Source organism: Camelus ferus, chromosome 10, assembly GCF_009834535.1.
Source record: "Camelus ferus isolate YT-003-E chromosome 10, BCGSAC_Cfer_1.0, whole genome shotgun sequence".
Lineage (NCBI taxonomy): Eukaryota > Metazoa > Chordata > Mammalia > Artiodactyla > Camelidae > Camelus > Camelus ferus.
Genome location: NC_045705.1, coordinates 7,552,331 through 7,696,509, shown reverse-complemented (window position 1 = coordinate 7,696,509; position 144,179 = coordinate 7,552,331). Strand labels below are relative to the sequence as shown.

General features: G+C 37.6%; 3 protein-coding genes across 13 annotated transcripts in view; 1 reads left to right on the top strand and 2 right to left on the bottom strand.

Annotated features, from left to right (window-relative positions):
- Window positions 1–3,901, bottom strand: part of FAM76B (family with sequence similarity 76 member B) — a 19,859-nt gene extending 15,958 nt beyond the window's left edge. For 2 of the 6 annotated variants that reach the window (XM_032488296.1, XM_032488297.1), the window contains exons 1-5: window positions 3,482–3,901; window positions 2,961–3,086; window positions 2,591–2,655; window positions 1,671–1,725; window positions 440–595 (exon numbers count right to left, since the gene is read on the bottom strand). In XM_032488296.1, coding sequence (XP_032344187.1) covers window positions 440–595; window positions 1,671–1,725; window positions 2,591–2,655; window positions 2,961–3,086; window positions 3,482–3,568 — 489 coding nt within the window. In that variant the 5' untranslated portion in view covers window positions 3,569–3,901. The remainder of the gene's footprint in view (window positions 1–439; window positions 596–1,670; window positions 1,726–2,590; window positions 2,656–2,960; window positions 3,087–3,481) is intronic. The other 4 variants (XM_032488294.1, XM_032488295.1, XM_032488293.1 and 1 more) reach the window with 3 other exon arrangements.
- Window positions 3,902–4,552: 651 nt separating this feature from the next.
- On the top strand, window positions 4,553–44,814 carry CEP57 (centrosomal protein 57). The gene is made up of 11 exons (XM_006186506.2): window positions 4,553–4,821; window positions 14,452–14,608; window positions 26,475–26,654; window positions 26,996–27,117; window positions 29,644–29,760; window positions 30,340–30,417; window positions 33,222–33,329; window positions 33,869–33,946; window positions 40,442–40,680; window positions 41,283–41,427; window positions 43,103–44,814. The coding sequence occupies exons 1-11, from the start codon at window positions 4,777–4,779 to the stop codon at window positions 43,334–43,336; spliced, it is 1,503 nt and encodes a 500-aa protein (XP_006186568.1). The 5' UTR covers window positions 4,553–4,776; the 3' UTR covers window positions 43,337–44,814.
- A 12,074-nt stretch (window positions 44,815–56,888) lies between these two features.
- Window positions 56,889–143,775, bottom strand: MTMR2 (myotubularin related protein 2). 6 transcript variants are annotated; one of them, XM_032488289.1, is made up of 17 exons: window positions 143,527–143,661; window positions 134,625–134,695; window positions 108,451–108,556; window positions 104,928–105,113; window positions 90,675–90,750; window positions 85,031–85,125; window positions 84,765–84,875; window positions 82,665–82,766; window positions 81,496–81,579; window positions 76,995–77,144; window positions 76,059–76,247; window positions 71,367–71,552; window positions 68,258–68,464; window positions 64,101–64,193; window positions 60,959–61,072; window positions 58,969–59,145; window positions 56,889–58,275 (listed from the first exon to the last, which is right to left on the bottom strand). In XM_032488289.1, exons 4-17 carry the CDS (start codon window positions 104,982–104,984, stop codon window positions 58,114–58,116), a joined length of 1,803 nt encoding a protein of 600 aa, XP_032344180.1. In that variant the 5' UTR covers window positions 104,985–105,113; window positions 108,451–108,556; window positions 134,625–134,695; window positions 143,527–143,661; the 3' UTR covers window positions 56,889–58,113. The 6 variants fall into 6 exon arrangements, with proteins under 6 accessions (XP_032344180.1, XP_032344181.1, XP_006186572.1 ...); XM_032488290.1 differs by lacking the exon at window positions 143,527–143,661 and adding an exon at window positions 143,401–143,418; XM_006186510.3 differs by lacking the exon at window positions 104,928–105,113.
- Between the last annotated feature and the right edge of the window lie 404 nt (window positions 143,776–144,179).

The following is a 144,179-nucleotide window of genomic DNA, read 5'->3' as shown; positions in this document are numbered from 1 at the left end:
AAACAGAGAAAAACAAACAATGGTTTAAAATGTTAGCCCCAAGTTAAAAAGCCTATGACCAACTTTAAGTTAGACGTGTGCATGTGCCATCAGGTACTTTTTTCACACCAGTAACTTCAAGTAACCAGCAAAAGGGTAAGTAGCTGAAAGGATTTAAAAACAGTAATTCTCCCTCACCAAATGCTAGAGAACCAAACAGCACAGAATAGCCACAGAACAGAATAAATTCTAGAGCATCGTAATCTCAACCGATCAACGTGAATCAACGTGAAACGCCAACAAGGAGAAAAAGCCCTGATCCTGCACTTTCGTTTAACTATCTGCTTTCTGGGACCCAAGAATATATCGAGCCTCAGTGATTTACTGATTATAAGAACTTTCAACTGGTTTGGTGTTTCACTTAATTTCCAGAAGATGTCATAACATAAATAAAATATACCTTTCTTCTTCCTTCCTCCTTCCGATCAAAAGCACATTGTTGTTTGCACTGTTCACAGGTCTGCGGTGGTCCATATTTTTTTTCTGAATTTGTGCAACGCTGACACTTTGTACCAATAAATGCTGCAATTATGTTACAGTACTGGCAAGGCTTAGGCTGAAAACCAGACATATGTTTTCTTTAATTGAGATATTTAAAAATATTGAAATTTTGCTGCATAAAATACACCCAGTATACAGGACATTTCAGGAATTAAGGAAACCAATAGGTAAAAAAATTTTCTGTCGAGTACGTTGCCCTAAGATAGTCAAAGATGTTTATTATGTTACTATTCATTTACTAATGTTTATTTCTAAACTCATGAAACTTTTTGTTACTCTACTGAATAGTTAAATAAGATCATGAGAAGCATATTTACAATTTGCATAGTATGTTATACAATACAAAAGCTACATGTGAAAAAGATTTCAATTAATGAAAATAAAGGTACATATTGATAGAAAAGTTTTATGTATCTAGCATTTGGGGGAATGAACTTCTACTAAGTTAATATCTTGTTAGCTTAATTACTGTATCATTTATTCAAAATACATGTAACAACTTTTAATCATATGCAGGGACAGAAAATGCAAGGAATATATACCACATGTAACTTTTCAACTTAAAAAAAAAAATTGGCACAAGCATATTCAACATAACTATAACATACCTTGGTTTTCTTTGATATTCAAAAGATAATCCAGAATTTTAGAAAGCCTTAAAGTCAACAATACGGCTAATCATAAAAGTAATATATCAATAATGATTGTAATATATATATATATATAAAGAATTCAGAAAGGATAATTTCACAACCTTTGTGATTAAATGCCACATTTGTGCTGCTACACAAAAATTAAGAGATTCTGAAGAAGGGGAAAAGTATAATTATGCAAACTTTATAAATAAGTAGATTCTCTATTACCAAGAGTTTGTTTGCTATGTTTGAATCTTTAAAGAATAAAATCATACATTTAACTCTGAAATTCAATACATATAAAATGCACATAATATGACTTTTTACATGTTATCTTCCCAACAGACTCTACAGAAAATTTATTTCCTGAAATATTTTGGTATTTTGAAATATTTAAGAACATAGCAATATCTGTTTTTCAAAAGGGCCCATTTTTGTGAAAACATTAATTGACCACTAGCAATAAAATGACATGAAAATATAAGACATACTTACGGTGCCAAACTGCTTCACATTTTGAGCACACTTCTTACAAATTGTGTTAGTTTTGCTGAAAAGGAAATTGTATATAGATGATGAAATTTCTGCAGCTTTCTAACTAGCACAATGCTGAACTAAGGCAAACAATCAAAATGTACTATCTGCTTTAGTAGTACTCAAAACTTACTCTAACATGGACCAAAAATTTTTTTAAATGTACAAATATAAGGCTCTTTTTAGGGATGTATATTATCCAAGTTTACTTCTCTTAATTAACTTAAATGTTTTCATACATTTTTATTGTGTATTTTTGGACAAAGGGAACAAAACAAAAACTCCTCATGTTTCCTATCTAGTTCCAGAATCTTCACATTTGCCACTATTTATGCACAGCATTACACATTAGTGCCTACCTGACATTCCACTGGGCCTTCTCCACTACTATGATGCTCACATCTACTTGTGAAGAAATTCTTTTTCCTTCTCTTAAGCTATTCTATGCACACTGATGCTCTGATAGGAATCACCCAGTTAAAAAAATGTGTTCTCCACTGGTAACAAGTTACTAGAGTTCACTCTTGGAAGGTAGTTGGTTAACTACAGATCTTTCCTCAGGTCCATGTCCACACTAACACTCTGCTATTTCATAATAACTTAACAGCAACTATTTCTATTTGCACTTTTCATTAGCAAGGCTGTACATTTTCCATGCAATAATTTTTTGTTTCTTCATGTATAGTCTATCTGTAAAATAACTGTTAATTTTTTGTCAACATTCTCTCTACTACCATGTATAAAAGGTTTATGACTTAAAATTTAAGAAACTAAACAATTTTATTAAAAAAGTGTAAATACAAATATGGGATTACAATCCCCAAGTATTCCTTATGACAGTACTTTGTCTTTAACAATCAAAAACTATTCAGTATACAAACCTCTCTTGTTGAAATTCTGATCTGCAGTAAGTACATTTTACAATAGGATGCGCAATCCGACATTCCTGTAATAAGACAATGTTATTAGTCAGTTACTTATCTCAAAGTCCCAAATTTCACTTCTCTGGTGGAAAAGTATTACCCAACCTAGTCAAATGCCTAACATATCAATAAAATCTGCCCCCCAGTGTAGACAATTGAGTGATTTATCAAATAAGTGGCCAATTACAGCACAATTCCTTAGGGAAGTCGTAGGTGTCTTTGTCTTTATTAGATGTAAGGGATACGCTACCGATAAATTAAGCTGTCAGGGCCGATTTCAAGGATTGGTTAAATGTGAAACTACTTATTATTTTGCACCGTTGCTCACAGACAGCATCCCGGCTTTAATGGGATGGGAGGAGCTCCAAATCATAGAGCATTCTGTTCCCAAACCAGACGCTTCGCTTTCCTGGGCAGGGAAGAAGGATGCCATCAGCTTTGCGGCTTCAGGTTCCTAGCAAGAAAGTGCAAACACCGTCCCCTGCCTCCCGGTGGAAGGAGAGGACAGACCAGGCAGAACACCGAGATGAAAACATCTCCACCCCGGGGTCTCTGCGGCATAGACAGGTGGCTGCCTCACTCAGCCCCACCCCTGAGACCCCCTCAACGCTGTTGGGGCCCGGCCCCCTCCAGGGCCGCCTGCGAGAGGGCAGGACTCTGTCTTCCCCTCAGGGGCTTTCCCAGCTGATGCCCAGGATCTCGGATAAGGGGGTCTCTGGGAGAGGAGGCGAGAGATCCTAACCCTCAGGGCGCCGGCGAAGAGAGCGGGGCTGCAATGCAGCGGGAACCCAGCTCCCTCGGGCTACGGCCGAGGAAACCCCGCCCGCCCGCCGCCCAGCGCCCACGGACCTTGCACAGCTGCTGGCCCTGGGAGAGCTCCTCGAAGGGATAGCGCTGGGTGCACTTGGTGCAGGCGTACAGGGCCGAGGCCGCCATCCTGCTCCTCAGTCTCCTCCTCCACCGCCGCCCGCTCCGAGGCGGGGCCCTACGGGGAACTCGGCTGCCGCCGCCACCCGGGCCGCGGGCTCCTCCTCCTCCCCCTCCCCCTGCCTTGCGCCCACCAGGGCCTCTTCGCGAGAACCCAAGGCCCTGCGGCCGCCGTCGTCTCCCTCCGCCTCCACTTCCGCCCCAGCCCAGCCTGTGACGCCTTCCCAGCCGCTCCCGTTTAGGCCCCGAGAGCGGCGGAGGGAGACGAAGCGGATAGTTCGATGCGATTTAGCTGCGCGGCAGCGGATCCGCTTCCTCCTCGGCCTCCCTTCCCCACCACTGATTGGCTGGGGAGGCTACTGCGTCACTCGGTCGCCCCGCCCAACTGCTAACCCCCGCTACGCAGGGAGCTCCCACAAAGGGAGGTAGTCGCTGGCCAATAAGAGCTCGATGTTCTCAGCGCGCGAAATCCACTTTAAACACACCCCGCCCGAAGGCCGCGGCTAGTTGTAGCAGCCAGTCCCAGGTTTGCGTGGGCGCTTCCCAATCCAATTGGGCAGTTATTTGCGAAGGTTTTTCTCTGCCCCTACTCTTTTTTCCCCTTGACTTACATTGGGCCAAATCCCTAAGCCCCTCCTAATTCTATTCGTCATTGGCTGACAGCTAAGTACTTCACCTGGAGAGGCGTCCCCGAGTCAAACTCACGCTCTCTCCGGCGTTTAGTCCAAGGGACAGATGGAGTGTTTGAGCTTCGCATTCGCTTTTATTTCAGTCATTTGATTCAATTACCAATAGAGACAACAACCCCTCGCCCACGTTCCCCCCTCGAGAAGGCCGGCCCCTGTGCAGAATACCCTACGAACCGCCCGCCGGCTAACCCGCGGCTTTACCCGCCCGCGCCGTCCCAGCGACGCGCTACCTTGTGACGTCACCGAGGGAAGAGGCGGGCTCTCCCACTACCGGAAGACGTTCGCTTTTTTGATTGGTTAGTCAAGACGTCCGTTAGGACGTGTTGCCCTTTCCGTGAGCATTCTGAGCGTGGGAGTCCCTTTGGGGGTGTGTGGCAGGGGTTTCCAGACCCGGCATCGGCGCCGAAGCCCCTTCCATCAGGGGTTCGGCTTACGGTCGCCCCTCGCGGGCGGCTCTCGAATCCTGAAGAACAGCACGCGAACCCGGACCGCCCCGGGGCTGCGGAGGTCCGCTGGGCAGGCAAGAAGATGGCGGCAGCGTCGGTCTCTGCGACTTCGGCTTCTCAGTTCTCGGTAAGAAGCGGCTGACGTTCGAATGGGCCCCGGGTCGGTCCTGGCGCCCCTTTGCTTTTCCTCACCCTTCGGAAGCGCTCTCGGCCCAACGTCTCACCTCATCCTGGAGAACGGCCGAGGACGCCGAGAACGCCCCTTGTAGCTTGGCGCCTACTGCTCCTTTATCGAAGCTGCACCCTTCCATTGGAATAGGCCGTTCCCGTGTCTCCCGCACGCCCCCTTCACCTTTCGGCCTAGCCGCCCAGGTTCCCGAACCTTGCCAGGACTCGCAGGGGTGGCCACCTACAGCCTGGCCTGCGAAAACAGTGCTCCTTGGTCACGTGGGTGTAACGGCCCCTCGTGGAAACCCTCCCCAACCAGGTGGGCGCCCTAGTCGGCTTAATTGGCAGCTGTTGAATAGTCCTCAGTCTCGAGTACTTACGTTGATTTCTTTGTCCGCAGTGCCTCCCTCTCCCATCCTCCCATTAACTTCTTGCTGTACATATCCTACCCCGGGCACACTTCCCACCTCCCACCGTATTATTAGGACCGCAGATTGTAAATATCATTGAAGGAGGCGACAGGGAGAGCTGATCTTAAATATTGTTTTGGTCTCTACGAAAGCCACCAGCCTGTTCAGTCACTAGTATTTTGGGACCTGCCGCATTGGGAATAGATAGGTAGTAAATGTGAATATGAAGAAGCTCAGGTTAGAGCCAATATCTTTTCATTTAGCAAATGCTAAATAGTTTTAGGCTTTAGGATTACACAGATTAATAGGGTAGAATCCCTGCTTTGAAGGAGCAAAGCACTGAAGAGAAACTACACATAATTAGATGATTACACAGTACAATTTGATAAATGCCACCATGCTAGAATAACCTAGGCGGTAGTAATTAGCAGAGCTTGGGTAGGGAAGGTGGAGCTAGCTAGGTGGTGAAGGAATTGTAAATGTTTGTCCCAGGAACAGAAAAGAAAAAAAGGCGCCGCAGTCGTGTTGGATTATGTGCCAAGACAGTAGGTGCTTTCAGAATACTTGAAGTAACTTGCAATGAGCAGAGGTAGTATGGGAGTAGAGTTCAGTTAAAGGAATTGTAAAAATAGGTTAAAATAGGAAAAAAGAGGGATGGTGAGGGACGAAGACAGGAGAATATTAGGGTAGGGTTGTGTCATAGAAGTTAAAGGGAAAAAGTTTAGGGAACCCCAAGAGCAGAGTCACCTCGGGGAAAAGACACTTTTACTTAGTTTCGGGTTTCGGTGACTGTTGAGATTTCAGGGTTGTGAGCATTAACTATTTATATGTATTTAACACTGATATCCCCAGCATAGAGCCAGGTATAATGAACGGAGATGCTTTTAGCAGACAAGGAATTTTAAAAGATAAGACTCACAAATAACATAATCTTTAGGAAGCAGCTACAATGTAAATCTCAAATGTGAACAACATGGAAGTAGGTGATACATTTGAATTGTTCTTGTCAATATTCTTTCACTGCAACAGCAGCAAGAAGAGTAACATTTTAATTTTCCTGGGAACCGTGGTCAACTCTCTTACGTCACTTTGGACTTTAGTAAGGTTATCTCCTAATTGTTCTCCCTGGCTTTTTAGCCAGACCCTTACACCAGTTTATTTCTCTTAAAAATATTATGTGAATATATCATAAATTTTATACCATTAAATGTGTCAAGTATTTATTTTTGAGAATAATAAAATGAATACCTTCACGCCCCTTTGTGCATCTTTCTGCGTCTGTTTTACTCACGCACACCACGTTACATTTTTGAGGTCATGATAGTATATAATATTTATTTAGTCCTATGAGGCAAGCACTTTAAGTACTTTTCATATAATTACTCATTTAATCCTCACGATAATCTTAGGAGGTTGGAATTAGTATTTTCATTTTAGAATGAGCAAAATGAGGCACAGAGAGGTTAAGTCAAGGTTACACAAGTAGGAAACAGCAGAGCCTCTTACTTATTTCTGCATAGTGTAGTATCTGGAATTGGCTTTGAAGTTTTTAGGGTTTGCTCGTTTGTTTGCCAGCTATTACAATAATGCTGTTGTGATCATCTCTATAATGTTCCACATATGCAAAATTTTCTTTAGTGCAGCAGTTCTCAAAGAGTGGTCTGAAGACCTTTGGGGGTCCCTCTCGGGGTTCCTCATCCAACCACTTTGTGGGAGATCAAATTCTTCATACACATCAACCAAAACAGTGTATCGAACAGACTGAATGCAGAGGCAAATAAAAGAATCAAGCAGCCTTCATTTAAGTCAATAATTCGAGATTTGCAAAAAAAAAAAAAAAAAAAAAGTAAAGCAATACGACTCTTTTCACTAAATTTTTTGGATGATAGTAATTTTTTTTACTAGTTTTTTATCAAAAATTATGATACTGCCATGGGTTTATTATTTTTAAATCAGTAAATATCTTTAAATTTTCTTAGTTTTAATTTTTCATATGATAAATATCAATATATTTATGTACACAAAAGCTCTTTGGTGCCTTGAGTAATTTTTAAGAGTGTAAGGGCATCCAGAGACCAAAAAGTTTGAGAGGAGCAGCTACTTACAACTCAGTAATGGGTTGTAGTGTACATTTATTTAGAGACTTAGGACACTTTTTTTTTTTTTTTTTTTTTTTTAGTGGAGAGAGAGAAAATAGTTCAGCGAAATGCTGGGTGGTAGAGTATGGGCATCTTTGATTTTGGTAATGCCGAATTGCTTCCCAGAGTGATCGTGCTGGTGTGTGTTCCAGGTTCTCTTTAACAGGTTCCCTTGCGTCGCTTTTAGATTTTTGCCGAGATGAGTATGAAATGGTATCCTCTTCCTATTCTTATTTGTGCTCCCTGACATTGGTGAGGATACACTTATTTTTCAGTTTTGCTAGTCTTTTGTGGGTTTTTGTTGTTCTATGAAATGACTCTTAGTACCTTTTGTTTTCGATTGGTTTGTCTTTTTTTTTTTTTTTTTTTTACTGATTTATAGTCATTCTTCATGTATTCTAGTTGTTAATATCCACATAGGCGTATTCTAAATGCTCTTTGGCGTGTCTTTTTATGATAGCTTTTGATTAATAGGAGCTCTTTATTTTAATGTAGTAAAATTTATTCATTCTTTTATTATTAGTGCTTTTTGGTTAAATTCTTCCTCACAGTCAAGGCCTTAATGATACTATTCTGTATTTTCCTCTACAAATTTTAAAGTTGGGGCCTATTGAGTCTTTCACTTGCTTGAAATTAATTTGTGTGCTGTGAGGTAGGGATCCAATTTCATGGTTTTACTTAAGATAAACAATTGTTTAAGCATTACTTGTCGAAGCTTATCCTTTCCCCAGTGGTTTACAGCTCCAGCTGTCCGTATATTAATTTTCATATGTGTATGGGTGTGTTACTGGGCTCTTTGTTCCATTGTTGTATTTGTCTCTCCCTATGTCTGTACTTACTGTCTTGATGATTTTCCTGTTTTTGTCTGTCTGAGAGGGCAACTGTCTTCCTTGTTCTCAAGAGAAATGTTAGCTATTCTTTGTCCTTTGCTGTTATTCAGTAGAAATTCAACAATCTGGAATTGGAATTTTGATTGAAATTGCAATGAATTTCTAGTTCATTTTAAGAATAACTTGTCTTTACGATATTGAGCTGTCCATCTGGACATGTTTTGGTACTCCAGTTTCTTTGGAACTTTACTTAACATTTTTTGGTAAAGTTTTATAATTTCGGGTCTTGTACATTTATTAAACTTATTTCTAGTTACTCTATATTTTCATATGTTGCATTTCCTAACTAGTATGTAGAATCGTTACTGATCATTGCGTGTTAATCTTAATTTCCTAAACTCCAGTTCTAGTAATTGAGGGTTCTTTGGTGTTTTCTATTTAGATCACAATCCATGAAGTTTGGATTCTTCATTTTCAATCTTAACATCTGTTATTTCTTTTTATTATCTTAATGTGCAGGCTAGGAGATGGAGCACAACATTGACTAGAAGTTCTGTAGATATCTTGCCTTGTTCCTGAATTTTAAAGAGATGTTTTAAATGTTGCACCGTTAAGTATGTTACCATGTTTTTTGTAAGTTTTCTTATTACCATAAGAAAAGTTCTTTAATAATGGCTATAAATTAAATTTTATTGAATGCTTTTTCTGTTTGTTAAGGATTGTATGGTTTTTCACTCTAATGGGATGGATTGCGTCCAAAGATGTTCTAATGTACACCCAGTTTTACATTCCTGGAAAAACCCAACCTTGGTCATATTGTCTTATCTTTTTCTATCTACTTGGGTATGGTTTGCTAAACAGTATTTAAATTTTTATGTGTCTGATTTCTTCCAGCCATGTTGCACAATGCATTTGAAAAGAAGGCAAATAATACACATTTTTTGGTCATTCTTCATGCTTAACACAGTGTCCGTATACAGAGATATTTGATAAATATTTGAATCGTAAGTGTTTTTAAGTAGGATATTATTCCTAAGCAGGGTGACAACTAAAGGTACCAGGAAAGAAAGTGGTTAGGTTAAACATTTTGCCTTTAACCCTGAAAGTTTCTCCTAGAATCGTATCATTTTAGTTGGAAAAACATGTACTGAATGCTTGGGGTCTTAGGAAGAGAACTGGATTAGGAGTTGGACTTGGGCTCCTTAGTAACTATGAAACTTTAAGCAGCTGGCTTCAGCTTTCCTGGCCTCCGTTTTTTCACCTACAAAATGGGGAGGATAATACTTGCTGTGCTTACTTCGTAGGGTTCTTTTGATAATTAATATGCGTGTGCTTAGAAAAAACAATGTGCTAACGAATCTAAGGTACCATGTTCATTGTTCTGAAAATAAATACAAGTTATTTTCCTGAACTATAAAGTGGAGATACTTTGTTTTGTCAGGATAGTTGTGAGATCAACCCCAATAATGAAAGTGTAGATTGTACAGTACAGTGAGAGTTTGACGTTTGTGTGCTGTTTTTAGTATTCATCTGAGAGGAGAGAGCATAAACATCCTCCTTAAAGGACCCTTAGCCCTACCATAGTTCTCAGGTACCATGATTGGATGGCATATGGTATTGAAGGCAAGAAAAATTCTCTTGAAATCATCCATAATCCCAGATGACTGCTATTTTTAGAAAAGGCTGTTTGCAATGTTAGCTCTTAGTTGGTACCTGTGAACTTGAATGGTAAACAGTTTCCTACACTGATACAGAACTTTAACCTAATGATGAAACAGTGGCTCACTGTGCTTAAACTGCTTGATCAAACAGTGTTGAACACCTGCTTTCCTTGTGGGAGTCAGGAATATGACCAGCCTCCAGTAAAAACCTTGACCAGTGAGTCGGACGATACCCCTTGACACAGCTGTCACCAAGCACATCCTGAATGACTCCACCTGGACAGAGATTTTGAAAACACCTGGTCTCTTACAGTTTTTCCCTTTTCTGACTTTGCTTTGTATCCTTTTGCTATGATAAATCATCACAAATACAACTCTGTGCTGAGTTCTGTCAGTTCTTCCAACAGTCATTGAACCTTGGGGGTGGTCTTGGGGACTCCTGACTTTAATGATGACAGTATTCAGAACCTTCCCAAAGTTCAAGTTGTGAGATACTAGCCAAGAATCAACCTTGCAGGCAGACCTTTCTAAGGATAGCAGTCTTGAGTCTGCTGTGTTAACTCTTTCTACACAGCCTTCCTGTGACATTTGTGCTGTTTGTTGATAGAAAGGAAACCAAAAGCCTTTGATTGTTTTACAAGGGGCTATAGTAACTTTATTGAATAAGGTAATTCAGTTTTATAAACAATGTGCCATTTTCCTGTTTTGTAGAGAAATTATGAAATTCATTCAACAGATTTATTAAAGATATTTATTGGGTGTCTTTATTGGAACTTAAGCTCTAGTGGGGTGACTATGTTTTTCCAGCATCTCTTCTCCTGTGCCAACTGGGTGTCTCACAGTTCTGACACTACCTGGAGATAGTGCAAACACCACAGGTTAAGAAACTAGGTCCCACAAGACTGCCCCCACTATTTAGTAGCCAGCTGCAAATCCCAGGTGTCCCCAAGGTACCCGCACGTCTGCCTAGCCAATTGCAATTAAGGCATTCTCCAGACTCCCATCATGTTCAGTAATTTGCTAGAATGCCTTACGAACTCAGGAAAACGCCACACTCAAAATTATAGCATTTTGTAAAGGATACAACTCTGGCACAGTCAGATGGAAGACACACAGAGAGTAAGATGTAAAAGGGCTTCAGTGACCTATCTGGATGCTCCTGGAACCTCATTGTTCAAGAGTTTTTAATGGAAATTTCTGTTAAGTGGGCATGATTAAGTAAGTCATTGGCCATTGGTGGTTGAAGTCAATCTCTTGCTCCTCTTCCTTCCCTTAATTTGAATATTAAGTTCAAGAGGGAGAGCTCCATATTCCATATTTAAACTTGAAAGTTGTCAGCAAATAGAGGCTTTTCAAGTTCCTGAGAGTTGATGAGATCATCAGAGTTATCTGTGTAAGTGAAAACAGGAGGAAAGACTTAAGCTTTAGGGAACCGCAGCATTTAGAAAGAGGAAGGAGAGAGAGCCCTGGAGGTTGTTGGAAGGAAAACCAGTGTGGTGGTCCATCCACTGCAGAAAGCATTGGGATGAAGTGATCTGCTGTATCACGTGCATCTGGGGGGTCATGAATTCAGCATTGTAAAAGTCATGGGAGCTTGAAGAGCTGTTCCTCTGTATTGGACTCGGAGAACTCAAATTTGGTTGGAGGTGATAAAAGGGAGAGGTGATTAATATGTGGCAGCAATTACAGTTATTTTGAGGAACTTGGTTATAAAAGCTGAGAAACTCTAGGCAGGAGCTGGAGGAGAGTTCTGAAGTTTGGGAAAGTCTTCCTCCCTCCCTCCTCCCTCCTTTCTTCCCTTCCTTCCTTCCCTCCCTCCTTTTCTTTCCTCCCCTCTCTCTTCCCTCCCTTTCCTTCCTTCCTTCCTTCCTTAGTGGCAACGTGAGAGGCTCAGTAGGGAGGGAGTAATAGATGGCATCTGAGGGAAACGATTTTTTATAGGAACCAAGGAAATGAAGTTAGGTCCATTACACAGAGCTCATTCCCTGTTTCAGGGGAGAGAAGGCAGAGTGAGAACAGATGTTGGTATGTCTGGATTCTCTGTTGAAAACTAAGTGTTCAGTAAATCACTTAGCATGTGATCCCGCTGACTCTACCAGGGATCAGCTTGGGGTGGCAGGGAAGCAGGGGGAGGTAGGTGAGTCAGCTTTTCTGAACCTTTCTTCTGTTATTATCCTTAGATGTTTACCTAGTACTTTACCATCTTAACCATTTTAAAATGTACAGTTCAGTAGTGTTAAGTATATTCACATTGTTGTGAAACACATTTTCAGAATTTTTTTGTCTTGCAAAGCTGAAACTCTGTAGCTGTTAACCAGCTCCCCTTTGCAGCCTCCCCCAGCCCCTGGTAACTGCCATTTTACTTTGTTTCTATGAATTTGATTACTTTAAATTCTATGAACTTGACTACTCATGCAAGTAGAATCACAAAATAACTCTTTTTTGTGACTGGCTTATTTCACAAAGTGTAATATCCTTAAGATTCATCCATTATATAGCATGTGATGGTATTTCCCTCCTTTTTAAGGCTGAATGATACTGGTATGTCCCACATTTTATCCTTTACTGTTTTTTAATAGATACTTTGTGTATGTAATTGAGTTATCAGTTTCTTATATCTTGGTTTAATTTTATTTCAAAATAGTTCTTGTAAATAATTTTTGTAAAGCTGTTTTGTTTTCTGTCTTCCTTTTGTTTTGGGTTGATTTATGTATTCTTCCTATTCTTTACTTCAGACTGTTGGCAGCAAATTAGGGTATTGACCCAACACATTCATAGTAACTATGACTTTCATTGCTTAAACCCTGGCCTTCAGAATGAGGTGGCTGACTTAGAAAATGGAAGAATATATTTAGAATTGCTATTCAAAAGAAAAATCTCATTATACTTGCATTTTTACATAAAAAGATTTTTCATGATTTGTCAACTGACCCATCCCAAGCAGTGTTTTGATGATATATATGTGACAAATTTTGTTGCAGGACAAATCTTGAACTGTTAATTTTACAGGAGCTATGAGGCAGTGAATTTAACGAAGATGGTTTGTTCTCATTTTGTTTTGGTTTGGTTTCTGGTAAATTATTTATGCACTGTTATGTTACTATCTGTGTAATGTTCAGTAATACTAATAAAATTTGTTTTGAAAGTCGTAAGTGAATTTGCTCATGGTTTATGTTCATAAATATTTTAATTGCTTCCTGACCATTGTTCTTTGATAGTTGTTAAATGCCAGGATTCTAGTAGGTTGTATGGAGATGTAAGGTTCTCTGTGAAGAATAATATTTAAAGTTATGTGATTATTCATGGAGTTTTGACGTATTATATATCTTAAGAATTGAAAACACCTGTTTTCCAACCACCTCCAGAATTTGACGTCCGCTTGTCTAAAAGTTTGAAGAATGCCAACTGTTAGGCTTTGCTGCATGTGAACATACTTTTCACATAGAGTAGCGCTGGTCTATTTGAGTGCCGCTTTTGAGACTCGCCCCTACTTCCAAGCCCTCTCAGTTTTCATGGCCTTTGTGCGTGTTTTGTGTTTGCTCTCTTCAGTCAGTTGCATGGTTTTTAACACGGGAATACAGTCTGCAAATTTTGATAAGATTCAGACGCAATATGGTTAATTTTGATGGGCTTTGTTTATTCCAAGAGGTAGTTTGCTGTGTTGTAAATATTCCTTGTTCTTTTGTACTTTTCTGAGCACGGATTATTCTGATGCTTTATAGTCATAGGTCCCCAAAGGTAAGAGTTGAGAACCTAGTTTGCTGTGGCTGTTTGAATAAGAAAAATGGATGTCGGAGAGTTTTGAGCAACTTGCAGTCATATCTTTTACCTGAGTTTTTCCCGCTCTAGGTCTTTCTATCAACAGGACGTCACCTACAGCAAAGAAGGTGCACAATTAGCATCCCCTGCACTGAAAATTATCATGTGCAATGTAATCTCAAATTGAACAGAATGACAGATGACAGGATGGTGTATGTATGGAAATAAAGTTTTATATTTAGGTGCTGTTTGATAAGCTTTAATGTTTTCTAATGGCTTCTCTCTTTTTTTCTGCTAACTAAATGTGAAATCTTTGAGACAAGAACTATGCCTTATTTTCTTTCTGTATACCACAGAGTTTTGGACATTTGATAGATATTCAGGAAGTATTTAGTTGATTGGGGATAGATTAATTTAGTCATTTTGTAGCAGTTCCTGATACTGTAAAGATAATATTTACTTTTCTGAATATACATCTTACAGTATGTATTTTTAAAATAAACTTAAATTCATTGGGAGTACCATATTTAAGTATCTCTGTGCAGCATTTGTATTCAAGTTGTATGAACATTATTTCCTTTTTACAGTGTTTGGCATATGGCTATATTTAGACATGAAACATTTTAAAATTTTTATTGTTTTTAAATAATGATTGAATTCTGTTGTATATGGTCATTGAACTCTTTTTCTGTTATCTCTGTTGGTAGAATATATAGACACACAGACACACTCACTCATGCTATTTGTGGTTTAAAATTTTGAAAGGTAATTTCTGTGTTTTTATTTTTCAGAATGTCTTAGGAGAATCATCAAAATCTAATGGAAGTATAGTTCGTCACTCCTCATCTCCGTATGTAGTATATCCACCTGATAAGCCTTTCCTTAACAGCGATCTACGACGCTCTCCAAATAAGCCTACGTTTGCCTACCCGGAGAGCAACAGCAGAGGTAACAGAGCCTAACAGAGTAGTTTTTGTGTTTGCTCACTGCTTAAAAACTCTTGTGTCTTTCATTTATTTTAAAATTAGAGGAGAGTATGCCTCCCCCTTCCTGTTTTTAACCTCCTTAAAATATCATGCCATTCTTTTGTTCCTTTATTATTGAACATCATCATCAGATCACCAAGACTGAATTACTTTAGTCATCTAGGACTGCCCTGTCATTTCCAGCGTCACTCAGGAGCCAAGACTTGTGTTTTGTTTCTGAAATATCCCCCAAATGTATTTATTTTGTCTTTTCATTCTTGTTGGTTTGGTTCAGGCTCTCATCGTCGACTGATAATTGTAATACACTCCTAACCAACTTCATGCGCTTGGTCTCCCCCTCAGCCCCAGCTGACAGCATTGCTGCCCTGTGTTGTTACCCATTATCTCCCCTCTTTAGAGTTTTAGCACTTCTTTCTGGTTTTAAATAACAAAGTCTTAGATCTTTTTTTTTATAGCCTAGTCTCCACCTGCTTTACCAGCTTCATCCCAGCCGCTTTTTTGTTCTTCCTTACCCACATATCCTCTGCTCTGGCTACTTTGAAGTAAGTTTGTTACTGAAACTTGCCATCCGTGTTAGTTTTCTTGCTGCCTTAACCAATTATCAACAAACCTCGCAGCTTTAAATAACCAAAATGTATTCTCTCATAGTTTCTGTAGATCAACAATTTGGGCAGGCTCAGCAGGACTCTCTGTTTCAGGTCCTACAAGGCTGAAATTACAGTGTTGAGTGGACTGTGTTCCTTACTGGAGAGTCTAGGGAAGAATCTCCTGCTAGCTCATTCACGTTCTTGGCCAAATTCAGTTCCTAGTGGTTGTAAAACTGAAGTTCCATTGTCTTGCTGACTTTCAGTCAGAGCCAGTCTTTTCTCCTAGAAGCTGTCCACGTTCTTTCTCATGCTTTTCTTATGGTCCCCTCCAGGAATGGTGAGTCAGGCCTCTCTCATGCTGAAATTTCTCTGACTTTTCTTGCTGCTGCACCTTTCTAATTGCAGCCAGAGAAGATTGTCAGCTTTTAAGGGCTCATATGTTAGTTAGATTGAGGCCACTCAAAAAATCAGAAATAATTCCCCTAACTATAAGGTCCATAGCTTTAATTACACCTCTCAAAGTCCTTTTTTGCCATATAACAGGTATTCAGGGATTCTAAAGGCTGGATTATATGTTATTTCTTCTGAGAAGTCTTCCTCTCTACTAGCTTCCTCAACAGACACTCCTCTCTGCTCTTCCCAGATGTCTCTTCTGAACTCTCTTGGTCCTTTGATTATATTTCAAAGCCTTCACTTTTTTTCAGGGAAAGAGGGGTGGTGGTTTCTGTGTCTATCCCTTGTTGAAAGTAGGTATCACTGGATTGCTACCAGAAACACTGTAAAAGTACAGTGGGTAGTAATGATTATCCTGTGGCAGTGCTTAAGCAGTTCGTAACACCATGTTCTGAAGGAATAAGAGAGATTTATCTACTATCTTCCACATCATTTTTTCTCTTGCTACTTTCTTCTTCCTCCTCTTTTTCCCCTCTTTCTCCCTCATACTCCTTAAAACCACTAATTACTCACAAGCAGAATTGAGCTTAATTGCTAACACTGGGCTGATAAACATTTGCTGATTCTCTGCTCCATGGATAAATCTGCCCCATTTAATTTTTCTTATTCTTAAATTTTTTAGTAATTTCCTTTTCTCTTTTAAAAGCTTCTTTAGATAGATGTCAAGATCAGAACTATGTGTAATATTGCAGTAAGATTAATGTCTAATTCTTAGACCCGGCTGGGACTCTTGCATGTTTTTATGTGCTTTTTTTTTTTTTTTTTTTTTTTTTGCAGTATGAAATTATTAAAACTTAACTAATTTTTGCTCCGTTTTGGGCTTCAGTTACTTTTTTGCTTTTTTAACCTATGTTGTTTGAAAGTTAGGCAACTTTTATTATTTTTCTAAATTGCCAGAGTCTTTAACTGCTGTATTCTGATGCGTAGCACTTTATCAGTTGTTTTATTAACCACTAGATTAATTAGCATTTTCTTTATCATCATCTTTGAGATATGTGTCTTATAAGTAAGGTGTTTCTAGTTAGTAAATTGGGTATCAACTATTAAAATTCTTAAAAGACTAGACCTAAGGTTAAATTTATTTCAGCTAACACTTTCAAGGCCCTATTATGTGCTGGGATTTACATTGGTAAACTATACTTGGGTATTGTTATCTATTGTTATCTATCTAGTATTTTCTTATACAGTCAGTCCACAGATTATAAAACAGTGCTTTCCTGAGATTAATTTTTAAGATATTTACAATGCATTTCCCAGTTGAAACCAAAGTATTACTAAGCTAATTTATAAATACCTGTTTAACACATATGTAGCTAAAATACAATAATACTTTTATCTAGAGAATCATTAGTAAATATAATTGGTACAGTATTAATAATTACACACAACTGAAAAAATGGAAAGAATGTAATGCAGTAGCATTCTAGATAAAGCAAATATAGTTCATTTAATCCTCACAGAAAAATTGTATAAGGTGAGTATATTCAAAATTTACTGATGAAGAAACATCTCAAGATGGTTACTTTAACTTACGCAATATCAAAACCTTTTTCTCTTCCCACTTTTTCCCTGGTTTGTTCAGTGGACCCTCAGATAGTTGAATGAGAGAAGGCTTATTTTGAATAGATACTCCCTGTGATAAGCCTTTTTCCCGTCTAGTAAATGGTTTTTCTCATTAACACTTAGGAGTGGGGGGACTTACTCTTTTTCAGTTTAGTTATGGTTTCATGTATTTTCATTGATAAATTACCATTTCACTATCTGAACATTACTTTGAGAATGTAATTTGACTAATGCTATGGAAAGAGATAATTAAACTGTGCTTTCAATTCTCATGTTCATTTTAAATTTTAGTTAGAAAAGAAATGGGCAGGAAATTTTAAGTTATCATTGTCTTCAAAAAATGTATTAATGTATTTAGAGAGCCCTTTAAAAAAATGGTAACATCATTCCAAAGACTTTCAGTATAACCCATAGCTCATACTATTTATTCAGCACATTTCAAATGATAGTAGGGGAAAGGGTATAGCTCAAGTGGTAGAGCGCATGCTCAGAAAACAAGAGGTCCTGGGTTCAATCCCCAGTACCTCCTCCAAGCAGAAATCAATGAATAAACCCAATTACTTCCCTCTCATAAAAAACAAATGATAGTAATATGAAGAATGGCTTGGACATTTGAAGCAAGATAAAGTAGCTATAAGGCAGTTCATCTAGGCCAGTGCTTCCCAGCCTTTCACATCCCATAGTGCATATGGAAAATGAAATGGTAATATATATACAGCATGCTAAAATAAACAGGTGGGGTTAATGACAACTCATCTGGGATCCTTCACTGTCCCAAGCTGTTCTTGATCGCCTGAAGAGTTGCAAGAGAAAACATGTTGGTGTATCCATTACAAATTTGTGTTTGAAATCTCAGCATTATTGTGACCAGTGAGAGGAAGAGTCAAGTTACAGCTGTTGTGTTAGGTGTTGATAACAGTTTACTGCCCATCTGTTCTTCTGAAGCGTTGTTTCTCAAATTTTTTTTGGTCCAGGAAACCCATTACATGTGTACATAAGTGTTTTGATGAAGAATATTTTCCAAATTTACAAAACAGACTACAAAGAAAAACATTGTTTTATTTTACACTTTGTAAATCACTTATTTCTGGCTTCATAGAAGACACCTTGAGTTTCGTATCTACTTTTGCATTCCATTTGTGGTAAGTTGTTTTGATTGAAGTATGTGGGGAAGAAAATCTGGCCTTACACAGATATGCAGTTGGAAAAGGAGTAAAATTTTAATAGCCTTTCCAACAACTTGTGGCTGTTCTTTGATATTACGTCACAACTTGGCAGATGTAGTTTCTTACAGTTTAGTTGCAATGTGAAATCTGAAAACATTAGGGAGTTTTTCATACTCTGGAACTTCAGGACCACCTATATGATTGCAGATTGTCTAGAAGGACTTAAGATTCAGAAGCAGTTGTAATTAGAACTGTGGTTTATTCCAGTGGAATCTGGAGAAATCCAGATAAAGGCTTCCAAGATTGTTTCTCATGGAGGCCACACAAAACACACTTCTTCCTTCAACAATAAACTGTACAACATGCATGCATTGTTTCTGCCCAAGAAAGCCCACATAAGACTCAGAGATAAGGTTTTATTTGGAGTTGGTCACACACTTTGTGCCTGCTCAGCCAGTCAAGATATTCACCATAAAACGCGTTCTTTACACTAGACAGACTTGTGCAGCAGGATTCAGTGCCCTAGTCATACAAAACAACTTTATCAGTTAGTAACACAGAGAACATTTCAAAAGAAGTGAGTCAAGGTTCAGATCTCTAAACTTTTTTTTTTTTTTTTGAGTGCTAGACCACTGAAATCCCTTTGTTTTGAACCTTGAAAAGTTTTTACTCATGCATGGTTTTTATTTGTATTGACTTATACACTTCTAGAATTTGACATACTTCACTATACAATATCAAAAAAACTCCATCTGTTAATACCACTGTTCTCAATAGAACAAAATCATTATATTGGAATGCTATAAAGCTCATGGAACAGATAACTTTTTTTTTTAAAGAATTTTAATTAATTGTGTCATTGGCAACAATTACTGTCAGATCTTTAAAGTCTTAATGTCATTTGAGAAAGTCAAGACAAGCTCATTATTTTCTAGAAAGTGATTACTAAAAAGTCATAGTCATCAGTGAATAGTCATAGTCTAGCAGAAATTCTCTCAAGTAAGAATGATGTTCCTTTAAAGGGAATGGTTTTGGTTCAGCTCACAGTTCAAACCTTTGTACAAGTGCTTTTCATCAACGCTCTTGTCCTTCGGTATGTTCTTTACAGATGCAGCCTTTCCATTTTGTCGATTATTATTAAGAAGATGTGTACTCAAGTTTTGAAATTTAATGATTTTTACTGTTTCACCAAGGACAACAAGCAAGTGGCTTTGTTTTTTCTTACTGGGAGTGTGTGGCAGTGAAGAGTGTGGGGCCAAAATTATATTTTAGTGCCACTGCCTTGTTTTGTGCTAAAATTAGCAGTTTGACCCAACATTGCTCTTGCATCATCACTGCAAACGTCAACATAGTGAAAAGAGTAACTGAAGTCATAGTAGGATGATGAAAATAGTGTTGCTCTCACAGAGCCTGGTAATGAGCCCCCACGTCCCCATGGGGCCATGCCCCACGCTCCGAGAACCAATAATAAGGGATAAGAATACATCCAGAGTAGCTTCTTGTTTATGTAAATATTTTTCCACGTAGGAAGAGTAGATAGTAGCTTCTGTTTCCAGAATCTAGACAATAGCTCCTTGAAAGCAGGGATTGTCTTAATGACTTTTATGTTCTCTCCTGCATCTTGCAGAGTGCCTTGCACATCATATGTGCTCTATACATGTTTGTTGAACTGAAAGTTAGGTCAGAAGTTAGTCTAAACTGAAGCTATGCTAGTTGGGATAGAGAACAGGAGACTGATTAAGGAGAGATTTACGCATATTTTGATGTGGGCAATGAAGAAGATGGAGAAATCTTTTGAGTTCAGGGTTTCTAATGTGGATGAATGATGGTGTGATTAAGACAGATGACAGGAAAAATGGAACATTTTAAGGAAAGCTAATAAATATAGTTTTGGCCACCTCAAATTTGAGATGCCCATGAGTTAAGTGGAGACAAATAGTAAGCAAATGAAAATAAAAATGAAGTGTAAAAGAAAACTGCAGTAATGAACTCAGGCCTCAACAGGGATCGAGTAGTAGATGAAACCCTACAAGTGTGGAAGGGTTTCCGCAGAGAGAAATGCATTGTTTAGACAGTGAGCTAAAAGGTGGGAATAGTCAGCAGGGTAGAGGACTACCAAAACAGGAAAATACTAGGGAAATCAAACATATGTACTAGTGGTCTGTTTTGTTTCCTCCTTTAATCTACAACAAACTTGTACTGCTACTTTAGTGATAGAAATATTCCAAATAACAAATAGACCCAACTTGGTTGTTAACAAGATGTTAACTGGTTATCTCCTAGGCTTAATGTTCCCCAAGTGCCGTAGTCTCCTGAATGAATGAATGAGTTGAGAAGTAAATAAAGTCTTCCATTCTTTCAGTGCTTCTAGCTGTTACTAGAAAGTTTTCAAACTTTGCACATTAGAATCACCTGAGGATCTTCTTGGATCCCTGCCAGATATTCTTGCGTGTGTGTGTGTGTGTGTGTGTGTGTGTGTGTGTGTGTGTTTTGTATGGGGGTATGTTCTGGGCATTGGGATTTTTTGAAGCTCTCCAAGTAGTACAGAAGATACAGTAAAGTTAGGAACCACTGACTGTTAGGCAAAGAATAAATTATAAATTACTAAGATGAGGTTTAATTTTGCTAGATAAAGAGTTAGGGATTGCCACCATTTGTTTTCTAATTGATATTTTCATAATTATGGAGACTAGATATGTTTATTGAAATATTTGGGTGCCAGTGATGTGCCACACATAGTATGTGGTATGGGAGTTTCAGTTATGAATAATAGGTTGTCTATTCTCCCTACAGAGGTCTCATTTCAGAGATGATGAAGTTTAAGGGAAAACTCAGTATCTGTCTCTTAAGTTTTCCGGAAGCATTTTACACTTTCATATTTAACTAACCAGAACATATTTAATTTTGAAGTGTACATTCAGGGATACTCTGGGTAAGGAGGATAAAAATTTTAAATCTAGTGTTTGCTATGGAAGTTCTGAAATTTAAAAAAAAATGTACAGCATTTTTATATTTCACTGTGTCACTTTTTTCCATCTTTTAGTATTTGAATTTGCTTCTTATTCTATAAATATATTTCCCACTGTTTTATCTTCCCAATATATGAGGTTAAAAATCTCCAAATTTTTTATTGTTCATTTCTACATAAAATATTTTTCACTCAAAGATCTTCCTAGGTAATGTGGTAATTTGAACATAAATGATGCAGTGGTGCATGTCCTCATAGATATTAGGGCAACAGGAGGGAAGAAAAAGCAAGAAAAAGCTCACTCTTAGTTTTTCTAAGGGAAAAAAAGGCTTTAGATCCATCATTTGATCACCTAGAATGTTTTTTAACTCAATAAAGTAGGCCTGTTTGTATGAAAACTAAATATAAAACTGAAAAGCTATGCCAAGTGTAACTCTTAAAATGGTAGTATAAGGGAGATTATTCAATCATTTGTATCAAAAAATCTCCAACTTAAAAAAAACTAAAAAATAAGGTGATGAAGTAGAAGTTTGCCATAGTTTTTACGTAAACTTTCATATAAAATCTCATTTTGACATAGAAAATGCATTGAAGGATGTGTGTTCTTATGTACTTATGTGTTTATATTTAATTGAAGTACAGATTTTTAAACATATATTAGCCATTGTTAGGATAAAATCAATTTGTATCTTTATGGTACTAGTTTGTTTAATAAAAGTTTAGAAAGCAAAGAGCAGTTAATGAAAACTTAGCTACAAGTGATAGAAAGTCCCAATCTGAACTAGCTTCGGCAAGGAGGAATCTTTCTGGTTTACATACTTGCAAGGGAGGATTGAATAACCAAGAACAGAAGGGCAGATATGCAGGTGGCCTTTAAGAACCTTAGAAACCAGGGACTCGAACATGGCGAGTGCTTCTCTACATCGGTTTTTTCTCTTGGCTAGCCACAGACCAGCTTTTTCCACTCAGCTACTGACAGCTTGAGTTTTAAATTGAACTAATTTTGGCTTCAACTTTTTGGACCAAAGTCCAAAAATCCAAAGAAGAGAGACCTTCCCCTGTGGGTCTGTCAGCTGTGGCCAGATTTGTGAGAGGGAACTAAAGGAACACATCAGTTAGAGTTATAGCCATGCTGAGGAAACAGGAAATACCAGGGAGAGAGGTATATAAGCCAGGCAAACAATTCCAAAGATGTATGCTACACTTCATATAGTAAAATAAAATAATAAAGAAAAAGTCAAGGAAGCAAAATTAGCATAAAACACAATGAGAAAAATAGAGTGACATTTATCAGGTATGATGACAGACGTGATTATGTTTAAAAAAGAAAAGAGAAAACCTCAAAAGTCAATATATGCCTTTTAAGCCAAACCTGAAACAAAGTGACACAGATTAAAAGTAAAAGGTGGGCAAAGACATGTTAGGAACACAACAAATAAAAAGGGTGGATGACAATATTACTGTCAGAACAGTATCATAGGCAAATGTCAGCAGTTTCACATGACAGTAAACAACATTAAATAATACTCAGCTTAAAAGCAAGAAGAGGAAATACCTCGGTACCAGAAGTAAAATGAATTCAAAGCCAAAAACCTCAGGGACACTATGAGGAGTCCTGGAATTAGATATAAGCCTTAGATATTGGGGTACAGTAGGGGAGAAGTTGGGATGTTAAATCTAAGAAGAGACTGGAGACAAAAGCTTTAGGCCTGTGTGAGGTGCTTCTGGAATAGTGCTTCCTTTGGAAGTCTAATTGGAGAAGAGGAGCCTGGGAAAGAGGCTGTGGTAGAGAAGTCACCTCCGGGAAGCTGGTCTAGGCCTGTTTCTGTGTGCTCTGCCAGGAGCGGACGTGAAGACTTGCATAAACAGAGCTGTGCTGTTACCCAGTGGAAACCCTTAGTGTTGTGAATGTCACTTAAAGAATAATGTGTGTGAGAACTGAGTTTTTTCTTCTACTGGAAGGTTTCACTCTAAGGATGGTCTCACCCTGTCAACTAATAACAGATGAAAGGGCTATAAAAATAGGAAGTGTAGAACTGGTCCAGAACTATTTGTGGAATAGAAAGTTCATAGTCATAACAAGTATGTTTAAGGTTGGAATTCTAGAGGTGTATTTATAGGTTGTCATGGAGAAATACTCATATTTGAATAAGTATGATGTCAACTTAGTAAAGAGGTAATTTCACTAACAAAAGCATAGAAAAATCCAAAGGGACTTCAACATAATGTTTATAATTATTATACTGAGATGATAGGATTATGGGTGTTTTTCCTTTTTATTCCTGTTTTTTCCCCGGAATTCTGCTTAATGTGTGTTTATTCAGTGATTTCTTTTTTCGATGGGGGGGATGGTGAAACTTTAGATACTTAAGCTTATGGATTTCAGTACTTGGAAGGAAATTAATATGTCTTAAATAGTTTCATTATTGAGCAAGAAAAGAATGAAAATAATTAACAATAGTTAACATTGCTGTATAACGTATAAGAAAGTTGTCAAGAAAGTAGATCCTAAGAGTTCTCATCACAAGAAGAAATTCCTTTTTTTATTATATGTATATGAGATGTGTATGTTAACTTACTGTTAATTTCACAATGTATGTAAATCAACCCATCATGTTATACACCTTAAGCTTATACAAATAAAATATTTTTAAACATAGAAATGGCGGGGGTGGGAGGTGACGAGAAAAAAATTTTTTTAAGTTATCTAAGTCTCAGTAAGGTTCTTGCCCCAAGTAGTTTTAGGGACTAAGTTTTGAGAAATGTTTAAACAAATGATTTCCAATTAGCTGTTCTGGAGTACAGAAAAAGAAAGCATGTACCCCAACCTGGGTCTTTTTGTTAATCCAGCTCATCCCTGCAATACCACAGTTGCTGACATACTGAACAAAAACGGGTTGTTCCAGCCAATTGCTGTAATAACTGTAAATGCAAAAATAAAATACTAGCAAGATCATATACTATTAGGCATTATTTAATGAAGGAATGAAAGAAGTGTTTAGTATTATAGTATTACAGTTTTATTTTAATAAATACTCAGTGGTTCAAAAGAGGCAAAAAAAACTCAATTGATATTGAATGGCATTTATTTTCTCTTTTTCTATGATATTTCTTATCTGATTATTCCAGTTATATCAAAGAATTATTGTTCCTTTAAATACTAATCTATGTCTGGGCTCTCTTCCCATTCTTAACAGTCTTTTCAGTCGCGTTTTCAGAATGTGTGTATGTGCGTTTCATGTCTGTGTTATTTCTAATTAGATTGCAGTCTCATTGCATTCCAGTAAGAATAAGCTGGCTATATTATAAAACGTATCAGTCTCCTATTTGGAGCCTGTCATGTCTGAAAAACTTGACCAATGAATGAATTGTGTTAATAAATGAGAATGTGTGCCTTGCTTTGAGTGAGAAGGCTCAATGTTTAAAAGAAGGCGATTTTTCCTACCTATTTATAATTTACGTGAAGTTTCATTTAAATCATTGTTTAGGCAAAGTGATTCTGAATATTTAATTGATAAGAATAATTTTGAAATGTTTTAAAGATTTATATAATGTGAGAGACTAGCAGTATTGATATTTATATTATAAAGTTTTAATAATTAAATTACTGGCATAATATTAATAAAACTAGAGTAAAAGTCCTGAAACTGTCTTGGTATGTGTGTGTAATAATTACATCTGTACGTGTAGGTGTATGTACAGATCTGGTTATAATAAAGATGCCATTTAAAGTCGTTCCTTCAATACAGAAATACCTTTTACTTGACTTAAAGAGGTAAATGGAAAAGTACAAAGTTTATCTAATCTTGAGGTTGCAGAAGAACATCTTCGTATATAAACAAAGAACTTTTGGGGAAAGGTTATTAGATGTAACTATGAAAATCAGAACATCTTTATATCAAAACTAACAACATCAAAACCAGAATTAAACACAAATAATAAAATGGAAGAGGGGGGAACTTTTTCTTACAGAAAAATGGGCAAAGAAATCAAAAGATAGTCAATAATATATACAAAAATATTTAAACTTTTAATAGAGATGCAAAATAAAATAAACAGAGTACCATGGGTTTCCTAATCAGAATGGTGGAGATACTGTAATTAATAATGGTCTGTATTGGCAAAGACATATTCCTTTGGGGGGGTTATTTATTCATTCGTTTGTTTGTTTGTTTGTTTATAGTACCGGAGATTGAACCAGGATCTCATGCATACTAAGCAAGCACTCTTCCACTTGAGTTGTACCCTCCCCAACTAAGACATACACTTCTGATGAAAGGATTAATTGATGCAGTCCGTTTTGAACATACTTTACTCTGTTCAAGAGCTATTTTAAAAGTCTTTAATCCAAAAACTTAGTTTTTCAATTCCTAATAGATCACAGGGAAATAATCTTTTAAGTCTGTCTGATTGCATGAGGGAATGCTTACAGTTCCATAATGCTAAACGGAAAACAAAACTTAGAACGATTTTGATCTCAATTTATTTTATACATATAGAAAATGATTGAAAGAAATGACCAAAAATGATGTTCATTTCTCTTGGTAGTGGGAGTATCAGTTGTTCTCTTTGTTGTATTTTTCCTGTGCCCTCTACAGCAAATATGTCTTACTTTTATAATCAGGAATTTTGAGGGGCAGAGTGCTTAGGGTTTTTTTCTAAATAATGAAAAAACTGGAGATTAAAAAAAAATCCTTTTTGTGCTTGATCTATTTTTATCTCTACATTTGAATTCTGCATGTGATCCTATTAGTAAAACAGAGAAGACTGATAGTAAATATTGTACTTTGGGACAGTTCATGAATTTTATATGATCAGCTCAATATTTCTACAATTTTATAAAATCTTCAAAATGTTTTTACCTTAGCAGTATGCTTTTTACTTGAGTATCTAGCACATTTCAGAGGCTCAAAAGATGTCTTAAAATGGATCTCTTTTAAATAATTATCATGTGATAATAATTAACATTGTATTCCCAGAGTGTGATCCTTCACTGGACCTACCCATCAAGTTTTCTATTTGGATGAGTTTATTCTTTTCCAGTGAACTTTTTAAAATTATCTTATAGTTATCCATGTTTGTATTTGGCAGCTATATTTTCTGCTCTGAAGAATCTTCAAGATAAAATTCGACGTTTAGAACTTGAAAGGATTCAGGCAGAAGAAAGTGTGAAAACCTTGTCTAAAGAGACAATTGAATATAAAAAAGTATTGGATGAACAGATACAAGAAAGGGAGAATTCAAAGAATGAGGAATCAAAACACAATCAAGGTTTGTTTAATTATGAAGGAAATGAAAGACTGAGTGGTATAAAATTACTCTCAAAGAAATTCCACATTAGTGTTTCCTAGTGCTCAGTGTCTTTGAGCACTACAAAGTGCAGTATCCGGGGTGCATTTTGAGGAACAAGTGCTGATGTCCTGTGTTATATGTACTGACTAAATTCAAGGCAGATGGGACTAACATACAGAAAGAGAATGACTTCAGTCATCTGAAAAGGCTTCCAGAGCTGCTGGAAAGTGTTATATATACTGTAGATTTAATTCATGTTAAACAGCTTGTTAAATCTATTGAGTAAGCTAATTTCTGCTTTTCGTATGTATTCTTTTTAGAACTGACATCTCAGTTGTTAGCTGCAGAAAATAAATGTAATCTTTTAGAAAAACAACTGGAATACATGCGTAATATGATAAAACATGCAGAAATGGAAAGGACTTCTGTATTAGAGAAACAGGTACGTTTCCTCACAGATTCATTCTCAAGTGAGTTATGGAGAAAACTGGATGGATATAAAGACTTTTTTCCTCAATGAAGACTGATGATACTGTTACAAATAATCGTTCGCCTTCTATCTTAAAAGAGTTCATTTTGAAAAACTGCTAGTGGAAGTTTTGAGAAAAATGTGGTTTCTTTTTTCAACAAAGCTTTAAGGGGAGTTTCCTTTTTGGACGACCCTTAGGCGCACTGCCATCCTCTGCATGCAGCTTTGATAGCCTCTGCTTTTGCACAGCACAACAGCCCAGGACTGAAACTGCTTCAGATCGTTTATGATGTCTGAAGACTTGATGGGTCTTCATTGTTACTGCTGTATTTGGTAGAGTTTTACTTAAATGGGAAACATACTGTATGTATAATTGAGTCTCCTTTTCAAGTTATGTTAACTTCTGTGAGTGTACATTAAAAAAAGTATAAATCATCTTATGTACCTCTCTGCCTCTTGAATTTGTTTAAAGACTGCAGTAGGTAGCACATTTCAGGATTTGAAAAACTCTTTACAATTGTTATGTTAACAGAAATGTTTTGCTGTGTCACACCTGAGGTGTTTTTACTTAAGTAACCTACACATTTGTCAGAGGACATCTGCAACATGAGTCTCGAATATATTTTTTAAAACACACCTCCCTTTCCTGTTATGAATCTAGAATTGGAATTCATCATGAATACCACAGTTTCTGGGCATCTTAACTTTATCGTGCAAAAGTTGAATGTTTGTGTGCTTAACATTTTGCTAGATACTGTGCAGTGTGAAAGGAATTAAATGCTTTCTACCTCAGTCAGCTTTCAGTCACAGTTGGAGATATTAGACCTAAAAGAAGTATTTGAATAATTGCACAGCAGTATTTAAGAGGATGTTTCAGTAATTAATTCTCGTGTGTGTTATAGGTCTCTTTACTGTACCATTGAGTTTATTTGTAACCATGTTTTTTTTTTTGTTTCCATTTGGGTCCTCTTCAGTTTGCCTGTTTTTGTTATTTTAATGTATCATTACTTTGATTTTTATTCTTTCCTTTTATCTCTTTGAACAGTAAAAATTCCCAGTCTCTTAAAAGTGATCTGATTTTTTTTCTTAGGAGAACTATGTGTGTGTGTGTGTGTGTGTGTGTGTGTGTGTGTGTGTGTGTGTGTTTGGTAGCTCATATTCTTTCGAGTTGTTTTGGGAATTCTGTACTTCAGAGTTGTGTGGGCGGTGCTGTGGATTTGACTTTGCTGAGGCTTGATGGGTTTGCCTGGTTTTGGCCCTCATTTATGGTAGTTTGTTGGCTTGGGGTTCTTGCATTACGCAGATGGTACATTGCCTGAGATTTATGTCACGTTCCTGCTATGTCCTGTACGCTGAGGCTACAGTCCTGCCTCATGTAACATTTGGCTTCAGTATTCTTTCATTTGCTTTTGAGTTCTTTATCTATTTTGCATCTGGAAAACTCCCTTTCTTGTCTTCAAACTTGCTCTGTAATTATTATTTCTGTGTTTATCTAACACTTTTATGTGATAGATGGGGTGGGAGTCTGCCACATAACTGAAATGATGAAATATACACAATAATCTGGCAGTGGTCGTCATTGGGGTAGTCCAGTTCTCAGGTGAGGAAGCATTTACAAGACTACAGTGAGATATCTTGATTAATATAGCTATTAGACATATATAGTATATGTCTTTGAATTAAGCCCTGTTTTCATCAAGAAATTTTAAATAGCCCATTTTTAATAAGAATGCTTTCAGTACTGGAAATAAAATATGATTTGTGCCAATTTTTAACTTTATTTTTTAAGAGTGGTAACTATCCACTAAGGTGAATAGGAAGAAATTAGTAGTTCACACAAATTCCTGAGAAAATTATAGCTTTATATTACTTCGTCATTCAAATTTCTGTCAGTATGACACCTATTGCTGTAGACTTGTACACGAAGATACACTGTTTACAAGTTCACATGCTTAGCGCTTGCCTTTTTTACCAGTAGACCTCAGTCTAACATATTTCCGCTTTTTATCCTGATGTAATGGATTATCCTATGAGTGTCTATCCTGAAATCTGATAGGTGGCAGTATTTTCAAATCCTTGACCCTAAACCTAAAAAAAAAGTGATGGATGTTTTGCGTAGAATTTAGAGAAGTGTAAATGATAGATACCAAAACAATAATTACTCCCTTCATTAATAGATGAACTATTTAAGAGATTAATTGTTAAGTATTTGTGTGTAGCCTGTATGTCTGGTAAATGTCTGCTGTCGTGGAGTGTTAGCAAGCCTTGCTACAGGGAACCAAATGTTACAACAGCAGTATATAGTAAGAACAGGGTTTCACTTGTACTTACTGATGTTCTTTTGGCTTCGTCTTAATACTGTTTTCCTAGAACTCATTTGCGGTATCTCCGTAGCTCTGTGAAAGGCCAGACAAACAGCATACAGCATACTATGCTCAGTATTAGTTGTTTTTCTTTTTTTTTGTCAAATTATCATGCTGTATTTAATATTGTTTCCAGGTTTCCCTAGAAAGAGAACGACAACACGATCAAACACATGTTCAAAACCAACTTGAAAAATTGGACCTCCTTGAACAGGAGTATAACAAGCTTACCACGATGCAGGCCCTTGCAGAAGTCAGTGAATGTCTGTTTTACTTATCAGTGCATAATATTGGTTCTTTTGTGAAATTGATCATTTTATAATTCTGGATATTTTATAGGAAGAATAGTGACCTTGTAGCAAAGAAACATATAGGAATTTTTTTAAAGGAAGAAATGTAAATTTGGAGAGAATGTCCACCTTTTACAATCTTAAGGTACATGAGGAAGGAGTTCTTTTTGAAAATGTTGACAGATTAAATGTTTTTGAGTATCCGTAAGGCTTATATCACTTGATTTAAGTTGTTCTCTGAACTACTTTTAGTTTTAATTGATTCACTTGGGACGTATTTAATACCACTGAGACTCTAACGTTCCAGCTTCAGCTTCCGTGTAGCCTGTCTGCCTTCATACGGAGCTGTGTTCTCTGGCCATAGATTTTACCCATAATTCTGTTCAGCTACCTCACAAGTGACTCATAATAAATAGAATGATAGAGTGAACTCACAAGCTTATATTTACTCTGCTAAAATCATTTGTTGCTTGTATTAAAAATTTACAAATAGACACTAAAACTCTTTTTACTATTACCACTTTTAATGTTTTTATCACTAGAAAAAAATGCAAGAGTTGGAAGCAAAACTCCGTGAAGAGGAACAGGAAAGGAAACGTATGCAAGCTAAGGCCGCCCAGGTAAGCTGAAATGTGCGCAGGCGGGCTCCTCACATTTTATACTGCTCTGTGTAAATACATGTAGGTGTGGGCTGCTTTGATTATTTATACTTTAGAATGGCCCAGTATATAAATTTGCAGACTTAGGTTAATCTGAAAAATTATAAACTTATTTTTATACTCAGAAAGTAAAAGTTGAGCAGTTCTATAGGGTTTTTCACATTGTGGGCTTTTGATCAGCATTTAAAAAGTCAACGTGGACTAAAAAATATTAGAGACTATACACAGTACAATACACGGTCATGTGCAGCGTCTCACATCAGTCACTGTCAGAGGTGTTGGAAGGCCTTGTTCAGTGTCCTACTTATTTATAAGCGCTTCCCGAGTGTTTTGGTGGCCTCGAGACTCCAGGACAGAAGGTGAAGTAGTGAGCTGCCCTGTAGGTGGTGACCCATAGTAAATCACAGAAGCTTCCATGTAAGGAGGATGAGCTCTGCTCATTCCTAGTCCAGGATTTTATCCTCTGCAGTGGCCGCCAGGTAGAACAGGTAAGGCAGTGCGAATGCATAGAAATGCTGAGTATGTACCAACCAGAACTGCATTTCTAGAAGATAAGCAGCATTTCTGTCCTAGTAAATCTTACTTACGGGCCAAATAAAATACTTCTGTTTATAACTGAAGTCTCTACCCATATAAGCTTATTTATTTAAGTACCTCCCATATATTACCCTCCCCTTTCCAAAGTCTTTAAGTTTTATATCATTTATAAGTATCTTTTCTCATAATATTAACACAAGAATCAGGGCCAGATTCCAAAAACCGTTAGGAGTGGAGGCTCTGCAGTTCAGACTGTGGCCGGATGTCAGCAGTGTCTGGGCTCACTTCACACATGTGCTCATAGGACTGTAACGTCTACTATCTCATCTTTATTTTCTTGTCTGTTTCTTCCACTGCTTCCCCAAATTTATGAACTTAACGTATTTTCCTTCTCAAATATTTACCTTCTGATCAATGTGTATGTATTTTTTACCTCTGTGTGCTTTCTGAGTTACATAGCCATGTGGTTTTATTTTTGAGATTACTTCTCTGTCCATTCCACTTTAAGGTAAGTAGGCCACTTTTACTGTGTCCCATTGCCTAACCTATAACATGCAGACTTTTGGGTTGTGCTTTATATAAATTGTAGTAGTGAGTTCTGTTGTACATGAAATATAGAATTAAATAAGTTCATTATTTTATGAATTAAAAAATTACTTTATGGTATTTTTGTATTTAGCAGTCAAAAAATGGAGACCAAATCAGTGATTACTGACAATATAATATCACTAAAGGTTTTGAATTCTGATAGTGAACACTGCTGTAGGGGAAGAACCAGCCAGGAATGATATGTGGTTCCAAGTCTAGCTAACCCTAATTTGTGTAGTCTTGGGCAAGAAGTTAACCATTCAGAGCTTGGGTTTTACCACTGATAAAGTGGTCTTCATTTCACATCTTCTTTATGTTGGAGCGATGAAACAAGAGAAAAGATAATGAAAGTACTTTAAAATGTTAAAACTGCCACACAAATATGTGACAACTACTGGGAAGAACTAAGTAAGCTGGAAATTAAAATAGTTCAGAAATCTTTTATTTTACATGCTATTTAAACTCATTGTCGGGGAGGATATAGCTCAGTGGTAGAGCGCATGCTTGGCTTGCACAAGGTCCTGGGTTCAATCCTCAGTACCTCCATTAAAAATAAATAAATAAACCTAATGACCCCCCAAAAAACAAATAAACAAATAAACTCATTGGCTTCATAGGTCTTCCACAGTAGTAATTTCATGTTCATTGAATTCTATGTTTGATTTACTGTGTATAAAGCATCGTGTGGCAATGTAGATATTCATGAGAGTAGAAATCCCTGTGTTCCTTTGTCACTGAATAGATTCTATCCCCAAGGAATGCAATCATCATGGTAAGTATTAGGAATAAACTCAGTATTTCTTACAACTAATCCATTGGTTCTGAGTGTTTGAGCTCCATCTTAATTTCCTGAAGAATTTTAAAATACAAATTTCCCCAGCCTGGAATGTTTAAAATCATGAGGTCTGGAGAGGCACCTGACAATCTTAATTTTTCTCATAAACTCCAGACAATTTTGATACATAGGCAGATTTGAAACCACTATTTTAGACAAATAAACTCACACACACACACACGTATATGTGTATGATTATATTTTTAAAGGAAAGTTGAAAGTTGCTTTAGGGAAAACAACAGTCCTTGTTTGAAATCCTTAAGAATTGCTTGTGGAATTTCTACCATATTAAATGAATGTAGTTACTAAGCTTCTAGAGAAAAGGGCCTGATAACATTTTCTGACATTCTTTCCAGTTCTTTTGGGCATAGATTTCTAGTTCATTTTAATTATAAGTGTATGAATTTTTAAACGAGGAAGACTCTCCAGCTGCTTTGTGTCTGGCACTGTTGTATATGCCGTCTGTGAAAAGAACAAAACATTAAACATTGGTTTGGAGTTAGAAATGTTGCATTTAACTCATTAGACATAATTTAAGGACCAACCTCAAATAATGGAGCTGAAGGGTTTCAGGCTGTGAAAGGACAAATTATATAGCACAGCACTTCAAGATAAAAAGACTGATAGTGATTTAAAATATCTGACAGAGGTTGACAGATTGGTTCAAGACACAGTCACACAGCTATGATGTGTTTTTTAATCTGACACTACTGTAGGTTTTTACAGGCCTTTTACATAGCAAACTCAAATTGGGGTCAGCTTTTATTTCTACAGTATTAACTTTAGGCTGTCACATTTTTCCTAGTTGCAGACTGGTCTAGAAACAAACAGACTTATCCTTGAACATAAGGCTACTTCATCTGTTCCTAGTCCAAAAAGAATTAAAAAAAAGAAGTCAAAACCACCAGAAAAGGTATGAAAACAGAACCAGTAAGTCAAAGTGCTGATTATTACTTGGTGTCGTTTATGTGAAAACACTTGTACACCATGTGGTACTTCACCGTTGACTGAGTACATTTCTTACATTCTCAGTTTCTTCATTAGGAAAATGGGGGTAAGTAATACCTACTTGTCAGTTTTCACCCTAACAGTGAGATAATAAAAAAAAAAAAAGGAAAGCATTTTAGAACTACGTAGCACTGCACAGGTACTGGTTATTAATATTCAGTATTGTGTTGATTACCTTTTGTTCTTAAAAATTTGTGTGTGGATATACGTACACACACGCACTGCTTCTCTGTTTAGACTGTAACTGCTATTTTGACAGGTGCTATTTTTCTTTAATATCCTTTCCTAGACTAGGATGCGTGTTGATGAGTATTATTAGGAGCTCCAGATCCCAGTGCCAGTAGAGACAGTAGCCCAGCAGTAAGCTGGAGTTTCAGCTTAGTCATGTGTAGTCAGCTTTTATCATCATGTGACTATAATTGCTTTTCTTTCTTTTCCATTCAGAAAGGCTCTAAGAACTACTTTGCTGCACAACCACATTATAGATTATGCTTGGGTGATATGCCATTTGTAGCTGGAAAGGTGAGTTGGTTGAACTCAGGATTTTTTTTATACAACCTAGAGCTTTGAATTAAGTCCACTCATCTGCCTTTATACCTATAAATGGTGGTAACATTTTCCTGCTTCTTTACCAATATGAATTGTAATTATGTGAGAATGAGATGGAGGAAAGTTTTATGGGGTTGAGGGAGCAGGGAAGAGACTAGGAGGACACTTTAAAGCAGGGAAGTTATGAACAAAAGCAGACATCCTGGCTTGGAGAAGGTGTGGTTGCAGGTAGGATCTAGGGACTGTAGGAAACAGTATATTTGTAACCTTGCATTTTTATTGAGAGCCCCGTTGATTTGTAATTAGGTAATGGATATTTAAATGACATGTACATATTACTTAATAGGATTCATTCTCCAAGAAGAAGTCATACATAGACTTGAATCCTAAGTTCCTTTAATGCTTAAAAATATAGAGATCATTTTGTCAAGTGTCAGCAAGTACTGGGTGATTTTTTTTTCTAGATGAGTTTTTTTTTTTTTTTTTTAGTATGTGCTTTTTTTTTTTTCAATTGAAGTATAGCTGATTTACAGTGTTCTGTTTGTTTCTGGTGTAGAGCATCATGATTCAGTTAGACATATTCTTTGTCATTGTAGGTTATTACAAGTTACTTGAATATAGTTCCCTGTGCTATACAGTAGGACCTTTTTTATTTATCTTTTTCTATATAATAGTTTGTATCTACCAGTCCCACTAAACTCCTAATTTTTCCCTTCCCCTCACTTCTTTCCTCTTTGGTAACTATAAATTTGTTTTCTATGTCTGTGTGTCTGTTTCTGTTTTGTAAATAAGTTCACTTGTATCATTTTTTTTTAGATTCCACATGTAAGTGATACTGTTATGGTATTTGCCTTTCTCTGTCTGTCTTACTTCACTTCCATGTTGCTGTAAATGGTATTATTTATTCTTTTTTATGGCTGAGTAGCATACCAGCATCTGTATACCACATTGCCTTAAACCAGTCATCTGCTGATGGGCACTTGGGTAGTTTCCACGTCTTGACTGTTGTAAATAGTGCTGCTGTGAACATTGGGGTGCACTTACCTTTTCGAATTAGAGGGTTTTGTTTTGTTTTGTTTTGTTTTGTTTTGTTTTGTTTTGTTTTGTTGTCTTTTCAGGATATATGCTCAGGAGTGGGATTGCTGGATCATATGGTTAACTCTGTTTCTGGTTTTTTAAGTGATTTCTAGTAAGTGCTTATGTGTGTTAGCTTATACCACTTTTCATTAATGATTGTGTTGCTAGTTGTTACATGCGTAGATGCCTTGAATCCCCATCTAGATTGTGAGTTTGAGAGGCTTTAATTTTATTTCTTTCTTTATTTTAATCCCACAGTAAATCCTCAGTGAAAGCTTGGGGAATGAACTATTTCCTGGCTCCCATTTGCCCTTTGTAGATGTGATGAGGCACAAATCACTTTAAAACGTTTTGCCATTGGCTCCATGCTGTCCTTTACCCTAAATTTAATCTTTTGGATTGCAGACCATCTTTTGACCTTTGTTATTTCTTTTATCTCTTGCTTCTAACTGTGGAGCCATTTGGTTTTACTTTGCCATAGAATCTTTGAGTTGCACTGGAAACAGAGTTTCTCAAAGGACATCAGAATTACTGACTGTGCATTTGGAAATGAGATTACGAAGCCCCACCACTATTCTACTAGATCAGAACCTTCTGAGTGCAGGGCGGAGAACGTATTTTTACCTGGTCCCCAGTCTCCATTTAACATTCAGTTAGATTTGGGGCCCACTTAGTGCCCTTCCCTGCCCAGTGTTTTCATTGTGTAAACATCCAGAGTAACGCTTGTGTGCTCTGTGCAGACACATCTACTGATGAAACCTTATTATACCTCAAACAGCCCTTCACATTACTGGATGGCTTTATTTGAAAGGTCTTAAGTGAGATGAAGTCTTTCACTGTAAATTCTATTCATTGGTCTGTTTTCTGCTCTCAGGGATCCAATAGAAGAAATGAACCCTCGACTATAGGAAGTTTAGAAACTTTTGAAGATAGCTTTATTTCTATTCTTATCTCCTTATTCTAGTTACAAATAACTGTTTTTTCTTCAACATAAGATGTGGTTTATGAGTTTCTTTACCACTTCATTACTCTTTCTCCCTAAATTGAATATAGCCCTCTAAATGTGGTGTGACTAACGCAGAACAGACCCTTGGTCATGTTCTGGATAGTCTGTTAATTCAGCCTAGCATCACATTAATGTTACTGGGAAGCCACAGCATCCCTTTCACTCAGCAGTTGTGGAGTCAACTGAAGTCACAGATCTTTTCCTGAATCTTTGCATCAGCTGCTCTAGGTCCTATACTTGTGGAGCTGATTTTTTTTATACAGAATTTTTAATCCAATGAAGCACTATAGGAACAGATTCAGTCTGTCCCACATTAGATTAGAATCTAGTTCAGTCTTCTATTACATTTGTGTTATCCTCAGATTTAATTGCCTATGTTTGGTAATTCTCACTGTAGTCATTGATACAGAGGTTGAACAGGACAGGTTCACAGGTTCAAAGACAGGGCTTTTCAACCTAAGCTCTTCTTTTGCAGTTGTAATTTGTACTTTTTGTGAAATACTATTCAAACAGCTAAGAATGTGCTGTCATCTGAGTGTTTCTCAAACTTATCTATGGTGGAGAACCAGTTTTTATTTTTAACTATACATTGACATAAACCAGTACATTTGTAAAATGCAATCAAAATGAATTACTAGGAAAAATGAAACCTAAAAGACAAAATACAAGTTCCAGTTTTTTTATTATTAGATTCAGCAAAGTTATCTTAATACAATCAGAAAAACAATAGAAAAAAGAATTTCAAAAACTATATACTGTTTGTTGAAAATTTATTTGTAGGCAATTAGTATAGTGAATACATACTAAAAGTTATGGGCAAAATAGTGATTCCCCATTCATTCGCACTTTAAAATGAATACCATGTATATAAGCATTTAAAGTTACTGAGGCAGGTGAATTTGGTTTTTGATAATCAAGTTTGTATTGATGACAATGTACTTGCAAAGGAGAATGTATATCTAAACCATTTAAATGTAAATGAGTTTCAATTATCTAGGTGGAAACATGGATTAGCTTTTTTATTTTGAAAAGATTATATAGATTCATACCAAGTTGAAAAAATACAGAAAGATCCTGTGTACCCTTCACCCAGTTTACCCCAGTAGTAACATATATCTAGTACAGTATCAAAACCAGATTAGCATTGGTACGATCCACAGACCTTATTCAGGTTTCTCTAGTTTTACATGTGCTCCTGTATGCACGTGAGCACATGTGCAGATACGTCACTGCAATTTTATCACATGTAGATCTGTGGCACCACCACCAGACCACATCTGTAATTTCACAATGTTAAATAAATGGTATCATGCAGTATGTCACCTTTCAAAATTGATTTCGCACAGCATAATTCCCTTGAGATCCATCAAACTTGTTCTATGTAACCATAGTTTTTCCTTTCTGTTACTGAGTACTATTCCTGGTGTGGATGTACCACAATTTAATGATTCACTTGTTGAAGGATATTTGGGTTGTTTCCAGTTTTGGCATTTACATATAAAACCAATATGAACATTTGTGTACAGCTTTTTGTGTGGGCACACCTTTTCATTTCTCTGGGATAAATTCCCAGGAAATTGATTGCTAGATTATATGGTAAGTGTATGTTTAGTCTTTAAAGAAACTACCCAGCTGTTTTTGAGTGGCTCTAACATTTTATATTCTCTGTAGCAGTGTATGAAAGATACAGTTTTTCCACATTCTCAGCAACACTTAGTATTGTCACTTAATTTATTGTTCTGATAGGTATGTTGTGATACCTCACTATGGTTTTAAATTGTTCCTTATGACTAATGGTGTTTGAACTTCCTTTTCATGTACTTATTTGTTGTATATCCTCTAGTGAAATGTCTGTGTATCTTGCCCTTTTTAAATTGAATTGGTTTGTTTGTTTGTTTTTACTATTAGGTTTTGAGAGTTCTTTATGTATTTTACACACAAGTCATGTGTCAGATATGTGGTTTGCAAATGTATCCTCCCAGTCTTCGGCGTTTCCTTTTTATGCTCTTAAACTCTTTCACAAAGCAGAAGCTTTACGTTTTGGCAAAATCCAGTTAATTTATTTTTGTTTGTTTGTTTGTTTTTGTGGATCATGCTTTTGGTGTCATGTCTAAGGACTCTGCCTAGATGTACATCCTCTCAAGTCTCTCTTACATTTTCATCTGTGTTTTTTATACTTTTATATTTTACATTTAAATCTGTGATCTACTTGAAATAATTTTTTGTTTACAGTATGAGGCTTATTAAGTCAAGGTTTATTTTTCATTCTCTTCCATTGATGTATGCGTGCACCTGTTTGCCAGTACACTGCCTTGATGACTGTAGTTTTATATGGCAAGTCTCAACATTGGGAAGAGTGATTATTTCTCCTACTTTATTCTTTCTCAAAATTCTTTTAGCACTTCTAGTTCCTTTGCCTTTCTGCATGAATTTTAGAATAAATTTCTCTGTTTCCAAGAAAAGTCTTGCTGAAGTTTTGATAGGAATTGTATTATGCCTATCAGTTTGGGAGAATTGACATCCTTGTTGTGTTGAGTCTTTCAGCCCATGAGAATTGTGTGTCTTATTTAGCTCTTTGATTTCCTTCATCAGTGTTTTGTGGTTTTCATCATATTAGTCCTAAACCTGTTTTATTGGCTTTATATTCACATTTTTTGAGCAGTTGTAAATTTTGTTGAGTTTTAATTTCAGTCTCTGCATGATCATTGCTAGTGTATTTCGGTTATGTATGTTGATCTTACGTTCCATGACTTTGCCAGATTCACTTATTAGCCCTCAGAATTATTTTTTGAATTGCTTTTCTGTGTAAAGAATCATGTCCTCTGTAAATAGGGATAATTTTATTTCTTCCTTTTAATTTGTGTGCCTTTTATTTCCTTTCTGGCCTTTCTGCACTGGCTAGGGTTTCCTATATTATAAGAGTGGTAGGAGTGAACATCCTTGCCTTTTTTCTGATCTTCAGGGGAAAGCATCAGTCTTTCACCAATAAGTATGATGTTAGCTGTAGGTTTCTTGCCCATGCTCTTTGTCGACTTAGGAAATTTCTCTCTGTTCCTACTTTGCTGAAAGTTGATACCCTTAATTGGTATTGGATTTTTTCACATGCTTTTCTTCATCAAATGATATGGTTATGTGATTTTTCTTTTTTACCTTGCTGATATGCTGTATTATTACATTGACTGGTTTTCAAATACTGAACTAGCCTTGCATTCCTGGAGTATACCCCACTTGGTTGTGGTGTGTACTTCTCTGTGTATATATTGCTGGACTCAGTTTGCTACCTAACAACAAAAACTAGGATACAAAGAGCATCAGTTTAGCTTAGCAGAGTGGCCTTTGCAAACCTAGCTGATCAACCTAGCTGATCAGAGTCAACTGGCGGACTTTTAAATAAACATTTCTAAGCCTTGACAACACGCTGGTTGAGTTTTGGATGCTGCCTAGGAATCTGCATTTTAAACTGTCTGTCTGGCTGATGCTTGTGGAGCCAAGTTGGCCCAGCCATGTGTTTGTAAATTGAAATAGCACATTGAGATTATTGTTTAGTGTTTAAAACAAAAACAGAAATTTTGAGAAGGCTACGAGGATTTTCGTGTTGTGTGACAGCCATGAACTTAGTGCCTCTTACTATTTGAGGATAGAGACGTGAATACAGTAACAGTCCCTACCACCTGGAAGCACATACACTATTTAGTAGGTGAAATAGACATGCAGATACAATCATAATATGATAAATGCTGAGACAGACATAACTGCTGTAGGCGATCTGAGAAGGACCAATTAATTTTACCTGGAGGTTTTAAGAAGCTCTTTATAAATCATATATTTGAATTGGTTTTTAAAAATGGTGTAAGAATTGGCACTCAAAAGAAATGGCACTCGCAAATATAGTTTATTCAAATGATGGCAAGCAATTAGGAAACAGTGGGACATGAGGCCAAGGAGTAGAAGTTGCAGGTCAGTGATACAGGGCCTTGTTTTCTGTGCCGAGGAGCTTGGAGATCAGAGTCAGTGGGCTTAACATCAGAGAATTTCAAATAGGAGAACAACATGATCAGAGTAATATTTTAGAAGGATAGCTGATAGCACTGTGGAGTTAGAGAAGGAACAGACTGGGAGCAGGGGGACAGTTAGGATGTTCCTCCATTGCTAATAGAGATGGATGCATAAGCCAAGTGAATGACAGGAGGGAGGAGACTAAGAGGCAGATCAGAAATATAGGTTAAGTCTGTGGGACTTGGTAACTGATTTACTATAGACTAGGAGGTTTGTGTCATGGGCTTTGGTTGTCGGGGAAGAGAGGGTCTTTTTACCCATGTGAGGAGATAAAAAGAAAACATTTCTAGAGGATGTGGCTTCAGTCACTAATTTTCATTTTTCTTTAGTCCACCAGCCCCAGCCATGCCGTGGTAGCTAATGTTCAGCATGTCTTGCATCTAATGAAGCAACACAGTAAAGTCCTGTGCAATGATCGGGTAGTCAGCAGTGTTCCTTTGGCAAAGCAAGTATGTTCACGAAGCATTAAAAGCAAGAAGTCAGTGACACCTCCCTCCTCTAGCAGCATTGATGAAGAGCTGGCAGAAGTCTTACAGACTTTGCAAGATGAGTTTGGGCAGATGAGCTTGTGAGTTTCAGTTTTTTGGCTTTTTAATTGCGTTTAGTTCTAAAACCTCATTTTCACTTCTTAGTGACTTTGTTCTATCTCATATTTCAATATTTCAAGAAATATTTGTTGAACACAATCCTCGCACCAACCACTGAACAGGTTGCTAGGACTTTAACAAATACAGCTGTTCTGGGTGAAATGTCTCCTTTTTCTGTTACTGTTAAATGTTTTGAAGACCAAGGTTTACATTTAAGTTTTATTTCCTTGTTTGAGAGTTTGATAGACATTGAGTTTAGCTACACTTGACTGATAAGTTAGGACACGAGTGAAGAACAAGATCCTTCTCTAGACATTGCTTTTCTGCATGTGTAATGCTCTTGTCAGGGAGGTAGAAATACAGATCATTAGCTCTTTGAAATGAAGAACTCTTTTTGCATTTGCTTCCAGTGCCTTTTTGAACTTTTAAACTATCACTAATAATATGGACATTTTTGCTCTGTTTAAAAAATTGAGTCTCTTCTTAATGCACAGAGCAGTGGTCCCATGCTGAGTGAGATGTAGTGGACTTAACCAGGTAACATGGGAAGCTTACTAAAGCCCTCCTTCTGTTTTTTACACAGTGATCACCAACAGCTTGCAAAACTTATCCAAGAATCACCAACCGCTGAACTAAAAGACAACCTAGAGTGTGAACTGGAGACATTAGTGGGAAGGATGGAGGCAAAAGCCAATCAGATAACAAAGGTTCGAAAATATCAAGCCCAGGTAACGCCATTTTCCTTTACTCCTTTCTAATGATTAAAAAAACAAGAATAAACCAATTAAAAAAAAAGTTTCTTCAAATATATTAAGTGCTGACATTGTGTGTCATAGATAGAACACTGCAGGAACTATTTCCTTACTGTAGACCTTCTTAATTCAGTTCATTAATTATTGAGAATTGGCGCTAAGCAGGCTAAGACAGTGTTTTAATCTCTTAGAGTAGATTTCATCATCTAAGATACATCTTCCAAGTATTGAGTATATTTAGTATTCTTATGTGAACAGACTTTAACATCTGTGATGAATTTAAATGGTTCTAAGTTTACCCAAGTCTTTAAAAGCACCTAGAAATTCTTAATTTCTAAAGGAATAAATCAGATATAAATATGTTAAAAAAAATCTTTAGTTATATTTATATTACTGATTACATTAAATTAATAAAACAACTGTTTGTTTAGTATCCACCAAGGGCTTTCATCCGGAGAGACTGATGTTAAGAGATTACTATGACTGCTGGGAGGAGGGTGGAGAAAGGATAGAGGCGGAGAGACGAACTAGGCCATTTCAGCTTTTCTTTATCCGAGGTCTTTGGGGGTGGCAGCTGGGGAGAAGTGGACAGATTTGAGGTGAGTTTTGGGGTAGAAATAATCAGGGTTACTTGGTGCTGGATTGATCACAGGCAGGGAGAGGATGATGGTGCAGCTGACTGAAATGGAGAAGACAGGTAGCAGAACAGGTTTCACTGACATTTATCAGCTGGTTGCTGTGTAATAGGCATAATGCTGAGTGCTTGGAATATGTCATCTCAATTTTCATGGAAAGCTTATGAAGTGAGTATATGTATCATTTTATAGATGAGGAGACGGGGGCTAAAATTCCTAGCAGGTAGGCATATCCTACTGTGAAATTATGTAACTTGATGGAGGACATACTGCCTGCTCACTGGTAAATGGCAGAGGTGTGATGCAACCTTGGGTCTTTTCAATTCCAAAACCTCAGCTTTTAAAGCATTTTTTCTAAAATTCACATCTTAGGAAAAAATAAATAAATACAAGCAAATGATTCCTGTGGGGGTACTGATCTAGTTTGTTTCCTGTAGGTTAGATTTAACTTTATGCTAATGGAACACCCACGTGCCAGCAGCTAAAGTAAAAATAAAGTCCCCTATTTGAAACTAAATTATTCTAAAAATAGTAAAATAAAATTAAAAATCCTTTCATAGTATTAATACATAGCCATTATATCCCTTCATCCGTCTGGAATGTGCTGCTTTGTCTGCTCAGACTCGTTTCTAGAATGCCTTTCTCCTCCTTCATTTGTTCAAATCTATCCTCTTTCATTTCCCGTTTCAGACTTTTTGCCTTCTCCATGAAAGACTCTCCTCCAGACCCCCGTGTTTCCCCCTCACCCTGTTCTGCACTTTGGCCACACTGCCTTAACTTCACACACAGCACCAGAACCGACGTGTTTACTCCTGATTACATGTTTTTACGTCACTGTGTATTTTAAACACTGAGTGCTAAATAACTAGTGCAATAGATTATTGAAGCCTTTAAAAAAATAAACCCAGAATACATTACATGCCCTTTAGTTAGGATGATAGTTTAAAGTACCAGTTTTCAGAAGAATATGCTGTCATTAGTTTTTCCTTTTTTCCCTACCTCGATATTTGGTGTAGCTGGAGAAACAAAAGATGGAGAAGCAGAGGAGGGAATCAAGACCCACCAGAAAGACTCTTGGTGAAGAGGGAAACAGCAGCAGCCGTTCTTCTACAACCACGGGGACCACAAATAAGAAGGACTTTGCCAAACCGAGACCTGGAGAAAAAAGTAGGAAAAATCTTCAGTTACTGAAGGACATGCAAACCATACAGAGTTCACTACAGAGCAATAGTTTGTGTTGGGAGTACTGACTGGTACCAGGCCATAAATTTTATTCAGATAATTTGTACCTCATCCATCAGATGTTGACAATGTACTTTCCAGGTCTCATACTCACTTATGTTGGGATTAATTAATAGCAAGTGTTAAGGGGCCCAAGCTTCATTACACAGGCTTCTTGTGCTAACGTATCACAACTAGATGTTAAACCATCTACATGGAAACCAGGGTAGTTTTAAAGGCTAAGAAGCCACACATACTCTGTTCCTTTGTTTGAGATGAATTTACTGTACTGAAATATGCACTTTGTAAACAAATTACCAATTTTTTACTTGTGGGTGTGATTTTTTGAAGTAGTTCTACATAGCTAAGTAAAATTAGGTTGAAATGATCAAAACATGAGGCTGTCTCACAGGCAATGTTTGAAAAGTCTCATTTTTAAATCTTCCATCTTCCCCTGGCATGGATTGCCCATTTCTCCTTTCCAGTACAACCATTAAATATACTTTGACAATTGATGGAGGTTTTCTATATTTAAATATTTATACATATTTAAGAGGATTGTTTTGTTTTGCTTTTTGACATTTCAAACATTCATCAGTATTAAATACACTTATGTTGACATTAATCTACCATCAAAGTTTTTTTAAGGACTCAAGCATTCATTTTAAATCAGTTAACTGAAAATTACAAAAGCATTTTTTAAAGTATAAACAAAATGTTAATAAAGTAAATGAGGTTTTGGAATGAAGAGAGAATGGGAGATGTAAAGCAAATACATTTGTATTTTTAAATAATACCTGTTTGTAATCATGCTATTCAGTTCAGGGCATTAAGGTTTTTAATCTTAAAACGTAGAAGAACCCCTTGGATATTTACTTTTATTGATGTACAGTGTGAGTGCAGTAATAACTACACATGCAATGGTCATTATGTTAATGTAAAGCATAAGTTTGAATAGATCGACATGTTAAGTTTTTACAAATTTGCTACTGAAATCAATAAAGCAGCTTTTTTGAGGAAACACTGAAATTTTCCTTAACAGCCTGTTAATAAAGGCTTTATTTGTTGTAATCTCTCAAAAAATGCATTTTTAAATAGGACATTAACATATGTTGAGAAACATTAAGAACATGTGGTGTGTAATACATAATTTACTTGCCTTTCTCATGCTGATGTAGAAACGAGGCCCAACAAGACTGAATTCTATCATGGATATGATAAGAAACTCTAGAAGTACTAATGAACGTGTTAACTAGATTGTAAAGAGATTCCTTTTTATGCCTCCCCTGGGATTGACGTGGAGTTCTCGGATTTTATCTAGACAGCCAGCATGAATTGTGGCTGCCTGGGCACTAAGCTTGTTAGGTGTCCTACTGAATTAATTGTCTACAGAGTGCTTAACTAAGTGTTCTTAGATTTGGGGGTATTTGTGAATTTCCTGAAATTGCATCTACACTTTTGCTTGCCTGTACACTTTTCTAACTTAGTAAAAAAGGTGTGTTTACAAGTCGGCCGTAGCCATCTGAATCATGCATTTCAGTACAGTGTGGTGGTGGCACGTGCACAGTGCTGTGGTGGCACAGAAGGAGGTGGGGCATGGCTGAGAAGGGAGTGCAACAGGGCTTACTTCCTCGAGGAGGAAATGTCGTCTAAACTCGAGAGAACAGGAATAAGCCCCAGGGAGAACAGTCCCTGGTCAACAAGAGGAAGTGAGCAAAAACAAGGAGGCAGGAGTCTGCACTCTACATGGGGGGACTGTGACCAGTGGGCTAGCACTGTGCACAAAAGCTGAGCTGTGCAGGTGAGAACAGAGGGTAAGCAGACAGCGACGGGAGGCTAAGGAGCTCTGACTTAGCCACATAGGTCTCTAAGTGTTATATCTCTCATCGAAAAGGGAAAAAGGACGCCTACGCAGCCAGTATCACAGGTAAGGTTATAAAACGTACAGTTGTCAACTCAGAGTTTTGTTTGTGTAGATAAATATATAAAAAGTGCTGACTGCCCTCCCTAGCTTCCATGCACAATCAGTGGATTATCTTTTTCTTTTTTCTTTTTCTTTTTTTACTTTTGTTAGAAACATCTTTATTACAGGTGCTTTTTTTTTTTTTTTAACACTTGATTACATGCATTACAGGATGGGTATCACTTCCGGTCCCTGAAATGACACTCCTGAACACAGCTTGCAAGTAGCTTTGTTAGAAACATCTTTATTATATAAGGTCTTTTTTATTGAATAATTTTGACATGGAACATTGTGTAACTTTGGGGTGTGCAAATGTGTTACTTTGATATTGTGATATGAGTGCCATTGTAGTGATATGTATCCCATTCTGTAAAGTACAGTGTTGACTGCCTGTATTCACTATATCGTGCATTATCTCAATGGCTTATTTACTACTTGTTGCAAGTTTGTACCCTTAACATCAGTTTTATCCCTACAACCGCTGTCTCCTGGTAACCACCATTTTACTGTTTTTTATGACTTTGACTTTTTTAGATTCTACCTGTAAATGAGATCATACAGTATTTGTCTTTCTCTGCCTTATCTCACTTAGCATAATGTGCTCAGAGTTCCTCCATGTTGTTGCAAATGGCAGGATATCCTAGCTATTTCTCATGGCTGAGTAATACTCTATTGTGTATATATACCATGTCTTTGGTATCTGTTCATCTGTTGATGGGCATTTGGGTTGTTTCCGTATCTTGGCTGTTGTGAATAATGCTGTAGTAAACATGGGGATGCATATATTGTCTTCGAAATGCTGTTTTCATTTTCCTCTGGGTATTTGCCTGGAAGTGGAATTGCTGGATCATATGGTAGATCTATTATAATTTTTTTGATGAACCACCCTACTGTTTTCCATTGTAGTTGAACCAGTTTACATTCCCACCAGCAGTGTACAGTTGACTCCTGAACAACAGCATTTCCACATCCGCAGATTCAACCAACCTCACTCAGATCATGTAATACTGTAGTGTATATTTACTGAAAAAAAAAATCTGAATGTAAGTGGACCCACACAGTTCAAAGTTGTGTTGTGTCAACTGTATAAAGTTTCCCTTTTCACCGCATCCTCACCTCCTGTTTCTTCCTGATGGTAGCCATTCTAACAAGTGTTGGGTGCCATCTCATTGCGGTTTTGATTTGCATTTCCCTGATGATTAGTGGTGATGTGCATCTTTTCATGTACTTGTTGGTCTGTTTGATGTCCTATTTGGAAAAATGTCCATTTAGTTCTGCCCATTTTTTAGTCAGATTGGGTTTTTTTGTTAAGTTGTATGAGTTGTTTATATATTTTGGATATTAACCCTTTATTTAATAAAACCCTTTATTTATTGGTATGCAGAAATTTTCTCCCATTCATACGGTTATCTTCATTTTTTGTTGTTTCTTTTGCTGTGCAGAAGCTTTTGATTTTGATATGGTACCATTTGTTTTTTGCCTTTTTTAATAACATTTTTTATTGATTTATAATCATTTTACAATGTTGTGTCAAATTCCAGTGTAGAGCACAATTTTTCAGTTATACATGAACATATATGTATTCACTGTCACATTTTTTTCTCTGTGAGCTACCATAAGATCTTGTATATATTTCCCTGTGCTATACAGTGTAATCTTGTTTATCTATTCTACAATTTTGAAATCCTGTCTATCCCTTCCCACCCTCCGCCCCCTTGGCAACCACAAGTTTGTATTCTATGTCTATGAGTCTGCTTCTGTTTTGTATTTATGCTTTGTTTGTTTGTTTGTTTTTTAGATTCCACATATGAGCGATCTCATATGGTATTTTTCTTTCTTTTTCTGGCTTACTTCACTTAGAATGATATTCTCCAGGAGCATCCATGTTGCTGCAAATGGTGTTATGTTGTCGGTTTTTATGGCTGAGTAGTATTCCATTGTATAAATATACCACTTCTTCTTTATTCAGTCATCAGTTGATGGACATTTAGGCTGTCTCCATGTCTTGGCTATTGTAAATAGTGCTGCTATGAACATTGGGGTGCAGGTGTCATCCTGAAGTAGGGTTCCTTCTGGATATATGCCCAGGAGCGGGATTTTGCTTTTGTTGTTTGTCCTTTTGACATCATGTCCAGTAAGTCATTACCAAGACCAATATCTAGGAGCTTCTTCCTTTCTAGAAATTTTATGGTATCAGGTCTTATGTTTAAGCCTTTGATCCATTTCAGGTTAATTTTGTGAATGGTGTTAGGTGTTCGATTTCATTGTTCTGCATGGGTTTCCCCAGTTTCCCCAGCACCATTTGTTGAAGAGACTGTCCTTTCCCCACTGGGTGTTCTTGCCTCCCTTGTCAAATATTAGTTGACTGTATATGTGGGATTTAATTCTGGGCTCTCTGTTCTGCTGATTGGTCAAAGTGTGTTTTTGTACCAGTACCATACTGTTTTTATTATTGTGGTTTTGCAGTATAGTTCGAAATCTAGAAACATGATGCCTCAGGCTTTGTTTTTTTTTTTCCCTCAAGGTTGCTTTGGCTGTGTGTGTGTGTGTGTGTGTGTGTGTGTGTGTGTGTGTGTGTGTGTTTGTTTCCACAAAAAATTTTTGATTGTTTCCTCTATGTCTGTGAAGAATACCTTTGGTATTTTGATGGGAACTGCATTGAATTTCTGTAGAAGGCTTTCGGTAGTATGGGCATTTTAACAATGTTAATTCTTCTGATCCATGAACACAGGATATCTTTCCATTTGTTTGTGTCTTGATTTCTTTCAGCACAGTCTTATAGTTTTCATTGTACTGATCTTTCTCTTCCTTGGTTAAACTTATTCCCCAGTAATTTATTATTATTTATGCTGTTTTGAGTGGGATAGTTTTCTTTCTTTTTCAGATGCTTCACATTAGTGTAAAGGAATGCAACTGATTTCTGTATGATGATTTTGTATCCTGAACTTTGCTGAAATTGTAGATTAGTTCCAACAGTTTTTCAGTTGACTCTTTGGAATTATCTATATGTAAAATCATATCATCAGCAAATAGCCAGTTTTACTTCCTTTCAGATTGGATGCTTTTTCTTTGACTTGCCTAATTGTTCTAGCGAGGAATTCCAATACTGTAATGAATAGGAGTGGTTAGAGTGGGCATCTTTGTTCCTGATCTTAAGATGAAAATTTTTCAATTTTTCTCCATTGATAGTTATCTGTGGGTTTGTGGTATATGGCCTTCATCATATATGTTGAGGTATGTTGTTTTATACTCAATCTGTTAAAAGACTTTATCATGAAAGGATGTTGTTTTTGTCAAATGCTTTTTCTGCATCTACTGAAATGATCATGTAATGTTTCTTTCATTTTATTGATGTGATGTTTTACATTTATTGATTTGCATCCTTGCATCCCAGGGATCAACCCCACTTGGTCATGGTGTATAATACTTTTTATGTGTTTTTGAATTTGGTATGCTAATGTTTGGTTGAGAATTTTTGTATCTATATTCAGCAGAGATACTGGTCTATAGTTTTCTTGTATCCTCATCTGGTTTTTGATACCAGTATAATGCTGGCCTTGCAGATGAGTTTGGCAGTGTTCCTACCTCCTCAGTATTTTGGAACTGTTTGGAGGAAAATTGGTATTAATTCTTTAAGTGTTGGTTAGAATTCACCAGTCAAACCATCTGGTACTGCAGTTTGCTTTGTTGGGAGTTTTTTGATTGCTGATTCAATGTCTTAACTCATTATTGGTCTGTCATGGAGATCTCTCAGAAATCCAGGATGTTCCTGAAGAGCAATGGGACCCTCCAACTGCAGCCAACAAGCTGGGCAGGCTTTTACTCACCCCTCTGACTTTCCACCTCCCCAGTTAGAGAGGTTGCTGCTGCCGCTGCCACTGCTGCCACCACTGCTGCTGCCACCAACCACTGCCTTGGCTCCCGAGCTTCGTATGAGGTTCAACCCACTCAGTTTCGGATACACAGATGGATGGATCTCTCTCAGCTGTTCTGGTATGCCGTGCAGGGGCTCTGTTGTCCAGTTATGGATGTCCGATTAGTTCTAAGTCAAAGAGGAAGGAAGCACTCGTGCTATGATGCTGGTGTCACTAAAGGATTGTTACTTAATTTTGATTTACAACGCTGTATTTTTTTCTGGTGTACAGTATAGTGATTCAGTTATATATACATATTCCTTTTCATATCCTTTTTCATTACAGGTTACTACAAGCCATTGGATATAGTTCTCTGTGCTATACAGTAGGATCTTATCATTTATCTATTGTGTATATAGTAATTTGTATCAGCCAATCCCAAACTCCCAGTTTATCCCCCCCTCCCTCCCTTACCCACCTGGTAACCATAAATTTGTTTTCTATGTCTGTGAGTCTCTCTGTTTTGGAAATAAGTTCATTTGTGTGGTTTTTTTAGATTGCATATATAAGTGATATATGATGTTTCTTTTTTTGACTGACTTTCTAAACTTAGTATGATAATCTGTAGGTCCATCCATGTTGCTGCAAATAACATTGTCATTCCTTTTTATGGCTGAGTAGTGTTCCTGTGTGTGTGTGTGTGTAGACTTTATCCATTCATTTGTTGATGGACATTTAGGCTACTTCTATGTCTTGGCTATTGTAAAAAGTGCTGCTGTGAACATTGGGGTGCCTGTGTCTTTTCAGATTAGAGTTTTCTCCGGATACATGCCCAGGAGTGGGATTGCTGGATCATATGGTAAGTCCATTTTTAGTTTTTAAAGGAACTTCCATACTGTTCTCCATAGTAGCTGCATCATTTTACATTCCCACCAACAGTGTAGGAGGATTCCTTTTTCTCCACACCCTCTCCAGCATTTATTATCTGTAGACTTTTTAATGGTGGCCATTCTGATTGGTGTGAGGTGATACCTCATTGTAGTTTGATTTGCATTTCTCAAAATAATTAGTGATGTTGAGTATCTTCATGTACCTATTGGCCATCTGTATGTCGTCTTTGAAGAAATGTCTATTTAGACCATATGCCCATTTTTTGATTGGATGTTTGTTTTCTTGATACTGAGCTTTGTGAGCTGCTCCTGTATTTTGAAAATTAATCCCTTGTCCATTGACTCTTTTGCAAATATTTTCTCCCATTCTGTAGGTTGTCTTTTCATTTTGTTTATGGTTTCTTTTGCTGTGCAAAAGCTTTTAAGTTTAATTAGGTCCCATTTGTTTTTGTTTTTATTTCCATTATTCTGGGAGGCAAATCCAAAAAAAATACTGCTGTGATTTATGTCAAAGTATTCTTCCAATGTTTTCCTCTAGGAATTTTAACAGTATCCTGTCTTATATTCAGGCTTTTAATCCAATTTAAGTTTATTTTTGTAAATAGTGTTAGAGAATGTTCTAATTTTGATTGTTTTACACGTAGCTGTCGAGTTTTCCCAGCACCACTTATTGAAGAGACTGTCTTCTCCAGTGTATGTTCTTGCCTCCTTTGTCGTAGGTTAATTGACTATAAGTGTGTGGGTTTATTTCTGGACTTTTATCCTATTCCATTGGTCTATGTGTCTGTTTTTGTGCCAGTACCATAATGCTTTGATCACTGTAGCTGTGTGCAATCATCTAAAGTCAGGAAGCTTGATTCCTCCAGTTTTGTTGTTCTTTCTCAAGATTGTTTTGACTATTCGGGGTCTTTGTATTTCCACATAAATTTTAAGCTTTTTTTCTTCCAGTTCTCTGGAAAATGCCATTGGTAATTTGATAGGGATTGCACTGAATCTCTAGGTTGCCTTGGGTGGTGTAGCCACTATAACAGTGTTAATTTTTCTAATCTAAGAACATGGCATGTTCTTTTCATCTGTTTGTGTCTTCAATTTCTTTCATTAGGGTCGGGTTTTATGAATACAGGTCCTTTGTCTCCTTAGGTAGGTTTATTACTAGGTATTTTTTCTTTCTAAAATGATGGTAAATGGAATTGCTTCCTTAATTTCTCTTATATTTCATTGTTAGTGTATAGAAATGCAGCAGATTTACGTGTATTCATTTTGTACTCTGAAACTTTACCAAACTCATTGATGAGCTCTAGTAGTTTTTTGGTAGCATCTTTAGGATTTTCTATGTATCATGTCATCTGCAAACAGTGATAGTTTTACTACATCTTTTCCAATTTGGATTCCTTTCATTTCTTTTTCTTCTCTGATTGCTGTGGCTAGGACTTCCAAAATTATGTTGAATAGAAGTGAGGAAAAAGGGCATCCTTGTCTTGTTCCTGATCTTAGAGGAAATGCTTTCAGTTTTTCACCATTGAGTATGATGTTAGCTATGGGTTTGTTATCTTTATTATGTTGAAGTATGTTACCTCTGTCCCCACTTTCTGGAGAGTTTTTATCATAAATGGATGTTGAACTTTGTCAGAAGCATTTTCTGCATCTATTGAGATGATCATACGGTTTTTGTTCTTTAATTTGTTAATGTGGTTGTTGTATTGCATGACTGATTTGCAGATATTGAAAAATGCTTGAATCCCTGAATAAATCCCACTTGATTATGGTGTATGATCATTTAAATGTATTTTTGGAGTCAGTTAGCTAGTGTTTTGTTGAGGATTTTTGCATCTATGTTTATCAGTGATATTGGCCTGTAATTTTCTTTTTTTGTGGTATCTTTGGTTTTGGTATCAGTGATGGTGGCCACATAAAATGAGTTTGGAAGTGCTCCTTCCTCTGCAACTTTTTGGAAATGTTTCAGGATAGGAGTTAACTATTCTCTAAATGTTTGGTAGAATTCACCTGTGAAGCTATCTGTCTGGTCCTGGACTTTTGGGGAGTTTGTTAAATTACTGTTTGTTGGGAGTTTTTTAAATTACTGATACAATTTCAGTACTCGTAATTGGTCTGTTCATAATTTCTGTTTCCTCCTGTTTCAGTCTCAGGAGATTGTAGCTTTCTAAGAATTTGTCCGTTTCTTCTAGTTTGTTCATTTTATTGGTGTATAGTTGCTCATAATAGTCTCTTATGGTCTTATGGTCCTTTGTATTTCTGTGGTGTCAGTTATAACTTCTTTTTCATTAAGAATTTTATTGATTTAGGCCCTCTCCCATTTTTTCTTGATGAGTCTAGCTAAAGGTTTATCCATTTTATTTTTCTTTTCAAAGAATCAGTATTTAGTTTCATTGATCTTTTCTATTGCTTTTTTAGTCTCCATTTGTTTCTGCTCTGATCCTTTATGATTCTTTTCCTTCTACTAACTGGGTTTTGTCTGTTCTTTCTCTAGTTGCTTTAAGTGTAAGGTTAGGTTGTTTATTTGACATTGTTCTTGTTTCCTAAAATAATCTTGTGTATCTATAAACTTCCCTCTTAGAAGTGCTTTTGCTAAATCCCACAGGTTTTGGATTGTCATGTTTTTGTTTCCATTTGTCTCTAGGTATTAATTTATTTCCTCTTTGATTTCTTCAGTGATCAATTGGTTGTGTAGTAGCATATTGTTTAGACTCCACATGTTTGGGATTTTTGGGTTTTTTGTTCTTGTTTTTGTTTTTTTTGAGTTATAGTCATTTTACAATGTTGTATCAGATTCTAGTGTACAGCACAATTTTTCATTTATACATGAACATACATATATTCATTGTCACATTTTTTTTCACTGAGCTACAAGATCTTGTATATATTTCCCTGTGGTATACAGTATAATCTTGTTTATCTATTCTGCATATGCCTGTCAGTATCTACAAATTTTGAAATCCCAGTCTGTCCCTTCCCACCCCCTGGCCCCTTGGCAACCACAAGTTTGTATTCTATGTCTATGAGTCTATTTCTTTTTTGTATTTATGGGGGTTTTTTTGTTTTGTTTTTTTTTTTTAGATTCCACATATGAGCGATCTCATATGGTATTTTTCTTTCTCTTTTTGGCTTACTTCACTTAGAATGACATTCTCCAGGGACATCCATGTTGCTGCAAATGGCGTTATGTTGTTTTTTATGGCTGAATAGTATTCCATTGTATAAATATACCACATCTTCTTTATCCAGTCATCTGTTGATGGACATTTAGGTTGTTTCCATGTCTTAGCTATTGAAGATAGTGCTGCTATGAACATTGGGGTGCAGGTGTCTTTTTGAAGTAGGGTTCTTTCTGGATGTTTGCAAGTTTTTTCTTATAGTTGATTTCTAATTTCATAATGTCAGAAGATGCTTGGTATGATTTCAGTTTTCTTAAGTTTCCTGAGGTTTGCTTTGTGATCCTAGAGAAAATTCCTTATGTGCTTGAGAATAATATTAATTCTGTTGGTTTCGGGTGGAGTGCTCTATAGATAGCAAAAAAATCCATCTGGTTTAGTATGTCATTTAAGGCCTGTATTTCCTTATTGACTTTCTATCTGGATGATCTGTCCATTGATGTGAGTTGGGTGTTAAGTTCCCCCCTCATTGTGTGTCAGTATCTCCTTTTATATCTGTTAACAGTTGCCTTATATATTGAGGTACTCCTGTGTTGGGTACATATATATTTACAGTTGTTACATCTTCTTGGGTTGGTCCCTTGAGTATTATGTAGTTCCTTCTTTGTCTCGTGTCTTTTTTTTTTTTTTAATCTATTTTGTCTGATGTAAGTACTGCTACTCCAGCTTTCTTTTGGTTTCCATTTGCATGGAATACCTTTTTCCATTCCCTCAGTTTCAGCCTGTATGTGTCTCTAGCTCTGAAGTGGGTCTCTTGTAGATAGTATATATATGGTCTTGTTTTTGTATCCATTCAGTCTGTCTGTCTCTTTTGGTTGGAGCATTTAATCCATTTACATTTAAGGTAATTATCGATACATAAGTTCTTATTGCCATTTTGTTAATCATTTTGCATGTTTTTGTGGGTCTTTTTTTCCCCTTTCTTCATTTTTTTTTCTTGTGATTTGATGACTATCTTTAGCATTATGTTTGGATTCTTCTTTTTTGTGTGTATATCTAGTATAGATTTTTGTTTGCAGTTACCATGAGGTTTTGGTATAGAAGTCTATATATATATATATTTATCCATGATTGTTTTAAGTTGCTGATCCCTTAATTTCAAATGCACTTTAGAAACCCTGCATTCGTCCTCTCCTCCTCTCACAATTACTTGTTTTGATGTCATATTTTACATGTAATTGTTTTGTGTATCCTTTAACTGCTTGTTGTGCATATAGATGATTTTACTTTTAACTTCCCTCTTAGTTTGTGTGTGGATGATTTCCTGCCTTTACTGTATGTTTGCCTTTAGTGGTAAGCTTTTCCATTCTATAATTTTCTTTTTTCTAGTTGTGGCCTTTTCTTTTCTACCCAGAGCAGTTCCTTTAGCATTTGTTGTAAAGTTGTTTTGGTGGTGCTGAATTCTTTTAGATTTTGCTTATCTATAAAGCTTTTGATTTCTCCATCAAATCTGAATGAGAGCCTTGCTGGGTAGAGTATTCTTGGCTTTAGGTTTTTCTCTTTCATCCCTTTAAATATATCATGCCACTCGCTTCTGGCCTGTAGAGTTTCTGCTGAAAAAACAGCTGATAACCTTATGGGAGTTCCGTTACATGCTATTTGTTGCTTTCCTTTTGCTGCTTTTAATATTTTATCTTTAATTTTTGTCAGTTTAATTACTATGTGCCTCCGCATGCTCCTCTATGTGGAACTCTCTGCGCTTCCTGGACTTGGGTGACCTTCCTTTCCCAAGTCAGGGAATTCACTTCATTCATTTCAGTTACTGTGTTCTTCAGCAGTGTTTGGCTGCTCTTTATATCTTCTGTATCTTTGCTGAAAACGTCTGGCTTCTCAATCAGTGCTGCATCCAGTCTCCTCCTGAGGTCTGTGATCATCTTCATGGTCATTCCCTGAACTCCTTCTTGAGTGGATTGCCTGTCTCCTCATCACTTAGTTCTTGTGGGGTTTTATTTTGTTCCTTTTTCTTAAACATAACATATTCCTTTGCCACCTCATTGTGTCTACATTTCTATTTGCAGTTTTATGTGTGTGGTAGGTTAGTTACATTTCTCAACCTTGGAGAAGTGGTCCTCTGTGTGAGACAGCCTATACGTTCCAGCAGTGCACTCCCTTCTTGCCACCCAAGGGGTCAGGGGCCAGCTGGTCCCAGAGTCTGGCCTGCATTTGTAGACTCCTTCCACGGGCTGTGGGATTGTTCTTTTCTTACTTTGGTGTCTGCCCCCTGGAGGGTGAGGCTGGTCTAGAGGCTTGTGCAGGTTTCCTGGAGGAAGGGGCCAGTGCCTGCCCACTGGTGAGTGGAGCTAGGTCCTGGCCAGTCCCTGGCCACCTATAGAGGTGGCTGTGGGCTCAGGCGGACTTTTTGAAGCCTGTCTGCTGATGGGGCTGTGTTCCCACCCAGTTAGCTGTTTGGCCTGAAGCATCTCAGCACTTCAGCCTACAGGATGTTGGGCAGGGCCAGGTCTTGGTGCTAATGACCCAAGCAATATGTCAGCCTCTAGGAAAGTTCATGTGGCTGAAGACTCCCTGAACATCTGCCACCAGCTTTTATGTCCCCTGGGTAAGCCACAGCCACCCCCAACCTCCCCAGGAGACCTCCCAAGACCAGCAGGCAGGTCTAACCCAGACTCCTTTGAAATCACTACTTCTGCCCTTGGTGGTCCCAGTGCACGTGGGATTGTGTGTGCGCTCTGTAAGAGTGAAGCCTGTTTCCCCCAGGCCTTTGGTGCTCCTGCAGTTAAGCCCCACTGGCCTTCAAAGCCAAATGCTCTGGGGGCTCCTTCTGATGCTGGACCTCCGGACTGGGGAGCCTGACATGGGGCTCTGATCTCTCGCTCCTGTGGGTAAACTTCTGCAATGTAATATTCTCATAATTATTCTCGTTGTGGTTTGCCCACCTCAGGGGTATGGGACCCAAATATATCACGAGTGCATCCCTCCTACCTTCCTGCTGTGGTTCCCTCTTTACGTCTCCAGTTGTAGATCTTTTTTTATCGATGGTTGTTCAGCAATCTGTTGTGGTTTTGTTGTTCGTGAGAAGTGCCAAGCTCTTGGTCCTACTGCTCCGCTGTCTTGACCAGAAATCCCATTAAAGGATTATCTTAAAGGTGCTACACTTGGGAAACTCCTGCAGCTGAAAGGAAACCCCTGGATAGTTCTAAAAATAGAAGTGGTAGATGTGCACTTAGATTGCTCTGAATGGAATTTGACTGCTTTGAATGGAATGTAAAGTAGATGTGAGGGTAGTAAGACTAGGAGTTTTAAATTCTTGAACCGCTTCAGTTATCTTCATTCTTTTATGTGGTATCAGATGGTATAAGATGATAAAGGCTTAAGTGAGGGAAGTGGTAGAAAGGACAGGAGAGAATGGATTTGTAAAATATTTGGAATAGAAAACTTAGACTGGCCACTTGACTGTTACAAAGTATAACAAATTTCACAATGACCAAATCATTTTGGTACCAATTTTGCTAATACTGGATGTACTAACAAATTATAGTTACTAATTGCAAGACCAAGAGCAGAGCTAAGGTTCAGACCAGTGAATTAACGAGTGAAAAAAATCCTGTATTTTTGAGTATTATTTGGTTTGTGGTTTCAAGTTGAACATTTCACCTGCAGCAGGTGGTATGAAACACTCCTTTTCCTCAAAAAGTTTCCAAATATTTCTGCAAAAGATAATTAAGACAGACAACTTAGAACAAGGACAGGGTTTAAAAGTCAGCTGAAATTTTCTTTTAATTAAAGACCCAAGGGACAAGAAGCTCCTTTGTGTTACAGTACATAACGTATGGCTCTCACACAGAGAAAACAGACAGGGAGTCAAGTGTTTACACCAGCACTGAGTTCTTACTGTAGCAGGCAGAAAGCGAAGCAGGATTTCCCTTACTGGCATCGAGACTGTAATACATGTTTACATGCAGTAAGTTCTTTGGTAGGCTTAATCATTCAGTGGAATTACAGAATTTGCAAAGGAAAGTAGTAGTAAGATATTTCGTGTCAAATCTGAGCATAGTACGTCTCACTATACAGACTTCAGGAAAAAAGTCAGTCCTACAAACTTTTAAATACTGCCTCAAAACTCACCAGCTGACTTCTCTGTGTTCAAAACACACCCCAAAAAAAGTACGTGAAGTAGGGCAGATAGTGAGTTCTTTAAATATGTTTCATGATGTTTCTAGTAATTGTGCAAATGGAAACTAATCTGAAGGACGTGGACTTCTTTGAAATCCTGGACGGCGACCACCTCCTCCTCCATCCCGCTCCCAAGCACATCTGAGGCGTCATTTTAGAACAGCTATGTAATACATCTTAAATTAAGTCCATAAATAATGACAGCAATAATTTTCAACTACTACTACACCATAATATCCTCAAGACTTTGCCCTACTACATATGAAGAATGTGGGTTTTTAATGGTGATCAAAGTAAATTACTACCAGAAAGAAAAACCCATGATGGGGGAAGGAGCATCAGAGGATTCTCATCGATCATCGCGCTGAGGCCCGGTATGGGTAATGGCACGGAACTTCAGGATTGGTTTGGGCTCCTCCCTCTGTGCCACGGTGAGTGCTCTTCCATCAGGTTTATTTCTGAAATCACCTGTGTTTTGATTTTACCGGACACCATTTTCCTCTTAAAAATCAGCAACTGGTTCCCCCTGTGGATCCAGGATTGAAGCATTTTAATATTCTTTGGGTGACTTAAAAGATTAGTGTCATAATCATGTAATTACATGTGGGGTTATTTCACTTAAGCCACCGGCACTGCTACAGTTCTAAACTCATCCTAGAGAGACTTATTTAAAATAAATAAAGTGACTGAATTTCTCTCACAGATGGGTTCTATATTCAGAAGACCTTCCACTCATAAAGCTGCCATTGTAATCAGGAGTTCGCGGTGATGACTGGCGGCCCCCATCTAGCAGACCTTTTACACGACAGTTTGTACAGGAGTGACGCACTGTGCAGGAGAACTGGCTCTCTCTGAGGATGAGGTTGATCGGTTGGAAATCTCTCTCTGTAGTTCCTCTACCTTTTTCTGAAGCTCTGCTCGTTTAGCAAGAAGTTCTTTATATCTGTTGTGAATGGGCTCCTACAAGAGCAAAACACCATAGTTATTCAACTAGGCAAACCTAAACAAACCTGAAGTCAAATCATTCTGGTAGAGTTCCTTCTCTAAATGTTGCAGTGTGTGTGTTTTCAGCTATGGGGACCTCGCCCATCTTCCCAGCACCTCAGTGAAGTGTCATTCCAGGGACTCGACTGACACCACTGCTCTCTCACTGGCTTTCCTAGTGCCCCAGTACGTCCACAAACTACCCTAAAACTGGTAAGTTACTTAAAATACTTAAGTATAATCTAACAAGGTAATCTAAGAGCCAATAAGATTTCCTGTCATTTTGTTACAGGCTTTTGAGTCTTAAACAGTTTTAAGCAATAAATATTCCATAACATTTTAAAAAACAGGATTTTGTTAGGCTTTTAACTTTCCTAAAGCTAATTTCTCCAACCTATTAAAACAGGACCTTTAGAGTTATCTAGTCCAGCAGTCTCATTTTACAGAGGAGGGAAAGAGAGATGAGACAGAAGTGATTTGTCCAAGGCCATACTAGCATGAACCAAGTACACCATCATCCCTATATAGTGCTTTTTTTTACTCAACTAACTGTTAACAGGAAAAAGTGAAAGTTTTAAATATGCACATATAATTTTGTAGTTGCAGGGGACAAACCTGATTCATGTAATTGCATGGATGAACACTTTCACTGTATTGTAGGGCACATACCTGTGGCTTCATCCGTGGGTTCCACCTTACATAATACCCCACCCAGAGCTCTAGGTGGCGCATGCTGGCTACTGGGTAAAGGACATGATTGGAATAGCTCCCATAGAGTGGATTAGTGAAGTCTTCCAGCTGGCTATTTATGTAAGACCACAGTGATACAGTCCTTTTAGGAAGATTCTATAAGAAGGAAAAAATAGGTTAAGATTCTCCATTACATAAGCTTTACATAATACTTTAGATGAAATTTGTAAAAAGGTAAACTGATCATTATAATCTTTTTAGAGGGAGAGAACTTAGAAGACATTTCAGCGATAGCCCCACATAGACTAAAATCGAGGGATAGTGAAAAACCGTGCAGTTCCTCAAAAAGTTAAACAGTTACCATACCAGCAGTTCCACTCTTAAGTATAAACCTAAGAGAAGTGAAAACACATGCACACAGAAACTGGTACACAAATGTTCAAAGTAGCACCATTCATAATAGCCAAAAAGTAGAAACCACTCAAAAGTCCATCAACTGATAAATGGATACAATGTGGTATATCCATACAATGAAATATTATGTAGTCATAAAAAGGAATGAAGTACTCATACATGCTACAAATTGAGCCTTGAAAACATGCTAAGTTAATGAAGCTAGACACAAAGGCCACACCTTGAACGAAACGTCCAGAAGAGGCAAACGAGACAGATGAGTGTTTGCCAGGGTCTGAGAGGAGAGGAGAATGGGGAGTAACTACTAATCGGTACAGGGTTTCTTGTCAATGTTCTTAAATTAATAGTGGTGATGGTTATACAACTCTAGATATGCTAAAACCACTAAATTATACACTTTAAAACAATTTTATGGAATGCAAACTATAGCTCAGTTTAAAAAATGTTTCTTTTTTTAAGGATATAGTAAATCCTATTTTTAAGTCTCTCAAAAGATAGAAGTATCTTTGGAAGTTACCTACATTCTTAATTATCTAACAAACATTCAGTAAATTCTTGAGTGCCTGCTGTGCATGGAAATATTTACTGCATGCTAGATACTGAAGATACAGTGGTGAATTAAATTATTTCTATCTTCAAGGAACTTAGAGTCTAGGAAGCACGTACTATGTGGCCGCTGTTGTAGTGTTTTGTATTTTATTTAATCGTCGCAATAGTAAGTCCTATTAAGAACTTAAGTATGTGCTGTTATCCCTACTTTATACAGAAGCTTTGCCCCAGGTCACACAAGTAAGTGAAAGATGCAAGATTCGAACCCAGGCAGCCTGGTTGCTGAGCAAGCACTCTGTCATTATGCTTCACAGAAAAGCATGAAGAAACTATTTTACAGCCACGTTTTAGAATGAAGACTGATGCAGAGGGAGACACTAATCAAGATCATTTAGAATCGTACAGAGGAAGACGAAGTAAAACCTGAAATGTACTCCTTACGTGGTTTCTTCTAAATAATACCAACCACTTAAGAGTGAGATCTCTAGGGAAGGGGATTAACAAATTTTAACTTTCTACATAATAATCTTTTCAGTATTTGAATGTTTTACAGTATCATTTTACACTTTAAAAAACTAAAATGGCTCATACGTATGCAAAATATATTTGGGGATTTGAGCCGTCCATTCATTCAGATGTATATTCTTTTTGCTGATTATATTGTTCTCCAGCTGTCCTGATGGGTTTCCATCCTGCAGAGAGTAACAGGCACCGTGGTGCTCCCAGGACCCCACGGACTTCAGCTCCCCAGCAGGCACTGCTCCCTACCCAGAAACTCAGCTGACTGACAGCTGGCTGGCATGTTCCATCTTGTGACGGAGGTACTTTAAAACAGATCAGGTTCAGATGTACAGAAAGAAATAGCATATTAAGGCATGTAAAATAAAATATGGCCAAAGAAACCATCCAGAAGAACACGTCTTCAGTTGAAATCCATCTCAGAATGCACTCTAGTGAAGAGAGCCCATATCTGGGGGAGAGGGGAGGGTCAGGCCTTGCATTTTACCTCTTTTCCTCTCTGCTGCTCACTGTTACAGAGGAACGTTCCGAATAAACAGCTATATAGATGGTCCAAAATGGTAATGAGAAAGTATTCATTGAATTCAAATGCTGTAGGAAACTGCAAAGCAAACACCACACACAAAATTATTACATTTTTCCAAGCACATTCATCCCTGTATATTGGTAGATCCTTTTTAATACTTCTTAAAATGAAGCTACCGGTATTCAAAACTGTATCCTTCTAAGCCATTAGGGTATTATCTGCTTGGTCTTCTGTTCAAAACCCACTTGATCACTCTTCTGGGACAATTTCTCCTAAAATCTCGTCGTCTTGTGCACCAAGAGTTTGAATGGTCTGACCCTGACGCTTCGGTATCCCTTTCTACCTGTTAACCCTCATCTTAAAGCTGATGACACTTTGCCTTGTCTTTCTCTGCCAAAAATGACCATAAACAACATAGTAAGATTTTAACTTAAATTTTCAACAATGTAGTTTTGTTTTCAGGAATTACACAAAAAATATCAATGTCTCTGGAAAACGTCAGCAGTACGCAAAAATTAATATCCAAGGCAGATGTGCAGGTTGTTTAAAGTCAACTTACATTTTAAGGAGCATCCACTCAAACCAGAACATCCTGTAATCTAGGACTCTGGCAGCTGCTAACAAAAAGAAAGTTTCCTTTCTCTTTAACCTAGGACAAGGGCTTGATTGAATGTCTTAATATTACCCAAACAACATAATTTTGGGTGAATATATCAATAAAATTACAGATCCCAGGACGGTAAAGGATTTAGTATAATCCATCCTATCCATCTAATATTTCAAAAATTATTCGAAAGCTTCTATGTAGGGTTATGCCAATTACAGGCCTGTGAAGAGGGAGTCCATGAATATTTGGATTGCTGATTTGGGAAATAAATACTGGTGCCAAGTTTTTCTTAGAAGGATCACAGCATGAACTGCATGCAAAAGGAACAGGAACGAAAACAGCTTTGCCTTGGAATTTGCTAAATTTATAAGTGGGTGATGTGGCAAATTTATCTTCTCAATTTATTCTTAAGTAATTTTTGTGGCTGTGAAGTGAATGAAGCAGGTGATGAAGCACATGCCAACAAAGCCAATTAATTTTAAGAAACTTTGTCAAATTCCATTCATTCATTTACAGAATAAATCCTATCTCCTGGACTGTTACACACTCTTAACAGCCTTGTTCATTAGCCAGCTGTGCTGCACCCTGACCCATTGCACAGCAGTCCAGAGGAGCATGGCCTATGGTTAGGCTTCATCTTCCTGGGAAAACTGTTAGCTCAGTTATGAGAAGACAGCTTAATCAGTGGGCATTTCCTCACAACAAAACTAAAAATAGCAATACAGCATTAACTGCTGCTATTGCTTTTAAAATCCTGAGCAGGGGAGGAATACTTTGTTCTCCTTACATGTTTAAAATCTGAAGAGCCCTTCATCTGCTTCCTGATCCCAGGAGCAAGGGGATGACAGGGTAGGAGGACACACAGAATCTGGCTAATTACAGCATAATTAGCCCCATTTTGACAAATGTGCTGCTTAAGTCTCTGCACAAACATTCAGTTGTTTCTAAAACTGATGACTGCCAACAACATAACTAACACGTTCAATGTTCGGGAAGAAAGTATCAAAGAAAAATATAAATAAAGCAAAGACGTAACTACGGGGTATTTTAAGTTCTAACAATGAAACACAAGAATAAACTGACATTCTATTACTTAGTAAAACTTAAGCTCAAAATTAGAGTCAAATTGCTTTTAGATATACAACCTGTAAGAAGTTAACACAATTACTAAGGAAGAAATGTGTGTCATGTACCATGTGCAAACAACTGGTAAATGTGATTGATTTTGTTTTTCCAACAAATATACCAGAACTAATAATTCACACACATTGCTCCTTTCAGGGCGTTCTCCCTGGAAATACACTGAATGAACCACTAATGATGCCACGGTTTCAGACAGCTTTTGCAGTCCTTTGATATGGCATATTTGAGTTTTGCAAACAGTGAATGTTTAAAAATTGAATATGGTAATTGTCAAAAGTAGGTCCCATTGTTTTTGGTCAAATACCAAAAAAAAAAAATTTTTTTTTTGGTGCGGATTTGCATAGCAATTCCAAAGGAAAAATTCAAACCTACTCCAAGAAGTAGTAAATATTATTAAACTAATAAGCATGTAGTGTCTCCCCTCCCCCACAACACACCAAGGGCCTAATTTACAGAACAAAACTGACCTGTAAACACATTGCAGTATAGGTATTAACATACTAGCCTCATCACATTGTAGTCACTTCAGCTGTAACACTTCATTTAAGCCAGTATGTTTCCAAATAATCCACCCAAACTGAAATGCTTTACGGGGGAAAAATAAACTACTCAGTATATAATGAATGTACCTGACTTGAGGATCACCATAAATAGTATTTCATTAAAGCTAAAACATGATCACCAATGAGCTGTATCTAACTTTTGGGTTTTGAGGTAATTTTTCTTGAGTTAAATATTTTTAAGACACCAACTCCATGCTCACTAGTGAAGTGATCCCATAATAAACCAGCTATTTTTCAGTCTCTGGTATCTTTCTAAAAGACTAAAATCCATTTACATTAATATTTCTAGAAATATTAAGTCTAAAAAACATCATCTTGAACAAAAAGCGCTGAATCTGTTACATACATACCTTGCCATAATTTCTACCTAAACACATTTTTCCATCAAAATTGCTTAAAATAGGGTTTCCTTTTGCTTGAGTTACCTAGCCCATTTCTTCATTTCTTTAGCAACGTATAGATGAGTTTCTACGTATAGGTGAGTTTATGGTTTCTGGCAATATATTGCCATTATTTAACACTACTTGTCCAAAACAAAGAAGGAAACTTCTTAAGGATTATTATCAATGCCATTCATTGAAATATGGAATCAAATTGTTACGGGTTTAATACCACCTCCAAATAATATCCTTTAACTTAATTTATAATGTGATCATAGGTAACAACAGTACCTAGAAAACTTACAAGAATTTCCATTTTACATGAAATGTAGGAACAATCAGTGACCAAATCCAGCTCTGACTGGACAGCTTAAAAAGAGATATACGAACGGATATGCCAGATAAGTTACCTGTCTTGTCATTTGCCAGACACAGTCAATAAACTGAAGAAAAACAGGCGACCTGTCTGCATCTGCATGGTTCTTATCTCCATGGCCAAGTCTCTGAAACAAAGAGAGTGAAATACCTTAAGAGCTTTGTAGGATTTTTTCAATTGTTAATGGAAGTAATTTTATTTTCTAAGAAAAGTAACATTTGCTCAGTATTTTTAAAACTTCAGAAAATCTTTTTAAAAGCGCACTTCAAGGAAAACAAATCACCCATCATCCTACCAAGCAGAAATCTCTGTTCAACATTTTTCTGTGCAAACTACCAGATGATTTTCTGACATGAGATGCTTATGACAGGACTAACAACTCTTTAATAAATGAAACTCAGATCCTGAAAGGCTGATAATGGAAGACAGCAGATGTCAGGCCTCAGAGCCCAGAGTTTTGTCCTGGAGATTTAATTTGCCCTGAGCATTAACAGTTACACTAGCCTCGGGAAACACCCTGCTCCTTTAACACACTGGCCGGCGCATGCCATGGGAGACCTGCTGCATCTGAGCTCCAGTCTTTATCAGAAAGAATCACACAAGCACAACCCTTTGAAAACTTTTAAAAAATGCTTGACATCTGCCCTCAAGCATGCATTCACCCGTATTCTCAGCTTTTTCCTCCGCTGAGGATCTTTGCCCCAGATGACTGAGACAGACCCCTACTCTGTACCCTAAAGCAGTGATTCTCAAAGTATGGTCCGTGGACTTCCAGCAAGGGGGGAGGGGAGGCCTGTGAGCTCAAAACAAATTTCATAATATTACTAAGGCATTATTTGCCTTTTTCAATGGGTTGACATTTGCACTAATGGTGCAAAAGTGATGAAGGATGAAACTTGGGTACCTTAGGAGGAATCAGGAAGCAAGGTACTGAAAGAAATCTACACTAGTGGCTGCGTACTCCGGCCTGCCACGCACTTGCAGTTAAATGAAAGAGGGAAAGAGCCAGTCTCTCTCAAGCCAGCTTCCCTGATGAAGCAGTAAAAATTATTAACTTTATTAAACCTCTCCCTTTGAGTACAGTTTTCTTTAATATCCTATGTAACAAAATGGGAAATACGCATAACATGCTTCTGCTACCAGCTTTGGTTATTAAGACCTGAATATCTTGCAGAGATTTTTTTGAAAATGTACAGAAGTGAATGTGTCACTTCAAGGAAAACAATGGACAGTACTTGTTACCGATGATAAAATTCAAGCTTTTGAGCGAAAATTAGATTTGGGGGAAAATCTCATCTGCCACAATGAGTTTGATAATACTTAAAGACTTCTGATAAAAATCAGTAGTGATGTTAACATGTGATCTTATGACATTACATAATGAAATGCACTGACATTGGAAGAGCTGTTAACTCAGCCAGTATTTTCCAAATAACCAACACATGATGTCACAAAATCATGCATGGGGGAAAGATCTCTTCAAAGTAGAAGACAGACCCATGGCCTTTAATGGAAAAAGCAACAAAAAACTCACTGAGTTAGTTTTGGATTCCACACTATAATTAACCTCTAAGAAACTACCATTTGTCAAGTTTTGACACAGTATCAAAGAAAAATATCCACAATTCCCTAAAAAAAATTAAAATGCTGTTTTTCAAGCTACATATCTGTGGTCAGGTTTTCCTCATTTCTTCATACCAATAGAACATATTGTAACAGACTGAATGCAGAAATAGGCATGAAATTCAGCTATCTTCTATTAAGCCAGACATTAAAGAAATTTGCCAAAAGTGTAGAACAATGCCAATCTTCTCATTAAACCTTTTTGTTTTGGAAAATAGTTGTTTAAAATGTTATTTATGTTAATATATAACAGTACCATGGTGTGAATGTTTGTGTCCCCCCAAAATTCACATGTTGAAATCCTGATGCCCAACGTGATGGTATTAGGGGCTCCCGAGGTGAGGAGGGTGGAGAAGACCCCCCTCAGGAATGGGATTAGTGCTCTTACCAAAAGAGACCCCACAGAGTTCCCCAGCCCTTTCTACCACTCAGGAACAGTGAAAAGTTGGCAGTCTACACCCAGAAGGGCCTTCCACCAGAACCCCAGCATGCTGGCACTTGGAACACGGACTTCCAGCCATCAAAACTGAGAAACAGCAGCCCAAAGGAACTAAGACAAATGGACTTACTCCTTTAAATAATATTTAAATTTTTAAAATTTAATTTCCAATATGGTAAATATTGATGGGCATAAAGTTCTTTGGAGTCATCAATACTTGTTAAAAATGGAAAGAGAAAAATCAAAAAGTTTGAGAAATCAAAATCTGAAATCAAAGTTTGAGAATCATTAGCCTACATCAACCATGTGGGCCTACTCTCTTGACCAGGTGTCCTTTCATTGTCAAATTCTGCTTTCAGGAGTAGGTAACCAGAGTTAGCAATTTAGGAATCCATAACGACTTCAAACAGTCTGAAACATTTATGATTTTGGTTACATTTATAGGAACATGTGCAGCTTTGGCTGACTTAAATTTCATTCTTTTTTTTTTTTAATAACCCATTTTATTTAACAGTTCAAGAGCGAAAGAGAAGACTACCTTTAAATGTCCGTTTCTTTCAAGTTATTTATAAACACTGCTTCTATACTCTGGTAACTGCTGGATACTAATGGTTAACATTAGAGACAGCATCTATGCAAAACGTATTTCAGGAAGTCTCCCAGCTAATCTAGGGAAATGCTGCCAGGAATCACACTCAGTGGCGGCAAGGCCTCTGACAGTCTTAACTCTCCTCTCGGTGATCATCAACTCCACTCCAGCCACGCTCAGTCCCATCTAGACATTTTTCTCGCTCTGTTACTCCTTCCTGGGAAAATATTCCTGCCCCTCACCTTCTAAATTCTATGAGTACAACTAACATGTAACATGGATGGGCAATACATAAGAACCAAGGTCCCCAGCTTTCTGATTTCAAATTGAGTGTGTAGCAGGAACACAGCTAAAAATCACATGAATGTTCATTTGATCAAAAGCTACATGAATCCAAACTATGATGTAAGTAATAAAAAAAGCAAATGAAAGCACAGAATCCTCTAAAAGGGACGACATAACCGCACTCCTCTATTTCAGGAACTGTGATAGTTCGGGTACCACGCTGGCAGAAAGCCATGACCAAGGTCCAGCGGACGACGGGGCTGGTGAGGGGGTTAGGATGAGAAAAGACGGAAGGAGAAGGATCTTTAGCCAGAAGAGCTGAAGATTATGAACGACACGTGAAGACGGCTACTTTCAAGTATCTGAAGGGCTATCTCATTTGGTTAGTAATCATACTTGTTCTCCTTGTCTCCAAAGGGGGATGTAAGAAAATGGGAAGGAGATTTTAGTCACTGTGAGGAAGAAGGTTCGAGGAGGTACTTTGAGATTGGACAGCCTCAGGAAGGGACCTGCTGCTTATTTCTGAAGGGGTTAAAGAAGAAACTAACGACTTCATGGGGACACCATAGAAGACATTCAGCAATTAATGCCTGGACTGTGAGGCCCTTCCAACCTTTAGATTTGATACCAATGACAACAACAAAATAAATTCTGAGACAGACAGAAGGCACAGAAAATTGTCATTTCTGTAAAACTAACTACAACACTTTCCAAACCCATGGTCATAAGAGTGTTAGTTCCTTAAAAAGGAAAACAGAAAAGCCATTTTATTCCCCAGTCTAAGTTGAATTACTCATTTTTCTCTGTCATTTCTTTTAGTTCCAGCCTGTTTTTTTTTAAGACCCTGGTCCTGTGTGAGCAGTGCAGCTTTGCAGGGCTACTTTAAATTAAGAATAATTAAGCCATTTTCATCTTAAGTCTACAGGAAAAGCTAGACGTGCCCTGTGTGTAACTCCATAACCATTCGTGCTAATCTGAACTGTCATCTGAAGGTGAAAATCACAGGATGACAGTTCACGTTTCCTGGCACAGATCACACAGAGACTGGGGCAGACACCTGACAAATTGCTAACCCTGGCTCCAGACTGCAGGGCCATGGTAGGATATCCTAGCATTTTCCAAAACAGCCCAAATGTTCTCTCGAGAAGTTTAACCCTTTAAAATAAATGATCAGTTTCAGATGAATAGTGAATAAAAGGCATCATTTTCACACGAGATGCATATGTGATACACCGAGTCCAGGTTCTTTACTCACAAGCTGAAACCGATGTCCAAAGCTGAGCCATTCTTTTTCCACAAGGACTTCAAAGCCCCGGATGGTTCGATAGTACCCATCCAGCATGAGCATGGCCAGGGAGGTGAGCTGAGCCGTGCGGTCCCAGCCATCGCTGCAGTGTACGACCACTGACGTCTTTCCTGACTCCACCTTGTCAGCAATCCGAAGAGCCCCTGCAAGAATAAGCTGCAAAACAGATTTTTTAAATGAAATTTTTAATAAAGTAACTTCCTTCTTCAAAATTTACTAACAGGGTTTTGTTAGAGATGACTGTCTCAATAACTTGTGGAGGAAAAAAATATCAGTCCCTTCCTAAAAAGAATTTTTGTAAATGGTAGAAGATACATAAATTCTACTTTTAAAACTATAAAAATCTCATAAATGCAGACTCCTATTAGTCTGCACAATGAAAGGTACCTTTGGATTCTAAACAAATCAAGACTATGAGTACGAGGACAAAGGATTAACTTCTAAAGAGATCTGTTTCAACTATTCCAACATCATCCGTTTAAATAAAAATAATACACCAACTGAAGGCATCTGTTATTTAAACAATACTCAATCAAATTAGAATAGATATGAAAGCAGTAAAACTGGATATTCTAAAATATTCTGTAACTTCTATAGCATTTATTTTGCTGTTTTTATATATGTCACACAGCATACAGCAAGTACAACTGCTTTTTTGTATCAAATATATTACCATGTCAATTTAGCTGGTATCTAAAATAGTTTATTTTCTTTTAAGATGTAGATATTCTTTGCAAAGTTAATTTTGAGTTAAAACTAGACAGGATTAGATGTAAGCAAAAAGAAACACAGAACTGTAATATCCTTTAAAATGAACAATATATCCCCATTCTTCTCTGCAGTGGCCATGTCACACTTAAAGAACAGCATGATTCCACAAATGTGTATCAGAATGAAAGGAAAGATACACTAGGCTTGGAGAATCTAATGATGACCTTCTTTTTTATCATAACTGCAGGCATATTCTGGAAATGGGGTTCGCTGAAGCAATCTCAATCCTGACTGGGCATCAGAGTCATCTGTGGGCATTAAAAAAAAAAAAAGCCTGGTCCCCATTCTCCACTAATCTTAACTCACTGTTTTAAATAACTTCCACCTATAATTCAAATGTATATCCAAACTAACACATCACTGACCCAAAATATTAAAACAGTTGGGAAGTTAAGACCGACCCGGAAGACTTATACCAAGTGGTCACTGTCATTTATTCACTCATTTAAAAGATAAACATTTATGGCGTCCCCTACAGCTATAGGTGTTGGAGACAGAGCAGCTAACAGAACAAAGCACTGGCTTAATGAAGTTTACATTCCATTTAGGTGAGGCCAGCCAGATGCAAAGAAAAACGTAGAGCGTGTCAGAGGCAGTAAGTGCAGAAGCGCCACACAGGCCCGGCGGGCTGGCAGAACTGCTCTTTTGTGTGGAGGGGCTGGGAAAGGCACCTCTGAGAGGCGGTATCTGAGCAGAGGTCTGAAGACAGTGAGTGGGGAAGCCCTGCAGGTGTGAGGACTGGGGGAGAGGGGGCTCCAGGCACAGCTGTACCTCCTGTACCTCTAAGGAAATTTGTTTCTGCTATAGCCAGCTTCTTGGAGAGAATGTTATTTATACCTGTTAGAAATGACCTGGAGTTTACAGAATGCTGCAATTTATGCTAGTTCGAAACCAAATCTTCTGGTTTTCTGTTTATACATCGTACGATGTAATAGAGACCATGCTCTCTAACTGCAGAGTGCTTATACGCTTTGTTACATTCAAGCTTCTATGTTTCTAGAAGAGAAATAATAATCAAAGTGGTCTGTAATTCTCATTAGGTCAATTTGGCCTTCAATTCTGTCTTAATTTTAGAGGTTTTAATGTGGGTACTAGCTGCCCCTTAATAACAAAAAATCTCACTTCCAATTACTTCACTATATATATATATATATATATATGGTCATATATACTACAGAAGTGTGTTACCTTGGTAAGCTATGTTACTGAAATTTAGATCACATCTGAAAATACTTACAGCTATATTAACTGAAATAACATTTGGTGCTTCAAACATTGTATTAACACGTGAGGCAAACGAGTGTTCATATGGTAATCGGCACTGAAATGGTATCCTTCATTTAACTTCACCTCAATTGCCTGACCAAAATGGTTTTCGCAAGCCACACAACAATTACTTACTGGGTGTTTTATTCACATCATTCAGTGCTGCCCTAGCTCTTGAGGAGATAAAAAAATATGATTTATCCTTTCCTAGTCTGCATGAATTAGAAATATATGTTGCTTTTCACACAAAAGTAATTAAAGCAAGTGCAAGGGAGCACCTGATTAAATGGAAAGAAAAAGTAAAGTGAAAAGTTTAGAGAAAATGAAAATGGATGCAACCTGGGAGGACTTCATGGAAGAAGTGAAATATGAGCTGGGATCTGAAGGATGGGAAAGAGGGAAAGAAGTACAGGAGAACCAAACACAGAACATAGGAAACTAATTCATTCAAGCACTAAAACTGAAAAGTGGTTCTGAAGTAAGCCAGAAAGAGAAAGAAAAATACCATATGAGATCGCTCATATGTGGAATCTAAAAAACAGAAACAAAAACAAACAAACAAACAAAAACAAAGCATAAATACAGGACAGAAATAGACTCACAGAGAATACAGACTTGTGGTTGCCAGGGGGGTGGAGGGTGAGAAGGGATAGACTGGGATTTCAAAATTGTAGAATAGATACACAAGATTACACTGTATAGCACAGGGAAATATACACAAAATGTTATGATAACTCACAGAGAAAAAAGTGTGCCAATGAGTGTGTATATGTCCATGAATGACTGAAAAATTGTGCTGAACACTGGAATTTGACACAACATTGTAAAATGATTATAAATCAATAAAAAATGTTAAAAAAAAAAAAGTGGTTCTAATTACCAAAGCAGTTACCAATTTTGCACTATTTAAAAGGGCACTTTCTTCTCAATTTCAAGTGTCAAGAGCCAACATAGACAAAAGGGCAGAGAAAGCCTTTGTTTGATAATCTGTAAGTTTAAAGAAACAGTAACATCTGCTCACCTTAATATGTTCTAGCCAGTGAGTAGATTCCAAGTTGGACAGCCAGTGGGCCTCCTCGATGTTGGGGTACACGATCTCCTTAAGCTTTCGTAGTGACTCTCTCATAACATGAATATTGTGGATATCTAGAAAAACTAGTTCTGCATTTTGATAGGCATCTTCACTTTCATAACCTCCCCCTTTTGCCTGGGGGGGAAAAAAAGCAAACATCACAGGAAATCATAAAAGAATGCACATGCTTTGTGTGCTGGCATCCCTGAAAGGAGGCCATAAAACACCCAACAGACGATACACGTCACTGATGAACAGGGAACCTCCACGGGAAAAAGTGTCTGCTCAGGGCCCCTGAACACAACCTCGCTCTACCACATGTTCCTTATAGAACAAGACTACACACTCTCACCCTCACTTCCGAGTGTTGCTGTTTTTAAAATTAAATGTGGTAACATATATGAAGGTACTTGAACAGTTTAAAGCACTAAAATTCCTCTATCCATATTTTAAGTCCTACCTAGTTTCTTACGGAGGACGGAAACCACCAGACCAGCAGCTCCACGCGCAGAGACGTCTGCCCCGCTCAGCCCTGCCCACGCTTCCTCACCTCCCTCCCTCCTCCTGCACTGTCTTCTGAGTCTCTGCAAAGTGCTTTGCAGTCATAACGACTGGCTCCTATTTTAACCACACAATTAGTATTAAATAAAAAGAACAAGTGTTACAGCACAGAATACTGCACTCTCAGAGATACAAACCCACACCACGGAGCAGAATAAGAAATACTTGGTGTTCAAAATAAGCTATGGCTGGAAAGGAGGACTGAACTTTCCTGGATTGACGTTTTCTCTGTTTTATGAATAAAATATTCTCCTATCTTATGTATAAAATATGGCTCCTATCTTACTTATAAAATCACTCATCTCAGAGCACCAATGGAAAAAAAAAATTAAGAAAATACTGGAATAGCCACTGTAGTTAAATAAAATTAAGAGATCATATGACTCGCACCTTTGAAAACAAAACAAAACTCACCTCTTAACCAACAACCAATTACAGAAAGAACAGAAGTTCAAGCTTCCTTTCTGACACTTGACAGTCTGGGAAACAGTTTGGATCCAAGACTGGCATGGGGGCAAAATTTACAGTGTTCCATTAAGTACCTGTTAAGAAGCACTACTTCTGGAAAGCGGGAAAAAGCAGGTCGGGGTAGAGGGGCTTTCAATTCAAATTTGCCTCAACAAATCCTAGAAACACACCAGTGGTGGCAACTGCACACAACCTGCCACAAAAACACTGAATGAAAATGCTCTGGGATCAGAAAGCTGTACAACTTCGTGAATATACTAAAAACACTGAAATACAGATCTTAAAAAAGAGTGCGCTTCAGGGCAAGTGAACTATATTTCAATACAACTGGTATTTTTAAAAAACAGAGCAACTAGACAGTAAAACCAAAAACACACAAAAATCTTTTAGGACAGAACTAGGGGACAGAGCATCCCATCAAACCCCAAGATGGTTACCAAGAGCCACAAGACTGGGATGCTGTCAGTGAGTGCGGGGAAGCAGCAGGAGGAAGTATGGATACAAGATGGACTGGAGTACAAGAGAGCCGTGAGAGAGCCTTATGGGGGGGTTTCTAGTGTTTCTTCTACTTCCTTGTTTTAGCACCACAGGAAAAGCACAACAGATCAATCTGAGTGCAGCCAAGGCCAGGAAGGGTTCTGTTCATTCCAAAGGGGGCAAATTTTAATTTTGAAAAAATATTATCTGTAATGGATTAAAACTACTGACTATGTATAAATACATGAATTCATAATGACACTTAAAAAAATTAGTCACCTTCATGGAATAACAAGGAGTAGGTTCATTATTTGGAAATCTGGTAAATAAAGAGAAAGAATCAAGCATTTCCTGCTTTTTTATATTAATTGAATTGTCGATTAAGCAAAATTTAAATAAGAGAAAGAGTTCACAGCTGAAAAGGAAATCATGAAATTAGAATATCACCATTTTGCAACCCCAGCAAATTAGTGTATATCGGCACTGAGCATGAACAGCTGCTAACATCCCCGAAAGAATCAGCCACGTCATGTGCCTCCTGATATATCCCCTGTAGCCTTGCCAAGGGAACTGAACCTGAATAAAGCTCAGAATTCATGTGAAGGAAATTCAGAGAACAGAAGAAAGTTGAACCATACCACCCCACAATCAGCAAAATCTAGACTATGAGAAACTACAGATAAAATACATTTTTTAAAAAAAGAAAGAGATGAGTAAGGGGAAGTCTACAGATGAAGAGAGACTTAAAAGATATATCAAATAATATTTAAACTATAGAGTCTTGGGATGTACACTTCAGTAATACAGTACAGAGGATGAAAGAAGATGATTTCTATAAAAAATAGGGGATACTTTTAGCAGGGGTAGAAGGTGAGACTGACTGGGGTAGGACACACATAGAAGATGCAGTGGCTGGAAAACTTTTGATTCTTGATACGACTTGTGGTTGCAAGAGCAGTTGTCATACTCATATTGACGAAGTTAAAAAAACGTTCTTACAGTGAAGGGAAAAACATATTTGCAATAAAGATGTATACTTTTGCAAATTCAAAAAGGGCAGTAGAAGAGGGATTTGGGCAAAGGTGATCAAAAGGTACAAACGTCCAAGATAAATAAGCTGTGGGGATCTAACACACAACGTGGTGACTGCAGCTAATAACACTGTGTTGTACATGTGAAAGTTGCTAAGGGAGTAGACTTTAAATAAAAGTTCTCATCACAAGGAAAGAAAATTTGTAACGACGGATGTTAACTAATTGTGACCATTTCACTGTATATGTACCTCAGATCATTACGTTGTACACCTTAAACGTATGCACTGGTCTGTGTCAGTAACATCTCAATAAAACTGAAGGGGAAAAGACGTGAAGTTGCTAAACCGAATCAACCTTTCTGAAGATTAGCAATCTGTAACAAAACTTTCAAAAATATGTATATTTTAGATTTTAATATAGTAACTGTATATCTAGGAAACTATTTTAAGGAAATAATCAAAGATGCCAACAAAAGTTACTTATTTTAGCTATATTTAAAATTCTAAATACTTAAACACCCGATATTAGATGCTCTACTAAGTGGAAAAATGACGTAGCTTTATAAGTACCACTGAGGTATTTTTAAGAGTATGTCATACAAAGAAATAATTCTTCTCCTGTTAAAAGGAAAAACAACGAATCAAAATAATCAAGGCATAAATGCACAGAAAAAATAGTGGCGGAAAATATATCAAAGATTAACGATTATAGGTGATTTTTATTTCCGTTCTTTACTTTGTCTATGCCTTCCTAGTTTTTTTAAATTGTCTATTACATATTTTATAATCAGAAAAATGTCCCAATATATAAATAGATAAAACATATCAGTCTTAAAAAGAGAGATTTCCATAGTGAAATATGTGTGGGAATGATTTAAAAAAATAAGGTGAGGAATATAACATTTTGTCCTCCCACCTTCGCTGCCTTATATTCCCCTCTCCCCCTTGTCTTGTTCTAGAAAACATCGTAAGTCTCATTCCTGCTAATAACGGTATGAAGTTTAGGGAGAGGAACAAGTAATTACTGGAAAAATATGTGCCCGTCCCTGGGGTACTGGCGTCACGTACACACTATTTCATTTCTCCTTTAAGGGGAAATATTTACAGTTTAAGAGAATGCCTGGAATTCACAATGTCCTCAAAACACTAAAGAGAATGGAAATAATTAGGTACATGCCCCATAATTATGATCATCCCAGCATTGTTTTAAGAGCAGAAAAGGCAGAAATAACCTAAATATCCAACAACAGCTGGTATTATTGGTTATTATACCATTAATGTTATATTTACTGGCATAGAAAGACAGTGTCAATTTTTAAAAATTATACCATTCTGTCTCAAATACGTGTGTGTAGATATATACACATAGGTCGAGAATTATAACCAAGGTTTAATGGTTCTTCCTCTCTTAGTTACAGGATTTGGCATGTTTTAGTATTTTTTCATTTTGGTTTGTTATGTGCGTTATCTAATTCTTCCATAATATATTCTGGGGTGAAAAAAGAAGTAATTTTTTAAGGCTAAGTTGTGTCCATTTTCTCTCCTCCAATGGTACATGTTGTCAACTGGACCAGAATTTCTATTTCCACAATGCTAGTGTTTATTCTGTAACAGAAATCGGGACTACTGCTCCAAGTGCAGCTGAACAGCTTGTGCAGGTGGAGAGCTGTCAGAAGGGGGCAGCACTGGGCCCTGAGAACACCGCTGCGGGGCTCCCACACCAGAGCCGCGCAGAATTCAGCCAGGCAGGGGCTCCGCTGGCTGTCCGGCATGCAGAAGGGAGAGGGGAATTATTAAGTGCTGACACCTGTTTCCTGTGTAAGTACGCAGGGTTATGCACTACTTTTTATCAGGTGACTTTGCTCTTAAAACAGTTTTGTTAGTTATTATGATTCTCATTTTACAAATAAGTAAATTAAGGTCTGAAAAGATTAAATAACTGACCCAAAGTCATACTGTCAAGCAGGAGAGCCAGGATTAGAATCTACATCTTTATCACTGAAAAGCCTGAACTCTTTTTACTCCACTGTGGCGCCCACCAAACTCAGCCGATCTATGAAATGCCGATTCATGAAACTCTAATTTCTGAAAGACGATCTTACCTTATTGGCAACAGCATTAACACTTGGCCGGGCGTCGAATATAAGGATTTTATGAGATTGGGCATTGGAGTCCATAATGGCTTGAAGGTATTTTTCATCTTCTTTGCTTCTCTTCCCACTCACCCCTACCATGGGCTGGCTACACCGCGTGATTGTGGCTTGACTTTCAGGATGAATCCATGATAAAACCTTAATGGGGGTAGAAATGGCAACACACCCTTTACATACCTCTCTGTTTATAATTTTTCTCAAAAACATTACTCTGTGTTTTCTCAACACTGCTTTCTTACTGGATCCAAAGCCTAGCCATGAAAAGATGTATGAAGCTGCTATGAAAAATCATCACCTTTCTTTCAAGACAACTCTGGCATGTGGAAAACTTGATCTAATTTTTTAACCAGATATTTATGAAAGTCACTATTTGGGAATATTGTCTCTAGAAAACATGTTAAAAGGGGGCTAAGTCAACTCCACTTTTAAAGCTGTAGCACTGTATTAGCAAAACTGCACAACTGTAAAGTCTTCAGAATCCACACATTTTTGTACCTAAAATTACCTGAGCTGATCTTTCTAGAACACAGTAATTCACCTAAATTTGTGAAGTTTTCTTCTTTCTAGAATTTAAAAAGAACACTTATCACATGACTAAAGAAATATAGTAAGATAAAGAAATAGTGAATAATACAGAGCCAACTTTGGTTTTGAGTTAACCATGCAACTCTGTGCAGCTAATGTCCATTTCAAACACTTCAGAAACCTCTTTAATCTAAGCCTTTCCCCTAGTTTTAAATTTTACTAAGTAACTCCTTCTCTAATATCCCTGAAAAGACCTGCCTCTGTAGCTATTTTTATCCTATTTCCATGCTCCCATCCGCTACTCTCAGCATTATGTGTAGTACAAAAGCACGTGCAAAGGTCCATCTCAGCGGCACTTACTGGGATACGGCCCCTCGATCTGAAGGATGCCACTCTCTTTAATTCTTCATCAGGAATATTGGCCGGCACAACCAAGAGGGCAGGGTACGTATCACAAAGCTCATATCGTTCATTTATCTTTGTTATCCTCCAGCTTTCATTTGGAATTCCCTATATGTGAAATAAAATATAGACAAATGGCTACCTTACACGAATATTAAAAAAACATCAGAATAGAACCCTGCTACTCATCTTCTCTCACCTCCACTACCCATCTCCTAAGTTGCTGAAATAGTTACTGCCTGCCTGTGGTGACGAGGATTTTAAGATGAGACATTCTAACACAGGGATCTGTATTCATTTAGACACCCGATTTTATGTCAATAGATTTATTATGTCATTAAATACTGATTGAGTGCTGGGTCTGTCCTAAGCACTAAATGAAAAAGAAGGAAACAGTAAGACTGAAAATGTGCTTGTCTTTAAAAAGAACACAGGCTCATACAGTCTGACTGGATGAGTGATTCTGCTGCCATCCAGCTATACAAAGAAATGTCAGAGGGCGGGCACCAAGTGTCCACGGAACGCTCTGCACATGTTTATCACTTACATACATAAAGTGACCTCTATAGTATTGATAAAATGTTGCCAATCTAAAACATACTAGAAAAACAAGGAAGTAATAGAAGGCAAAGCCAAAAAAAAAAAAAAAGGCAAGAGGAAAACAATTTTTAAAAAACGTATCAATTGATAAACTCATTTGGTCCTTCAAGATTTGCTATATTTACAACTAGTATACAACTTCACATAAAGGATTACCTAATAACGCACTTAAAAATTTCCATCCTCCATACTATAGAAAATAAAGCCATTGTATTAAATGTTTTTAAATTTTATCACCCTTGACAACTCATGTCATCAAACAGAAAAAGAAAGAATTGAAAGAAACCGTATTTTAGAAAAACATACATTTATTGAACACCTACTATGTGCGGGCACTATGCCAGCACCCTCTTTCTCTCTCTCTCTCATACACACACACACACACACACACACACTTTACTGTATTCAGGTTTCATTAACGTCATTTTCTAGATGAAGAAATTGTGGCACAGACTGTAACTTAACCAAAGGAAGTAATAAAGAATTACAAGTACATTCTGAATCTATCCTTTTTACAATAAAAGTACATTGTTCCTCAAGAAAAATTTACCATCCTGGGTCACAAAACTGTTACAAAAATCTCAATTCAAAGAGCAGAAGGACTCTCCTTTAGGGGGACAGTTCTCAAGCTGTTGCCAAACACCCAGAAGAATATTAAAATTAAGAAAGAAGGGAAAATTCCCTCCCAATAATCACGCGGTAAATGCTATCAGTAGGGTTTCCATCTATCCCTAGCCATGGTCTGTATTCATTAGTGCTTTCCATCCTGTTTACTCCATTCAATTAGCTGGGTCCTAACTTGCTTCCAATGATCTACATCTCTCCTTCCCTCTTGCTTTCCTCAACTTTATATATACTAGACAGCTTTTAAGTGAGATCTTTACTTATTTCCAGAAATAAAAAAAGATTTACTTAGAGATTTTAAAAGTGTATTTACTTGCCGTAATAAAAAATGTTCAGTGAATTGGTAAGAGGTTCAGTGAGTTTCTAGAGGTGGTACTCAAGCAAGAAACTTGGACACCATCTTTTAACTCACCCCTCTCCCTCACACTATACTTTCAATCAATGATCAATTTCTATGATTTTTTCTTCCAAAAGGGTCAGGAAAAAGTTTGCTCACTTCTCTCAATCCTCACTCCCACTTCCCCAATTCAGGCCATTATCACTTCTCTTCTGTCCCTCTGCAATCCATTCCCCACACTGCCTCCACGATAATCTTTTAAGATGCAAAGTTATCATTTCATTCTTCTGCCTAAAAACTATAAGGGGCTACCTATTCCTTTTCACAAAAAGTGTTCAATCCTTTATGGGACTTGGCAAACATGGGTGGACTTTGAAGGCATTACGTTAAGTGAAATAGAGAAAAGCAAATATTGTATGATCTCACCTACATGTGAAATCTAAAAAAATAAAACAAAAAACAAAATACCCAAGCTCATAGACAGAGAGAGCAGACTGACGGTTGGTTGTTGGAAGGAGGGAGTCAGGAGTGGGGAAAATGGTGAAGGGGACAAAAGGTACAGGCTTCCAATCATAAAGTAAATGTCAGTCATGGGGATATGATGTACAGCATGGCAACTATAGTTAATAATACTGTATTTTATATTTGTAAGTTGCAAAGAGAATCAATCTTGAAAGTTCTGGTCACAAGAAAATAAAATTGTGTAACTGTACGATGACAGATGTTAACTAGACTTATTGTGTTGATCATTTTGCAATACAAATATCAAATCATCATGTTGTACACCTGAAATTAATATGTCATATGCCAATTAAACCTCAATGAAAACAAGGAAAGACAGAAACAAACAGAAAGAATGTCTTCATTTTCTTCTATAATAAACTTAAATTAAAAAAAAAATAAAAAACCTGAAGACAGAGTAGTGGAAATCACTCCCACAGAACGAAAAAAAGAAAAAGAATGAAAAGAAATGAGAACAGTTTAACAGACCTCTGGGACCCCATGAAGTACACTAATATCTGCATTACAGGGGTCCCAGAAAGAGACGAAGGAGGACCTAAGAAAATATTTGAAGAGATAATAGCTGTAAACTTCCCTAACTTGGGAAAGGAAACAGTCATCCAAGTCCAGGAAACACAGAGAGTTTCATACAGGATTAACCCAAAGAGGAGCATGTGGAGGCACACAGTAATCAAACTGACAAAACTTAAAGATAAGGAAAAAATATTAAATGCAACAAGAGAATTCCCACAAATAACACACAAGAGAATGTCCATAAGGTTATCAGCTAATCAGCTTTTTGATAGGAGGGTTCCCTCTTCTTCACACTCTCTCCAGCATTTATAATTTGTGGACTTTTGATGATGGCCATTCTGACCAGTGTAAGGTGATACCTCACTGCAGTTTTGATTTGCGTTTCTCTAATAATTAGCAATGTTGAGCATCTTTTCCTGTGCCTGTTGACCATCTCTGTGTCTTCTTTGGAGAGATGTCTGTTTAGGGCTTCTGTCCACTTTGTGACTGGGTTCTCTGCTTGTTTTGCACTTACTCTTATTCTTTTTCATAACTTATTTATTTTTTTTGGACACAGTTAACTCATCTCTTTTCCAAAACTCTATGTTGAATGTTACTAGAACTGACAGCAATTTTTACCCAGATTCCCAAAGAATATTCTTCATTTTTACAATTTTACAGACATTTGTTAGATTTCCTGATTGCTCTGCCACCTATTTCTGACACTGGATTTTTGGATTAGCAAAACTTTTACAATGTTACTTGTAGACTCTTGGCTTTTAGTTGATCCATTTATTTTGTATTCTGCTTCATAGTTTGCTAGCGCTTGGTTTTATGACTGAATGAGGAATTTTAAAATTTCACTTGCCACATGTGGCTGAGCAACAAACTCAGTTTCAAACCATCTGGATACCTTTAGTTCTCTAGTGATGGGTTTTTATTCTTCCTAGCTTTGTGGAACAAACCAGAAGCTTTATAGTAATTAAAATGCAACGTTTAAAATCTAAATACAAAAATCACAGCTTAATGGTTTTCATATTTGAATTTTATAATAATTTGGATATCAAATCTAATGACTATTAAGAAACAATGTGTCTGAACTTAAATTCTCAAGAAAGCACAGTGAACAATGAACAGCATAGTGAATTCTTAAGTTCAGCACAATGTGTCTGAACTTAAATTCGCAAGAAAGCACAGTGAACAAAGTAAAAAAATAAGGACTATTTTAGGTAGAGTTTAAGTAGTGCAGTGTAAGAACTCTGTGGGAAGTGGTGTACTGAGGAGGATGGGGGAAGGATACACTACAACACAGATTTCAAGACTGAATTCTGCCTTCATCTCTTACTGTGGTGAATCACATTATTAGGTTTTCTAACATTAAGCCAACTCACCTTGGTCATGATGTATTATCTCTTTCATACACTATCAGATTTGATTTGTTAACACTGCATGTACAAGTGTGTCCTCTGTGAAGATGTAGAACTTCCAAAATTTTATGTAGAGCTAAGTTATAAGCAGTAGAACGTAAGGAAATTTTTTCAGAATTAAATTATAGGACACCCCAAAAGAAAAATCTGAGTGAAAAATGTCAAATGACATATAAGAATGTTAAAACATATTTATAATTTTATTTTTTTAATTATTAAACATTTTTTAAATAAACTGATTCACTTGTAAACACTTAGGATTCATAAAAGATCACTGACATAGTTTGAAAAGCAGTTTAAAGAAATTGAAAGGCTCCCAAAAATATCAAGATTAGCCTTCATTTAAAAAAAAAAAAAACCCACAGAACTATATAAAGCTGTTTACTTCTACCCATGAAGTCTCTGTTGAAATAGAAAGAATACAGAATGTTAAAATTAAAAGAAAAAACATACATACCTGCCTTCTGTGCTCTGAAAGAGAGTCATAGAGCTTCCATCCGTTTTCAGGGAATACTTCTTTGTACTCAAAAGCAAAAAGAGGCTACAAAAAGTAAAAGGAGTTAAAGCTAAAAAAGACAATTATGGAGGTAATGAATCATAAATGTAATCTTATCATATCTAGAGTTTTCATTTACTTATCTGCAAAGGTATTTTGTATTGGCATCGTTTTATATTATTGTTTTATCTTTTGCTTTATAATTTTGAGAACTTAACTGTATATTTTTCAAACATTAAAAAAAGCACAAAGGCCACCACCAATATTTATCAAATGCTAACGTATCACCATATTTCATTCAGAATTTATCTTTGGTAGCTGTTTTAGGTTTACTTCTAAATAGTTAAAGACATATGACATAGAAAAGACATCTTCTAATGCAATGAACTAGTCTGACGTCACAGTTTCAGCAGTTAGGCAGCTTTAAAGATTGTGCTACATTTTATAAAACATACTGAATGAACTGTTTCTTTTTTGGCATGCAATCTGTGTATCAAAAAAGAAAACTTTATTTATCAGTAATGGAGACAAAGTGGCAGGAACAACTATGATGAAAAACACTCAAACTAGAGTCAGAAGACCAGGATTGATTCCAAATTTTACTCCCTACTAACTGAGCCATTGAGTTAACTGCCTACCTGCTCCTGGCTTCAACTTTAAAATATGGATAAATAATATTTACCACCACAGGCTACTGTGGACATTAGATTATATAAAATAAATGTGGAAGCCTAACACTGTTAATAGCACACAGTAGGAACTCAACTAAGAATTTGTCCTCCCTTCCCTACTAAAATTGCTAGGCTTAATTCTCCGCTCCCAATTAAAAAGGGGCTTTCACATCCTAATGGAAACTACACACAGCTTTTCATTATGGAAATACCCTAGATAAAAAAATTCTATAATGACAGAGTATCAGTCTGCAGGAACGGACCTCAGAAATCAGCCAGTCCAGCTTCCTCATTTTATACCAAAAAACTTGGTCCTAGAGATTAGATTAAACCTAAATTATACATCTGGTTAAACAGTAAAGTAGGATTGAAAATGTGGAGATTCTAGATAGCCTAGACGTTTCTTAAAACCACGCCAATAATTACAATACAGATTTTTCAAAGATAAGAAAATCTTACCAGGTTATTAGAGACAGGGAATGCATATTTCATTAGATTCTCAAATATAGATCTTCTTGTTCGCCCCTCAGGTTTATGAGCAAACCGTAAATTCCGAATATCCTGGGAAAGAGTTAGGATCCAAGTCATCTATCATTGTTAGTTCACTTTTTATTTAATGAATAAACAAGGCAACTTAAAACTATCTTATAAAATGTTAACATCTGTGAATGTAGGATACAAAAATAAATCAGACAACAGCTCCTGGAAGCAGGGAAACAACACCTTATTGATAGAAAAACAAACACAAGGCACTCTGACACAAGGCAGAATTCAGAGGAAAGAAAATTAACCTCTGCTTGTGAACTCAAGGCAGGCCAGTGAAGGAGGCAGCGTCTGACGTAGGCACTGCTATCACATGACTGATACACACTATCAACATATGTCCTTTCCCTGTGAAGGCCCATTTTCTGTCATGAATTTCCCTATTAAAAACCTGATTAGCTGTTGTTGTATTTCATAAATGTCTTCATTTCCATTAAGCTTTGTGACCATTTTCCTATTTGTAATCCCTTCCATTGGATCTTCTCTCCATAAGTCTCCCGCTACTAGAATGACAGAGCCAAAGTCGGCCTAAAGGTCTTCATCCACTCCATGGCCCAGTTCTTCACCCATCCACCAGCAGGAACTCTGGATAGTCTGGCTGATATCGTCCAGGCTCTACAGTCAGATCTAAAGACCCCAGGTTCCCTTCCCTTATTTGCCCTCAAGCAGTTGTCTATGCTCAGGTTAGATGTAGATACATATTCATGTTCCAGTTTCCTGACATCTTAACAGCACTGAGAAAAAAGTTGAGATGAAGAATAATGTCAAGACTATCCATTTTATTCAAGTGTTTTCATCTAGACAGAATTCAGAATAGCTTTATTACACCACATGCTGTAAAACTGAACACAGACACACCCCACTACAATGCACCAACAGAACATGAACAAGATTTGATTACACATCTGATCCAAAACTAGAAACGATAGCTCTACTATCTTTTAAAACAAACATGTGCAGGAACCTAAATTGATCCCTTGTTTTTCCTCAGTAAATATCTTTACAACTAGCAGGGACATACATAATCACTCTGTTAAACACAGAGTCTCCAAAAGCACCACAGCAGGGGCCCTAAGAATGGCTGGTTTGTTGATGAGGGTCTTGTTCATGGGAAAAAAATCACATTTAAAATGATCAAAAGTTCAAAGTCACCCTTTTTCACATCCTCTCATATTCTACGCTCTGTTATTATTAGACCACAGAAGAGTGACCAGGAGACAACGTCTTGTCACATGGTTGACAACTACAACGCTCTCAGAGCCCTTCCGACTATGAGGGAAAAGCATACAGATAATTACTAAGTCATTAGCTTTAACGCTAGATTCATGAGACTCCTAAGATCGGCCTAAGAAAGGACCCTGGGAGTCATGCACGTGCTGCTGCTCCTACTTTCCCGGCACTGGCAGAACAGCAAAGGAAGGACGGAGGTGAGCCTGAATCGAGAGGTGTTCACTAGGCCTCAATAAGGAGAACCAGGACCTGCAGAAGCGGCACACGGTACTAAATGCCTACGACTGGATATAAAATTATAACAATGTAAGTTTCATTCAAGTATCCATGCATTTAAAGAACACGAGTTAGATAAGAAAATAGGGAAGGTCTGTGATACGAAATTGTCCCCACTGTTGTTTCAGAAGCAGACAAATTATGAGAACGAGAAATAGGAAAGACAGGTGAATGCGTCGTTACCAGTTCTTCCACTACAAAGTACTATGAGCCAACTGCTCAGAGCCTAATGCTTCTAATTTGTAAATTAAAGGTAGTACTGTCAATTGTGCCTACTTCAAGATTTTTATGAGGCCCAACATAAAATAATGAATGTGAGAGCACTTTGTGTTGGGTTCAAAAAATTCAAGTCATCTTTTTATTACAACTAAATGTTGTTTTCTTCTACTAGAATGATGTTTTTATTACAAAATCCATTTGACATTTTGGAAACCGATTTCTAAACACGGGCTCTATTTAATACAAAGCTTTGCAAACCAAATAAAATTGCATACGTATTACAACATTTACCTTGCATACAGTTTCTAGTCCGTAAGAATTTTCACCTCGACTAGAAGCACCACCAATTTTTTCTACTCTGCTTATAACACCAAGAGAAGCATCTAGAACAAATGGGGGATCCTAAAGGAAAGAAAAAATAAATAAAGCTGAGCAACTGATACTGTACAATTATAGCTGAAAAAAATCTTAATTAGAAATGCTTTAAATAAAAATGATCAAAGATGAACAATCAACACATAGATGTACATATAAAAATCTAATCTGACAAGTCTTACCCGTTCCATGCTTTTGAAATATAATCTGTAATTTGTAACAGTCAGAGTTCCTCGGACAGCACCAGTGAATGGACATATGTAAGTTACATCTTTGGCTGAAAAGGAGAAGAGTCCACAATTTACTGTATATTGCACACTATTAAAAACTGCATTCTCATCTTTTCACAGGTAAAATTTAATAGAAATCTGACTGCTAGTCTACATAATGCTTGAAAATCACAGAGCCGATGATTCAAAGCGACCTGGGAAGCCAAAGCAAGCTTCCAATCACACACTAACCTGGGGAAGGAATGCAGAATGAATGGGGAGGACTGAAGAGGCAGAGGGAGACAGAACACAGGGAAGCCAAGGCGGCCACTCTCCCTGGTGACACAGCAGGCGCAGTGGTTGGAGTAGTGCACGGAGGCGTGGTAGCAATGGTGGTGACAGTGTCTCAAGTCACGGCCACCAGCCAGCTAATCAGACCTCCTAGATCACCTCCTCAATCTGCTGGTCGTCTTCTGGCCAGTCTAGTGTGTCAACATTCCTCTAAATACACAGTCCCCGAAACATGTAACACCAGAAGCTGCTGAGCTGGTTATATTTGTGGGGAAAATGCTGTGGGGGAAATGAAATGTACGTGAAATGTAATTTCTTAGAAAAATAATAGTATGATATGAGGGTATTATATTCCTAACCAAACAATTGATGTCAAACTTTGCAGAGAAATAAACAAAGCATTATTTAATTAAATGATAAATAATGAATCTATACAGTACGACTGCTTTTCAAAACATGTGTTAATTATTTTAAATAAGCAGGGTAACTCTGCTGCCACTAGCTCAAAATAATATTTACTACGGTAGAGTTTATAAAGCCTGATACAAAGTTTTTTAAAATCTTAAAATATTCATAAATCCCTGCTATGTCATTACTGCAGTAAATAAGCAGATAAAGGAGTATTTTCATTGTTCCAAGGAAGTAAGGCACAATTAGGAGCAAAAACTTTCTAAGAACCTTTCAAGGGGCTTCCGGGAAAACTGAGGAGCATGAAGTATGTTTAATGATGTATTGCAACCTCCTGACTTTGCTTTCTGTTCATCACTTTGAAGGACTGATTGCTTCGTATGGAATCTGAAATGAGACTGATCTTCTAACAAACATTTCTAACGTCTGAAACAGCTCCCTTGGGAATGTGCGAGTCTGAGCTACATTTTTTAAATCATTGTTTCCAATGCATTTCCAGTGTTTCATTTAGAGGGAAGCTTTTAAAATTAAATAAGCTCATCATTATAGAAAGATACGTAAACTTGCCTTGCATACATCTCCTTGCTCTTATGAATTTTTACCTCAACTGGGAAAACTTTAGTCAGTGTTACTAAAAACATTTCTGGATTCTTTCCAGAGCCAGTTTTCTTAACTCACACAAGAAAACCAATCTTATTATTCTATATTTTACTATAGAATAATATGTCCCCCCTAGGCCAGAGTTTTCGTTACACCTTCCCCTTTATTCTGAAGTCGTGAAATAATATGCATGAAAGTGCTTTCAAAATAAAAGTACTGCACCAAATACAAGGGGTCACGCCTAACTTACTGTTCCCATCACCAGGCTCTGCTTCGTTCTGTCCTGTTTATCCTTTTCTCCAGGCTGGTGGCAGCTAAGCCACTCTCAAGAGAGAACTGATGCCAACCTAGCAGGGTTTGTACCAAGTAGAAGGGAGACTGTGACCGGAGCAAATGACAACAGTGCCAACCAGCACTGACACCAGGCACTTCAGAATTTATAGAGTAATTTTGACCTGAGTACCTCTTTAGCCGTCAAAACAACCCTTAAGTATAAGATTCCTAGTTACCTACGATTTTTAGCAGGCTCAGACAAGTAAAACAAATTGCTTACTGTTTCAGAAGCGGTAACTACTAAGGTGAGGACTTGAATGCAGCTCCTCTGACTGCAAGTCCCAATCCCTTTCCACCACATCACACAAAGCCAAGCCATCAGGTACACAGTCCGTCCCCCGTGTTAGAAGGTGGAATACTGCAGGCCAGGACCACCCCTCCTGCCGATGCGCCCAGGCCACGACGGTCTGACACTGCTGCTGCTGCTGTTAAAGCGTTCTGTTGATGTTCCAACACCACTCGGACTTTTAAAAACATCTAAACTGCTCAGACCAACTAAGAATCAAATGTCTTTTCTACACGAATTAATACATTCCAGGTACTCTAGCCTTATATCTTACGTTACATTTAATTTTCTGTACAATGATCAAGTCTATACAGATGGTTTTTGATTCAAATATTTTATTTATTAGGTATTCCTCTAAATTTTGCACTACTAATGCTGCCTAGTGTTACTAAAAGAGCTGAGATTACTAATCCTCTCAAATTTTTCCTGAGCTCACTGTGAAAAAAGAATCCATAATAGTTTGTATGAGGTAGACCAAAACGACTTTGAGAATACCTATTTACAAGGATGTAAAATATACACAAATAAAGGTAATACGTGAGAGCATGCAATCTGTGCAGAAAGAGCAGCACAAAAACATACTTTAAGTAATGCAAAGGGCAGTCCATTCAGCTACGGGATCGGAGGACGTTCAGGGAACACAGGCAGGTGAGCCGTGCCCCAGTGGCAGGCACCCTTGAGGTGTGTAGAGATGCTGATACAGCGCTCAACGCAGGGAAGAAGCTCATCTTGGGAAACTACAGTAACCACTTGGGCAAAGGTAAGTATAGTGTCTGGATCTCTCTCGTTTATGTTGTATCGCATTCTTTTCATTCCTTCTCAATCTCTCTGGTCTCTTCTACCGTATAATTGTAAAATGTTCACCAAAGCTATGTTCTTGGCCCTCTTCTCACTCCATACCTGCTCTGGGTTATTTTCCTCCTTTGATTTTCAACTACTATCCACGTTCTGATGATTCCAAAATATGGACTTCCAGCCCTGATCTCTCTCCTAAGCTCCTAGCAGTTTCCCATATGTACCTGAAGCTCAATGTACATAAATATTATATCAAGGGCTCTTGAAAATTGAGAGGAAAACATAAATTCAAGAAATCCTTAGAGATTACTCCTCTGCATTTGGTGAACTGACTTGATGTCAGAGTTCAGAAAAAAAGAACAGCCTAGGATGAATCCCAGATTTCTGCCTTGAGTCAACAACAACCAGTGTGGATACTAACTGAGGGAGAGAATAAAAGGAAAGGAGTAAATTTAGAGATAAAGGTGATGACTTCAGGCTTGGAGATGCTGGGTATAAGGGGTATCTACAGAACACCCAAGGGCATGTGTCTAAGACACAACTGTTTCTATGTATTAGGACAGAGGTTCACACTAGAAGTAACTAATTTTGGCATCATCAGTAAAAAGATGGTAGGTAAAGCTACTAATTTTGATATGGTCAACCAAAAAGAGCAGGGAACGAAGAGGGAGATGAGTCAAGGGTGAGGTCCTAATGGGAGTGTTCTATTTAAAGGAAGAGGAGACAACAACGATACTGAGTGGTAACTTGAAAGTCTTTTATAAGATCATTTATCATAGCAGAAATAGCAAATGCTATAGGTTCAGAAGAGGAAAAAAACCTGTCACAACACTAGCTGTCACTCTACCAGCTAGGTAGTCTCCCTGTGCCTTAGTTTCTTCATCTACAAAATGGGATTAACATCTTTCTCATAAGGTCACTGTGACGATGACTAAGCTGGACAGGAAGCACTCAATATAGTAACAGCTGTGATTATATAATATCCAGCGCTGACAATGTGTGATGTCTAGCTTAGTAAGTAGTTCAGCAGAACAAAAGCTTAGGGTAGAAGTGAGTATGGGAAAAAAGGAAGTGGGGAGGTATTCAACCAAGAGTTAAGAGCAAGAAGAGGTAAACAGCATGCTAAGTGTGAAGGGACTGAATGTCCTGTGGGCAAGAGCAACACATTCTGGGAGGAGATGCCCCTCTGGCTCGCTTATTTTGACATTAGGAAATGACACCTGGCCAAGGGAAATTAGGCATTTATTAAGTTCTTTTTAAAATTATGATTGATAATAAAATGATCATCCAACGTTACTTATAGAGTTCTTTTATGAACACAAGCATGCAATCTTTGTTTTTAATTGAAGTATAGAGGCTGTACAATATTATATAAGTTACAGGTGTATAATGTTAATGATCCACAATTTTTAAAAGCTATATAGTCTGTTTGTAGTTACTATAAGTATTGGCTCTATTCCTGGTGGTGTACAATACAACCTTGCAGCTTATTTTATACCTAATAGTTTGTACCTCCTAATCTCCTGCCTCTAACTGGCCCCTCCTCCTCCCCTCTCCCCACTGGTGAGCACTAGTTCTCTGCGTCAGTGAGTCTGCTTCTTTGTTATATTCACTAGTTTGCTGTACTTTTTAAACTCCACATATAAGTGATATCGTAAAATATTTGTCTTTGTCTGACTTATTTCCCTTAGCACAGTGCCCTCCAAGTCCATCTGTGTTACTGCAAATGGCAAAATTTCATCCTTTCCCTATGGCTGAGTAGTAACCCACAGTATACATACACCACATCTTCCTTTTCCATTCCTCTGTAAATGGACACCTAAAAAAGAATGAAATCTTGCCACTTGCAACAACATGGATAGACGTGAAGGGTACTAAGTTAGTAAGTCAGACAGAGAAAGACAAACACCATATGTTTTCACTTACATGTGGAATTGAAAAAACAAAACAAGGGAACAAATACAACAAAACAGAAACAGACTCACAGATACAGAGAGCAACCTAGTGGTTACTAGATGGGAGAGGGATGGGGAAAGGGGCAAAACAGGTAAAGGGGATTAAGTGGTACAAACTGCCAACTGTAAAGTAATTAACCTACACGAATGTAATGTACACAGGAATATAGTCAATGTTTTATAATAACTTTGCATGGTGTGTAATCTATAAAAATACCAAATTACCATATTGTACACCTGAAACCAATATAATACTTTAAGTCAACTATATTTCAATAAATAAATAATTTTAAAATTTAAAAAGCTATGGGTATTTGTAGATTACCACACAAATGAAACAGTGAAAGCATGAGGACAAAAAAATTGCTTAAGAGCTTGTTTCCAGTTTCCAGTCCATACAATCAATTAATGCTGAGTTCTCTGGGCTAGACAAAGAAATGCACCCACATGCAAATGGCTTGCTTTACAATGGAGATGAAATATATTTATCCCCAAATCGACCTGAGTTTATTCAGAGTAGCAAAAAAATAAAGACGCAAAAAGAGAGAATGTGTTTTAAGAAAAATGACTTGTACAAAATGAAAACTAAGTGTTTTTTTTTATCTACACAACCCACTCTCTTATTCAAAATAGTGAAATTTACTTTGATGGAATTCAGCTAGTTTGTTTGTTTTTTTGAGTCACCTACTTTCAATGAAAGTAAAGCAAACCAGAGGAGCAGCAGAACGTAGTTCAATCTGCATGTTTCCCAGAGGTCCAAGTACAAACACAACCAACAGGTCAAGAGCTAGGCTCTCAGAACACCCTGGGTATCGGGAAGGCAGGCAGTGAGGAGCCCGCCAGACAGGAGGCGTCTGGGCAGTGAGGCTGTCCTCTGCACACCGAGAGCGCTGAACAGTCTGTACAGTCAGAAAGGAGAAGACATTTGACAAAAAATACCATTACAGACCCATGTCTTTAATATTTTCTCCTGGAAGCAAGGGCGGTTCTTCCATTTCTGCTAATTTGTTAGACTCCCTCAGGACCTGGATTGGAATGGGGAAGAGAGGGCAAGAAAAGAAACATTTTTTATTCAAAGGCTAATCTAATTTTTTACTCAAATTTCAATTGGTCTTATTTAAAGTTATAACGTCATATCACATATACTTCTTTAAATCAAATTAAAAGGCTGTAATGTTGGCACGTATAACATATGAAGTTGCTGTTTTTCTACAGAGCATTTACTGAGTGCCTAACTGTATAAGGTACTATACAAAACACTGCACATTTTCTCACTGAATCCTACAAAAACCCTTTATGGTAGGTGTTATTATCCTAATTTCATAGACGAGGGAAAAGAGGCCAGCAGTGACATTTAACTTGAGTTCAAGATCCCATAGCTAAAAAGTGTTAGAGCCTAGACTTAAATTACAGTCACGGTGGACTACAAAGTCCATTTTCTTTCCCTTAAGCCATGCCCAAGGGCCTTAGTGCCTTTACACTTGGATAAAATCAAGTTCTCACGTAGTTTTAATGTGTAGAGAATTTGGAAATCATGCTGATATTCTTGTTGAGAGAGATTTGATTAATTTAATTAAAAAGATGAAAATCATGATTAACAACATTTATTGAGTAGTCACTCTATGAAGAATGTTACACGGGACTACAAGGAAGAATGTAAAGGTACAGAATCACAGTTTTCCAGTGGATTTACAACCCAGAGACGACACACACAGTTGTCGTCTGGTAAGTATATCCCACTGCTACCAAAACCTTCCTCTTTCACTGCCAGACAAGAAACTTACCGCCTCCAGTTCTGTATCCCCCAATGATTCCTCAACCTTCCACAATCTGGCTTTGCCACCTAACCCGGCCCCTTCCAAGGGCCCTGCTTTCCTCTCAGTAGCCTCCTCATCATTAAAGACACTGGCGCTTCTCAGCCTTCACTTCTACCTCCTTTGACACTACCTGCACTTGCCTGCTTCTGAAAGCTTACTCTCCTGTCTGAACTCTTCCCTCTCCGGCCACTCGTTTTCAATGACCTTTATACTCCCTTTTCTCAACCTACCCTGTTCCCTGTTCAAAGGTGCCCACTTCTCACTTTACTCACTTCCTGATGACTTCATTCCTTTATCTATGACTGCACCCAACTCCAATCTACATGGCCAGCTGAGATTGTGCTTGGACTCTAGTTCCATACACCCAATTGCTTAATGTTCCTCTCCATCTAGACGTCCCACAGACACTCTGAACTCAAGAGATCTCAAACTGACCTGTGTTTCAGACTCTGCAAGAGCCATTACCATCCATTTGGTTGTCTAAGCTGGCCTGCGGGGAGGGCCGAGCGGTGGTCTCTGTGAGCAGACTCAGGCCGTCTCCTTCAACCTTAATCTGTTCCATCAGACTGGGAAGCATTATCACTAGAAAGAAGATTCTCAATTTTTTTTAAAAATAGTTTTCAACTTTTATTTCCTTCAATCCAAAGAGCAGACAGAGTCCTCGAAAGAAGATAAAAAGGAAGAAAAAGCAAGGTACTACCGCTGCCTAAAAGGTCACCTCCTGTGGGCCGTCAAACCTGGGTTGGCTGTCTCCTCGCACAAGCTCCCACCCGCACTCCTCACGCCCCTCTGACTGCCTGTCTGTCCTCCTCCCACCAGGGTCCTAGAGAAGAGGCACCGCAGCTCATACATTTCCGAATTCTCAATAAAAATATAAAATGAGGCACATGTGTAGTTTTTAATTGTCCTGTAGTCACACTTAAAAAAGTAAAAAGAAACAGGCAAAATTTGATTTTAATATCTTATTTAACCCAGTAAGTAAAAATATTGTCATTTCAACATGCAATAAATATTTTTAAAGTATGAATGAGACATTTAATATTCTTTTATTCATACTGAGCTTTCAAAATCCAGAATATGTTTTATACTTCTAGCACGTCTCGACCAGCCCAACCACATTTCAAGTGCTCTGCAGCCATCTGCCTAGTGGTGCCCAAACTGGGCAGCACTAATCTAACGAATCTAATTCTTACTGATAATCAAGTCATTCCCTAGGTTAAGTTAGGTGCTTAGGGGGAATTAGACTAAAGGGTTAACGTTATTGTCACAGCCCAATGTTCACCAAAGGACAATAAACGAAGAACTACAAAGAACAAATTACTTCTGTTCAACAAATTTGCAATCTAAACAAATTCATATTTTTGAAAAATTTAATTTATTTCACAAAATCACCTTAGTGCAATACTTAAATAACTAGAATATACACACATATGTATTGTTTTAATATTCCACATTCTGAAACTGAAAAAAAGTCATTGCCTGTTCCTGACATAGTCTTTTATGTAGTCATAAAAGAAACCTGAGAAAAAAGGAAAGAAGAGGGAGGGAGGAAGGGCAGGCCTATGAAGATGCAGAAAACAGCATAAAAAGTTACATGATGCAAATACATAGACTTCTGGGTCCAAGTCCTGACTAGCTACGTACTCTTAGACAAGGTGCTCAACTTCTTTATGCCTCATTTTCTCCACTTGTAAAATTGTAATAATTATAGTACCCCACAAAAGGGTTGTTATAAAAATTAAATGAGTTAATACATTGAAAGCATTTATATCAGTGTTGACACAAAATAATACTTAATAAGTGTTTTCTATTAATAATAATAATGATAGTAACAATTTAAGCTAACAAGATTGCCAGAATCTGGTAAGACTTTCTACTAATTATGAAGACAGTTAGACCAAAAGATACAAATAAATAATACACAGTATGCTGGAAAAGTCAAACAAGGCTACACATGCGAAAGGTCATATAAAGGGAAGCTGCTTTACCCTCTGCCCACTGTCAACCACTTGACTTGAAAAGACGAAGATTATGGCACTTACAAAGCTGGGCAGCAGTCCCTCTACTGCACAGGTAGACCTCCTTGTAGTTGCTATAGTGTTGTTCCCCACAACTTCCCCCCTTTCTATATTTCTACTTTCAGAAGGAAACTGCAAACCCCAGAAAATCCGTGTGCTGCAGACAGGAGCTGAGAGAAAGGCAGTTCGGGCAGAGGCACAGGTGCATGACGAGGTGCAGCCTTCATCGGTAAAGCTTCGTAAAGTGAGAAAAGGCACAGGGAGCCACAGGCAAGCAGTGAATGCTGAGATCCACAGCTCCCTTATACCCTCCCGGACTGGGCCACCAGACAGCAGGACAATGACGAGAAGCAAGACAAACACCTCTGCTTGGGAAATCTGCCCGAGACGACAGACTTTAATTACAGGCGTACATGGGAGGGTACACGTGAACAACTCCCTTTACAGCTGAAGACAGAAAAAGGAACTCCAACAACTGAGAGGAGCAGGGCCAAGGGCAACCCGGAGCCTGTGTTTACCAGCAAACACTGATCCTGAACAAATCTATCCCTAACAAAGCAGAAGAGGGAAAAAATGGGGTCCAGAAGAATAGACTCTTTGATGAGGAAAAGGAAGGATCAGCCTGGAGCTCAACAGACGAGCAATCCTCTGAAAGCAATTCCCTGTGAGCACGAGCAGGACCACTTATAAACCATCTGACACGCCTAAAAGGAAACCCGAAAAACCAGGGACAGAAAGGAGTGGCTGAAACTCAGAAAAATGAGTAAAATAAGGAATGACAGCAAAAATTGTAAATGTCATAGCAGAAATAAAATCTGTGTTGGAGTTAAGAAAGAACTGAGTGGATTACTTAGAAAACAGCACTTATGTAGAAGGCAAATATGAGAAATCCTGTAAGAATTTATAGAAAAAGAACAGACGTAAAAATCAGGAGGGAAGATGATGACCAATAAAAGAATTTCATTCCCTAAAGGAAAAAAATGAAACAGGAATGGAAGCAATAATCCCATATGTAACTGAAGAACATGCTTTTGCAATAAAGATCTTCTAAGTCTGTTGATCAAAACAGTTTACCATGTTCCACATAACAATCAATGAACAGACATCTCTCAGTGCATCTTAGCAAAAATTTTTTGAACTCTAATTAAAAAATAAATTGAGAATATAGACAAAAATTTTTAAGAGAGAGAGAGAGAGTACAAAGGCAAAATCGAGGCTACCTTCAGATTTCGCTATAAAACTATATTACTAGAAGACAATAGGAAAATGTTATCAGATTCTTGAAGGAAAATGCTCTGACCTTGCTAACATGGAAACCATTCTCAGATATGCCAAGTCAACAAAAATATAACTCACATGTCCTATTCTTGAAAAAAAGAAAAAAAAATGACCTGTGGCAGTAATTAAGCTGAAAAAGAGGAATTAAAATTAAAACTCATATATAAGAAATCTGTGCTGTACAGGAAAAACATGTTTTATATCCTAACTATCCTCCAGCCAAAAAAAACCCATTTACTGCCACTGTACTAACCCGTGTGAGTCTTAGCTTCATCACTTATATTATTAAGATAATATTAATATCCAGCTTACAGGCTTGTGAGTAGATGAGACAGCTGCATCATAAAGAGATTTGCAAGGGGCTATTAAAATATAAGAAATACTTATTATCCACTTAACAATGCGCATCAACATAAATTTTCATTGTCTCTTCTCTCAATAGCTCATTCACATGGTGCTTTATTCCTCTGCTCTAAAATACACAGGGAGTAATATTTGAGACAGCATGTCATAAATACACAGGGAGCCATAAATCTCTAACTCTTGAACTACTAACTTCTAGATTTAGCTATAGAATAGCAAGCATCTTACTTTTCTAAAGAAAGCAGCAAAGGACTGATGTAGCATCATGTAAAATAAGACATCCTTTATTTTTATTTTTATTTTATTCAATGTCTAAAATTTGACATCTATCCATGAACAAAAGTGCCCCCATGGGAGCTATGGAATCCAGCACCACGTGCAGAGGGACCCAGAAGGAGTCTCACCCACCTGTGCACCATGTAACAAGCAGGTGGAACCTGGTACAGGCTGTGGAACCAGCAAGCAGGAGCCTGTGAACTGACTCTAACCCCTGTTGACATCGGTATCTGGAAAACACTGACTAAGGAAGACACCCACAGATGATAAAGCCTTTATGGAAGTCTAGGTTTCAAAAGAAGTTCCAGCACTCCATTTGAACAATAACAACAACAAAATACAAGTTTGGATGCATCAGAGTGGTTATTAAGAGGACCTTTGCCAGTATCACCCCTCCCCAAAAGGGGTGGGTGGGAATCCCTGGTAAAAGGGGTAACAGTGAGTGAACACCCAGCCTCCCCAGCTGTGCGGACACTGCTAAAGAAACCCATCTCTCTCCCACAGCCCCGGAGTATTAAAACAAGAGCTCCATGACTGGGAAAATGGAGGACTTCCGGAAAGAGGCAGATAGTAATATTAAAGGGATGTGCATTCTAGACTCCAGCAGGACGCCTACCTATGAGCCATTGGGAAAACTTTACCCAAGGATCCCCTAATCTCACCCACCAGAACTCCCAATGCCCCAAATGGCACAACCACATCCTCCCCACCCTGCAGCCAGCTCCTTGTTCACAATTCTAAGGGCAACAACAGTGAGTGTAAGCTCAGGTAGACAGGGGTACACAAAGAAACCAAGGCAGGGTCTGTGGACAAGGGAGAAACCACAATTTCGAGCTGTGGCACCACCTTTGGGATAATGAAAGACATATTAGCTGGTTCATTGTAAGATCTAGAGAAGACATACAAGCTTAAGAATTCTGCCACAAGAGGCAGTAAAAAGTGTGGAGCAGGTGTATGGACAAGGTTGGAGAAAGCCCCAGAACACAAACAGGACCAACAAAAAGTATCTCTCAGCTAGTAAAGATTGGAGGAGGTAACTGTTACTTCAAATGCCAAAGCAGCAATGTAAAACTACAAGGAACATGAAGAATAAAGGAAACATGACATTACCAAAAGATCATGATCATCTCCCAGTGACTGAAGGCAAAGATACAGAGATCTGTGGCTTACCCAATAAAGAATTCAAAATAGCCATCTTGGGGAAACCCAATGAGCTACAAGAAAATAGACAATTCAGCAAAATTCAGAAAACAATACATGACCATAATGAGAAATAAACAGAGACAGAAATCATTAAAAAGAACCAAACAGGAATTCTGAAGCTGAAGAATTCAGTGAATGAAATAAAGAATGTAAGCGAGAGCACCACCAGCAGAGCAGAACAGACAGAAGACTGAACCCACGAATTAGAGGATAGGAACTCTGAAATAACCCAGTCAGAAGAGAACAAAGAAAAATGAATGCAAGAGAGTAAAGAAGGCCTACATGACCTATGGGACACTATCAAAAGAATCAACAGCAGTATCATTGGCGTCCCAGAAGGAGAAGAGAAAGGAAAGGGGGGAATAAAGCTTATTAAAACAAAATAATGGCTGAGAACTTCCCAAACCTGGGGAGAAGGTTGGACATCCAACTTCATGAAGCTAATAGATCACCTCATTATTTCAATCCAAAGTGATCTTCTCCAAGACACAGTATAATAAAACTGTCAAAAATCAAAGGGAAGAGAAAAATCCTAAAAGCCATTAAGACAAAGACTGTAACCTACAAGGGAACCCCCATTAGGCCATCAGTAGATTTCTCAGCAGAAACCTACAGGCCAGGAGAGAGTGGAATGATATATTCAAAGTGCTGAGAGGAAAAAATTGCCAACTAAGAACACCCTATCCAACAAAGGTATACTTCAGAAATGAAGAAGAAATGAAAATTTTCCCAGATGAATAAAAGCTAGCTCTACTATACAAAATCATCACCACTAGATCTGCCTTACAAAAAATGCTGAAAGGAGTTCTTCAAGATGAAATAAAAAGACACTAATAGTAACATGAAAACATATGAAAATATACAACTCACTGGTAAATATACAGTGAGACTCAGAAAACTCTAATTCTGTAATAGGATAGTGTATTAACCACATTAAACATATAATAAAGTTCAAAGGAAAAGAGTATTAAAAATAACTATAGCCAGTAAAATTTCTTCATGAATATGCAATATAAAAAGAGGTTAATTTTGACATTAAAAACATAAAAACTTCAATGTAATCCCTATCAAAATTCCACTGGCATTTTTCAACAGAAATAGAAAAAAAATTCTACAATTTGTATGGAACCACAAAAAGATCCTGAATAGGAAAAGTAATCATGAGAATGAACACAGCTGGAGGCATCATGTGTTCTGGTTTCAAGCTATATTACAAAGCTATAGTAATCAAAACAGTATGGTACTGGCATTAAAATGACACATACATCAACAGAACAGACTAGAGAGCACAGAAATAAACCCACTCATTTATGGTCAATTAATTTACAACAAAGTTGCCCAAGAATATACAATGGGGAAAGGAAAGTCTCCTTAATAAATAAATAGTGCTGGGAAAACCGGAGAGCCAAATGCAAAAGAGTAAAACTGGACTCCTGTCTTACACCATACACAAGAATCAACTCAAAAGGAATTAAAGAACTGAATGTAAAGCTCTGCAAGCATAAAACTCCTAGAAGAAAATATAGTGGATAAGCTCCTTGATATCAGCCTTGACAATGACTTTTTGGATTTGACACCAAAAGCAAAGGCAACAAAAGTATAAGTAACAAGTTGGACTACTTCAAACTAAAAAGCTTCTGCACAGCAACAAAATGAAAAGACAACGTATCGAACTGGAGGAAATATCTGCGAATCATATATCTGATAAGGGGTTAATATCCAAAATATATAGAGAATTCATAAAAATCAACAGTGTGTTAGGAAATTTTCATAACAAAATGAGGGAAGGAGAGGAGGGTAAGGATTTTAAACTTGACCAGTCATGTGAAGGAAAATCCCTGCAGGTCTCTGATAAGAGTAAATGGCATGGTCAAAAAGGTGCCGAAAGCTGGATATGATAAAGATGAAAGGATAACAGATTAGGAGAAAAACATCAAAATCCTGGAATAGGCTGTGGTAGCAGGAAGAAAGAGGTATATGTGATAACTTGTGGGAAGAAGTGATCAACTTTGACTCAAAGCTTATAAAACAGACACAAGCAACTATTGAGTAATACTTGATGATTCTCCCTTGAGAAGAATTCTTGACTCAACAGGTGTGTCAGTTGAAAAAGAACTGCAGACTAAAGGAAGGAAGGAGTCAAGGTCAAAACAAGAGGTGACTCAAAAACAGCAGGGGCCTACCTTCCTAAAATAAGAGTAGAGAAACTAAGACACGGGAGCCAGGCTGATTCATCAGGTTCGCCTGCGTTCACATGGAAGTGTCTTCAGCAGAGAAAAAGCTATAAACCCTCAGATACACGAGGAAGAGAGAACTCTCCCCAGGAGAACCTCCCTGGAATACATAAGACACTTTCCCATACTGGCCCAAAGTAATGTTACTAAAGGGGTATCCACTCCGTTTCCCATCAGATGCGTTAGATGCCAGCCTGCCTCCGGAGCTCTGGCTGTATCAATAGATAAGACTGTTCAAAGTCTGTTCTTTAATAGCATTTAATACAATAGTGAATCCTTTTCTTAACTATCAAGAAGAGTCTATTATCACATTAAAATCTTACCGGTCAGGAAAAAAAATCATACAGATTGAAATTTATAATTCTTTTTTATTCCTAAAACATAATTCAGTTTTGTTCTCTCCCCAACCATGCTCTCCCCTCACTTTCTTCTATGTCCTCTTTATCAAACTGTTTTCACAGCGCTCAGTAACTTTCCATGTGACCCTAACCTATCTCCCTTTCTCTGATCAGGAAATCACTACAAAGGAAATTCAGAAACCTTGTCTCTAATGATGATCTGAAAGTTGGCAAGTTTATGGGTCAGTCTTCACATGGAATGTCGGATAATAGAAAAACAGGAAAGAAATTTTCTGAAAGCTGCAAAACACTAAATTATAATCACCTGAAAGAGAAAAATAAGTCTGTAGAAGTTACAAACTATCTTCCACAGTTTCTTTATGTAAAAATAATGAACTTACTCTTCACTGGATAGTTCTACTAGAGAAAATTATTTTGTATGAGTCCTCACTTTATTCTATTTTTATACTTCACTGACAAACCACAGAGCAGGCAAAAGAACCACACAAACAAAAATCTGAACAGGGTAGAGCCACAGACTGGCATCTGGAATGGATCTTATTGGTTATATATTTTAAAGTACATCCAAATTCAAGGACAAGGAAGCCCTTTCTTTTTATAACACTGCCAAGGGCAATTTGGTTTTCAGCTGAAACCACAAGTAGTAAGAGGTGGATAACATTACATCACCGTCACTGGTTCAACAACAACAACAACAACAACAACAACAAAGGGTGAGTATCTACAGAGGAACAGTCTGGAAAGCACCACTTCATGCTAGGGGTTGACTATGCCCCTCAATAAGACAGGCTTAAGTATGAACTGACAGTACCTTGGCACATGACCTTATTTGGCAATAAGGTCATTGTAGATGTAATTAGTTAAAATGAGAATATACTGGCTAGGGTGGGGCCCTAATCCAATATAACTGTTGTCCATATAAGAAGACATCCCTATGAAGACGCAGAGATCCAGGGACAATGCCACGTCAAGATGGAGGCAGAGACTGGAGTGATGGGTCTACAAGCCAAGGATAGTTGGTACGGAACAAATTCTCCCTCCAAGCCCTCAGAACTAACCAACCCTCCCAACACTTTGATTTCAGATTACTAGCCTCCTAAAAGAAAAAACACCATTTTTCTATCTTCTACTCTCAACACTTCTGACACCAGGTATGTAGGTTTTTCCACACCAAGCTATTTCCCAATTCTCAGCAGATACCAGTTACTACACTATCACCCAGAGTCAGTGCAGACCTCACACTGTAAGGGCTCAGTCCCACAAGACTGCCCCCCACTTCAAACACCAAACTCAAGTCCCAGGTGGTCACCAGCACATCTGACCAACTGTCTATAAATCAGGGGCTCCTGCAACCCCTCCTTGGTTTCAGTAATTTGCTAACATGGCTCACAGAACTCAGGAAAACACCGTACCTACATTCACCAGTCTATTAGGAAGAGCAGGACTCAGAAACAGCCAGAAGGAAGACCTGCCTAGGGCGAGGTATGCGGTATGAGGCTATGAGGAGTTTCCATGCCCTGACTGAGCACGTTATGTATGAGGGACTATGAGGAGAATCCCTGTCTACGGAGATGGGCTTATATCTGGGAGGAGCTGAAGATACAGTGTGATAAGTGCGATAGGACCAAACATGAGAAACCCTGAACACAAGGCTTAGAAGTCTGCACTTACTACTGTAAGAATAATTTTTAAACTAGGGTGTCACATCATGATGTCAGAGAAAGACCAGCCTTACAGTAGTGCATGAGCTGCATCAGAGAAAGACAAGTCCATCAAACGTAAGAACTAGGGGACTAGTAAGAATGGAAAGTAAAGGGGGAAATGAGCATTTTTCAAAAGACATGACATTTTGATACAAGAGAAAGTAACTTAGTACTTCTCATTCTCTTCCACTGATTCAGTCAAAACACTTGCTGAGCATCTTCCACATTCCAGCTACTAAGCTCTAAGGGTACAAGAGGTGACAACAGACACATCTTATCTGTATATCTCATAGTATTGTCTTTTTCTCTCCAGAAAGTTTATTTTTCCTTAAATTCTCTTTTATAAATGCCCTCCAGTATTTTCTTGTAAGTATTTTAAATGTAGTAACACTTTATTTACTTACAATGTAGACTGCTTTAGACCGCTGTGTCCTCTCCACTCCCAAGGTATACATTCGTCTTCGTACCTACTATACAATAACCACTGATCTGCTTCCTCCTTCTCCACTACACGACCCTAAGCTTCATGCCAGCAGAGGCCATGTCTTACTGGATACTTTCCCCGGAACACACAGGAAATTTTGAAAGAGTGCAGTGAGTTAGTGGATAAATGCCCAGATTTTACCTGAACTATAAATAAAATACAGACTTTCCTTCTTTAGTTTCCCAGATGTAACTGACAAGTAGTTTCAAGTTTCAGTCAATTAGGAGTATTCCTGAACTTTTCCACTAATTAAATACAGCAAATGGGAGGATAAATGTTCCCAGTGTCCTATGGAGCTTCAGGATAGAACTGGCCACAAGTGTAAAATAGCTTTTAAGTCACATTGATTCAGGCACTATTCTATGCACTAGGAAACACCCAAGGCTCCTGCCTTTGTAGAGCTGAATTTGAGAGAGGTCAGATGAACAGTATTCAAACAAACAAGAAAAGGTCCTTACCACTTTAGCACAATAAAATTTTTTGTTTTTATTTTTTATAAATGAAACTTTTAATTAGAGGGGTTTTTTTATATATAACAACAAAAATAATCGTTTCTTTTATGGTTAATATTTTTGGGTCTTATTTTAAAATTCCTTCCAGACAGAAGTCACGAAGATGGTAGTACATTTTCTTTAAAAATTTTAAAATTTTGATTTTTCACTCTTAAAATATTTAGTCTAATGAATTCAATTTTTGTGTATATATGAATTAAGAACCCAACTTCTTTTTTCTCTCCAATATGGCTAACCTAGTGCTGATTCTTTCCCCATTGATTTGTTACATCATCTCTGTCATATACAGAGTTCCTATAAGTATCAGTCTCTTCCTGAACTTTGTCATGTCTCACTCATCTATTTCTGTTCTAATTACTTTAGTTTTATGTTTGATTAAATGGATCCCCACCTCTTCATGTTTCTTCTTAAGTAATCTTGACCTTTTATCTTTTCATATAAATTTTAGGATTAGCTTGCCAAGTTCGGCAAGATAAACTTAAATTTGGTCTGAAATGATACTGAATTAACAGACATACTGAAAATATGTGACATTACCAGGCTTTTGTGCCTGCTCACATATTTGAGATAGTTTTAGGTTCTTTATTAAGTTTTATAACTTCCATAAAGTTCTTGCATATCTTTTGTTAGACTTATCGCTGAGTGATGTAATTTCATTGTGCTTGTGAATGTAACATTTTTAAAATCACACTATCTGAACATTTTTGCTAAGGTACAGAAGCATTTTTTTTTTTTAAGTTATCTTGCATTCAGCATCAGTGCTGGTAGTGTACATACAGATTTTTCTTGAATTTTCTGTATAGACAGTCATCTATAAATAATAAAAAGTTTTGTTTCTTTCTTTTACGTAATTTATTCTTTTCTTACTTTACTGGCTAGACTTCTAGCAAAATGTTGAATAAAAGTGGTGAAGGAAATCATCGTCATCATGTTTCTAAGTTCAAATGAAATGCTTCTAACATTTTCCCGTTAAGTATGAGGCTTATTAGCAGTTTTGGTGGGTACCCTTTATCTGGCTAAGCTGTTCTTTTCAAAGCCTAAGTTCTTAAGAGTGGATGTTGGGATGAGGGGTGGTGTTAATCATGAGTGAGTGCTAATTTCAATCAATTTTTGCTCTGGCTATGGAAATAATTATGTATAATAGACACTGTTCTGTTTACTTAACATCCACTCTATGAGACTTAACTCATTCCGACTGAACATATCAATATCACATTCCTGTACATATTCTAGATAAAAAATAACCCAATTATCTGTGACCTTTAGTTCAAGAAGAAATATAAAAAATTTAACATAAATTTTGAAGGGATATTCACACTTCCTTAATTTAAGCCCATTAAATATTTCAAGATAGGAGTAGATCATTAAGAACAAAACCCCAAATTACATTATAATTATAACTATTGTCTCATGTATTACATATTTTTATATATACAAATTATATAAATATACATATATTCTGAGATCAAACAGACCTTCTAAAAGAGATAAAAGACACAGAATACAATTTCACTTTAATATTTGACTCTGAATTGCAGACAGACTTCAGTGTAAGTGCCGTATCACAGGCATCAACAAAGGAAAGGAAATATTGCATAGCTTGACTTTAAGTTATCTTTAAATCATCACCGTTTAAGGAACATACTTCATTTAAAGTCCAATGCTATACAAATTACACTTTGTAAATCAAGAGCTGTGCATTTGAATTTTAAAATCCTGCATTTCATGGGATTTAGTTTCCAGTGAGCAAATAAACCAAACAAACACAGGTTCCGATTCTTAATTCCACTAAGTGTCAAACTGTAAAAATACAATCTTATTAAAGAAAGCCTGATTTTATAAACTGCAAGTTTATTAAAAAATAATTTGCATTATTAAAAATTCTGTATGAAAGTACTTTAAGTTTTTTAAATGAAATTAAACAGGCTTCACTGCCAAGTGAAGAACAAATGAAGAAAAGAGAAAATACTATAATTAACGTCACTGAGGACCCATGATTCAATTCACTAAGCCTGAGTCTGTGCTCAGTTTTTCAGAAATACATCTACTGGGTTAAATCTGTTTACAACTTTTTAAATCTGTTTATGACTTTTTCCACAACAGACAAGGCCCACAAGGTGAAAACGTAACACAAAACAGAATTTCACCTGAGTAAACACAAGTTCAAGGTATCTAAAATAGTTCCATACCCCCACTGATTTTCCATTCTGCTTTACTGATGCAGGAGCAAAAAAAAAAAATCTGGCTTGAATAAGAAATCTTTAACAGAAGCCTTCACAGCCGTTAATTTACTATGACACTATCCTTTCAGGAAAAGTGTCACTTCATGGTATGTGTAGCAGAAAACCTATATAATTTGATTTAATAGTTTTAATGAAATTGGGTTAGCTTTTCAATGCACTGTGTTTTTTACACTTCTGTTTAAAAGCTGGCACTAATGGAGCTTATAAAATGTTGAGGCTCAGGACAGAGATAAACAGTGAGGCTGTGGAGAACTCGAAGCCTAGCGGTTAACCCACTTCAAATCATCTGTGAATGATGACTTTCAAAACTACCATACCAAGCGCCTCGTCTCACACATAGAGCCAAACCACGGTCAGCAACACATAGCTGCCTGCAGTTAGTTCCCCTATAATTAACTAGAATACTATCAATTTATAGATGCAAAAGGTGCACATACTAAGAGCAAAACGTCATCAACTAACAAAACTGAGAAGAGAGATGAGATTTTATCACAAAAACCCTCTTTTTAAGGTTGGTTAGAAAGCAATTCTCATTTATTAAGGAAGTAATATTGAAAACTATTTCTTATCTCAAAAATGTGTTAAAGATATTCCTTTTAATTAAGAAAATCTCACTTCATGTTTGAAAACACTAAGCAGCAGCAAAATTGTGGGAGAAAAGGCCACACAGGAATACGACCGACCGGAGACTGAATAAAAGGGCAGCACCTACCTGTGTGCCCTTAAGCACATGATTTAATTCAGCTCTTCTGAACGAGAGGTTTCTCATCCGTCAAAAGGGGTAATGGCATCTCACAGGATTGTTGTGAAAGTTAAATGAGTTGAGGCATGTCAAGTATTTATCCAGGTTGCAGGCTAGATGTTTTCCAGTTATTAGAAGCACATCCTTCGTTCCACCCTACACATACATTTGAAATCAGGCTGCATTTTTTAAGTGATATTAAATGTTACTCACTCATCTCCCTCCCACAACTGAAACATAAGACTGATTCAAGCAAAGACATATCTAATAATCAAAGATATCGTTTAAAATGAGGAATCAGGATAACAGGTAGCCTAAACATATTAGTTTCCTTTTTGTCTCTGCCCTTTCAGGCACTCTACTATGGAAAGTACAGTTAACTTTTGGTTGCTCCAAATCATCTTCTCCTTAATATAACATCTAACAACTGTCTCTTCATTCATCTAATAAATATTCTCTGAAGGCCCCACTAAGTTATGAAAAATGCTGAATTAATAAGGCACTAATACAGGAAATTCCTGAAGTCATGGAGCTGATGTATAAACTTAACAGATTCCTTTGGTATCCTAGTGCTAACTTAGTCAATAATTCAGGACATTTTTGTGTCTAATGTTAAACCTGAAGGGACAAGAGACATAAAATAAGTCTATTCCAGACAAACTTGCATACATGATCAACATACTCATTATATTATCTCCAAATAGGATGCACGTAGATGATCTTTTGCTTCAGAAGGAAAATAAAGGTATTTTTATCAAGAGGAGGAGGAAGGGGAAGGGGAGGGGGAGAAAAAAGAAAGAAAGTGAGCACACCTAGTACCCAGATCTTTTCTAATTTCATTTTCCAATAAAAGAAATCTGGCTCCCTGAGAAACAGGTGACGATTCCAGGATGGGGCAGGAAATACCAAGATGAGCTTGGAGCACCTTGTAGTGACAGAAAGTAAGGAAGAGCTAAAAAACAAACAAGAAAAACAACAACAGAGAACACAACACACAAGATCTGGCTAAAAGAACTCCCAGTTTGGAGTTGGAACAATCTGAAAGTAGTACTGGATTGTAATATATAAAATAAATATCCATGAGTCAATACTGATATGAATAAAAGACTGCAGAATTCAATAAATGAGGGGGAAGAGACAAATATCTCATGCAGAAGAAATAAAAAGAGTACATAGATATTCCACTCTCAACAAGGTAGAACATAAGTGTGGGCTCCTTAAGCATAGTTACTTCCTTCTAAAGAGTACAGTATAAGGATAAGGAGGGAAAAAAAGAAGAGTATTTTCAGTGAAAGAACCTAACACTACCTCAACCAAATAATTACGGTTAACGTCAACAGTGATAAATCGTGTTGACAGTATGTGCCTTTGATATGTGATGAAAATGGCTCATCATCTCTGTGGTCTTCTTCCCCAAAACACATAACCCCAGTCTAATAATGGGTAAAACATCAGACATTCTGCAGAGTATCTGACCAGTACTCTCCAAAACAGTCAGGGTCATCAAAAACAAAGTCTGAAAAGCTATCACAGCCAAGAGGTGCCTAAGGGACCACCGAATGCAATGTGGTATCCTGGACGGACCATGGAACAAAGAGAAGCACATCAGGTAAAAACGAAGGATATCTGAATAAAAGCACTGACTTCAGTTAACAGTGATGTATCCACATCGGTTCATTAATTTTGACAGGTGTACCCACCCCACAGATGTAAGATATTAATAATAGAGGAAACTGGATATCAGCTATATGGGAACTCTGTACTATCTTTGCATGTTTTCTGTAAACCTAAAACCGTTCTAAAATTTAAAATTTATCTGATAAAAATAAGAAATAAATAAAATATTTAATATATACATTAACATTATGACCCTGATTTTGTCCCAGTGTAAGCCAGTCACCCTTATTATGGTACACATGGTGTACTGAGGAAGTAAAGAGGGTCTGCACGCAGAGAAGCTGACGGTGGAAGCCCGCGGTGGAGGCCTCCTACAGTGTACTGCAATTCACGTGTGCACCCAGCTAAACTAACCCTCACAAGAACACACAAATGGTTTAACATATCTGAGGCAAGAAAGAGCTGGTAAATATTAATAATATAAGCACAGCCTAGAAGTAAAAATGACATTTCTCCCATGCCTAGTATGAGTCTTTATTGGTTACAATATGAGGTTTAAAATGATGTTTTTAAGTAATTAAATCTGACTAGAAGTAGGCCAAAAAAATTACAAAATTATCAAGAGGCCTAGAGGCCCTTAATGGATATGTATTAATGTAATGAATAAACAAAAGTTAGATACATATACAAAATATGTATTCAAATAGTAGTAAATTAATGAAAGGCAAGGGTGGGTTTATATCCACTATTATTAATGATGAACCCTGTCCTAAATGTATGTTATGCTTCAAAATAACAGCTAATGATATTATGAAGCCCTTATAATCGGCATAACATACATCCAGATTACAGAGATAAATTTTTATTGTTTTTAAAGATGTTTAAAGTTATGCTATACCCAATTTAGTATTTTATGACATTTCACAAAACATAATGGCAAATATGCAGAAGCCTTTACAGATACTTCTAACCTGTCTTCTTACATTTGTTGGATTCAAGTTTTTAAAACGAAATACTTGAAAAGGATATATTCTCAAATTATGCTCAACAGCAAATGACCTCATTAATGAAAACAACGTTTTAGTTAAGATTGTGTAAGTGTAACCACTGAGAAGGCAGTCACTTCATCAGAACTAAAAGATTCTAAGGTAAGATTTAAAAATCGGTACCACATATGAAATTTACTTTCCCCAGCACTCATAGTTAAGCAACAGTAGAAGAGCAGACAAATCCAAAAATGTGCGAAGTGCTACAGGATATAGCGGATGTGGTCAATCTCACAGCAACAAGACCTTTAATAAACAGATGAACACCTACAAACTACAATGAGATAACTGCAGTATTTAAATGACTTCGCTTCAGAACTAGACGAGACGAGCCAGAATACTGGCAATTAAATTTATTAGCTATGAGACTCTGGACATATTATTTAACCTCTCTCTGAGTTATCATCATCTGTAGAATGGTGATAATAATAATTTCCACCTCACAGAACTGACAGTAGTATTACAAGACATATTTCACCAGAGCACTTAGAACAGTACTTGGCACACGGTAAGTACTCAATAAATACTAGCTGTTACCAGGAGTAAAGCATTAGGGGAGTAATCATGAAAATCTTTTATACCGCAATGAAATTCACTAATTATCGTTTGGCAAAAAACTTAAGAGATCTCAAACTCAGAGATAAATTACACATTTTTCCTGTACAAGTAAATAAGAATTCCAAATTTGCTGGCCAGTTCTGGAATATTATATAAAGACTCGGGTCTTTGAGAATACTTCATCAACGTCTCTTGCTTACTTAAAAGTTATATTGATAGTGTGGCCACAAACAGCTAATGGAAAATGCTTCATCAGAACTTAGAATACATACCCTCAAGTCAGGAGAAAAGTTCTCTGCAGAAGTCGAAATGGAATCCGATGATACAACCGAGGCTGATTTTGTATGCACTGAATTCTCTGAATGAGAAGTGGAAGCACTACAAGATACAAAAGCACACAGTACGTTTGAAGAATGGAGGTGTTGAAAAACCAATTTCAGAAATTTTTTTAATTGTAACTCCATTATTTATTAAAACTTCCAGTGCCAACTAGTCCTACTTTGCCTATTCAATCTTATCTCCAAATACTGATAAATTGCAAGCTCTATTCCTTCAAGGCTAAGTATTCTTACCGTCCACATTCCCTGTGGACAGCCTTCCCCAGGACTCCTGAATACACCCCAAGTTAATTCTTTCTTTTTATTCAACCATCCATTCATTCATCCAATGAACATGCCAATGTGCAAAACCATTACACCAGGCACCATGATTTGGAGATAAACACGGAACAATCCTCATGTTCATAAAGCTCACAAACTTGCAGAAGAGACAGACAAGTAAGTAAATGGTGCAATGTGCTAACAACTCTAATCTCACACACACACACACACACACACACACACACACGGGGGTGAGAAGACAAGGGGAGAGGACTATAAACTGGGAGAAAAGAAAGCACCTAACTCTACCCAGAGAAGTTCAGGGAAGACTTTACAGAGGAGTCTGAGTCTTGAAAGACAGGAAACTGCCAGGCTGACAAACAAGTAAGGGAATCCCGAAACTAAACAAAAAACACTGCAAAGGCATAGAATCATCAAAGAGCACAGAACATTTGAGAAAAACTACAAACAGTTCAACAGGGTTGGATGAGCAAAAGAGCAGACGATAAAGATGGAAAGATGGACTGTCTTTGTACCTGGTACCTTCCCACCAAACCAAATTCTATACTATTAACAAGCCTGTCTTAAACAGCCACTTCTTCTGTACTAAGTAATTGCACTCTACGGTTACTATCGTTCTCTTAAATTCCTGTAGAACTTTTGATACCTGATCACATACTACCTTTCACTATTGATCTTGGGTATGTAAATTTAGTCTCACCAACTTACATTTAAGTATCCCAAGAGGGAGGATTGTGTCTTTGTTTTCCACAAAATTGATTTCAGTGCCTGTGTATACTATTAAACGTATTGTGTTTGTTAAATTCAAAAACACAATGACAGTATACCTATGCCACAAACTGAATGATTTACATCATTTCCTTTTATCAGTAAAAGACATTTAAAATTACTTAAGGTAAGAAAAATCAACAGTAGAAAAATCTCAGACACTTTGAACTGAAAAAGTTCTGATTAAAAAATATATTTTTCTAAAGCTTCATTCCTAACATATTAAAAGTCTGTCTCACAGCAAAAGCCAAAACTTTTCATTAGCTTTTGATGGAATAAACCCATCTTGAGGTTGTGATAATATTCAAGAACCACATTTTTGTTTTAAAATGAAAATTTGCCCCCTTTGATCAGTATGTCCACTTTTGAGAACATTTTCTCTAACTCTGTAGGTCACTTTTTCATTTTGCTGACTGTTCCCTTTGTTAAAGGGAAACTTCATATTTGATGTAGTCCCACTCGTGTATTTTTTTCTTTTGTTGCCTGTGCTGTTGGCGTCAAATCCAAGAAACTATTCTCAAGACCAAGGAGCTTTTCCTCTGTTTTTCTCTTGGAGTTTTACAGACTCAGGTTTTACTTTTAAATGTTTAATCCATTTTGTGTGGATTTCTGTGTGTGATGTGATACAAGGGTTCAACTTCATCCTTTTGCACACGGATATCCATTGTTCACCAACACCATTTACCAAAGAGTCCATCCTTTCCCCATTGTGCACTCTTGGTGCCCATTTCAAAGGTACGTTGACCTTACACATGCTTGGTGTTGTTTCTGGGCTCTGTATTGTGTTCTGCTGTCTATGTGTCTTTGTTCATATTGTTTTGATAACTATAGCTTTGTAATACAGTCTGAAGTTGGGAAGTATGATGCCTTCAGCTTTGTTCTTTGTGCTCAAGATCGTGTTAGCTATTTCAGGTCTTTTATGGTTCCACACTGATTTTAAGATAGTTTTTTCTATCTGTGAAAAATGCCATTGAAATGTTTACAGAGAATGCATTTCATCTGCAGATCACTTTGGGCAGCAATGACATTTTAACAAGATTTAACTCTTCCAATCCATTAACATGGGATAACTTTCTACTCATTTGTGTCTTCTTCAATCCCTTCCATCACTGTTTTATAGTTTTCTTCATACAGATCTTTAACCTCCTTGGTTAATTTTATTCTTTAGTATTTTACTCTTTTTGATGCTACTGTAGTGAATTTGCTTTCTTAATGTCTTTTCCAGAAAGTTCATTGTTAGTGTATAGGAACAACTGATTTCTGCATGTTGATTTTGTATCCTGCATCTTCCCTGAATTTGTTTATTAGTTTTAACAGTTTTGCATGTATAAGATCATGCCATCCAAAATATGTTTTTATATATTTATACAATGTGAAAAGCATCTCCCCCAAAATAAACTGTCACTTCATTTAAATGGATCAAAATGGCATGCCGGGGGAACACTTCAGAATCTTTTTTCAACTACAACCATCTGTTTATTTTATTAAGTATTTCAAAGTATAACTGTGGCTACTTTTTTATATCTAAGAACCTATAATATTATACAAAGGAACAGCCATTAAGAAATTCAATTATCTAGCTTTATAATGTAAGGAAAGAGAAACTGATAGGCTGAGAATGATTTATTCCCTTTTTTTTTTTTTTTTGGTAGCCAATGCGAGATAAATTAAATACCATCTGCATTAAAATAACAAGTAGGGAGGGGGTATAGCTCAGTGATAGGGCATGTGCTTAGCATGCACAAGGTCACAGATTCAATCCCCAGTATCTCTATTTAAATAAACAAACAAACAAACAAACCTAATTACCTCCCTTTTCCCAAAAACATTTTTTTAACTTTTTAAAAAAACAAGTGAAATAATTAAACTTTAGGCACAGTACTTTGACAGTGTTTGCTGCCTACTCCATATATATACACACCCCTCTTTCCTGACTTTGATGAGGGCAGTTTGTGCCCAGCCCAAGAGGACGAGGACATGCTTGCTTTTAGCCCCCTCATGTCTAGGAGAACAATGTGACACAATTTTCGTCAATGAGATTTAAGGGAAGTCCATTCATTGTTATGGAAGCTTTTTATCTTTTTAATACAGGAGAGCAGAAATAGCAAGGTAGCCCTTAAACTTTCCCACTTTCTCTGGTCTGGACCAACAAACATAAAGCTTGGAAATACTGTGGCCATCTTGTACACATGAGCAATGTGCTGGCCTGCTAAGGACACAGAAAAGCATAAAGTCCTTTCCTGGTGAGCAGCTGAATCCCCACCAACTCCCTACTTCAGGAACTTTTGTTATGTAAGATAAACGAAGTTCAACTTTTAAAATCACTGTAATGGAGTTTTATATTCTGTACAGCCAAATACAATTCTAAGTGCAATATAGCAATCAACACCCCACAAAGTCTACTTTAAACAAGTTGAAATGTGCAATACTACTCTGTATGCCTGTGACCTCCTGGGAAAACAGGAAAAACACCTGAAGGCAATAAAACACAATCTGGAATCATGGGTAACGTGCACCTAGAAAAACAGTACCAACAGGGTATTATAGCATGTACCACTAAGACACCACACAGCTCTTTAGAGCCAAAGGATGGAATAAACAAATCCAAGAGAAATAAAATAACAAACAAAACCAGGTCTTGCAACCAATACTTTGCAGTTTCAAAGAGCCAGTCTTTCAAGCAAAAGTGTGGCAAACAGCCTTTAATTATATTAACTTCTCTTTCCAGACATACATAAACATGGGCCAATATTACGATCTACAATCTTGTATCTGAATAAGCACTAAAAGGTTTTAAACTCCAGGCAAGCAATGAGGGAGGGGCTGGAGGGGTCAAGGATGGGAATATTATCAAAGTACTGTTCTTGTGATTACAGCAACACTTACAAATACACATCCACCACCACCATCAACGGAACTACTAAAAGTTCTGGTATAAACATGAAGTGGCTACTCAAACTGAAGGTGGCCACAGAATACAGAACTCTTATTTTCAGTAGTTCATTTTCTCCTGTCATACAGGCTCTATGCAAACTTCTGATCATCATGGCTACTGAGAAAATACAATCTAATTTCCACTGCTCTTTTCCATTTCTCCCCTGCTCATATTGAGGTCAAGCTCTCTCTGTTTACTATAAACTCTTCCACAAACAAGCTCTGTGTGCCCCTGAATTCACACCTTTGTCCATGCCATTCCGAAACAGAATGCCCATTTGTCCCAATCTGTTTATTAACATCCTACTTACTCTCTGAGATCCAGCTGAAAGGCTACCTTTTCCAAGAAGTCTTCCCCAGGCCTTCCAGCTGGAACAACTTGCAGCCATCTACACTTCTACCTATACTCGTGCCGGCACTTAACACTTTCCACATGAGACTAGAGCTCTTTGGTTACATAGCCACCTCCTTTAAAAATTATAAAAGGCTAGAGAACTAGAATCTTGTCATTGGCAAGACATTTGAACTCTCAGCAAAGACTGCAGTCTGCTAACCTCATTAAGTAACCAAGGCCACCTGAGTCCTCAGTTCTCCGAGGCCATAAACTTCACTACATAAACTTCAATCCAGACATTCCTGTTATCCTAGTCACCCCTGTCCTCTTCAAAACTGCCAGCCCTTCTAGCCTGACTATGTGTTTCCTCCATCCATTTTCCCTGCCCAAGTCTTCCTTCAGCTACTAACTCTTCCTAACCTAATACTGGACTTTTTATTCCATACTGAATAAATTCTTACAGCTTCAACCAAATTCCCTCCTCCACTTCTTTGCCTCAGCTGAGATCTCCTTCCAGGAATCCACTTCTCTGCAGGCTTTTCTAGAGAAGGTTTTCTTCTCCCGCGTCTAACAAAGCCCAAAGGGGAAGGCAGCACCTCCCCAGCTCCTCGCTCATGCTCCCACACTAATACTACTTTCCCGTCTCATACATAAACGCCTTCCTCCTCTGAGGCTCATAACACTTGGGTAGACAGCTTCTGTTACTACCCTCCACTCACCTTTCAATTACCCCTCCTCGCTCAGTAAGGACTTTATAATCTGGCTCACTTTCTTCTTTAAAGCTTCTTTCTTCTCCAAAACTGCCGTCATGGTGGGAATCTGAATGCCCTTAAGGATCCAGAGATTCTTCCAGCCCAGACTCCTTGGCACACAACACCTGAGTCTCCCATGATCTGGCCTCTGTTCTGTGTATCTCACTGTAGACCTTACTTGTCTGAACACACTCTGAACGGCTTGCAGATTCCCGAGTCCTTTAGCCATTTCACGCACCTGTGCCTTTGCCAACTCTGCTCTCTCTGCCTGCCATGCCCTGCGTGCACTCCCACTCCCTCTTTGCCCCTATCCATCCTGCAGGCACGGCTACTTCTCCCTCCACTGTACACGGTACATAGTCCCATCACAATACCCATAACACTCTATTGCATTTACCCGACTACAAGCTCCTCTTCTCAGACATTTCTGTTATTGTTTACCACTCCAAGATCCTTTACCACAGACTGTTTCCCCAGCTTGCTTGCAATAAAATATGTAAAGCATCTTTTAAAAAAATGTAGCACCACGTGTATTAGCTGCTATTTATGACAGATGATTGTTATTACACACAAATTTCCCCAACCCAAGTCAGATTAGGTGCATAAATTAAAAAATATATCATGGCAAAGCTGCTGCTTCACCTCTCATTAATACTACTTTCAGCTGTGACATTTTACAAGTCAGAATACAAATGTCCCCCCAGTGACTGTACCCATGGATTTACTGGGGAAGAAAAACAACAAGAACTACAATTAAAGACCTCATATCTACAAAGTAAGAAATTGTGTTTTTTGGATAATATTATGTCAGAAGTATTAGAAAAATTAGTATTTTCCCACTATAAGGGCACACGTGCTGGCACTGTGAACACAGTTTAGAAATGAAGTCTGTCTTTCCTATGGACTGACTGGTGCCTCCCACTCACTCCCTCCCCTCAAAAACTCCGACACTGATGCTCACTGTGTCCCAAAGTGATTATAATTACCTCCAGAAAGCTCTGCCACCAGTTAAAGTTAAATGAAGTCATGTGGGTGGGGTATATGTTAGGACTGATAGGATGAGTGGTCTTATAAGAAGAGGAAGAGAGAAAGCCCGTGGCTCCCCGCACCTCACCTCTGCGGGAAAAGCCACGTAAGAAAACAGCCAGGAGGCAGCCACGTGCAAGCCCGTCAAAGAGCGTCCTCACCAGGGACAGTGTCAGCCAGCACCTTGGTCTTAGACTTCTCAGCCTCCAAAACTGGGAGAAATAAAGTTGTGCTGTTGAAGCCACAAGTCTGCAGGATTGAGCTGACTAATACCGTCATAGAGAATGAAAGTCATCAAAGGAGTATCTCTTGGATTTAGAAGCGAAAGATTTTCAATTTGAATTGATAGTTTAAAATCATCTTTTTCTACACAAAAAAGCTCAAAAATTCTAAAAAGTACTAAAAAGGACATGGCAGTCCTACCAGAAGAGACAGAATTATGTCATCAAAAATAACCTTTCTTCGAGAAAAATGTGAGTAAAAATTAATGGTCATTTTTGCCTATTACGTTTTCCACAGAACTACACTTCCCAAAACTGTTTACCCCAACTTGACAGACACTCCAACTGCATGAAGTAATTTCCATGAAGAAACAGTTCATATTTTCTTTCCTTCCTCCCTTCCGTTCTTTCACATTGAATATTTTTATTTCCCATTTTCGTGTCTCACTCTAGCTCAATACTCTTTGGCCGAAAAAAGCTGGAATCAGCGCCTAACTGGATTCACTCAGGGATTTTAGTCTCATCACTTTCTAATACGTTACACTCAAATATAATGATGTTTGTCAAGCATCACTCCAACAATTCTTTAGCACTTGTATTCATCATGATGAAAGTGCATGCACTGATACCCAACTGCCTCCAAATCAGGTTAAATCTCACAATAGCCTTCAGAGTGCCAAAGCTCTCCACCACACCTCATTCTAGCTCGAAGCTTACACTTCACTCCTGAAGACAACAAACCTGTTCCTTGCCACTGGTCATGAGAATCAGATTCTTCTCATTTCTGCTCTGAATATCTTTTAATTTAGCCTCCAAACTATCTTCCCTTCTGACAACTATCGTTTTTAACCACCTCAAACTTATCTTGAAAGTTCATTTTCCACAAGAAACCAGTCCTACATTATTCTTACTAATTTCTTTCAATAAGTCTAGTCATTCCAACACCTTTGCATTTGTATTCGTTATACAAATTTATTTGCTATATTTATTGATGTACTGTTTACACTGATTCATTTGTGTATATTGATTCCTTATATACTGCACATAAGCCTTTAAAAATTTTTAACAGTTACAAAACCCTTACTATGTGCAAAACACCAGATTACAGAGCCTCTGCTCTTGAGATTTCAGCCCCACAGGAGACATTACACCACATAAGCACGTCAGTGTAACACCATGAGAGGTATAAACAGGGCCAGGAGGAAAAACTCAGAGGCAACAGTAGTAATTTGAGGATTAGAGAAAATAAGAAAAACATTAAGTTGAACCATTTGAAGTTGCTATTTTGTAGGTAAAATGGCCAAATATCTACTATTCCACATGGCTCAATGTGTTCAAATGAAGGAGAAAGAAATTCAGCTGAGCCTTTATGGAAGGATTGCAAGGCGTAGACCAAGGCTTTGCTGATCACAAGCACACACAAACACATACATGCAAAGAAATTTTTAAAAAGAGCTTGGGAAAGTACAGGGCATATTTTGTGAATAAGTAGTTTACTCAAACTAAATAGATAAAAGGCTTAAAAAAGGTAGCGTGATTTCAGAACACTGAGAATCCTAAATGCCAGGCTTAAAAATTAAAAGCCTTGCTAGGAAAAGGCGAGGAGTTCACAATGAGATACCACTCCACACACTCCAGGGTGGCTGTAATCAAAAAGACACAATAACAAATGTTACCAACATTATGGAGAAAATGTAACTCACACATTGCTGGCAGAACATAAGATGGTATAGCTACTTTGGAAAACAGTCTGGCAGTTCCTCAAAAAGTGACATGGAGTCACCAAACATAGTAATTCCACTCCTAAATATACACTCAGAAACAAATGAAAACATGTCCACCCAAAAAACTACAGAAATGTACACAGATGCTCACAGCAGCATTATTCATAATAGCCAAAAAGTCGCAACGAGCCCCCCCTCCCCTGCTTGAAGTCCCTCAATGGTTCCCCACTGCTCTTTCCTTACCATGGCCTCTGCCTTCTTCTCCATGAGCTGCCCTGCCTTCTTCTCCAGCTTCCTCTTGTGTCTCTCTCTCCTTGCTTTTCTCAGTCCAACCACACTGGGCTGCTTTAAGGTCATTAAATATGCCAGCCCCTCTACAGCGAGCCTGGCTCTGCAAAACTCCCTGACTAACTCCCCTTGGACTACAAACCTTAAGAAGGAAGTGCTATTCCTAGGACCTAGTACGGTGCCTGGAATAGAAAAGGCACTCAAGAAATACTGCTTGAACTAATTAATGAGTGAAAAAGTGAATGACAATGATCAAAACTTTGGATAATTCGAGTCAAATTCATCAGAGGCCATGACCAGAATGTTGAAGAGAAAATGAGAAAGAAACCTGGCGGTGGGGGGTGGTGGCGGGCAGAACAAGGGTAGGGAAAGGTAAACACAGTTCCCTTTTCCTTCAGGAGTTACTGTGTGCATATTATTTTATAAACCATATCTAGTACTCCATTTCCATTTCTTAGGACACTGGAGCAAACATTCTGTTAAAGAGTCTCTATCATAAGTAAGTGACCAATAATCCTTAAACAACTGGTGGGAATTGTTTTTTACTGTTATTTACACTGGAATGCTTACAGAAAAAGTAGCTGGGACTTGAGAAACCAGGATTTTAGTTTTATCCAGCTAACAGCAGTATCCATGGCCACTTGACTTAATCTTCACTCCCTAACACAGTTTCATTATCTATGAAAAGTGCCAATTAGACTATTTCAGTGGTTAGCCTTTGGATGATCACATATTATCTCTTTGAAAATCTCATAAAAGCTATCCTCTGAATTTTTTTTACAATTATCAGGGACTTCAAGGTTAAGAACCATGGCTCAGATATCCTTTTTAGTTCTAACACAGTCCAGGGTTTCAGAAATGAGCATTTCACCTTTTGAAATATTCACACAATATCTAGATAAATATTGAAACATTAAATTGTCCAAAAGGTACATGTGTTTGTATGCGTATATATATGTATGTATTTCATAATTAGGTAACCACAGCCTTACTCTCGAATATGAAGCTAAGACTCATAGACTAAATAGAAACATTCCAATACTGTATTTCTTATAAAAGAGTCAAAGGGAAACAAAATCCAACAGCTGTACTTATCTCAAGAGCACTGGGCTGTCACTGTGTAACTCAACACCCCTGCTTACGGAGAAGCAGAAATGACATCCTATTAAGAAATATAGCCACAATTTCTCTAAATATTTTAATTGTTTTTTACATTAAGTGATTTTACCAGTGTTTTATATTAAGTGATTGTAACGGTATCTACCTTTTAAAATACACTTGAAAAATATTCTAATTTAGCTAAGTAATGATTCTCTCTCCCCCCCCCCTTTTTTTTTTTTAACTAACTACAGATAGGCCAAAGAAGTCTCCCCCAGAATGGCATTTCAAGCACAGGGAAGAGACCTTCGCTGTCTGCCTCCTTGGCCCTACCACACATCATCAACAGCTTCCACCACTAGGGTTTCTCAGCTTAATGATTCTATTTCAACGTCCTACGTTTCAAAACATACTTGCAATAATTAAGGGGAGACACCTCCTAAAAAATACATATGGCTGGCTCAGTAACTCTTCTCTCTCAATCAATAATTTCATCAGACTGAACTGGAACACAAGAATATAAACTCAAGTGAGTCAGGAACATCAGCCTTGCCAATGCCCAACATGGTTATGCTTACAAGGCTTCTTATTCTGTGATTCGCATACTTAATCCAACCTTGCGGCCCCAGCACACTGGAACTCATTATTAGCTTCAGTGGCCTGACTCACTGGAGTGCTTCTCCTCTGCCAAGGTGAAAAATGAAAACGCATGACTTGCAGTGATCTTGGCAGTTGCATTTCTGACGGCACACTGATTTTTCTTTCAAACACCACATGTAGTTTTCCTTCGCAAGTCTCTTTCCAAATCTGCAGACCATATTCCATTTCTTAAGACTTTAGCTACCTTCCACATTATAGCAAATTGTCTATCCTCAATGGCTCCATTTTCTCAGTACCCATTCACTCCCTAATTCCTTTCAATCTGGCTTCTGCCTCTATCAAGCCCCTAAAATGGTTTTCTATAATTACCAATGACCTGACTTTTTTTTAAAAAAAAAAGTCTTTTCTTAGTTCCTATACTACAAATTTCTTTCTCTTCACTAGCATATTCTTTTGGCTATCTCATATCTCAGTTTAATTTCATCAATACCCTTGAGCACCTACTATATGCAAGACACTACTGAACTTCTCGATACAGAGATAAGTAACACAGGGCTGCTGCCCCTAGTGAGCTTTCACACCAATGTACTTAATACAGGTATACAAAAAACACAACGTAGGACATGAAAAATGAATGAGCAAGAAAGAAAGCATGTGGGGGTTTGGAAATTGGAATGCTCATATACAGCTTTAACTTAGGGTCTTGAAAAAGGTTTTAAGAAAGAGGTGGTATTTGGAGACAGCCAGAATACAGAAGAGGTTCATCACCTTCTCAACAGTTTTACTAAACAAAAGAAAATATGAAAAAAAAAATTGGGAAGTTCAGGGCATATTAAAGCTATTGTAAGAGGCAGACCACTTTGGCTGAAGTGCAAGATACCTGTAAGGCTTAATCAGAGCTATGCCTGAAAAGACAGGCTTTGATTAGACTATAAAAGTCCTAAAAAAAAAAAAAAGTTGGTATTTACATATTTAGTTCTGAAAGCAGTGAGAAGCCACGGAAAGTTGCTGTGCTTTAGGAAGATTATCCTAACAACAGGTCCGAGAATGGATGATTAGAGCAGAAAAATCTGCTAGGAAAACTATTAGGAGACCTCAGGACTGAGGTACTAAGGGCTCAAAGTAGCAGTAAAAATGAAATAGGAGGGGATGCAAGGGGCATGGAGACAGAGTCAACAGAACTTAGCAACTGACTTGACAAGATGAGAAGGGAAAGAAAAGGGTCAAAATATGATCATAAGTATTGCTGACTGAGAAACCAGTGTGCCAGTTAGAGAACAAAAAAAAGTAGGTTGTTTGGGGAGTTAATGAGTTTCATCGTGGAATTTTTAAGACCGAGGTGGCCTTAAGGCATCCAAGGGAAACATACGCACTCTATGTACCAGTATGCCAAAGGGCTTTAGATTTTCCCTGATCGTGCATTTGTTCATTCATTCATTCAGGCAGGTCTGATTTACTGCTGACTCTGTGCTGGATGAGTGCACCGTGAAGATACACGTGATACGGCAATATTAGGTGAACCCCAAATTAAATCCTCAGGGGAGAGGCCGACTCCTATTTACCTGTCTATGAAACTGACTGTGATAAGTGATGTAAGAGTGGTCTGCAAAACACCACAGCGTAGAACAGGAAAGGACTGAGTATGACTGGGAAAGGGTGACACAGACCTGGAAAAAACGTGTCATTTTTTATGGACATTGGCCCATGAATAGTGCTTAATGGTAGAGTGGAAAAGCGAAAACATTCCAGATAGAGAACAGCGTAAGTAAACAGATTATCCAGGAAACCTATGTGAGTAGGCTTTGTGGATCACAGCAGGGGTAGGGACAAGAAAGGCTGACCTGTGTTCTATGAAGAAACCACAGAAAGAAGGTTCTAGAAGGACACCCCGATAACAGTTCGGATTCTATCCTGCAGGCATTGGGAAGCCATCAAGCATTTCTGAGCAGAAGTGTTATATAATCAGTTCTGCGTGCAAAGGGAGATTCTGCTTGAGTGATGGAGCACCAGTTGGGGGAAAACCTCTAGAAGAAGCCAGATTAGTTAACAGGCTATTGAACGAAACCATTAATAGACAACTGGAACAGGGCACACAATGACAGAGAGGAAATGCAGAAGAAAAGAGCAAGTCTGAATGGTCTGTGGAAATTTGCAGTAGATTCTGATGTTGAATTTGAGGCTCTTGCAAAGTATCCAGGTGGATGTGTTCATCAAGTGAGTGGAAATACAAACCTTTTCCAGCTTTGAAATTCTTTGGAGAGGTTACAGTTAGGTGATAGCTACGTCCATGAAACTGAATCATGTAGCCCAGGGAAAGGATTTAAAGCGCTAAGAGATTTGAGATTCAGTGAACAGAACTACATTCATTTTCATAGAATAGAGACTAGAGGTACAAGTCTAAGAAAAAATGGTCAGAGAGGTGGAAGGATCAAGAAAGAAAGTTCAGTGAAAGCTTAGAAGAGGGTTTCAAATTGGCAGCTCATAGTAAAAAATAACACTACAAAGAGGTGGAGGAAAATAAGAGAAAAATCCAAAGAATTTATTAATAAGATACATCAAATCAATTACTGTATCAACATGATCTATGTTTTAGAAATCATAGCCTAATATGACTGAAAAACTGAAGTAATAAGGCAAAGACTGCCTCAACTGCTTGTGTCTCGCTGAATAAACTTATTTGCATCCAAGCCCACTCTTCCTATCTTAGATGATGACACGTCCCTTCTCAGGTTCAAGGCAAGTCCCTACTCCTGTGTCCTTCATCCTGCCCCGTCCAGTCTCCTTTGGGAGAGGGGTATGTGTATGTGTGTGTGTGTGTGTGTGTACACATGCATAGACTTTACACAACACTGGCCATTCAGCAGAAACTCCAGTGATTTGCTGAATCTATGTGAGAATCTTTAACACCACATTTTGAACTCTATCCTAACGGCTCTGCTGATACTGCTTTCTGGACGTCATTAATGACCTCAGGAACAAACCCAGGGGTCCAATTTCCCTAGTCCTTGCCTCCTCAACTCCTCTGCAATATCTGATCCTACTGTCCCTGCCTCTCTCGGGATTCTTTTCTCTCTAAACTTCTGTTGTCATTAAAATTTACTGGCTTTCCCCAGGTTCTTTTCTTCCAGATGCCCTCTAAACATAGATTCTCTTGGAAGTTCTGACCTTGGCGCTGTTCACTGTGTCCAGTCTCTCTCTGAAATTTCATGGAATCCCACAGCTTCAACTACCACCTCAATGCAAATGATTTTCAAACATATTTAATCTTCTCAGTCCCGCAATTACAAATATTACTAGTAACATCTGGCCCCACCCTTCCTCTCTCCAGCTCTATTTCTCACTCTGATCCTATTTGGCTAATGCCCACACCTTACAATGACACTAAGTTGCACAGTAAGTAATCAGAACTACACCAAATAATATTTTTCAATTGTTCCTTTCAAAGGCAAGCATAGCTATCAGTTAGCCAACCGTTCTGATAGCTGGCTACTGAATTACAGAATACTAAAACTTTCAAGGAACACTGAGATTTTTGTGAAACTCTCCTCATTTACAGATAAAGTTCAGGCCAGAGAAGTGAAGTGAATGATTTGAAGTATGATATCAAATTCGTGGCAGAGCCAGATGTACCAGGTCCCATTCTGACTAAATCACATTGCTTCTGATAGGAGTACAGAACCAAAAGGACAAATACCTCAGGGTGTTTATTATCTAACTAGGAACATAAGACAAATGCACCCACGTGCGCGTGCGCACACACACACATCAATATTTCTAACACATAAGCTCACTGTATGAGGATGAAGTTCAATGGAGACCAATCAAGGAATGATCCCTGGAGAAGATAAGGCTGAACGGAATTTAGAAGTAGGTTAAGAATATGACTATCAGAAAGCAGTATTTTGGGTTTGTTTCCCATAATTTTTTTTTTAAGATTTTGGACTATACAAGGAACACAGTCAATATGAGAAGACTGGATTCAATCTCCCATTTAGAATTCAGTACGAATCCAAGTGTATTGTAGGATCTGAAAGTAGATGAAGGCGCCGATGACCATCTGGTTTCATCTCAGAATGTTGCTGAGCCTGGGCTCCTCGTCCACTTAACTGTCCACTTAACATGGTTGCTTCGTCTCCTTTCACTCCACTACTCAGCAGCCATGTGACCTTGGGCAGGATGCTCTACCTCTCTGAGTCTCAGTTCCTTCACATATAAAATGGAGCTGATAAACTCTGCCCCATACAACTGATCACTTATTCAGTTCCTTGTGTTCCAAGTAAGACCACCCATTCCACTCACCACCCTCAGCCTCCACCAGTAGGAGTTATGAAAGGGCATCAGAAATCCAAGTGCTCTGGAAGAGCAAGACCATCCCTCCATCTCTCCCCAGCCTCCCAGCACCACTGGCTAGTGAAGAGGAGATGCCAGAACTGTGAGCGATGCTTGCAGGACTCACCCTTCCCTCCCCTTCACCACTCCGTCTTCCTACAGCCCATCATTCCATCTTAAAAACCGTAAGGACTAACTTCATTACACCCTTTATCTTTGTTTAAAGAGTTCCCATAAGAAGTCAAAACCACCAAACTAATTCCCTCTTCTAGTTCCCGCCAACTCCTGTGGCTCCTGATTTTCAAGGTCAATCATCAGCAAAAATCCTCTATTATCTCTCTCTCTTAAATGATCTCTGCCTTTTACTCTAGCTAAAGTCCAGTCTTCCCCTGAGGACACTGCTCTCCCTACAGCCCTTCCAAATGGAAAAACAGCCCTCTTATCTTCTCTACTATACCCCTCTCCCAGGACTAGGCCAGCAAATTGCCACTTTCAGGCTATTCTTCCTCTTTGTGTCTGAAGACCCCATCAGTCACTCTTCTGTGATCAGACTATACTACCCTCCACCCTTCCTTGCTGAAGTCAGGGACCTATCTCTAACTGACTCCACCTCACTCCTTGAAGAATTAGCTTCAGGCTCACCACCATTCTTTCTAATAGCAATACAACTGCCATAATTCTTACTGATTTCACTATCCATACAAGTGACTATTCCAATACCCTGGCCTCTCAGTGCCATACCTCCTCTCCACCAGTGATCTTGTCCTCCACTCAATCTCAGACCAGGACCATACCCTGAACACTGGCATTACCAATTAACTGATCTCCTTAATTTAAATTTCAAATGTTCTACTATCTGACCATCAGCTCATTTTCCCTAGGACCCTAACCAACATCTTTTAATTACTCAGTTCCACCAAGACCACCCCTGTTCCTACTACCTTTCATTGCCTCTCACTATTTCATGACCTTACTTCTCTCTTTCCCCAACTTTTCAAATTCCATAGCCTGTAATTACAATTGCTCTCTTGCCCTTGTTTGCTTCCTGGTTACTTATGGCAACACCCAAATGCTAGTTAACCCAACACTTTGCCTACTCCAGACCTACACCCATACAGGTGGGTTAGTATAGACAAAAACACACAACCATACGGCCTGGACTCACTTTGAATTTATGATCACTCACCTTGACCAGACCCCTAATACTGACCAGCAAACACACTACATTTTCCTAGTCCATATGTTCTCCCCCTCTTCCAGACAACGATTTCATATTGTCTTTTCTTTCCTCATCCTCTACCATCCTCTCCGTCTTGAATTTTAGTAGGTGATCTAGATTCCCATTTCACTAAAAAATATAGAAGTAACCAAGCAGGCTCGTCCAACTACAACCTAACTGCATCCGGGCATGTGCCCTCTGCCTTCCTTTCTCTTACTGCAGGGAAATCATCTGCACTCCCATCTAAAGCCAGCTCCTCCGCTAAAGCATCTCCTCTCATCTTTCCAAGAAAAGCTCTCCAGCAATTTTTCCCTCTGGTTCCTGCATTATAAAATGTTCCCCCTCTCCTTAACCATTCCAGTCAGAATAGAAACACACTATTATTTCTCTCAACATAACCCCTCCAGATACCACTTCACTTCTCTGAGCTTCCTTACAGCAGAACTCCTTGAAAGCGGTGTCTACTCACTGCTTCCAGTTCCATACTTCTCAGTCTCTCTGAACCCCCTTCCAATGGGCCAATAAAAATGCTTTTGTCAGGCTGTCAAGAATCTCCGCTTCGCTGAACTCAATCATCAGTACTTAGTTCTCATCTACAAGCAGCATTTGACCCTGCTGATCTCTCCTCCTTGGAACACTTTCTATCTTTGGCTTCCAGAACCCTGTACTCTTCCAGGGTTAGTCTTCTCACTAGCCCCTCTTCCTCTCAGGCCTCCTGTACTGATTCCTTCTCACTTCTTAACCTCGTAGCACTGGGGCACCCCTGAACTCTCGGTCCTTGCACCTCCTACCATCTCTATGTGCACCTCCTCCTTACTAATCTCATACACTCTCACAACTTTAACATCTCTGAGTTGATGAACTCAAATTTAGAGCCCTATCCCACACTCTTCTCTTGAATTTCAGATTCCAATAACTTATTTATTTAACTCCTACAGGTGAATGTGCCCCAAACCAAACTCCTGCTCTTCCTCCTGAAGCCAGCTCTAACATCTTAGTAAATGGCAGATTCTATCCTTCTCTACCTCCTTGAGCCAAAAACTCTGGAGTCAACTTTGACTATTCTTACACTACCTGTTCAGTCAATCTGGAAATCCACTGGCTGCACCCTCAAAAATGTGTTCACTATCCAATCACTTCTGTCTGCCTCTCTGGCTGCCACTATCATCTCCCTCCTGGATGATTCCAACCGCCTCTAAGCCAGTCTCCCTGCTTCTGCTTCCTAGCCTGTTCTTAATACAGCAGCCAAAGTGATCCTTTTGAAACACCTGATACAGTCACTCCTCTGCAAAAAACCTCCCACTCCCTTCCCATTTCACTCAGAGTAAAAGCCAAAATCCTTAAAATGGCCCCAAATGCTTCTCACAATCTGCCCAGACCCTTCCCTCCCTGATCTCATCTTTTACTGCTCCCTTTCACTCCTCTGCCCTGTACAACACAGGACTCCTTGCTACTCCTCAAACACGCCAGGCAAGCTCCCACTTCCGGACCTTTATATCTTTGGTTATCATCTCTAACTCTCTTCTCCCAAATATCCCCATTTCTTCCTTTACTTTCTTCAGCTTTTTTGCTCAAATGTTGCCTTCATAATGAGACCTTCCCGGGCAATTTTATATAAAACTGCAAACAACTCCAAACCCGCCCAGTCTTTCTCTATTGGTCTTTCTTGCTTTACTTTTCCCAAAATGCTTATTGCTATATGATTTTTTTTGTTTTACTTATTTGCCGTCTCCTCTGTTTAGTTAATACTTACTGAGCACTTACCATATGCCAGGAACAGTTCATACTTATAAAGATTAAATAAAATAATGCATGCAAAGAGTTTAGCATATTACCTGACAGATAGAAACTCTAAAATTATGTAAAATATTATTTTTATCTAATGGAGGCTGGAACGGGGTATCTCCTATTGTCATCAGAGAACTCCAGTTTAACAAAATGAGGTTAAACACAGGATTGGAGGACTAAAACAAATCAGATTCCAACAATCTGATCCTTAAAGAAACAAGGAGCTAAATTATCCATAATAAGACAGTCTCTGCCAGAGAAAATTCAATACAATTTATTTAAAATAAGACAAGAAAGCAAAAATAACTTTTGGGAAAAGAAATTTCATATTTTCCCTCTAAGAACCAGTTCCAATTATAAAATCATTGTTGGAAACATACATCCTTTCTGTTTTCATCACAAATGTTGTGTCCTACTTCATTCCATGACCAAAAAAGGATGTCCACCATTAAGTGTTTAATTTATTATACATAACCATACTGAAAAGCATCTTCAGAACACAAAGTAAGGGACACTATGGCAAATGGGAACACGTAAACTACTCTCTCACTTCAACCAGGACATGTAAGTTTAAGCTATGAGCAGAGAAAGGAAAATTAGGTCTCAGAAATCATGGAAAGTCATTTAGCCTCTCAGAGCCTCAATTTCACACTACGAAGTGAGAATAAAAATACTCACTCTTCTTATCTCACTAGATAGTTATAAAGACCAAGAGAAAATAATGTGAAAATGCTATCTAAGCATTAAGATTCTTTTACCTATAAACACCAGTGCTTAAAAAAAAGGGGGGGGGGTACTGAATCCTACAACTGATAATATACTAACATGCGAAAAATGAAGTCACTGTTAAAATGTTTAAGAATGGCAAATCTAAGAAACACAGCATCTTCTCAGAAAGACTTTCTAGATTAACACCATTCCTCCTGGATGACTACTTGGACACATGCCCCTCATCACATTCATCTCTGATTCATAGCTATTTCTTACTGGTTCTTTGCTAATGTTTTCAAGCAAGTTTACATTTTCTAGTTCGGTAAAATACACAAACTCAATAAATGCTTATTTACCCAGAAAACTTTCCAAATAAAAATCAGAGCTTTTTAGAGATTAGCATTTACAACATATCCATTATATTTTAAATGACAGCAATAAAATCCTAAGCCAGATCTATTTACACTAAAATAATTTAAAGGGATAGCTGATTTATAGGGAAAGAATTAAATAAATATTTGAAATGATCAAATCTACCATTACAAACAATAAAAGACTTGTGGAAAAGTCACGAAATGCCCCCCACCAAAAAACAACCCACGTCATCTTACTTTTGACCGGTCAAGCGAGATAAGATTTGGGCACACAAATGAAAAGCTCACATATAAAGAGTCACAGGTTCACGGTCCAAATACATTTTAAATGGCCATGAGTTTCATAAGTTTCACAGAGTGACTTCAAATATTCAAGATTAAAAGAATTGTGGCATTACTATTCGAATTAAATTACAGCCATTCCACAGTATCTGCTTTAATCACTAAAAGCCCCTCCCCAAAAAAGATTTTTCCCAACGTGTGCTTAAATGAGAAACACAACTGTGTTTCCAAACTAAGCAATCATCCTCCATCATCCATATTCCACTCAATTGACAGGCTATAGAAAGGGTCTTTTCCTGTACCCAATGCTTCTTTTTATGCTGAGAGTGATCTCCAAGACGGAGCAGGAAGTGTTGAGGAAGTGAGGGCTCTGTGAATGATGACATTCAAGTCATAAGGAAGACTTGAGGGGTGGAACTGCTACACAACATGGTCTCACAGTTCAAATCGAAGATTCTATGATTCAGGGCATAAAAATCCCAGACATAAAATTCTAGGATTACAAATGAATTAAAGAGCAATGATTCTAAGTATTGGAAGTATCTGCTAAACTGGATTTTACCATTTTTAACGTCCCTTTCAGCTCTTGATAATCAAAAAAAACCCAACTTTCCCCTTCTGCACATGCACACAACTCAACCATTGTCCCATATGAAAATGTGATTCAAAGATTTCTCCATCAACCTTTTATCTTAACTATACTGCACGAGCTTTCCCCACAAAAAGGCCTTCACACAGCAACATCAGGAAATGATATTCATTTTCAATTAGTGTAGGCACTTTGCTGCCCAAACCTTTAATCAGAGTTATTAAGAAATGACATTAATTATAATCATGATTTCCTTCTGTCCCTATAAATCCCTTGATGGAGGTACAAAAAAACCACTGTCAGGGTTCAAACAGCTAAGCCATAAATGAATAGAAAACTCTCAGGCCCTGGATAACCTGCAAGTAATTAATAAGGTTCAGAATAATGAAGAGATAAGTGTGCTTTGGAACAAAAACAATCATATAATATCTCAAAGGTAGGCAAAACAATTTCTGCTCTCAAGAGCAATATCTTTACTCAGATTAGTGTGCTATGTCAGAAAAGAATATAAATAAAACGCACATTTTAGAAATCATTAAAGTTGTTACAGAGAAAGTATTTTCTCAAAAATTGATCAAAATATAACCAGCACTGTGGAATAGCACTGTTAGCAACACTAGCTATTCTTTATACTTACTCATACGTAGGCTCCTTTCCTCAAAATACCTTTTAGGATAAAACTGCAATTATATTCTAATGTTCTACATTCTGATTCAGTATCAAAAAAACTGCTTAGGACGAGCAGTTAAAGATTACATGAATATGCAAACAATTTAGGTTCACAAATGCACTTATCCAAATTTGCAGAGCCACGGTCCTTGTAAACAAGAAGTCACTCTCACGAGAATTCCCCTCTCTAACCACTCCTCATTCCACCCTGAACTGTATTACTCTCTTTATCCCTAATTAAAAAGAATCAAGTCAATATTATTTAAATGTTAACTTTTGGCTCCACAAAATAACCAGATGAACATACACACGCACCGCGAAAGACCAGAACTTAGGTCCATAGCGAGTAAGACGCTAACACAGGACAGCACTAGTCATACTGTTTTTTAACAGTCCTGCCACTATCTCAGCCAGTGACACAGTTCTCTTTCCACCACAAGGTCAAAACAGAAATTCCATCATCTGACTCTTAGTCATTCCCACACATCTGCTGGTGTGCTGTTATTATAAGAGAATGTCTTTTTCCTTTGCTACACTATTCCTAAGAGCAAAGTTCCACCCTTTTGGTCTCAAAAGTTCTACTATTTCAAAGGGCAGCATTTAGACAAACAGTTACACAAACTAATGATTGGTAGGGGGATAGAAATGACTCTCTATATGCTTCTCAAAATAGTATCGTTAAATACGATAAAGTACATTCCACTTTTCTATTTATTTTTGTTTGTTTCAGTTAGATTTGTTGTTGTTGTTGTTATACTTATGAGAATTAATAAGGCTAAAAACTTGCTAACTAAGAAAAGTATGTCTAAACAAATGAATTTTGGTACCTACCACCGAAGGACTTCGTGCCTCAATACCACTGAACTTACAAGCATCCTTGACAATGCTGCAAAGGCGGGGAAATCTGCTCCAGTTAGCTGGGGTCACTTATCACCTCCAAACATTCCCACGCCTCAAAGTACCCATCGGCTTCTTTGCAAGGATGGAGACTAACAATCTCTACCTCCACTAAAGGCCTCTTAGCCAACTGTCCCCTCCATCTGGGGAGCAGGAACTTCCTTAATCACCGTTTTTCGTACTCTCCTCTCTCTTTCACAGACATTTACTGACAAATCACCAATGTATCATGTACTGGGAATAGAGCTGATTTATCTTCTTCAAGAAACTCATAGTCTAAGGCAGATGCCAGATATCTAAGTATCTCATAATGGTACAGCGTGGGAATAAAGGGATATAAAGGATGAAACGGCATCACAGAACAGAACACAAAGCACAGAACACAGATGCAGAAGTGCTCAGCAGCTGAAAACAGGAGCCGCAGGGTCACAAAGATTTGGTTTTACCACTTAGCAAATAATAATTCACGCCAGCTACTTAATTTAAGTTCTTCCTTTATAATATACCATATTGACATAAGACCATAATAAGGACCAAAAAACATGATCTGTACAAAGTAATTAGTACTAAATACTTAACTGGTAGAAACTGTTCAACGAGTAACACTGTGGAAATACAAGAGTATCTTTTTCAGAAGGGATAATAGTATGAAATAAAAAATAAAGGTCTCCTTCTAAAAAGGAACCCACTAATTAAATTAAAATGAATCAGTCTTTGGCCGTAAAAATACTTTTTACTCAGATGTGTACTGTAAAATGTCCTCATCTGTTTAAGGTAATCAAATGTATAAACTTTAAAAATTAAAAAAAGTTTTAGTTAATGGATGAATCACTTTATACAAAGAACAAATATCAAGGGGAAAAATTTTTAATATATAAATATATACATATAATACACACACACACTCCCCTAAACACATGTGCATATATGTATCCTGTGTAACTTCTGAAAGATTCATGCATAAGACTGGCCCAAAGCTTCAATCGCAAAACCAATTCCATCACCAATACTTTTCAACGTAACTGTTAGCAAAGTACTGACCTTTGGCTCTGCCAATTTGCTGGGCTGTTAATGGAATTACCATTACTTCATTGTCAGTCACACTAATACTTGGTGGTATTTCACAATAATGAACAGAAAAATAAAATTTCAGCACTGAAGGATGCCATGAATATATTTATACTCCTCTTAGTTCTCCTCACCTAGTATTTCAAATACAAGCATTTCAGGCAAAAGTGAAAAAGTGTTTCTGAAAATTAGACATGCAGGTAAACACACCAGCATTCTATACTGTTAATTCAAACCTGCCTGGAAACAAGTCACCTATCTTTTCATAGATCCGAGTAAACAAGCGTCTGCAGAGGACTTGAGAGAGCTCGCCTTTCTTTTACTTCCCATCATTGTTGACCATAGTTATTACAATAGGATTTAAATCACTTGCCTTATTTAAATCGCTTCACTCTTACTGCCAATTTAATGTTTCTTCAGTATTCCATGGCAAGAAAAGGTTCTTTCCAAAAAGTATTCTCCTGTAAGTAACGAGCTGAGCACATACATAGAATGTTTGCCCAAGAACATGAAAGAATGTACTCTATATTCTGACTGTGAGCAAGCTTTTCTAGGAATGCAAATTTTGCTGTCAGTACTTACACAATGGACTATAGTGTCATAAGCACTGTTCGTGCTCTATTAGCCATTCTGTTGAAAATTTTATTTAAAAAATAATAAAAGGACTGCAGAGTGTGTAATGCACTTGGCACACAAAAGGCTTATTGTCAGAATACTTGCAGGGCCTCCAAAACAGAAAACCAACTCCCCCAAATTACTGGAGCTTATAGTAATTATTTTTTAAATGCTATACCAGAAATCTCAATTTTTTTTAACTTAACCAATCTATAGTATAAAAGAGAGGCCATAAATGATTTTATCATCATGGCATCTGACCGACAGAGATGAGAGACCACATTTTGTATTCTTCAGAGGAACAAAGGGGGTTTGAGCTCTGGGACAGCTGGTGCATACTGACACTTAGTCTGGAAAATCCCAAGGTTCTGAGGTACACATGACCACGGATACAGTTTAACTTGAATTATTTTATTTTCAGGTCTATCATCTACATTTCCCTAACTAAAAGTTAGGACGTATTTAATGCTGCAGCAGAAAGTGTGAAAAACAAGGTTGTATAGAAAATGGTCTACATACGTCTTTTTTTTTCTGTAGAGTATGTTTCTTCAAAGACCTTATCTGGAAATAGAAATAGGTAAAAGCCAAGGTAGTCTAGCCAAAATGAGTGTGTCCCTGGGGGATGGGGTAAGAATTGGAGAACAGGAGGGACCCTGAATCCCAGCATCAATCCCAACACCCTCAGCAACTCCTTAAAGGAGTTTCTCAGATTTTCTTCAGAAATCCTGATCCAAAATCAGATGAGAGCTGAAGTTAAAACTCAGTGGAGTCATAAGTAGCCTAGAGAGAAGTTATTTATGAATCAATTAGCTGAGAAAAATGTCATATGAAACTGAAAGCTGGTAAGATTACTGGAGTTCAAAGAACACTTTGAATTTTAGAATTCAGACACAAACGCTTCCATCCAAACTGAAGTACAAGGGCAGAAACACTAAAAGAGGAGAGCTGACCATTCAGCAAATGCTCACTCAGCAGACACTTTTACCTGGACAAATACAGAAAACACTTGGGGAACATGTGTATTGGTAAATGAACTTGCACGTAATTTTCTCACTCCATCATGCAAATCCGAATTCGTTATTAAAACCATAAAATTCATTATTAAAACCACATATCCATTCTTCAGGCTATCTGGATACTTTTGCTTTTCCAAGACAGAGAAACACTAGTTATTACTAAATTGGTTACTAGCCCATCAGCATACTTAGATTACATCATTCATTCACCATTTTTTCCACACAGAAAACTGCTGAAGAAGTCTTCCAATATAGAGGTACCATCCTGAGTATTCTGTGTAATTGCATAAAGTGACAATCTGGATTGGATTAGCACAGTGAAAGAGAAATTTAGGCAACCTACAAAGTATTTATTCTAGTATCATGTGCTTCAAGGGGACACAGTAAAATCTGAGCACAAGAAATAAGAGAACAGATCATGTGATAAGAATTTATGTATTTTTCTTTCTGATTTTCAATTAAACAATACTAAATGTCTTCAATGAAATCAAAGTGAAACTAAGTGGACATATTATCATCAGAGTAGTAATCATAATAATATATTTGTGTGACACTTGACAGTTTTCATAGCACTTCACACATATGATAGAAATACAATAAATATTACCCTGTACACAGGGGTATTTTAATATTCATAAAACTTCCACTCTTAGGCAAGTCCCTTCAGTGCCCAAACATAAAAAACATAAAAAATGAAGGAGTTATACTGCATAATAGATCCTTTTTAAAAAACTTCTTTTTAGAGCTATCTTATTTATAATTTTAAGTCTGTGGTTACAAAAAGAGCAAAAAAAATTTAATGGGAAGAAAATTTTAAATTACAAAAATACAATTAACTTGTTAGAAACAAATAAGAGATTTTTAAAATGTCACATGTCCAAAAATTTCCAGAATATTGGGTAATAGCAATTTATAGTTAAACTTAGTTAATTTGAGAATTAAGGAATATTTCAAAGAATACTGGATAACTACATGACTAGTGTAAGGTTACAATTCAGTCACTATCAGTATACTATACACGATACAATATAAGATATACATAATATAAAAATTAATTCAAACACTTATAGTTCAGAAAATAATTTAGAATATTTCAGACCCTCAGAGATACTGTGAACATCAACCACAACAATGAGTGTCGTAAGTATAAATGACTTTAATTATTTAAGGTCTCTGGCTTGGTAAAGCACCAGCTTCTGCACAAAGCAAATAAAACCACTCTTAATAGTATCTTATAAAATTCAAAAGAAAAAAAAAACTGTTTTAACAGTAACCTATTCATACCATGTTTATCAAGAACCTACTATTTGCAAGCACGATGCTAGCTACCAACATTCACAAATGGAATCAGAGCCCTCCCTTTCAGAATGATAAAACTTAAAGACCAAGTAGGGACAGTGCCATAAGAAAAAGAAAAAAGTTTTTTGCCTCTTCCTGGACTACCAGGGGTCTTTTCCCAGCCAATGATTTCAAAATCAGTATCAGTCATGTCTGACTAAAGATGAAAAACAAACAGTCCATGTTCTTCAGTTGTTTTCTTAGTGATTGTTTTTCAGGAACAGTGATAATCAACTGCTTATGATTTGACATCTATGTGTATACATGTATATATATGCACACACACAGAGTGAAGCTGCCTGCCCAACAAAAACCATGGCATGACTTGAGGTCTAGAACTAGGAGTCAGGAGGTCACTTCTGGCACTAAATACCTCTGTGACTTTGGAGAAAACACCAACCTTTCTCGGCCTTTTAACACTCAGGGTGCCTCTGGTTAGTTAAGTTATTAAACTTCTCCAGGTCTGTTACAATGATTCAGAATGTCTGGCCTGGAAACCAGGAAGCTAAATGTTCACCAGGCACCGCAAGTGACTGAGAAGAGCAGGTGGTCCTCAGCCACGCTTGAGAAATTAACTATGATCTCTAATGCCCCTAACTGTATAAAAAGATGACATAACTCGTTTCAGTACCACCGTCTTAAGAATTCTAGATCTAGTTTAATGTGCAGGATTTATGTTAAACAAATATTTACAGAGAATAAGAAAGGAAGGAAGGGAGTGGGCAAAGATAGAAGGGAAGGAAGTGAGGAAGGGAGGAGGTTAGCTAGCTTACTAGTCATATTTTTGCCCAAGAAACATACAAAACAGTAGTAAAATTAAACCTGCATAAAACATACCTCAACAGCTAAAAAGCGAAGACCTCAGTCTCCAGACACATGCAATTTTAAATACATCAGCCCTTGTCAAAATGCAAAGTACTAAGGAGAAAAGAGGAGAAAAACAGTACATGGAAGCCAAAAGAATTCTAATGGAAAATTACCGATGACTAAAGCTTAGTGACTACTTTCCCCAGGTAGAAGAGAACACAGAATTTTAAGGACTGGGACTTGGAATTGGGACTTAAGTTTGAAGTTACTGGTTACTCATATGCATAAATTTCACTTGGAATAATACATAAGTTGCAGAAATACTGTTGGCAATATTAACCTTTGTCCATTTTTTATTTCCATTTTCCCATTCACTTACATTATAATTTTTGAGATGTTTTATCTTCACTTCTGATGATCTTCAAATGTCAATGGCTCTTAACACATTAACTGTAAATAAACACAAAGGAACTTAGGGGAATTCAGATATTTAAGGAAAACTAAAGTATTCTAAATTATTCTGTAAAGCCTACAGGGGAGGGAAGGACAGGAGGAGGCTCTGGCAACATCTTTACTTGCTTCATAATAGACCTGCTGTTCAAAATGTAAAACTATTCTGAATAAAAACAAAACTTTCCTCTTAATCATCAGGCAAAGGGAAAAAAAATCTTATTTTCTGTCGAAATTAAAAAACATTCAAATCTAGAGAAAATTCTCTTTAAAGACGGACAGTCTAAACTCACTAATATATTGTGTATGTGTACCTTATCCTTCTCCTGCTCAATAGCACAGCTGGTCAAGGAAACTCATTTCCTTGTCAAGACCATCCAGTCGACCTACCCTGGGACTGCCCTTTACCTACCAAGTTTCGGCCTGGACCTGAGGCACCAGACCTTCAGGTGTGATGAGTTCCTTATAGAACAGACACCCTGAAGTTAAACAGACTTGGGTTCAAATGTCAAATTGTTCTCCCTAATCTCCAGTTTCCTCATCTGTAAAATGGAGACATTAATACTGTTTATCTGATACGAGGATTACATGAGAAAATGCATATAAGGGATTTATATATGATATATGCCCAGCATATAGTAAGCACTCAATAAATGTTAAGTGCTATTATTTATATTATTATTGTGACTGTTTATATTAATACTATTAATTTACTATTTCAACAACTTTCTATCACTTGAAAAAGCAAAGCTTTTCTCAGGTGTTCATATTTTTAGGTACTGCCTTTGGTTATAATGGAAGAATACTATCCAACACCAGTAACAGAGGACATTTGTATCATACAAAATTTTATTTTTGACCTTTGCTGGGCATCTTGGTTCAACTCAGTAAAATCAAGGCTCATAATCACTGGCCTATCGTCAGCCAAAGTTAGTACACCTTTTGCTGATATACAACCTCCTAAGAAAGTCCTAGTTGAACAACTGCTCACTTGCTCTTGTCAGTAAAGACAATGCTGTTAAGAAAGAAGATGGATATATTTGTAACTCGTTACTATTAAACCCTCTGAATGCAATGAACAATGCTGTATCAATCCAGAAGAGACTCCTCTATCCTCTACTCACTGCAATATGATTATACCCCTTCTGTTTGGTATTACATGCTTAAAATATTAATATTTAACTTGGGTGACACAAAAAGGCATAAAATATCAATTTCTCAGAATTTCCAAATTTTTAGGTCAAAGATACAAAAAGAAACACAAGATATTGGGAAAAAGCATTCATAAACTTAACATGGCCCAAACTGCCTGCTTTATTTCCCTCATGAACCAAACCTTTTGAACTCTAATGAGAGAAAACAGCTAAGGAGAACCTGATGGAATATTCTGGGGGGAGGTAACACCCTTGGACACATGGCTTGGAAATGAGTGTCCAACCACAGAGGAGTGAGCAGTGCAGGCCACCATCCTCACAACACAACTACTTCACCAGGCAACTCCTTGAGCTCTTCAAATGAAACAGCATAGCTGGTTATTCTTCATTTGATTTCTATTTGCTTTTCACCTAATGATCTGGCAATTATTAAGTGTATCCCTTTTATTTTATGGTCCCAGATTAGTATTATAAAAATCTAGCCAAAGATACTACACACAAAAAAAAGTTAAAAGCCTAAAAACTCAGCGTTTAGAATGTTCCAAGACACAGTTCTCACTTTTGGTCTGCTACAGCACATCATCTTCCTGTGCATTTTCTATTACGGTCATTGCAGGCAAATCTAAGAATGACTCTGGCACAAGTGTTATACACTTTAAACGAAAAGTATCTCCCTTGCTTTAAAGATGATTTATTTGTACACATGGGAGAAGTTTCTGACTATTCCCAACACCTATTCTTTCCTATTCCTTAGAGACAGACCTCTCAGAAAAGACTATGTATCTTAGCATCCATTGTGGCTAGGTATGGTCATGGGACCATGATCTGACCAACTGGATGTGAACTTAAAAGGCAACTTGTGACTTCAAAATAGATATCCTTTAAATAGAGGGCACATGCCTTTCTTCTTCCCTTCCTCCTTCCTTTTAAATAGAATGGAGATTCAATGGTTAGAGATAGCAATTTTGGTTCCTGGGGTAACTCTGGAATGTAAGGCACATTAAGTTAGAATCTGTGTCCTTGATACATCATATCTGCTATGTCAAATCTATACTATCTCTGGGCTTTCACGTGGGAAAAAAAATTATTTCTGTTCTAAGCCACAGTTTGGATTTTCTGTTATATTTTGCTAAATCTAAACCCTAACTTAAAAATAAGAAAAGTAAATAAAGAAGAAGAAAGAAGAGTTTTCCGAGTAAGTGTTACTTAGGTTTCTTGAGGTGTATAGTTAAAACATTTTTAAAAGTTAATTTTTATTATATTTAAAACACAGCATCTGCCCTTATTTAATCTAGACTAAGAAGTATTTAAAGAGCCCAAGAGTTAATCACAGTAAGAGTGACTGAAAGAAGAAAAATCATCAGCAATTAGTGCCCTGGGTACTATGTACTTGAACAGGGGAAGAACTTTGAAGCTTGCTCTTTAGTGGTCTATAGTGATGACCACATTGGTACATATAAAGAAACACATTAAGAGGCATACGCACAATTAGTTCTGTGTAATAAAGCTACAGGAAAGGGAACTGAGATTATTATTTTCATTAAGAGAACATCTTCTCTAGTCCCTTTAATTTTAATAACCTTGTACCAATCTTTTCTTTTTATATAGTTCCATTTTTAACCTGACTTCCTGTGGAAAGCAGGCTTACAAAATCACTCCCTACCCATGACTATCACCTCTCAATAGTTTTTAATCCTATCCACTGATTTACCTAAATCATAGAAAGGCCAAAAGATATCAAGTGCTTTACCCACTCAAAATTAACTTCCTTAAAAAGAGAAAATATTCTATACTAAAATGTCGAGAATTTCTACTGGTCAAGTCCTGAATCACATGCAACTTTAGTCCCTGGTGAATTTGAATACAATAGCATTAACTGGCAACTTTCCAAAATAAACTCACTGCTTTCTGAACATCTGTATCTGGGTTATTTCCTTCCCGTGGGCTTAATCCTTTATTGGTTCAGGTGATTCTTTATAATACTTTTTTAAATGCATGTTACCACTAATGCTTCTCACCAAGGATCAATTTTTAAGAAAAGCCTAAAACATATATTCTTGATTTGTGTTCTTTCTTGTGGCTAAGAAAGAAAAGACCTCAGGAAATTTCCTAAAAACCAGATAAAATAAATCCACAGCAGATGAATTTTACCTTTCACTATTTCAGTCAATATCTTTACAAAAGTACTCACAAGTAACAGGCTTATAGTAGTTCTAACATAGACCTTAACTTAGTCCATTTCAACTAACACTGATGGAGTTACTAGGCAACAATCAGTAGAAGACCTAAGACAGTGGTTTTCAAATTTCAACATGCACCTGGATCACCTGGAGGTCTTGATAAAGCACGAACTGTGGTCTCTACTCCCAATTTCTGATTCAGCTAGACGTGAGGTACAGCCAGGAAATCCATATTTTAACAAACTCCCAAGGGATGCTGATGCCACTGGTCTTGGAACTACTGACCTACGTATCAAGACCACTGATGACAGGATAAGGAGGAAAAAATACAACCTATTATGAGGACCCAATCTCAGCTTTAGTATTAACTTATATGCTTTTTTTGTGTGTGTGTATGTGTGTGTGTGTGTGTGTGTGTATATATATATATATTTATTGAAGTATAGTCAGTTTACAATATTGTTTATTTCTGGTACAGAAATACATGTACATATATTCATTTTCATATTTTCACCATAAGCTACTATAAGGTTTTGAATATAGTACTTTTGATTGATAAGTAATCTCTTTAAATGTTCTTCTGGAAAAATATATACAAAATGACTGATTAGTTAACAATAATATTGGATCTTATCTAAGAACTTTAAAGTTCTTTCAGCGTCTTGTTATAATGAAATCCAAAATAAGTAATTTTTAAGCTACCAGTATGTTCAATGTCTGATGCAAGTTGCTAATAATAAGGCCAAAGTTGGAGAGTCAATCTATTAGCTTCACTTTGTTCCGTAGCTATAGTCTCTACCACTAATCCTGGCCAGCCGTCTCAGAAGACATGCCAAGAGTCACGAGGAGAAATGGTAAGACTGTGTGATTGGATACAAATCCATCACCATGACTGAAAAAACCACCTAAAAGGATATTTCCTACTGACACCTCACCTCTAAGTGACCTTGGGGCTGAAACTAGAAGTGAGACCTTGCAACAAAATGTACTCCAGAAATCTTAAAAGTTCTACCTGTTAAGGCTATAAATACTATTAAAATTCATGCTGTTTTCAAATGATAATTTTAAAACAGATACGCAATAAAAAATGAAATTAGTTGGAGTTACCTTTTTTATTATATTATGTGCCTCTCCCCTTTGACTTTATTTAATCTAAGTTAAATATGGGATGTTCATAAATGCTAACAAATTTATACCCTAGAAACTAACTGATAATCCAAAATAATCTGAGACAAACAAGTGGTGCCCAGAGTAACTAGAGAATGAAGAAATACACATTATATAAAATGACTGACAAAATAAGTTAAAGAAAAAGAGACCAAAGTAACCAAGAGTGGCAGATGGAAAAGTCAGTAGGCTGAGGGAACATAACACTGTGAAGACACACAGGACTGGGCACAGAAAAGATAATGCAGCCAGTAAAATAGCTCGGGTGTCATGAGGTTTCACGCACGGGTGTCTTCAGCTTGAACCTGAAATTGTGATTTTACAGGCTATATTCCACATCAGAAAACCCTTTTTAACTCTTTGAGTAGAAACAATAAAAACAAGTGGTGAACATTCAGTCACCATTTCCGTATTTAATGTAATAAATGTTCACTGAGCACCTATGTGGCACCAGATACATTAGCATTTGATTATGCACAGTAAAAAGTAATCCAAGAAACACACGCAAGCAGCACATTTTCTAACAATGTACAAACTGAAAAGTGGAGAGCCAGACAAAGAAGGTAGAATAGTACCAATACAGTGTCAAATTCTGCTGTGTAACTTCTACAACTCTGAGGCTCAGGCCTACCCGAGCTACCATATCCAGCCTACAGTATTGTTTTATCTACATCCTATATAAAAATCAGAGCAAGACCAACAAGAATAAAATTACAGAATATAGCCAGATTATCAGTGTTCTGACGTGAAATTTTTTACAACTCTGTGGGGCAGGACATGTGTAATGAATGGACAATAGCAGGATATACAAGAGCTGCTGAAAAGCTCACTGAAACAGGGCAACACCAAGCAGACTCAAAGAAAATTAGCTTTCTTTTAATTTTTAAGTTATTTTTTATTGTAGTTTTTATTTATTTATTTATTTAATTTTTTGGCAGGAGGAGGTAATTAGGTTTACTTATTTTTAGAGGAGATACTGGGGATTGAACCCAGGACCTCATGCATGCTAAGCATGCACTCTACTGCTTGAGCTATACCCTCCCCCTGAAAATTACCTTTCTTAAGGCTGCAAGGCGACATAACTATAGCCAATTAGCTGCTATCTGAATCTCTTTAGAATGAAACTGCTCTTTCGTGACAAAGACAGCAGGCCTATGATAACCTAGAAGGCAAAGCTAGAAGCAATAGCAATTCTGAGCTGACTACAGATTTATAGGTATATACAGACTACAGATACACAGATATAAAGTTGCAACATCTGCTTAATGTGAACTACAGATCCCATAAGAGACAGTCACCCAACTTCAGTGGAATGTGTCATTTTCCAAAAAAAAATGGGCAACCACATGGTTTAATGTATTATTTTTCAGATTTATATTCTCCCTACTTCTCAGAAAACCGTAAAACATTTTACAAATTAAGCAAATTAAAACATATTTTATTTTTATTAATAATTAGTAAGTAATTATATATTATAATGTATATTATTATATATAACATATAATATATATTATGTTATGTTATTAATATATGTTTATTAATAATTAATATTAAACATAATATTTAAAGTGAATTTATCTAACAGAAGTACCTGAAGAAATTAAAGGTGAGTATATTACTAACTTCAGTTATAAATCTCATCGAAGTCTTTTTGCCAAACTGAAAAGGCAGTTACACAGTTTCTATTTTCAAACAAATAGGAAGTATACATAATTGTTTGCATGAACAATTTTCCCTGGAGCTAAACTGAGCAGAAATGTATTAATCTAGTGTGTAAAAGACAATCTGTAACACACTGAATAGTATTATTCATTACTATTTTGCAAGAGACAGCAAAACAATTTCAAAAGGCAATTTCCTAATTCAAAATTTGAAAATGAACATTTCCTAATCGTATAAAACAAAAGTGTAACTACAATTTAAGGGTGAAACTTCTGAAAAAGGCTGAGATAATACATTTCAAACATCAGTATTTTGCTTTAACATAGGCTAGCAAAAATAATAATGTGGGTAGCCACGTAACATAGCTATTGTAACATAGTCATCCACCCTCCCTGTGTATTAGAATTACCTGTGATTGATTGTTACCCTATATAAAGTTTAACATTAAGCTAAAAAGTGTCTACAATGCAGCTATTCTATACTGTTGCCACCAATAGCTGTAATGATTCATGAAATAAAAGACATGAAAGAATTTAGCAGAATGAATTCCATACAGTAGACATTCAATAAATGTTATTTTTCTTCCTTGCAGAGAGGAAGAATGAAAGCTGGCATTTTCCTGTGAAAGTAGAGATATGTTTATATTTTTGTCCAGAGAGGATGACGCTAACACACTCTAGTCAAAATTCAAAGAGTTCTTAATTTTCTTCATATGTAACATAATGTTTCATTAACAAGTTAGAATATATGTATAAAGTTGCTGGGCCTTTTTTTTAGAGAAAATAAAAATATGCTTAAGTGACACAATTAGGTACATTAGTTTATAATAGACGTTTTAGAGTAATTTCAAAAACCCAAAACAAAGGTTACTATCATTAAGCGTTAAGATAAAGTATTATCTTAAGATACAGAATGATAGAATTTTAGAGCTCTGAGGGACCTTCCAGATTTTCTAGGTCAACCCCCTTATTTTAAAAGATGAGAAGACTGCAGGCTGGAAAGGTTAAATGATTCAAGCCACATCACTAGCTGAGCCCAGGACTTTAAATGAGCCGGAGCCTCCTGACTTCCAGGACTTTCTTTCTAACAAGGCTATACTGCCTCCTGTGGTTCCAAATCCTCTCACTTGGATGAGCTTACTAGTTGCCTCATTTGTTTTCTTTACATTCTGAACCATAGTGGCCATTTGTAACTTTCCCGTAAAATTACCATTTCCCAACCTGTTTTCCAACTGATTTCACAGCTAAGTATAAATCCCCACTTTCTAAATCTTAGAGTAATAAACAGAGAATTAAAAAATACTTGAAACAAATGTACAATATGCATAATCAAACACAAAGAAAAATTCTTCTCTCAGATAATTCAATCTACAAATTAAAAAAAAAAAAAAGTACTGAGCGCCTGTGACAGGCAAGGTCTCTGTTAAATGCTGGTTATATGAAGATGAGTAAGATATGATCCTGTTCCTCAAGTAGCCTCTAGTCTAATAGAGAAGACAATTAAGACCACAATTACACTGTGCTTGTTAAGGACTTTGAAAAAAGGACAGGCAGGTTGGTATGAATGCATATAGGAAGAGAATCTAATTTAGAAAGATAGAATTAGCTAATGATTCTCCAATGAGGTCTTGAATAGCAACAGGAAAAGGGGAGGGGCAGTATCACCCATATTTAGCAGAGTCCAAAATGAATTAAAAGAGACAGAACAACTTCAATTTACTCACCGGGAAAAATGAAAATTCTGTGCGTTTTTACACAGCAGTTTAGCATCTAGTAACTCTGTAATAAATTGACTATTTTTCAGTGAAAAAGAACAGATTCCACTGTGGCTGTATGACAAATACAGGTCTTCTATTATTTCTGAGTAAAATTTTACATCACTAATTTAAAACCAAAGAAAAAACCTGCATCTGAGACATGTGTAGTTAACATTCACAACAGCTCTCTGCCAAGCTGCATACTAAAGTCCTCCTCAAAATTCTAGGGAAAGAAATCCCATATGATGCAAGAGAAATAACCTGGAGAACCGGGAGCCCAGCAAGGAAGAAAAGCACCACTCATTAGTTATTCCCACTCGGGAATAATGACTTTCAGCTGGAAGATTTAGACCAGCGAAGCACGGTGATGGGCATTTTTACTTATATTTTTAAGCAAAGGTGGAGAGGTGGAGATCCGAGTGTAAGGAAAATAGTAAAAGAGGTTAAGTGAAGTGAAGGAAAAAAAGACGAAAGGGTGGGCAAGAACCCAAAAACCAAAGACTTAAGGACAGATGGAAGAAAAACTGGAGGATGGTTTTGGAATGAGTGATCAAGAGGGAAAGGAGGGGAGGAAATGGGGGGAGGGGGAGAGTGGGGGGAAGGCTGTCCAAAAAAATGAATTGAGTAAGGAGACAAGAGAAAGTAGTGAACTGGGGGTACCTCAACCACGGATAAAACGATGTGGGATTACAAAAGGTAGAGGGGCCAATAAAGAAGCAGTGAGTTTTAGCCTCCACTTTCCCAGCCTCCAAACCCCAGAGAGTGAGGAAGAAGTGGTTCCCAGACCTAGGGAAAGCACTCCGGCTCAGCCTTCTGGAAGCGGAGTCCGCGAGCTGGGGCGCAGACCCACGGGTCCCCGGCCGCTCTCCATCCCCCTCGGACGCTGGGCGGGGCCCCGGGCGTCCCGGTTACCTGGACAGGGAATCCACGCTGGGCGGCCGTGCTACCGCCGGCTGGGAGCCAAGACTCTCACAGCTCGAGCTCTTCTCCATGGCGCGGCGCGGGCAGCGGGAGGGAAAGGCTGCAGCGACCTCCGCGGCAGCCCGGCGGGAGGAGCAGAGGGCGGAGTGCGTCGGGCAGAGGCCGCGGTCAGGCCCGCGCCGGCCCGGGAGGGAGACCGGAAGCGGCCATGTTCCCCCAGTCTGCACCGCGCGCGGGGGCTGCCGGGCAGCCGGAGGACCCCGCGCCGCCCCGCGGCCGCCGCGTCCCTCTCCCAGGACGGCGGCGGCCGCGCGGCGGGTGAGGGTCCCGGCCGGCTGGAGGGACCAGGCCCTGCGGAAGGAATGGACATTTTAAAAATAAGAGAGGAGTAAAGGAATACTAGGGCCCAGGGTCTCACGAGAAGTAAGAGACAAGGATCTGGAGGACGGGGAAGACTGTGACAGAATGTGGCGGTCGGGGGAAAAGGGGACTAAAGGAATCAAGGAATGGGCAGTTGGCTGAGGAGGCAGAAGGGACGTGGGGGTCAGGAAGGGAGGACGAGAACGTAGAGGCGAGGAAAGGATGAGGATGTGAGAGATGAGATGGCAGAATGTTCAGGTCAGAGGCTGACAAATGATTAAATA

What these genes read in the sequence shown, in the direction of transcription:
- CEP57 (XM_006186506.2), top strand. Translation starts at nt 4,777, where the DNA reads ATGGCGGCAGCGTCGGTCTCTGCGACTTCGGCTTCTCAGTTCTCG. An exon ending in CTTCTGTATTAGAGAAACAG is followed by an intron (nt 27,118 to 29,643) that starts GTACGTTTCCTC and finishes TATTGTTTCCAG; the next exon opens with GTTTCCCTAGAAAGAGAACG. An exon ending in CGATGCAGGCCCTTGCAGAA is followed by an intron (nt 29,761 to 30,339) that starts GTCAGTGAATGT and finishes TTTTATCACTAG; the next exon opens with AAAAAAATGCAAGAGTTGGA.
- MTMR2 (XM_006186509.3), bottom strand. Translation starts at nt 143,606, where the DNA reads ATGGAGAAGAGCTCGAGCTGTGAGAGTCTTGGCTCCCAGCCGGCGGTA. An exon ending in TTTCAGAGCACAGAAGGCAG is followed by an intron (nt 77,145 to 81,495) that starts GTATGTATGTTT and finishes TTTCACATATAG; the next exon opens with GGAATTCCAAATGAAAGCTG. An exon ending in ACCCACGGATGAAGCCACAG is followed by an intron (nt 58,276 to 58,968) that starts GTATGTGCCCTA and finishes TTGCTCTTGTAG; the next exon opens with GAGCCCATTCACAACAGATA.